Source organism: Hemicordylus capensis, chromosome 6 (assembly GCF_027244095.1).
Source record: "Hemicordylus capensis ecotype Gifberg chromosome 6, rHemCap1.1.pri, whole genome shotgun sequence".
Classification (NCBI taxonomy): domain Eukaryota; kingdom Metazoa; phylum Chordata; class Lepidosauria; order Squamata; family Cordylidae; genus Hemicordylus; species Hemicordylus capensis.
Window position 1 is genome coordinate 129,702,088 of NC_069662.1, and position 144,179 is coordinate 129,846,266.

The window sequence follows — 144,179 nt, forward strand, 5'->3', positions numbered from 1 at the left end:
AGTGTAATTCACAATGGCTTTGCTCAACATTTACGCCACAGCATGAAACCATGTGCGAATAACTCCCTGGCTCACCTTCTGACCTGTCCTAAATACCTTTTTGTTCTTTGTGTGCATTGCCTCAATGCCTAGAATCTAAACTCTAGATCAGGGATTCTCAACGTTGGGTCCCCAGATGTTATTGCATTTAAACTCTCATAATCCCCAGCCAAAGGCCACTGGGGCAGGGGATTATGGGAGTTGAAGTCCAATAACATCTGGAGACCCAACGTTGAGAACCCCTGCTCTGGATCATGTACAGGTGAAACTTGGAAAATTAGAATATCGTGCAAAAGTCCATTAATTTCAGTAATGCAAATTAAAAGGTGAAACTGATATATGAGACAGACGCATTACATGCAAAGTTAATTTGTTATAATTGTGATGATCATGGCGTACAGCTCATGAAAACCCCAAATCCACAATCCCAGAAAATTAGAATATTACATGGAACCAAGAAGGCAAGGATTGTAGAATAGAACAATATCGGACCTCTGAAAAGTATACAGTGTACTGTGCTTGATTGGCCAGCAAACTCCCCTGACCTGACCCCATAGAGAATCTATGGGGCATTGCCAAGAGAAGGATGAGAGACATGAGACCAAACAATGCAGAATTGCTGAAGGCCGCTAATGAAGCATCCTGGTCTTCCATAATACCTCATCAGTGCCACAGGCTCATAGCATCCATGCCACGCCGCATTGAGGCAGTAATTGCTGCAAAAGGGGCCCAAACCAAGTACTGAATACATATGCGTGCTTATACTTTTCAGAGGTCCGATATTGTTCTATTCTTCAATCCTTGTCTTCTTGGTTCCATGTAATATTCTAATTTTCTGAGATTGTGGATTTGGGGTTTTCATGAGCTGTACGCCATGATCATCACAATTATAACAAATTAAGGCTTGACTTATCTCGCTTTGCATGTAATGCGTCTGTCTCATATATCAGTTTCACCTTTTAATTTGCATTACTGAAATTAATGGACTTTTGCACGATATTCTAATTTTCCAAGTTTCACCTGTATCTATGGTGTGCTGCAATGTCCAGCCAGCTCAAGAGTCAGAAATATTATTTCATATGTCAGTCTGCAATCCCAGCATCTTCCTTGGAAGTTAAGACTTCCTTTTTCTTCTTGTCATCCCCTGCAATGCTTGGTATGCCCCTCCCCAGCCCCTGATTCCCTTCTCCCTCAGTGCACTTCAGTGATTCTTATTACCTCCTAACATTTAATTCTTTGGATTTTAAGAAAGCGACATGTGTTTACCTCTTTCCCTGTTAGCAGTTTCTTTACAGATCACTTCTATAATATAACATGTTGTCAAGAAACAGCACAAACCAAGACCTTGCATTGTGTTACGTTTTGTACTCCCATATCACAAACCAAGAGTCATTTTTGTTGCTCTTCCAACATTCCACTCAGTCTTGTGTGGTAGTTTGATCTTTGCTGGAGTCCTGGTTTCTGTCATGAGATAAACTTTATGTTCCAGCTCTTGACTATTAAATGTAAAATCTCCCATTTTCAAAATTTTGTTCCCATTACATTGTCTTCAGCTGCATGAAGAGCAAATTTCAGAATGCTGGCTCGTCAGGAATTATCATAACCATTTGGGGCACACTTTCAGTCCCCTGTTCTGAGAGACAGAAGTTTAAATGTGTGTGTGTGTGTGTGTATGTGTATCTATATATATATATATCTCCAATTTTCAGGTATGTTTAGTAATGAGGATGTTGTGGACTATATGTGTACAAAACGTCTGGTTCCTGGGTAATAAGCCATTGTTCTAACAGTGAATGAGGCCCAAGCACCTTTATGGGATCATCCAACCACCACTGACTAGAAGGATGCTGTGCTAGGGCTGGACCAGTTGCTCTCTCCCTGCTAACTATAAGATAATCACCCCTTGAAAAGGCTCCTCTTTGCTCACTTAGCACTGAAGAACCTTTCAATTATCTGCAAGGAGATAATACATTGGCTCTTGATCTCAGACTGACCCATTAGATACACCAGGGTGGGGAGGACTAGAGGGTTAGGGATGTGCACGAGTCGGTTCAGTGCCTCCTCTGGGAAGCCCCGAACCGGCTCAGGCACTGGTGTTCAAACCGGTTCAGCAGGGCAGGGAGTGGTTCGAGCATGTAAGGAGTGGCTTGACTAAGGGAACTGCTCCCTGCCCTGCTGGCGGCTACCTGAATTGTTCATGCACATGGGTGGATGAACCTATGGGTGGAGAGCCAGAATCTCTCTTACCTTCCACCCAGATGATCTTTTCCATTCCTTGGGCTGCGCCATTTGCACACCCACATGAGCCACGCTGCCAGGAGCAGCGCAGCCATGTGGATGATGGAGGAATGCAGCTGGGCCTCCAGAAATCCCACAATGCACTGCACAAGGAGTATGGTGCACGGGGGGATTTCTCTGCTGCTGGGCACTCTAGCTGCCCAGCTCCGTGTCTGCTCAGGCTGCAGGCAGCCCAAGAAGCCGCACAACCGGGGACTGTGGTAGAAGGGCGCACTCACACCCTTCTACCTTAGTAAAAGCCTGGGTTAAAAATTTGGGCTACCTGGCAGGGCAGCACCAGGATCAGGCCCAATCCTGGTGCTGCACAATAACAGCCCTGCCGGTAGGGCTGCTCATGTTAATGCCCTCTATGTATTATCATGCAAAATTATTAGTAATCTTCCAGTTCGCATGTACAACTAGTACTTAACCATGAGAACAAATTAATATTTTGGTATGGTTTTCAACTTTCCATTATTATTTGTTGTTGTTTTAAATGCATGCGCATGTTTAAATTCTGCACAAGAACTGCCAAATTTGGTAGAAGTTCACATATTTGTCTGAAGTTGTGTGGCTTTGTAGTAAACACGGGATGTGCCTTGTGTTCTATATCTCTTCGATATTTTCAGATCATCTCCTTTTAAAGAGACATCTGGCAAATTTAAATGGCAGTCCAAGCTGCATAAATGTGAATGGCTGATGCAGTCACTTCTAAGCATACCCAGGTGGTTGGCCATCTCAGTGCATGGGGTCAGATAGGAATAAGACTTTAATCACTGACATAAGCACAGCTGGGCATACCTATCTACATTTGGTACTAGATACTAACTGCTCGATATTTCTGTTGCATTTTTCTCTTCTTCAAGCAAGTCCTTTTGAATATAGGCTCAGTGAATATAGGTATGGCTGAAAACAGACAATTTTTCAGTATGGAAAATAGCATGATAAAAGTTACCATTACTCATGTGGTGTACATGTATTTCTCCCCCCTTACTGTCATCTCTTGCTTAAACAGGTTTCATGGGTTTTCATAGTGCTTCATAACATCATAACCTGTTTGAGATTTTAGTGGATTCAAAGAAATTAGCATGCATTTTGGGCACTGATACTTCAATCATATTATTATGGGCTTTCATAAAAACTGTTTTCTGTCTCCCACCTATTCTTTGCATTCTTAGTTAAATGTAAATCAATATTCCATAATGCTCACTCTCTTTCAACATATTATTATTATTATTATTATTATTTTACATTTATATCCCGCTCTTCCTCCAAGGAGCCCAGAGCGGTGTACTACATACTTGAGTTTCTCTATCACAACAACCCTGTGAAGTAGGCTAGGCTGAGAGAGAAGTGACCGGCCCAGAGTCACCCAGCTAGTATCATGGCTGAATGGGGATTTGAACTCGGGTCTCCCCAGTCCTAGTCCAGCACTCTAACCACTACACCACACTGGCTCTCATCACCTTTTATATTAAAGGCCAATGCATTTTTGTAATAGAAATCAAATCTCGTCACAATCCATGTCCTCATCCAGTGAAAGTTAGCCTTAACTAATTTTATTCCATGAATGTTTAAGCATGAATAACTTTTTCTGCCTTGGAGCTTTTGTGTTGACTCATAATCTGACTTTTACTCTATTGTAAAGCATTATTCAGGTGTCGTCTGCCCCAGAAAATACAGATGTGACCATATGCAAAAGAGGGAAGGGCTCCTGTACCTTTAATAGTAGTGTAGAAAAAGACATTTCAGTAGATGGAGAGGATAGTGAGGAAAACATCTGCTGGCATTCTGCTTTTTACACAGGTGTTAGCGGTACAGGTTCCCTATTTTCCTTTACACCTGGTCAAGTGCTTCATATTGGCTGCATTGTCCATATAGTCCTTAAAAGGAATTACAGTATCAGAAAATACCATATGCAGGTACATCAAAATATAATTTCTTTAGCTCTACTTGTTTGGGGTCATGATAACATTTTCCTCTTTCAACCACCCAAGCAGCCAGCCATTTTCTTTTCAACCAAAATTGCTGTAAGGTGAAGAAAAAACATATAATAAAAGTAGCTTGCTTGTACAAAGGCAATCACATCAACCTGCTGCTTTGGTTACATGTAGGTTGGTAAATGAAGAGTTCTTTGACACTACTGTAGAGATCTGGTCATTTCGATTAAAAAACACACACACACCTAGACAGATATGACAGTTCTCTGAAGGAAATTTCTGAATGCTTTGCCACATTTACACCAAGGAAGAAAAACATTGTATTGATCTCCACGAAGAAATCAAGAAGGGTAACTCCAAAGGGTGTCCAGTTACAGCACAAATCTGTAGTAATTGGAAGCTTCAGACAGACCTGAAGTGACCCTTATTCATTCCTGAACAGAAAATAGTTTTTGTCTAACTTGGAGAGAAACCAGACGAACTCTGCAAGGTTATATGTAACAGCAATACCCTTCTTAGAATTACCATATGCTGAGAACAGGCCTGTTTGCCTATCTGTGATGTGAGTCTGATGGACTTGTTATGGCTCTTATACTTGGCATATCTTAAGCCTATTTAGAACATCAACACCATCAATCACGTAAATACGTAGCTGAGCAGCTGGATGAACCTTGGGTATCATGCAAAGCTATTTGTCATCTGGGCATTTCTGTCTGGCTCATAGCACTCCTCCAGTCCCAGAACAATTTTCCCTCTCCAAAAATATTCTCTGATTCAGGAAACACGTGACTAATAAAAGGACAAGGTCTTGAAGATGGAGGTCAAGGCTAGCATCTTAACCAAACAAGTGCACCACTTACTGATGTTTGCCCAATACATTCCACTGAATATCTGACTCACTGGAAAAAAAATATACAAGGCGACTGTTCCGAAATGTCGTAGGTTTTTTAAAGTTGGAGTAATTGTGAAGTATTATAATGGTGTTTTTGAAAAATAAATATACCAAACTCTCAACCACTTTATGTGGCTGGGTAACTAGCTGCCATATATTGTAGTGAGCAAATGACTCAGTGTGAATGGATATTTTGATCAACAGCATTCTCTTTGAAAAACAGAAAATTGGTGTCACAATAAGTTTGACACATATCTAAACACATTGGGTAAGCAATAGAATCTATTGATATGTTAGTGTTTTAAGTCCCATTGATTTCAATAAGAGAGTTAAGCACATGCTGGGATTTCTTCCCTTGCAATCAATGCAACAAAGGTGCTTCACCTTGGCTGGATGGAACTCCTAACGTTTTTAGTAAACATGCATCTGGCATTTTATCCTGTATTCTTCTGTCAGTTCAACACTTGCTATGTGTATTTACATTGTAAAGGAAGTAAAGTCATCTTAAAACCAAGTTTTACCTGGAGAAGTAGAGATTGTTCTCATGATCTGCTCCACCCAGGCTAGTGTTGCCCTGCCCGATCCTGGCGCTCCTTCTCCAAGATCGGGCTGAGAGAGACTCCTGCCTGCAGCCTCGGAGAATCTGCTGCCAGTCTGTGTAGACAATATTGAGTTAGATGGATCAATGGTCTGACTCAGTATATGGCAGCTTCCTATGTTCCCATGTTGTTGGAATACAACTCCTATAATCCCTTTGGCCATCGTGGCTGGGGATGATGGGACTTATATTCCAACTCAAGTTTGAGAAACCTTTCTTATGACATAATACTATAAAAACTATACCCCCCACCCACCCCAAATCATCAGTTTTAACATGTATTTATTTCTGCTAACTGAACCAAAAGGCACCTTTTAAAGTGGTGACTCTCTTATATTCTGTAGTGGGAAAGTAACTTGTCCCTATCCAGCCCTAGCACAGCTTCTCCTTAGTAGTTGTTGCTGGTGTCTACTTTGTTTCTTTTTAGTTTGTGAGCACTTTTGCAACAGGGAGATCGTCTTATTGGTTTTTCCTGGGCATATAGCTTTGAGAGCTTTTGTACTGAAAAGCGGCATATAAATTTCCATAGCAGTAGTAGTAGTAATGGTAAAAATAAATAGATAAATAAATAAATAAATAAATAAATGTAGTAACACTAAGAACAAGACAGAGCAACAGCAGCCATTCGAGAGCCATACATACAGAAACTAATGACTGAAAAGTACACCCAAACAAAAATGTCTTCCGTTGCATCTAAAGGGGTCAAGAGAAGCCAAATAAATCTCTTGCAGTAACACAGTCAGGATGTATTTATTTATTTATCTATCAAATTTGTACACCGCCCCAAACTTTTGTCTCTAGGAGCTTAACAATAGCATAAAACAAGTTAAAACATATACAAAAACTTAAAACAATTTAACAATTTAAAAATCACCCACAAATCAAAACCTTAGAATTTTAAAGGACTGAAAAAGCTGGGTGAAGAGGACTTATAATGGTGGAACGTTGAAAACACTCCTCATCTTAACTATACCGGCATGACTGTGCCAGTATAAATCTACAGCTGGATGCCACTTCCAATAAGACTATCCCTTGTGCCTGCTAACCATATCTCTGATAGATGGTGGGGTGGGGGGACATGAAGTAGGATCTCCCACACAAACCAAAGCATGGAAGCACTGCAGGTTCATATGACGCAGAGGCGATCCAGACATCCCAGTACTCCCAAACCTGTCCCAAATCATTGAGGACTTTAAAGGTGAAAAATAACACTTTCAATGGGGTCTGGCAACAAATTAAATGCCAATCTAATCTGAATGGTACATGAGCCAATCTGGCTGTTGTATCATTGGCAAATCCCGTCAGCAGTCTGGCTGCTGCATTTTCTACTAATTAAATTTTATGTTCCTTCCAGAAACATGAAAACAACATCACAACTTGTTTAAGCATCCTTTTGCCACAACCTTAAGGAGTCTGGATGCAGCCATTTAAACAGAGGTCTGAGTAGCCAAAGCACAGAAAATGAAGCAAAGCCATAGACCCTCTGCCCAACTTGCTAGTAAGATGGTAGGATTGGGTTCCAGTATTGGCACAGGAGGATTTAGCACTAAAACCAGGACCCTGCCATCCATACCAAAGTATTGCTGCTGCCATATAGATGAGTTTCCCCCCCACTTCTTAAATCCAGCTACGGTGAAGAGGTGGCAGTAACTGAACTGAATATACGAAGCTGCCTTCTACTTAATCAAACCACCCATCTGTCCCACTTCTATCCAAACTGTCATCCTGTCTCACTTCTGTCTGGGGCAGTACTGTGTACTGACAACATCTTTTTAAGGTCTTTTGAAGCCTCTGGCCGAAGATTCTATTAAATGAAGATGCCAGGATTGAATCTGTGACCTTCTGCAAACCATCTGTTCCACCACTGAGCTTCTGAGCTTCCCTTCCTATTTAGAGGGCCCAAATATTACAGGAATTTTTGATGCTCAGCATGAAGTCAATGCATTCTTACTGACTTGGGTCTGAGTTCAAATCTAAATAAACTGTGTAATTTAGGAAGACTGATGAGAGAAAGAAAAATACTAATATCTCAATCCCATGGCTACAAAGCATATTTTTGCTGGTATATGTTTTTCAGCAAGAAATGTTAATTCTTTAACAATGCCACATTACCTTCTACATCTTATTCCAACTCTCCTTCAGGGCTTCCATGAATGAATCAGAAAATTGTTCCCTTATGTGAAGCCTGTGTCTGCATCTGGGTCAAAGTCATGTCAAAAGCAGAGCGGTATTGGTAAGCATCAGCAAACTAGTGTGATGGCAAGTTTGGCTTGCAATTTTCAGCGTGTCTGGCACAACAGCTCTACATTTGCATTTTTGTGGTAATATTAGGAGAACAAAAATACCAGTGGTATATTCTGGTTATCCATGCTGGAAAAACACAACACAAATAGTTTGCCATCTTTCTCCAATAGGATCCATCTTCCAGCTTGTTGGGCAGGATCTAGGCTAAGTTTGTCATGACTAAGCACCCCTAAGAATTAAGGGGTGCTTAATCCAGCTAACTTATGTCCCCTTTAATTTCAATAGGAGTTAGTCATGATGAACTTAATCCTGACCCTACTCACTGGCTATCTACTGTCTCATAGCAGGTATCCAATCATGTGGACAAGCCCCGTATGTACCACCATATACACACACAGTCTCCTATCACACTAATGCCAAATGCATGGTTGTCAGGGGCATGGTCAGCATTAGGCAAACATCAGGTTGGGGCCAGCAGGCATAGCTGAATGTGTCACCATGCATTAACTGAATGTGTGCGGGACTGAAAGCATGAACAGCACTTATGTGGCAGGGATAATGTAAGAATTACCCTTGACTATTAGGGGTTTTATTAGCAGATGTATTTGAGTGGAACTACACGAAGGCACGTTAACAACATTCTAAAACCATTCCTTGTAAGGAAAAGCTGTTTGGGGAAGGAACGATTCAGAACAGAAAAGTCACTGAGGCTCCCGAAGGGTGGCTTCAGCTGGTGTGTGTGTGTGTGTGTGTGCGCGCGCACGCAGGAATGGCAAGCTGGTCTTGTGGTAGCAAGCATGACTTGTCCCCTTTGCTAATCAGGATCTGATTTGGTTGCATATGAATGGGAGACTACATGTGTGAGCACTGTAAGATATTCCCCTTAGGGGATGGGGCCACTCTGGGAAGAGCATTTGCATGCTTGCATGCAGAAGGTTCCAGGTTCCCTCCCTGGCATCTCCGAGACAGGGCTGAGAAAGACTCCTGTCTGTGGCTTTGGAGCCACTGCCGCTCTGTGTAGACAATACTGAGCTAGATAGAAGACCAGTCATCTGACTTGGTATAAGGCAGCTTCCTATGTTCCTATGTCCCCTCAGACAAGTAGTCTCCTCACCAATTTGCCCACCGTTCCTGGTTCAGAAATCTAACATGTGGGACATAGTTAGTCCACCCATAAATGTGCATTGCCCCTTCTACATCCCCCTCAGTTTTTTCCTATTGCCACCACTGCTCCCCTATTTAATAGTGAGATACTTAACTCTTCCCTCCAACTGCTGTTTTGCTTCCCCCAGGATTCCAGACCTGGGTTTGTGAGGATGATTGCAGTTTGTGGTGGGTAAAGCAACTTGTGAGAACACATTTCCTGTTGCACGAGTGCTTTGTTCATCAGAGCTTTGTTCATCAGAGCATCAGCCACTGAACTTTCATTTGGCACCTTCTCCATTCACTCTGGCCTTCATATTCCTCTTATTTGTGGTGTGGTCTCATGAAAACGCAACATGGAATTCAGTTTAAGAATTACCTCTATAGAATAAGGCTGTTTCATGTGTAATATTCTTATTATATATTTATTTAGCTTGTATTTATTTGACAGAAACTTTTGTCTCTGGGCGGTTAACAATAACATAAAAACAATTAAAACAAATATAAAAGGTTAAAACAGTTTAACAATTTAAAAACAGTATAAAATTAAAACTACAAATTTAAAAAGCTGAAAAAGCTTGGGTGAAGAGGTGGGTCTTCAGATGTTTTTTAAAAATAGTCAGAGATGGGGAAGATCGCATCTCAGCAGGGAGCTCATTCCACAATCTTGAGGCAGCAATTGAGAAGGCCCGTCTCCGTGTGGCCACCAGACGAGCTGGCAGTAACTGGAAACGGATCTCCTCAAGTTACCTCAATGGGCGGTGGGGCACATAACTAAGAAGGCATTCTCTTAAATACCCAGGGCCTAAGCTATTTAGGGCTTTATAAGTTATAACTAGCACTTTGTAGTTTGCCCGGAAGCCTATTGGCAGCCAGTGTAACTCTATCAACAAAGGAGTGATGTAGTCTCTCCGAGATGACCCGGAGACCAACCTGGCTGCCACATTCTGAACCAATTGAAGTTTCCAGACTACGTACAAAGGCAGCCCCACGTAGAGCGCATTACAGAAGTTAATATTCTTATGCAGATATGTAAGTGGATCAAAGACAGTAGTTGAACAGAGAGTCTAATGTAGAGTAATTTGTTTAAGTTATATGGATAATGAGCCTAGCATGGGAAATGATGGCTGGTTCTATATCATATGACAGAGGAGTGATCATTCCCTGTTGTTCTACTGGTATTGTTAATGAAACTGTCCCGGGATGATTGGTGAACACCCCTAAATGTGTGTTTGGGCTTGCGTGGGGGAATTAGCTCAGAAATGACAGCTACACGTCTAAATTTGTGCACAGTTGTGGACGCAGGAAATGACTGGACTGAGGCAAGATTTAAGTTTCAATATAAAAAGAAAGCTTTATTGTAGGGAGGTGTACAGCAGAAAGAAATGTGTGGTTAAAGCAATATTACTATTAAAGATACATTTAACTGCAATGAGGCGTTTTAGCTTAATGTCCTAATTGTACAAATTCCCAAGCAGGGAAGAGAAAGAGGCTTGTTAGAGAAGAAGGCGGTTGGATTTAAGAAAGGGGGAAAGGGATAGAGTTGGGCCCAGCCAGGTGCAAACGTTCATATCACCTGATCTGGACAAAGAGACCTCAAGGGTCCTGGAACAACCAAAGGACCTCATTCCTCAGGGACAGCTCGGTCAGAGGCAGGGGCGAGAAGGTTGGAGGTGTTAGTTGCTAGAGGTGAATCCACAACGGTGCTTCCTATGTTGGCAAGGAAGACTGGCAGATCAGGCTAGGCAAGAAAGCCTACCTGCAGAATGGCATGAAGAACTGAACACAGCCTGGCATGGTGGCCTGTGAACAGTAAATCGCTCAAGCAGCTGGTGACTCCAAGGTAGCTGGTACGCAAAGAGCACACTGGGTCGTGGAACTGATACTTGATATACCCCAAAACATGTCCTGGGGGGACATTCCAATTGACCCTTTTTCTTGAATAGGTGTGTTGGGTGGAACCGGCAAGGATTCCATTGTTGCTGATCGCTCTTCCTGAGTGTAATAATGTGGGAATTGCCAAGGCATGCCAAGGCTGATAGTTATGAAAATAACAAGCTTGCTGCTATCCTTTGTGAAAGGAGGGTAGGGGCTGAGGCAGTTCCCTCTGAGTGCAGAATAGCCTTGGCTGGAAGTTAACCTGCTTTAGCTAACTCCTGAGGTCTACTTAGGGTATCCCAGATAGGGAGGGCGTGCATCTGCTGCCCTTTCCAGTTTGCTTGTTAGGAGTCAAATCTAGGGGAGACAGGCCCACAGTCAATTAAGTGCCCTGTCCCCATGTGCCACAAACGGAGAGCTCACAATGCTGTGAGGCTCCTGAGCATGCCAAGAGTGAGATCTCCAAGCCTGGAGACTCAACCATAAGGGGGGGGGGCACTGGCAAAGGAAGCCAGCCAGCAGCCTGTGTTCCTCTGTCAGCAGCCCCCCTGACACTCCCCGAGGAACTCTCTCCCTGCCTTTAAAGGCAGGCAGAGCAGCTCCCAGACATGCTGCGAATGCAACACTGGCTGGTATTTGCTCTCAAATGGGGCCCCAGGGCCCCGTTTGGGAATGAAGCCACTCCCCCTGCATCTGACATCAGACACAGGGATGTGGCTGGGGGCCCAGGCATGGCCCCTGATTGGCAGTGGCCTGGGTTCTTTGAACCCATTTGCTCAATGGTGGCTCCGCCCCTGGGGGGGGGGGCTCCTGGGAGCCAGCAGAAAAACATTGCTAGTAACAGTCTCTTGCCTATTGCTCACACAGAATTAAATGTTCTCTGTGTCTGTCTGTTTTTCTGTGGTTGCCTCTATGCCAGTATGAGTGAATGTGATGGTTCAGACAAGGCACTGTGAGGGAAAGCCACCCAGGCCAGATGCAAAACTCAGGAGTTCTTCACCCAGCAGACTCAAAAGTTGTCCCTAAAAACTGATGCAAAAAGTGGTTTTTTTTTTACCCTGGATATAAATCGGGCTGCACTCTTAATGAGCAGTGAAAAACCCGATTTGTGTGTGAAATGCTCCTTGATAGCTTGTAGGGACTTCAGGGTAAATGTGCCCGATATGTGAATGCACACCCTCCATTCTGGATGAGATGCGAGCTAAAGAGCTTTAAAAGCCCTGTGTGAAAAACAACCTAGATGTAATACATCAACACTGTAGACATACCTATTACATATAATGACTGTTCTCACAACCATTAATAGGGTAGGATACGCCTCCTACCCTAGTTTGGGAGCTGTGTGAACTCCCAATCGTCTGCCGATCATCTGGGAGTTGGAAGCAAAGTTGGAGGCACTGTCAGTGATCATGTCCTAAGCAGCAACTGAGTCAAGGGGATTTTCCTCCTAACTTGTTAAAGAGCTGCTGTGTAGAAGGAAGCTGCTGCTTAGAACATAACCACTGACAGCACCTCCTACCTTGTTTTTGACTTACATATGATCAGCAAACAGAAGCATGCACAACACCCAAACTAGTTAGGAAGCTTTTCCTACTCTAATTCACATCATGTGAACTAGTCTATATATTAAAATAAAGTCACAACCCAGAATGATCGGAAAGAAAGGGATGGGCATAAGAGCACAACTGTCTCTGCTGTGCTCTTGGGGAAAAGTAAAGGTTGTGCCATCGAGTCGGTGTCGACCACCTGGTGACCACAGAGCCATGTGGTTTTCTTGGTAGAATACAGGAGTGGTTTACCATTGCCATCTCCCGTGCAGTATGAGATGATGCCTTTCAGGACCTTCCTATATCGCTGCTGTCCTGGTGAAGAAGAACTTCTCAGTGGATTGTGTCAATGAGATACCTTTTAAAAAAAAATTCCGTTGTCTGCTGTGCAGGTAGCAGTCAGGTTGTTGCTGCTTAACTCCATTTTTTTTTTAATTTCTTTGCATGCACCCCAAATTTGAATAACCAAGGCAAAAACCATTTTGCTGCTGACCTCTATAAATGGGATCAGGAGTAAAATGTAGGGATCTTTATTTTCCTTTTAGGAAATGGAAGTGTTGGCAACAATGCTTAGAGTTGTTCATGTTAAGACTATAGCATGGACTTACTCTGATTCATGTGGTCTACACCATCTGATACATTTGATATATGAGAAAGCAAAGGAATATGTCTAGGAGCCTTGGAAAGAAGCATCTTTTTATAAGATGAATGAAATATACACTAGGATGAAATATGACTTGCATGTTACCATCAAAGCCAGTTAAAAGCCGGTCAATTACCTCCAGATGTTGGTTTCTGCTGCAACTTGAACCTTAGCACTACTGTAACTAGGTGTGATGCCAAGGAAAACTCCTTTGGAGCTTTATGATACTTGGAAGGTACACTAGTTAAATGGAAGTACGTGTTTCAAGCATTTGGTTTCTTCAAGCTTAGCAACAGGAAGGATTTAATATGTATTCTACCCATCTTCATTTGGAACAACACTAGTTTGTGACTATTTGACTCTGACTAAGTAAGTGTGTGTGTGTGTGTGTGTGTGTGTGTGTGTGTGTGTGTGTGTGTAAGCTTCTGAATCAGAGTCCAAGTGCTATATACTGCAGTACTATTCAAACCATTTGAGCCACATACTGTATTTGCACATAGGTAGGCCTAAGCCCAGTTCAGTCAATATCACTCAGCTATTCCCAGCAACAAAAATACCACCTTAACTGACCTGTGGTTTGTAGTCATGAAATAGTATATGGCTGCCTATCTCTTTCTGGAGAAAAGAAAAGGAAATGTAACAACAACTTTATTTGTGTGCCGCCCCACAACAAATTGTTCTCTGGACAGCTCACGACAATAAAAACACATAACACATTAAATCATAACAGACCAAAAAGAAGAAGAAAGAAAGAAAGAAAGAAAAGAAGTAGATGTCCATTCTGTTTATTGTTGCTCTATGACTTCTGTTTTATAACAGTCATAGCTGTTTTCAAGGGAGGTAAGCTAGGCACTTGCCTCCCTATAATTCTAAGTTTACTACTTTTTAAAAATGTAAGTAAATTAAGAGAAATCTATGTGGTGTTTTTGGTTAATCCGTTCCTTGATCCAGGCCAGCTTTTGAATGGGACTTTAGTCCCTTGTATTCCAGTCCTGGAATAGAGGCGGCAGGGGCAGAGCCACCATTGGGCTAACAGGTTCAAAGAACCTGGCCGTGCCCAATCAGGGGCCGCGCCTCGTGGCCCTGACACGCCCCCCGCGTCTGATGTCAGACACGGGGGTGCTGGTTTAGCTCCTAAGTGGGGGCCGTGCGGCCCCTGTTCGAAAGTTAAATGGCCTCTGCATTTGCGGCAAAGCCAGTAGCGGCTCTTCCCTGCCTTTAAGGGAACGCAGCACCAACCTTCATTTAGCTCCCGAAGGGGCCGCATGGCCCCTTCAGGAGCTAGACTCCATCTGCTGCCAAACAGAGCCTTGCAGCTCCATTCGGGAGCCAGACCACACCCCCACAACTGACATCAGACGCGGGGGGTGGGGTGAGCGGGGCGGCCCCACACGTGCCACCAGCGGTCACACTCCTCCAATGGAGGCAGGGCTAACAAACAGCCAGCAGCAAGAGTACTGAAGGCAGACGGCACTTGCCTCGCTGTACATAAGATCAGTTTATTTCATTAAACTGTTAATATTCCTAATTGCCTTGTCCTTGCATACCACAACTCTTTGTCTTGTATTCTATACTCTAATATCCCACTAGTCAGTAGAAGATTCTAGACTGATCTCTAGTCCACTCCTAACGGGTCCTAAATTTCTTGGCAATCAGTTTCATGTGAAGACCATTAGTTCTAGTTTTGTCAGAGGGGGAGAAAATTTTCTATCCACTCTCTCCACACTATGCATAATTTTATAGACCTCTATCATTTCTCCCCTCAGTTGTCTTTCTTCTAAACTAAAAAGCCCCAGATGTTGTAGCCTTCTCTCGTAAGGAAGGAACTAACAGCTTCCAAGCAACTTCTCCTTTCCTCATTTTTATTTGCCTCATTTTCATTGCAGGGGTCATCCAATGAAGCTGACTGGCAGGAGATTTAGGATGGGGAAAAGGAAGGATTTCTTCACACTGTGTATCATTAACCTAAGGAAGTCAGTGTGTGCAGAACGTACACTTTGCATTCAGAAGGTCCCAGGTTTAATTTCTAGCTGCAAGGCTCACAGGTAGCAAACCTGAGGAGGACCTTTGAGAACTACTGCCAGGCTGGGTAGACAATACTAGGCTAGGTGGACCAAAGTCCTGACTCAGTGCAAGGCAGCTTCCTGTGTCCAGGGGAAAATTATGGGATACAGACCTTGCTTTGCATGCAGAAAGTGCCAGGTCCTTCAGCTCTCCATGGCTGGCATCATTCTCTGCTGCTCCATGGTGCTGCTCCATCATTCTCTGCTTCTTCTCTTCTCTCAGTACTGGTGGAGGGCCAATATGTCTGAAATCCAATCAATCTCTCTCTCTCTCTTTCTCCCCCCTCCCACTTCTGTTGCCGTTCTTCTGCACAGACCTCAACCCAGCATGAGCCCCACCAAAAATGTTGTCCCCCCCCCCGTAGTTGCAGTAGGCTTAACTAGGGATGTGCAGACCGGTCCCGCGGTCCAGTCCGTGGGTTCGGGGGTTCGTGGTTGAACTGAACCACCTCCCTGGTTCTGTCAGACCACTGGTTTTTAAAAAAAACCTTTAAAGTAAATGATAAGTGCCTTTAGCCCCTTCGAGGGGCTTGCTGAAGCCATGGGGCGGGGTGTCCACGCGGGTTCCCTCTCCCCCCGCCGGCCTTCCTCATCACTGCCGCGGCCGTTATGTAAAGCCTTTTTGGCCCTTTCGGGCCTCCATATGAGCAAGTGGCTGCCATTTTGGTGACTGCTGCGCATGCGCCAATGGCCTCTGCGAGGCCACGGCCGAACTGGGCCAGACAGTTCCATGCACACCCCTAGGCTTAACCCAGCCCTGACTTTCCCCCACTGACTTTGCCACTGGGCGGGAGTCAGTCATCACTAATGGCCTCCCAACCCCTCGTTGGCCCCACCTCTACCTTCTTCATCAGACAAGTTCATGCTTGTTAGGAGAACTGGAAGCCACCTAATGGCGTAGCGGGAAATGGCTTGACTAGCAAGCCAGAGGTTGCCAGTTCGAATCCCCACTGGCATGTTTCCCAGACTATGGGAAATGACTCTATTGGGCAGCAGCGATATAGGAAGATGCTGAAAGGCATCATCTCACACTTCATGGGAGGAGGCAATGGTAAACCCCTCCTGTATTCTACCAAAAGAAAACCACAGGACTCTGTGGTCACCAGGAGTCGACACCGATTCAACAGCACACTTTACCTTTAGGAGAACTGGAGAAGACAGTGGGAGGGTGGGCCGGCCTTTAGCTTAGCCACACAGCAGTGGGGAGAAGTCACCGCCAGCTCTTTCTCTCTCTTCCTTTCTCTCCTCTCCTCTCCTGCTCTCTCTTCCCCACTTCCCCGCTTTTTCTCCAGGCAAATGCTTTGATTCTGGGAGGAAGACAGGCAGAGCAAGCGGGGGCTGACACAACAGCACAAAAGAGAGGCCAGGCAGCACTGCCCAGGCAGCAGCAAACAGCCAGCAGCAGCCGCAGCTGTGTGCCCCAGAAGTTGAGGCTGGCAGTGAGGCAGAACATTAAACAACAAGTATTTATATACCGCTTTCAACAAAAGTTTCCAAAGCGGTTTACACAGAGAAATAATAAATAAGATGGATGGCTCCCTGTCCCCAAAGGGCTCACAATCTAAAAAGAAACATAAGATAGACCCCAGCAACAGTCACTGGAAGTACTGTGCTGGGGGTGGATAGGACCAGTTACTCTCCCCCTGCTAAATAAAGAGAATCACCATGTTAAAAAGGTACAGGCAGTGCCTGGGTCAACAGAAGAGGTAGGGGTGGGGTGAGCAAGGAGGCAGGGTGCCAAGCAGGGGGGAAGATTGGGGATGAGCCCCTGGTGGCGCAGTGGTAAAACTGCCGCCCTGTAACCAGAAGGTTACAAGTTCAATCCTGACCAGGGGCTCAAGGTTGACTCAGCCTTCCATCCTTCCGAGGTCGGTAAAATGAGTACCCAGAATGTTGGGGGGCAATATGCTAAATCATTGTAAACCGCTTAGAGAGCTTCCAGCTATAGAGCGGTATATAAATGTAAGTGCTATTGCTATTGCTATTGCTAGGGTGGTTGCAATAGTGTTGAGGCAAGCAAGGCCCACAAAATAGTGGCAGCAGGCAGTCCTGGGGGGATGGGGCCAGGTGCCCACACCTGCCACCTCATGGCAATCTTGCTGCCTGAAGCTTTTTCCTCACCAGGCCTCATCGGGAAGCCACTCCTGCTTTCATTGATTGATTGATTGATTGATTGATTGAGGCTTCCTTCCATCCTGGATTGTACCAGTTTCTCCTCCCCAGGGTTGGGCCCTAAAAAAAGTCTTATCTCTACTTTAGAGGCCAGTCTAGACACCACGTATGTGCCAGGACTTCGGGAGCTGGGGGAAGGGGGATGGCAATGGCTGGGTGCAGGCTGGAGAGGGCTCAGGCACTGGCATGTGAAATGTGTGTCTAGAGCAGGGCTGCTCAACTTCGGCCCTCTTGTAGATGTTGGACTACAACTCCCATCATCCCTATTTGCCACTGGCTAGGAATGATCGGAGAAGTGGTCTAACAACAGCTAGAGGAACTGAAGTTTCAGACAGGGCAGGTGCTAAGGTGGGGCAAGTGGTCATGTAATCTTATTTAGGTGGAATGGAAAAATGGAAGAAGAAATGTGGAAAATCAGGTGTTGGATTCTGGGAGCTCTTCATATAGCAGTGTGAATTAGATCTGGATATGGATTTCAAGCTGCTTTTACTTTAATTGTTGTTTTTATATTGAGATTTATTTTGATTTTTATGTGTTTTACATGGCCTCAAGAGTTTTTAAAAAGAGGCAATATAAAAATGTAAATATAAAAATGAATGAATGAATGAATGAATATTAAAATGTGGGCAGCAGCATATTTACAATGGCTTTTGCCTAAGCAGACTCAAGTCAAATGTATCCTTGCTCATCTGGATGTCCTGCTTCCATCATGCCAACCTTGACCTTTCTTTTGACCTCTTCACTTCCTCTGCATGGTCAACATGTGTCAACTTGGGTTAAAAATAGTGGTATCATCAACAAAGTGGTTTGGCTGCATTAGAAGAGTGTGTGCCAGCCCTCAGGTCCTCTATAAAAAGTCTTTCAGTTATTTCCGCAGTGAGAGAAAGTAAAAATGGATTTAGCCACTTCCCCAGTCACAATTCTGCAATATAACCGTGACATATTCCCATTAGAAAACAGGATTTCCACCCATATTTACTGTATCCCAGTTCTCTTCCTTATTTTTAAAGAGTTGACTTCTAGTATATGGAAAAGAATAAGGCTGTTGCACATAACAGAAGCAAGAGGATCTGCAAGGCAGTCATTCCATTTGCATAGCCCATCGCTCTGTCTGTATAATTCTTCTTTTTTGTCACTTCTGAGCATGACAGAGAGACAAATGGATTTTTAAATGCATGACCGTGGTAGGTAGTGATGCTTCCTGCTAACACTATGGCCGCATTCACACATAACACGAAAGGTTAAGAAACCTTCGGTTTCCATTTGAAACCATGAATCAAAATCACAGGCATTCATCCAACCGTGATCTGGCAACCTCCAGTTGCAGGAGATGAGAGTCTCTTCCTGCTCCATGGCCGCTGAGGCCGATCCTAGCAAGTTCCATGGCCAGATTGTGGGCAAAGCGTCAGTACGTCAGTGGAGCGGCTGCGATTAGCAACCATCTTGAAGGGGGAATGCCAAATGTGATCGTACATTTTCAGAACAGTCCGCCCATCATCATCATGGAAAGGGCATTTAAATGTCGTGCCATGCCAGAGCCTTCTTCTGACAGCTATGGCACCGCTGCCCCCATAGAGCCCTGCACCAAAATTGTCCTGCACAAGCATGATTTTGGGAGGGGTGGTGGTGTCTGGGTGGCATTATTTCCCTGTCACTCAGAATAGGGAAGGGAACATGATGATTTCCTAAGAGGGAATATGTATATGAGGGAGGGCAAAGGATCCTGGGGAATCTGTCCTGCCATGACCTAGGATGCTCTTACGAGAGTTCACCCAGGCAAAGCAATCCATGCAGACTAAACCACACTCCAGCTCCACTGGCAGCTTGCTGTTGGTGGGCTTGCACTCTCATAAGTGGACCAGTCTACTGGGGAGGACCATAGGGGCAAACACCCATCAGACTGCGTGCTCATGAGTTGAGCTAACCCACAAAGCAGGCTCCACTTGTGTGGGGCCCCCAATCTCCATGGTAAAAGATAGAATTTTTGCACAGCAAACCTCTCCTCCCCAGGAAAACCTTGCATGCACCCATGTGTCGGAGATTTTGACGCTCCATGTGTTGGAGCTTGGCCGCATGCGCAGATAGGGGGAACACCAGGACAGTTCTTTGCATGAGTTGTGAGGGGATGTTCCCATGGCCGCATACTCTCATGAGTGAACAGTCCACTTGGGATCAGCAGCCATCATTATAACAGAGGAAGAGTCTCCCTTCTTTGTTGGCAATACTGTTTCTTCTGCCTGGCCCTTCTCATGAGTAAGCCTAGGGACCACACAGGTACCCCCAAGGGGAAGTGGCAGGGCCTCCCTTCCCCAACCTTTTTGTGAAGGGGAAAAAGAAATTGGCTGCTCAAGAATCCCTGGTTGAGGCTATGTTTGAAGCCCGACCCTGGGTACCCCCTCCCCAGCCATGTGTTTCCATCCTGGTGCTGTGATGGGGTGCCATGCTGATGTTGCCACCTGGAGTGTTTGTGCTTGTGAACATACATCATTGCCGCTTTATTTTCAGGAGGCAACGCACTTTATGTCTGTTCTGTCATCCCATCCCCTTTCCCTCCTACTTGCCAGGAGGGATGGAGGAGCAAGGGACAGAGTGGAAAGAGAGGATGCCCCTATGTGACTTTGCTGCTTGATAGGCTGATACGCTTGGGATGGGACATGGTGCCAGGCAACTGCATTGCTGGATCGGTCAGGAGGGGTGGGGCTGGTGCTTGGAGAGGTGGCCAGCAAGAAGCACTGCAGGCATGGAGTGGGCGTGATCCTGGGTGGGTCTGTCCAGATGGATGCCTCCATCTTTATGACTGCGGTTTCAAAAACAGCACAAACCCACAACTATGGCAGCATCTGGGTTCGGATGTAAGGCTTTGGCAGCCAAACCTCAGGCTCAGCAGCAAAGCATACTACAAACTGAAGGTTCGAACTGGAGTTTGGCGAACCCAACTGCAAGTTGCTTTCGGCTCGAAACTGCGGTTGCATGAATTAGACATAATGGAGTTCCAACCTCTGCCCCATTTAACTTTGGTTTCACGTTCTGTCTGAATTTGGCGTATGTTTCCGTATTGTAATTGAAAGACTGCATAAGCGGATTCCAAAGTGTCATTCTGATCTAATACCTTCTCGGGCTAGTAAAAATGATCTGATTCAACTAGTACTTTAATGCCTTCTCAAGAAAGACTTCTATTCACAGTAAAATAATTTTTCAATAATCAATAAATAAACTAATAATACAGTAATTGTCTTAAAGTATGTGGTCTGATTAATTAGCTTCACTCTGTTCCAGCACTCATCTAAATCAGCTAATATTATGAGGGGAGGTGGATTGGACTAATTTAGTACTATTTTAATAAATAGTAAAATAGGTTTTACTACTAGTAAAATGTGAACTACAGATAGAGTACATGACACAAATTAATTGTACAATTTCCAAATGAAAATCTCTCATTAAAATTATTTTTATTCATGTACACAAAAGAAGTGGGTAATAATATATTTAATTCTCAGCACAGTAGAAAGAAGGACTAGTTACATTAACTTAAAATCTTCCAGTAAGGATTGATCAATTAATCTTTGCCTTTATGTTACCATTGCACTAAATCACATCAAGGAGCAGTGTAATTAATTGCAAAAACTAAAGGCGAATTTTGAGAAAGAATGCATCCTTTCATTTAGCTTACAAAAATACAATTAGTGATTATTACCAATTTCCTGGAGAAAGTCCAGAGCAGAATTAAAAATATCTTCAATCAATGGGAAATTCATTTGTCCCTCAGGACATAAATGCTTTGCTGCATGATGCTTTTATTTCTTCAGCAAACTGATACTATCACATTATTATAGGTCATGTTTGTCACTGATGTTCACACTGGATTACCCACGGCTGATCCGACAACAGTAAAACTAGGATAAAATAACCCAAACTGTCTGTATATTTGCAACACTAGCTTAAATATCAGGGATACAGTATTAGCAAACTTGCATTTTATTCTGAGGCTGCCAATCAGTTAAAGTTTTCTTCCCCAATTAACTGTCTTCGTTATTCATGCACTGGCAGGGATATTCCTTCATTTGCAATGAGACAAACTAATGACCTAATAGATCTTTTCCATTTCACATCTTTACAGCTGATTATATAATTCATGCTAATTGTTCATGGGAAATCACTTAGTGTCAGTAATTAATGTGACACACATTTCCTATTAAGCACTGCACATGTATTCTATCTGAGCTTTAAAAAAACCCAATTTCTTTTTGTTTCCAGAGGCATGTTTGAATTTCATGAATAAATTGGCTATCTTCCCATAATCTAATCCACATGACTATATCAAATTGTATGTGTCTGTTAAAACCTTTATGTCCCAACAGAAAAGAACACAGGTATCTACTCTTTTAAGATTTACATTTTTGTCACAATGTGCCATAGGAACATAGGAAGATGCCCTATACTGAGTCAAACCATTGGTCCATCTAGCTCAATATGCACAGACTGGCAGTGACTTCTCCAAGGTTGCAAGCAGGAGTCTCTCCCAGCCCTATCTTGGAGATGCCAGAGAGGGAACTTGGAACCTTCTGCATGCAAACATGCAAATGCTCTTTCCAGAGCGGCCCCTCCCATCAAAAAGAAACATCTAGCACCCAACTGTAGATGCCTGTAACTCCATTGCTGCTGCTACAGTTGACACCATCAATTTCTAGACATCATTTTAGGTTCTAAGGGAGGAAGCCGTAGGAACTGTACAGCCAACAGCACTGTTTTCTCCCCTGTCCCTATCACTATCCGGGCAGCTGCTTGCGAACTCTCGCGAGAGCTATCACACATGGGATTAGCAATGAGTACATCTAAGATAAAGATAGATAGATAGATAGACAGATAGATAGATAGATAGATAGATAGATAGATAGATAGATAGATAGATAGATAATGTATATTATGTATACACGTATTGTATATTTGTTTGGTTTATACATATACATATACATATACATACACACACATATATATGTGCATATGTATGTATAAACCAAACAAATATACATAATACCCAGAGCTTTTAAAAAGAAAAACTGAAACCACACAGTGGTGTGTGTTTGTAATTTGCATGTGCAGCATATGCCACTACAACACACCTATGCATTCCGGTTGTTAGGACTCTGCTGATGCTCAGGGACCCAACAGTGAAACTCATAAGATCCGGACACTGATGCATGGATTAGGGAAATGACTTTGCATGAGCATCCTTAAGCATGCTCTATGACGATTTCGCTTCAGATATGCCCTCGTGGTAATGGGTTTGCTTGCACCATCAGAGTCTGGAGTACTCGAGGAGCCTAGACTGCTCACTCTACTTTTTGCATTGTTATCAGTCTAACATTGGCTTACAAGATATAACTTCTTCATGGCTTGAATTTTTGAACTGCACAAATGTTCTTTTGGAACTGCACTCCCTCCCCGCACCTGGAACGGCACATTTTGTGTCTGGTTGCACATTTTTAAAAAGCCCCGGATCTATCTCAAGCTCCTTACCATGCTGTCCAGGTCACTTGGTTGCTAACATTCCCCCAGAACTACAGCATATGTTGGGGATGTGTACCCACAGAATGAGCCACCTAATGGAACAGCAGGGAAATGACTTGACTAGCAAGCCAGAGATTACTGGTTTGAATCCCTTCTGGTGGGAAACACCTATATTGGGCATCATCTCACACTGCACAGGAGATGGCAATGGTAAACCCCTCCAGTATTCTACCAAAGAAAACCCACAGGGCTCTGTGGGCGCCAGGAGTCGACACCGACTCAACAGTACACTTTACCTTTACCCATAGAATGGGTTTTGTGCATCACCAAAACTTAGGTCACAAAACAGAATGCCTAACTCTCAGTTAGGCTGTGAGGGAATTAGGCCCCAAATTCTGTAATAATAATAATAAACCACCACACACACAATTCTTTCTTTATAGTCTAATGTAAAAAGAAAATAAGATAAAGTGAAGGTTAAATACTGTACTTAAAATGGTTCCGTAACCTGGGAGCCAATCCTTTTAAGAGTGGCGAAAATGATTCAGTGGGAGGGAAGTATATTTCCACTGCCTCCACAAGCTGAAATTCATTTCTAATTGTTCAATCTTGTGTAATTTTTTTTTAAAAAAAAACCTAAAAAAGGGGGAAAGCATTATCTATGTGCAATATCACTTTGTTCCCTAAGGCAAAGAAAGAGCAAGGTGCAAAAGGGGAAGAAAAAAACACCCTTCAAAAGTCTTTAACCTGAAGATCACTTCCATGAAAGAAAGCACAAATTCAGCCCTCTGGCTGTTGTTGGACTATAACTGCCATCATCCCTATTGGCCACTGTGGTTGGGGATGATGGGAGTTGTAGTCCAAACAACAGCTAGAGGGCCAAATGTGTGAAACCCTGCTTTAGTACACCGCCTAGAGATGGACATATCAGGCAGTATAAAAATATGATAGATAGATAGATAGATAGATAGATAGATAGATAGATAGATTAGTGGAAGCCCCGAGCTTCAGCTCTTTCCCAGTTATATTGTTGCCAGTGCTTTCATCCAAATACATAGGGGACTGGACTACTTCACACTCATCTAAATCACCGTGAGCCCATTCATACTCGAACTTTTACGTACTCAGGTCCAAAAAGTATCAAAGCAAGCACATAGGGATAATGGAGTGGTGAGAGACAAATGTCCGTGGGCCACAGGGGTGGGACAGGGGGCCACCAAGACACCCCCTCACCACTGTCCCCTGTTAGGGGTGTGTACAAAACTGGCTGACCACATTTAGTTCGAGTCCGAACCAGACCTGAACAGGCCTGGGCCCATTCAGGTCCCCCCCCCCCGCATTGAACCCTCCTGGGTTTGGTTCGGAGGGGTTTACAAGTAATCCCATTATCCCCAGCCAAAGGCCATTGCAACTGAGAATGCTGGGAGGTATAGTCAACAACATCTGGGAATTCCTGTTACAGGGGATAGGGATGTGCAAAGAGGTTCCACGCAGGGGCCCAAATGGCCACTGTGACAGGTGAAAGGCCAGAAAAAGACCGAAGATCGCCTGAACCGGGCCATTTTTGGAATGAGGAAGGCTGGCATTGGGAGGAGGGACTTCCACGGAACACCCCACACCCCAGCAACCTCAGAGAAGCCCCCTGGAGGGGGTAAGTACTTTAAAAAACCACAAATTACTCACAAACCCCCTGAATGGCCAAGTGGTGGTGGGGGTCAGTCCTGGGTCGGACTGAACAGGGGGTGGTTCGGTTCAACCCCAAACTGTTGAAACCAAACAGGTTCTACATCAAACAGGTAAAACGTCGAACCTGTTTGTACATCCCTATCTCCTGTAACAGGGATTTCCAGATGTTGTTGACTACAGCTCCCAGCATTCCCAGATGCAATGACCTTTGGCTGGGGATTATGGGAGGTGTAGTCAACACCATCTGGAATTCCTGTTAGAGGGAGCACAGCCCCTGAACCCCAATGCACTCCTTCATTCCCCCTCTCCATTATCCCTTCCCTCCAACATGCTTCTCTCCCCCCACTGCCCTGCTTCAGCCAGATGCATTATCCTGCATGGGCCATGTCTGTTCCCCCTGCATCCGTGTGCTGATGATGGGGAAGGGGCATGGTTAGTGCATGGCAGCACACTCAGCAGCAGCAGCAACTTTGGTGACCTGTCTTGGGGGCACCAGCAACCCTCTACACCCTGTATCAAAGTCAAGTTTAGGGGTGTGCAAACAGGTTTGGATCTGAACTGGTTCAGTTCAATGGTTCGGGGTCAAGCCAAACCACCCCCAGTTCGGCTCGACCCTGGACGCAACACACACACACACACACAGTTCAGGGGTTCAGCAAACCTTTTGTGGGGGTCATTTTTCATTTAACTTATCCCTCCAGGGGGATTCTCCAAGATGGCTGAGGGGGGGTGTCCATGGAGGTTCCCCTCCTCCGGTCAGCCTTCCTTTTTGTAAAAAAATCACCCAGTTCGGGCATCTTTGGCCATTTTCGGGCATATTCCGCAGCTCAGCAGCCATTTTGGAGGCCGCCACACCTGCACAGTGGGACCCTGCGTGAGTCATGACCTAGGCCATGCAGGTTCCCACTGCACAGGTGCCGCAGACTCCACAATGGTCACTGCACTGGGGAATAAGCCCAGAAAGGGCCAAAGATGCTCGAACCGGGCACCTTTTGCAAAAAGGAAGGCCGGCGGGGGGAGGTGGAACCTCTGTGGATCCCCCCACCATCTTGGAGAAGCCCCCTGGAGGGGTGAGTTAAAAAAGAAAAAGAAAAAGAATCCCCAAAATGTTCAACAAACCCCCTCCTGAACGGAACCAAACTGGGGTGGGGGGGTCAAAGGGGGCCAAAACCAAACTGGCCCGGTACAGTATGGATTCGATTCAAACTTGAACCAATCCGGGTCAGGTGGTTTTGTGCACACCCCTAGTCTAAATGGCAAAATAGACACGTACAACTGTCAATTGTGAATGGCACACACACCGCCATTCACAAGTGTTTGGCACTTGTGCCATTCAAATGAAGAGTCATTCAAATGGCTAGGTTTCCCCTGCACTAAACGCAGAAGTGAGAAACAATCCTTTTGAAATCACGGCTTCTGTGATTATTGCAGGAAAGCCTGCCTCCTTAAATGCTCAGGAGCCATTCACAAATGCTGGTTCTGCTGGTGTATTTTGTTATTTAAACTTTTTGCGTTTAACTGTAAAAATTAACGTATGCATTGGTTTATAATGCACTATGGCTTCAGCATATTATATACGAATACGAATATTTATATGCCACTTTTCAACAGATGTTCCTAAAGCGGGCGGGGGAGGAGAGAGAGAGAGAGAGAGAGAGAGAGAGAGAGAGAGAGAGAGAGAATGGCTCCCTGTCCCCAAAGGGCTTGCAATCTAAAAAAGAAACATAAGATTCCACCAGCAACAGCCACTGGAAGGATGTTGCGCTGTGAAAGGATAGGGCCAGTTGCTCTCCCCTGCTAAATAAAGAGAATCACCACTTTTTAAAGGTGCCTCTTTGCTCAGTTAGCAGTGGGGAAATTATAATCACAATTCACACAAAATCCCAGAGGCAGAAATGAGAATTCTAAACTCAGTGGCTAACATACAATGCAAGGCTCCATCAGCATAGGAATGGTGTATTTGCGCAGTTGTGCAAGAGTGCTCTTGCACAAGCCCCACAATAGCACAAGCACAGTTGCGCAATAGAGGACCATTAGTTCCAATGGCCCTCTATCATGCAACGGCATTTGTACAATTGAGTGGTCTTGTACAACTGAGAGGACCTGTGCAAGGGGGCTTTTGTACAAGTGTGCAATTGCTCAGTTCCTAAGCTGATGGAGCCTTGCACAGTATATCAGCCAGTGGCCCTTGCACAGTCTGCAATGAGAATGTGGTGCAAACTCCCACACAATCTTCAGTTCCTTCAGGTACAACTTTTCAAACTTCCCAGTTTGGCACTGAAGGAGCAGGTAACGTTCTGAATGGATCAACCCATTGAATGGAGGCACCCAGGCCAGAGGAAAGCATAACATCAGCCCCCATAGAGACCAGCTCTGGCCTGTGAGGACCGTTGGGGCAGCCTCTCCCCCTCCTTCCTGGGAGTACTGAAAGACCAGTGTGCCCTGAGAGGAAGGCAAGAAAGGAAGCGCCCAGGCCAGGGAGCTCTTGTCCTCAGCTCCTGAAAAGACCAACAGCCTGAGACATTTTATTAATCTTCTGTAATTTGCTTCTTTTAATATTGTAAACCACTTTGGGTGCCTTTGTCAAAGCAAAAAAGCGGCATAAAATGTAGTAAATCATCATCATCTTCATCATCATCATCATCAACAACAACAACCTCAGCTCTGGTGCAGCCATGAGATTTGACCCATTACTGTTTACCTGGGAGTAAGTTCACTTAAGACCACTCACTTTTATATGATTAGGATCTGGCGACCCCAGAAACTTATATACTGCTGTTCCAGAGGAAATGTGGTTCAACTTCACAATAGTTTCCAGGCACGCCACTAAACTCCCATGCCTGTTTGTCTCTGGATTTGGGAAGCAGCATAATTGCAATGGCTTTTGCTTAAACAGACTCAAGTCAAATGTATCCTTGCTCAATCAAATGTCCTAAGAGAGCTGCTTCAGCTATCCCAACCTTGACCTTTCTTCTGACCTCTTCACTTCCTCTGCATGGTCAACACATGTCAGCTCTGGTTAAAAATAGTGGTATCATTGACAAAAGTAGCTGCATTTGGAGAGTGAGCAACAGCCCTTGGGTCCTTTTGAAAAAGACTCGTCTACATCCATAGCTAGCGGAATTAAAGAGGGTTCGGCCACTTCTCCTGACTCCACTCTGCAATGAAGCTGTGATGTATTTCCTGTTGGAGAATGTCAGTGTTTGCTGGACTTCAGCTTCCTTTCTTGTACATTGTTCTGTGTGAGCTGGCTTTTAGTGTGTGAAGAATAAGCTCCTTGTACACCCAAGACCGATCAGATAGAAGCCACTTGCTTTGCACCACAGCTATTCCCACCATATGAAGTTTTCCTCAAAATGCTCCCAGATGACCAGGAAAACCAGTCCAATGAGTCAGTAAACACCTCTCATCCCAACTGCAATTTCAGCTCATCATCATAGTTTAGGTCCATAAGCCACCGGAAGCCACAAAACTGCTCTTTGCACGCTTGTTTATTTATTTATTTATTGTAACATTTATATACCACCTTTCATTTAAAACAAAAACAAAAACCAAGCAGTGGCTCACCAGAAAAAAAATTGCGGGAGCATAGAAGAGACAAAGTGCATTTAGGGGTGAGTGAGCGGTGTCCCGCATATTAGGTTTCTGAAACAGAAATTAGAGCGGTGAGGGGGCAAGCCACTTTTCTGGGAAGGGCACTTGCCATCCCTGCTACCCCTCTGGAGCCATCCTTGAACCCAAGGTGGTCCACAATATATATTAAAAATACTCATAAGACCGATAAAAATTAAATAAACACATCATATAAAACAATAAAGCACTGCCCAAAGCAGCACAAACCAAGAGAAAAGAAAAGAAAAGAAAAGAAAAGAAAAGAAAAGAAAAGAAAAGAAAAGCAGCACCTTTTAAAGAACAAAGGCCTGTGTAAATATCCAGGTCTTTTCCTGCCTCTTGGGAATTTAGAAATCTGCCTTATACTGAGTCAGACCATTGATCCATCTAGCTCAGTATTGTCTCCATTGAATGGCAATGGCTCTCCAGGGTTTCATGCAGGAGTCTTTCCCAGTCCTATCTGGAAATGCCAGGGATTGAACCTGGGGCCTTCTTCTGCATGCAAGCAGATGCTCTATCACTGAGCTACGGCCCCATTCCCAAGAAGAATATCTTATAGCAGACAACGCTCACTCATCCAAAATGCAAACCAGGGCAGACCCTGCTTAGCAAAGGGGACAATTTATGCTCATTGCTCACTACTGCAGTACCAGCTCACCATCCTTCTCTCCTCTTAAAGGCAGTCATGGAAACTAAAGAACAGCTCTCTGTCAAGAGAGCATTCCTAGGCCTAGAGGCTGTGACTGTGAAGGTCCTGTCCTGTGTGCATGACAATTGAACCTTCCTCTCATTGTTGACTGAAGGCCTGGGATCAAGGGCCAGTATAATCAGGTACCCGCTGAGGTCCAGCCTCCCACAGGAGGCCCACTGCCAGCCCCTGTAAGCCCCTGAACCTGCTGCTCCTCTTCCTTACTGTTGCTGGCTGTTCATCTGCATTCTCTAAGCAACTGATTAATGATACCCTGAGTGAGAAGAAGCAGCAGTCTCCATGAAATTCTGGGTAACCATGGCTACCGTCTCCTTCTGGGTGACCTTGGAGATTGGGCCCAAAAGAAGAGGGCCAGTGAATGGGCAGCAGAGGAGGTGGGCTCCCATGGTGTGGACATTGAGGCTATCTTGCCCAAGGGCTCTCCAGACCTGGAGCTGGCACTGAAGACCTTCAGTCTAGATTTTAACACTAAGATCTCCTAAACCCTTCCTTGCTATCCAATGACCTACAAAGGCTCTCATGAGGACAAGCACATCCTAACGGGCAACTTTTCAATGTGCTTCTTTATTTCTTCTAGAGACTTGAATGAGGAAAATAGTTCAGTCCTATTGTGAGTAATCTCACAGTACCATTGCCCCATCTGCTTATTGTTTGCCTATTGTCTGCCCTTGTCCTACCCAGTTTTCGGTTGTATGAATGGCCTTAATATCTGCTAGAGCAATGCTTCCAGAAGATCTTGTGCAGGGATTTGCACAGTGCTATACCAAATAGGTTCTATAATGGTCTTCTGCTTTTGTTTGCACAAAACTTTGCTCTCATTTGAAAGCTATTTAACAAGCTCTTGGACTCTTCTCAAGTGTAAAGTGTTGAAGAGCTCTTCCATGAGCAGAAGATAGCTTTTGTGTGCAGAAGAGGACCTTTGGTTCTAACTTGCTTTGGTGCCAATACATGCTGAGATTTCCAGGATGTGGAGTTCTGCATCTAATACACCATCTGGCACTTACACAAAACTGCAGAATACACACAACTCTAGTTTGTGAGTGTCGTAGCTGCATGTGCCTGAGAGCCCTCACATTATAAGGGTTTGCTTGATTGGGTTTCATACATTTTGACCAAATTTGTAATTCTTTTACTACAGGTACTCTGTCATCTTCTATTATTCAGTCTCGGTTAATTCAGCTTGCTCTTGAAGCATTGTCAACTAGTGCTTTTATGGGTATGCTTTTACATGTATTTCCATACCCTTTATGGCAGATAGAAATATTTTTATTGTGACTAATATGTTTTATTCCATTTCCTTTGGAACAGTAAAATCAGAGAAAAGCTGTTTTGGTAATTCTCTTGGACGGAACTCTATCCAATGTTCTTTCTTTAAATCTAATACACAGTTGACAAGAAATTCAGATATGTTGAAAGACATCAATAAATGTACTGATTAGGAGTGGGAGACACTTGCTTTAAAAATCTGTAGCAAAGGAAGACTATTCTAATTATCCGAGACATGTGAAGTCAATTGTCCTTAATACTTTAAGAATGACAGATTACAAATGAATAGATATTAGGGCTTTCTGCTCTGTTGCTCACTGAAGAATTGATGAAGGACAAGCACTTGGATATGTCACCTTGTGTCTTAGGGGGGAAAGGAGAAGAATGAAAGGATGATGATGGGAAAAGATACAAATTATCTCAGTGTTACATTCTTTACTGAGCCCAGTGCATGAAGTAATTCTCCAAAAGAAAACAATGTGGTTTACTTTTAAAAAAACACAAAAAAACCCCAACTTAGCCAATACTAAGAAGTTAAGCCCTGTAAAATCTGGGATTCTATAGAATTCTTTTTGTTCCTTAGCAATTGCAGAGCACACATTCTGTAATTCATTTAAAACTAAGTTTTGGTGTCTACAGTTGCATGGCGTGTATGTGTGTGTCGGGGGGGATAAGGTGGCCAGAAGCAAAGGGGGGTTGCTCTGCCTTTAAATTATTCTCTTCTCTGGGGTCCCAGGATGAAGGCTGGTGTATAAATGCATGAATAGCATGCTCTTTGCCCCCTGCTAACTGGGCAAAGAGACACCTTTTACCATGGTGATTCTCTTTATTTAGCAGGGGGAGAGTAACTGGCCCTATCCACCCCCAGCACAGTACTTCCAGTGACTGTTGCTGGTGTGTGTCTTGTGTTTCTTTTTAGAATGTGAGCCCTTTGGGGACAGGGAGCCATCTTATTTTTATTTATTATTTCTCTTTGGAAACCGCCCTGAGCCATTTTTGGAAGGGCGGTATAGAAATCAAATTATTATTATTATTATTATTATTATCATTATTATTATTATTATTGTGGAAACATGCACACTCATGGTGCACTCTTGTCTATCACAAAGGGCAGGCTGGTCAGATGAAGTAGTCCAGACTATCCCAGTTCTTATTGATTTTGCCTGTTATATTTATCAACTGACATCCAGACTGGTGTTGTGCTTTTGCAAAATAGCTTGGACCCCTGCTGCCTTAGGGTCCACCTGACTAGATCAGTTAGGAGGGCTCTATTCCACATGCCAAGACCTGCTGAGGCCCGTTTGTTGAGTACACGGGACAGGGCCTTCTTGGTGATTGCCCCCAGGCTGTGGAACTTGCTCACAGATGAGATCCACATAGCTCCCTCTCTCCCAGCCTTCAGGAGGAGGGTGAAGACTGCCCTTTTTATCCAGGCTTTTGGCCAATGAACTGTCCCTGCTCTTTTTAGCTTATGTTATGTTTTTAATTGAGTTTTATGTTTTTATGTTTTATTGAATGTTATTGTTTTATCTTGTTGTTAACCACCCTGGAGTCTTAGGATGAAGAACAGTGTATAAAAATATTTTTTAAAATAAATAAGAGAACTTGCACAAACCTTAAAAGTTTGCAGAGCTGCACAAAGTTGTGGTGCTCTGTGTTGTACAACTGCTAATGGAAGACCTTCTCCAGGTTGTGCAACTCATCAACATCTTCCACTAACACATCAACTAGCCTGGAGCAGTGATTCCTTTCTTTGTGCAACATCCTTGCCTTAGGTCCTTGTGCTACTGGAGCAGCATTATGGTCACGTAACAATAGTCTGGATGTCAGTGATACATTTAGGCCCAATTTAAGAGAGAAGTCAGTTGTGCAAGAAATGCTTACCCGTATGGTATTCTATGTACTTTTCGCAGTTAAACCAGGCCCTCATCCTTGACATGTGCAGCGTTAGCTTGCATCTGCCCATGCCACAGATCCCAGTTGTGCCAAGATGCTTCTTGCAGGTGAGATCACCTAGTTTCAATGAGACGCTGGGCATATGAAAACCACACCGTTCAGTTTTTCTTGATGACTGTGTCAAGTTTAAATCATGTGCATGTGACATTCCATGGGAAAAGTGGGAAGAGGAAGAGACAGGAAGATAAATATTATACTTTAGACATTATAGTATACATTATAATATACATTTAGAAGATAAACTCTGTACTTTCTTTGGCCTTCAGTATTTTATGCTTGACTTTCTGCAAAAAAAGATTTTTAAAAAATAATTGAAGATGCATTGGGACAGTGTGTGAGAGCTATTGCTCCTGTTTCTTCTGTGTTCGTGACAGTGCTGAGTATAGTGATTGGGTTTATGTTGCCTCTCTTCTTCAGAAATCCTGGCATATCTAAACCATATCTAGACTGATAAGGGATACAAAGGCATGTGAAAAAGAGAGCAGTGGGTGTTTACCTTCTTGAAATACCAATAAATGAAAGTAAATGGGTTGGTAATATATCTTATTGTGAGTTGTCCCAGCTATTTCCATTCATAAGAACATAAGAACAGATCGCTGGTCGACCACCAAAATAAAGTTTTACTTACTTACTTACATACCTACATAAAGCCCTGCTGGATCAGACCCAAGTCCAGCATCCTGTTTCACACACTGGCCCACCAGATGCCACCGAAAGCCTACAGGCAGGAGTTGAGGGCATGCCCTCCCTCCTGCTGTTACTCCCCTGCAACTGGTACTCAGAGGCATCCTGCCTTTGAGGCTGGAGGTGGCCTATAGCCCTCTGACTAGTAGCCAGTGATAGACCTCTCCTCCATGAAGTTATCCAAACCCCTCTTAAAGCCATCCAGGCTGTTGGCAGTCACCACATCTTGTGGTCGAGAATTCCACAAGTGGATTATTCGTTGTGTGAAAAAGTACTTCCATTTATTGGTCCTAGATTTCCTGGCAATCAATTTCATGGGATGACCCCTGGTTCTAGTGTGATGTGAGAGGGTGAAGAATTTCTCTCTAGCCACTTTCTGCACACCATGCATGATTTTATAGACCTCTATCATGTTTCCCCGCAGTCGTCTTTTTTCTAAACTAAATAGCCCCAGGTGTTGTAGCCTTGCCTCATAAGAAAGGTGCTCTAAGCCCCTGATCATCTTGGTTGCCCTCTTCTGCACCATTTCCAGTTCTACAATGTCCTTTTTTAGATGTGGTGACCAGAATCTTTAGTGGTGACCACAAATGTGGTGACCACATCTTTCTTTACAGTTAATAAACATTTTGATGCTTCTCTCCGGGGAACTGTACCTCTTTCAAGTTGAGTCCATGCAGGACATGCCTTGTGTGCTGTAGAAAACAACTTGAGTTGTCCCAGTCCAGACCACTGGCACTGGAATGGAATCAGTCTGTCAGCCTCAGTGATCCAGCTGATCGTGGTTGCAAAGAAAAGGCATAGGAAAGAACCAAATCCAGCCCTTTTTGCTACAGCAGTTCCACCGTCAAAGAGACAAGCCACTTTTAAAAAGAGTCTCTATGAGGTCATTCACACAATCAAAAACTGAGGCTCTACACACGATCAGCATGTGGAACCAAGTAGGGTTTGGCGGGGAGAGAGGACTTAGTCTACTCCTACTTGTACACAAGCAGACGGATCAGCTGCCCAGACGAGCGGCGACTTCGGTCGGACACTCCCACACCTGGCCCCAGCTCGCTGGGGAGCTCCAGGGGGAGGGGAGCACTGCCGCATGGCCCCCCCGGCCCCCGAGCCCCAGCAAGTCACCGCACGAGTGCACAGTGCCTTCATGGGGTCTCCCTCCCCTCGAGTCAAGCATAGGAGGTTATCGGAGCGCTCATTCCATTAACTTCATTTAAGGGCAGCGGTGTTTAGGCGGGCTAGCCACCACGGAACCACCGGGCTCGCCTGCAAGCCTGATGGTTCTGACGATGGGGGTAAACTGGGCTGGCGTCCATTAGCCCGGTTTATTCCTATTGTGAGAATAGCCTCACTGTGTTTTACCTGGTTTTGGGATCTGTGTGTGCTCCCATTTTTTGGTTCTGTGGAAGCAAGGTAAGAGGAAAAACTGGATAGAAATGATTGTGTGGAAGCAAGGTAGGAGGAAAACTTGGGTAGCTTTTCCTCCTACCTTGCTTCCACACAATCACTTCTACCCAGGTTTTCCTCTTACCTTGCTTCCACACAACCAAAAACTGGAAGCACACACAGATCCCCAAACCAGGTAGAACATAGTATTTGATTGTGTGAATGACGTCTATGCCTTTGACTGTGGGTAGCAACAGTGAGTGGGTACTATTGTGGCAAAAAAGAGCATCTGAGATTCCTGCTACACATGCATCTTGGGATCCAGGCCAAGATTTAAATAATTAGGGTATCAAATGGACTGTAAGGAGCATGTCTAATAGCAAGGAAAGCATTTTGAACTATAGCAACCCATGGTTATAGCATATTATTTTGGTTTAAATAAAATGGGATTTTCTCTCTCACAATTTTTCCTTCTTTCTCTCTCCCCAGCATTCTTTTTTTACTTTTTAGTCAAGACAAACAGCATAAAATAATGACATAATCTCTGTGTTTGTGTGTGTGTTCTGTTATGGCTCTCTACTATCTATATTGAGTTCTAGAAGGAAGCAAACAACAACAACAACAACAAAAACCCAAATAGGCATGAGAAGCTGGCAGCAAGAGACAGGCACTGTTCCAGAAGAAGCCCTCAACTTTTAGACTTCAAATCATACAGATGAATAATGATCCCTAACTCTGTGTCTTATATGATGCCAAATATCCTACGATCGTGGAGGGGATCCTTCAGGGGAAATTAGACTTGACTGGATCTTTTTAAAAGTATTTTGTGCGTTTGAAACTTTTTTGCATTCACTCTTTACAACAATTCTCCAGATAAGCAATTCTGTTGATAATCATAAGCCGTGTTTTCTTTTTGGTAAGGTCAAAGAACAGGTGGTTGGAATAAAAGATTTGTGTTTATCTCTTGGAAGATCAGAGGTGATTCATTCTCATTAAGGCTTCAGCAGCCTCACCTGTGTGGCTTTGTAGATGCCTTGGGGGGAAGCTCAGCAGGGGTTAACTTCTTGAGGGGGAAGAAAGAAGAGGTGAGGTTTTATTTTTAATTGGCGTAAGGGGAAATCCCTTTTCTTTTCTATAGGTGGCTCAGGGAGAATTGGATAAGAAAGCCCACAGATAATAATAATAAAAAGTCTTTACAAAGAGTTACATTAAACAGAATTCTTTAAGCTTTTCCCAGGTCAAATGACGGGTGAGAGTACCAGCAGAGTTACCCTTGTATCAGCTTCCCCTAAGAAACAACACCGCCGCAGTCATAGTGCGACTTGAAATATATTCTCATGTGTGGGAATTTTCTTTCTTTCTTTCTTCCTTCCTTCCTTCCTTCCTTCCTTCCTTCCTTCCTTCCTTCCTTCCTTTCTTTCTTTCTTTCTTTCTTTCTTTCTTTCTTTCTTTCTTATTCTTTTAAACACTCATAACCAAAACACAGTATACCAGTTACAGGCTATAATATACTTCCCACATGTGTAGTTTTCTGGGGTGTGCTGGTGTTTGTTTTTTGGGGGGCGGGGGTGAAGTTATATTGCTCAGCATTTGAACTATTTCCCCTTGTTCAATGGGTATGGCTTATCCAGAATGCAGGGGCTCATAAATAAAAGCCTATTTGGTCTTCTTACTTGCTTGCATTGATATGTTCAGAAGTTCCAGTTGCAAAAGTCTGCAGCTGGTACTGAGAATTTCCAAACTGGTTTGAAGTTTCCAGTTCAGATATTACTCCAGGTCTATATATCTTTATGGCCTAATCTTAGACTGCTTCCTGATTCTGAATACATGTAAAGAAGTAAAAGCTAACGCCAGAAATCAATTAGGTTGCAATCTATGCATAATTACCTGGGAGTAAATCTCATTAGCTGACATGATGAAGAAAATTACTCTGAGTAGTCCTATTGAAATTAAAAGAACAAGTAAGAATGGCCTAACTTGTCCTTTTTATTTCAATGGGACCACTTTAAGTAATTTTCCTCATCTTGTCAGCCACTGAACACAGTGGGACATACTTCTAAGGGAACATTATTTCTACCCTGGTTTTCAGTTTGTAAACACCCAAAGTGGCTACCAAAGCTGAGAACCAGTACATGAAAAAACAAAGATAAAGCTACAACAAAACAATGAAATGACAGCATTAAAACATCACAGTTTGCAGAAAGAACAATCTATAAAACCGAAGATCATCAAATATTAAAAGCAAACTGAAGTTCAAAAAAATGTTTTCAGGAAATGCCTAAACATGCTTAGAACTGTGCTGTTAGTTTCTAGGTAGCATAGATTTTATTTGTCTTTACTATTCTGAAATCTGCCTTCTCTAGAGAGTGCAGTTACAGGTCTTTGGAGTTAAGGCCATAAAAGATATACGCCCATTGAAAGATCATTGCCTCCTACTAGGCAGAATCTGAAATACTTTGACCTCTTTGCAAGATAACTGTATGGCTAACAAGCTTCTTGAGATCTCATTAAAGTCAGGACTGATACCCAGAATCCCTTGCATGCAATTGGATGTGGGTGAAGCCAGCTCCAGTTCAAGTGGGACATATAATAGAAAAGGGCAGCACAACTTCGTCCCTCTAGCTGTTGCTGGACTACAACTCCCATAAGCCATGACTATTGGCCACTATGGCTGGGGAGTTATCCATGCAAAGCACATGTTCTGCCTCTGAGGTTGTAGACCCTTCCCAACTGTAACTGTAAATTGGGAGGGAGGATCCATTTTCTGTCTGCATTACAGCAATGTCTCCTAGTCCCAAATAAATCAGTGCATTTATTCACTTGACTTGTATTAGAAGCTGTCTGTAGTATCAAATCTAACCCAGAAGGTAATTCTTATGCTGAGATAAACAGAAAACAATGTTCTTGGCGAACAGGGCAGTGTTGAAAAAGAAAAGTATTCTCTTTTCTTTTTAGTTTATGTGTGTAAACATATTGGAAAACTCCCATAATTTTACAATTTTAATATTTTAAAAGGTTTAAAAGTTACTGAATTGTTCCACATACAGACAAGAGGGAGGGTATATTACATGCCATGACAATTGCACTCAGATGTGCACCTTGGTGATATTCCTTAGTTCCAGCTGTTGCCAGGTACTACTTGATGTGCTACAGAAACCTGCCAAACTAGTACAAATGAACAGCAACTATGGCAGGGCAGGAAAATGAATGTGTACATTGTGCACAATGACAGCTCTACTGTACCACCCCCAACTGTGAGTGTGCGTACATAAAAACCAAGGGCAGCTCCAGAGGAGGGGCATGGAGGCAAGCCCCCCCCAAAAAATTAGCTCCCCCTCACTGCCCCCATTTCTGTTTCAGGAATCTAACATATGGGATGCAACTCACCCACCCATAAATGTCCTTTGCTCCTTCTTTAACCCCCTAGGGCCACCACTGAGAAAAACAGGAGCCAGTCCCCTATGGATCACATTCTCACCTTGTTGTTGTTACATGTATAATCTTATCCTGAGGGCCGTGTTCAGGGGGAACAAGTTCTGACAATTGGAAAGAGGAAGGGCTGCACAGAGTGTTGATTGGTTGGTGCCTGTGACATCATGAACCACCTCTTGCACTCTTCCCAAAGCAGTTTTTAGTTTAGAAACAAACTTTAAAAATAAATAAATGGGGCACTAGGATTGTTTGAATGTGCAATCATACAGATGATATGTTAAGCAAAATTTAGAAAGTCATTCGCCCACCAGAAGTTGGGGGTGGGGGAGAGAGAAAAAAAAGAGGTGAAACTTATACAGAAATCAGCACTTACTGCAGTGGCAAGTGCATGTGCCATTGGAAGTTGGAAGGTAGAAGGAAGCAAATTTGCTTTTCAAGGGCTAAAAACAATCCTGACCATGGGTGTTCTTGTATGTTTGTATTCAACTTGAAAAGCTGTAAACATTCCCAGGAACTTTGGTCAGCATCGCTGCAACAGTTCCAAAGATTAGACCAATTAGACCATCATTTCATTTAAATCCCATCATTTCATTATGCCCCATTTTAATTTGTTTTAACTTTCTATATTTTACAGAATATCAGAAATATTTAACAATTAAATACCTGTAGTTTTAATTCCTGCTCATATGCTATAATTTAACAACTCCCTGCTGTGTATTTAATTGTATACTTGGAGTTTATAAATAATTCTTTCTAAATGAAATGAACCTGTAGCTTTTTCAGAGACGGATAGCTGGAATAGTGTAAATAAACACTGATTTAACTGGAAAGAGTCTCAAGATGTGGTATTTATTGAGTTAGAAAAATGAGAGTTTAATTATAATTGCAGCAGAAAAGGTGCAAATGTTGCTATGCCCAGGTAAAACATAAACAGCACTCATCTATTCTTTGCTTGCATCTTGAAAGAGAACTTGACTGATTGAGAACGGGAGCAACCAGGGTTTCGGCCTTTCGATAACAGTATATTTTACAGGATCTAAATATACTACTGATGAAGTCCTGTGCCAGAAGTCTTATACTGTTAGAATGAAGATAACTAGGCCAGAATTCAAAACAGCTACTTCTGAATTGTCCAAGTGCTATGAATTCAGTCATTAGGTAAACTAATCCACCATTCTAGTCAGAGGGTATACGTTAGATGGAGTTACTGGAATCCATGAACACTCTTAAAATATATGTAGGATTTCGTGTGCAATAGTCTGAAGCTTTGTATACAGCACCATGAGTAACTGCCTTATACCAAGTCAAACCATTGGTCCATCCAGCTAAATATTGTCTATACTGAGTAGCAATGGCTCTCCAAGGTTACAGGCAGGAGTATTTCCTAACCCTGCTTGGATATGGCAGGGACTGAACCTGGAACCTTCTCGCTGCACCACTGAGCTGTGGTCCTATTCCCCTAAGGGGGAAATCTTGGAGTGTTCACATATTGTCTCCCATCCAAATGCAAACCAAGGCAGACCCTGCTTAGCAAAGAGGACAATACCAGAAGACCAGCTCTCCTCATTCTGTACATCATGCCTGTATTGCAAAGGAAGAATAAGCCTTTAGCACATCTACAAAAATATTGCACTTACGTTCTGGTGCACTTATTCAAGTGGTGACATCTCAAGCACACAATAGTCCTATTCAAACATTATGCTGTACATGAGTACAGGTATCTGTATGCATGGACATGGTTTTGTGTGAATGACCGTTTGTGCATTCATTTTAATAATGAATCTGGGCACAGGCCACTTCAAATGCAGGGTATTAATAAGAAGAGCTGGTCTTGTGGTAGCAAGCATGACTTGTCCTCTTAGCTAAGCAGGGTCCATCCTGGGTGTATATGAACGGGGGACTTGATGTGTGAGCACTGTAAGATATTCCCCTCAGGGGATGGAGCCACTCTGCAAAGAGCAGAAGGCTTCAAGTTCCCTCCCTGGCTTCTCCAAGATAGGGCTGAGAGAGATTCCTGTCTGCAACCTTGGAGAAGCCACTGCCAGTCTGTGAAGACAATACTGAGCTAGATAGACCAATGTTCTGACTCAGTATATGGCAGCTTCCTATGTTCCTAAGTGTTCTTCTGTACATGTTTGTGCTTCTGTACACAGTTTGTAGTGTGTTGAACATAATGTTTGAACAGGGCTTATGAAAAATTCCGAGATCTCCCCAAAAGACGAAAATGGACAACAAATGGCAGGTGAGCTTCCGAGTAAATGAGAGAAACGGTATGCGCACTGCCCCTGAATCCTAGCTGCATGTGCATGTTGACTGGGTCTAAATAAGTTGTGACCACCCAGGAAACGGGCAGCTAGAATGACCAAGGATGTTGGGTGCCTGTCTCATGAATGAGGTTAGCAGTTAGGGATTTATAGCTTACAGGAAATATATATAAATAAAATAATGACATGGAGAGAGCAGACAAAATTTTAAAATCTCATAATACTTTTACTTATGGCTCACCAATGAAATTGACCTGCCATAGGTTCAAAATAGGCAAAAGAAAACACAATTAATTTCTGGAGACGTGTTTTGACCAGGAAGTAGGAGAAACATAAAAGGAATTAAGAATATAGAATTTACTGCCACCAGATGTGAAAGCCAGCGGAGTAAGCATTTTTTCAAGAACAGACAATTAAAGGCAGGATAGGCCTATCAGGAGCCTCCATGGTGCCGTCCCCAAAAAGAGGTCTCCTATTTGTCATTCTGGATAATGAATCTTAAATTTAAAATTTAAAATATTTATACCCCACACTTTAGGGCAGGGCTTCTGAATCACTAGCAACAATAAAACAATAGAAGCAGATAAAACCACAGTGCAAAGCAATTAGAGCAGAAGAACAGTCATTCACTGAGCTGAACCAGTAAGCTGGCTGACCACAGATATATGACCACCAATAGAAACACACACATGCTCCCCCTCTGCAGTTGTCCTTGGTTTTTATGTATGCATCCTTACAGTTGGAAGCAGTACCGTAGAGCTGTCTTTGTCCGTAATGTACACATTCATTTTTCTGCCCTGCCATAGTTTCTGTTCATTTGTACTGGTTTTTCAGGTTTTTGTAGCACATCAGGTAGTACCTGGTAACAGCTGGAACTAAGGAATATCACCAATATGCACATTTGAGTGCAATTGTCATGACATGTAATATACCCTAGATGGATGTTAGTTTGATCTAACAAGGCAATTCTTATAGAGGCACGTTACTGTATACCTGACTCAAAAACACAGGTACTCATGCATTGCAATCCTATGCACATTTACTCAAAAATAAGCACACACACACCTCAATGTGTTCAATACGGCTGAAGGCAAGTGTGCCAATAAAACTGACATATTCAGAGTGAAGGTGCTCTGCAAGTTATTTCATACCTTTAATTTCTTTTGTTGGTTTTCAACATTCTCTGTTTATCTGTGAAGTCAATTTAATTTCAGAGACAAAACAAGAATTGAAATAAACACAACACACATACACGTGCGCGCACAAACAGCTTCAGCTCTAAGACTGCTGAGAAAATAGAAACTAGTAAAATTGTTTTGTAATGCCATGGAAACTGATATTTGGTCTATACAATTGACCAAAGGAATGAATAACGCTCTTTAAACAGATGTGATGCTGCTTACTAGATAAATGTATAACGGAATCATTACTTGATTTAAAAATCCACCATTGAAATCCCTTAATTTCACAAAATAGCAGCAGTGAGGTTGTTTTATAATTTCAGAATCGATTTCCAACAAATGCGGTTGTTTGAAATGGAAAGAGGTAATTGTTCTCGGCATTAATTGCAAACTTCAAATGGTGTAGGCTTTTTAAAAATACGGTTTTTATACAGTTTTTTAATACAGTTTTGCTTTATACGGTGATGCTACTTGGAGGGCAGAAGGAAAACTACTGGAAAGTTATAGGAATATACACATTCACAAGTGCACGCACACACACACCACAAGTTGAAGCATGTATATAATGGAGTAGGAAGAGAAGATAGAAGGATGAAGGTATCAGGGCAAGAAAAAAAGGGGTCACAAATGTACGTAGATGATTGGAGCGTGCTAGAAAGAGACAAAGGAATAAGCAGGCAGGGTAAAGAAATGAACAAGAGAAGTAGCAGGCACCCAAATGCCAGAAGTGTGAGTGTTCTGTACAGTACTGCCGGAGTGAGAAACCTTTGCTTTCTCACTTGTCCTTTCCTGCGCAGGCATCATTTAGGGCAGGGCTGCACAACTTTGGCCCTCCTGAAAATGTTGGACTACAACTCCCATCATTCCTGACTCCCTGTGGCTGGGGATAATGGGAGTTGTACTCCAACCATAGCTGGAGCCCTGATTTAGGGAGAACAGGGGGAGCAATCCCTTTCCTCTTTCTGTTTTAGACCACAAATGATTGTTTATCAGAAGTGCCTGCTGTATATTTATGGCCAACTCATGGATTATATCCACAGACCACATTTGCACATAATGAGGATCCAGAGTTGTAAGGGGCAGAGGTTTTCTCACCATGACGTCCAAATGTGTGCAACTCTGGACCTGCAAGGCAACCCACCCTAGGTTTTGATTTTTTAACTGTAATCTGAACCCTCAGGTTGTAGTAAGTTTCGTTGCTCTAACCCAAAGTTCCATGCAGCCTACGTGTCATCCGAATTCAGAACCGCAGGCTGCGTTCACTGAGACCAGAGTTGAGAGAAGGAGCTCATCCCTCCTTCCAGGCATGATGGCTGTGCGGACTGTCCTTTGTGCCAGAAGGAAGCCTGCACAGCCAGTTAGGTAATTTTGGAGCCTGGACCTGAAGGGCTTCAGAGTTCCCACCCACCCACCCACTTGAGGGATGGGGCGGGGGTCTGGGCAAGTCAATTTTTTTAAAAAACACAACACTTTTTTTTAAAGAAAGTGGGCAGGCTCTCGATGGCCGCCTGTTCTAGGAACTTCTGAACCACCTCAAGCTCAATGTGGTCTGGGGAGACCTTCTGCTCCAAAATCCTAATAAGTTCCATGGCAGCGTGAGGTGAAGCCAGCAAGGGAGAGAGGAAGCACGGAAGGGGAAAAGGAAAGAGAGAGGACCAGAGTCAGTGTTCACCACTGCCCTCTCCGCTCACTTGCTCTCCTCTGCTATTTCCCTTTCCCCTCCCCCCCCTCCCCACAACTCCTTGTAGTGGTGGAAGAAAATGAGAGGGGGGGAGGAGGAGGAGGAAAGAAAAAGAGAAGAGAAGAGGGGCTAAAAAAGAGAGAGAGAGAGCACACGCAGCAAGGTGAAATGAAGTGATTCGGTGAGCTTGAGTCAGAGAAGCTCTTGCCGCCGCCTCCCTCCCCAGGTGCCCACACACCCGCTGGCAGCCCCTGTCCCCGCCATGCAGCGGCGCTTTAAACAAGTTTCTAAAAAGAGATTTGACTTGTCCGGCAGATGTGGGGCAGTGGCAGGGGTCTGGGGAGAGCCCGCCCAGAACATTTGGAGGCCCTCCAGAAGACAGGAGGCCACAGACCAAATCCCCATGGTCTGTGGCTAAGTGTGCCTCTGCCTTAGTGACTGTTGTTATAAACAGGTGGAAGGGGATTATGAATGCGCCCCCCCCATCCTTCTTCTTCCTGTTTTGTGGTGCCTAGCATCTGAAGATAACGTTGCAATAGTTATTATGAGGTATAAAGAGCTATCCCCAAACAATACTCTTACTGTGCACTGCTTTTTGATGTCTACCCCTGCTACAGTGCTAACATGTGGAATCTTTTGCCATGACAAAAACCCTGTATCCATTTGGTACCAGCACCATAAGACCCTGGGTGTGCTGCTAGTCCTGGTGGCTACTGCTGGTGGAACTGCCTTAAATGGCGGTTGATGGAAGAAAAGATGCACAAGCCAGGACTGGCATCATCAGGCAGTTGCCAGGACCCTGTGATAGGCCCATTAAAGGAAATGAAGTGTCGTTGAGTCTGTGGCGACTCGTGGCGACCACAGCGCCCTGTGGTTTTCTTGGTAGAATACAGGGGGGTGGGGTATCATTGCCATATCCCATGCAGTATGAGATGATGCCTTTCAGCATCTTCCTATATCGCTGCTGGTGCCCAATATAGGAGTTTCCTATATGCTGGGAAACACACAAGCAGGGATTTGAACCAACAGCCTCCTGCTCTCTAGGCAGGTTACTTCCCTGCTGCGCCATTAGGTGGCCATGATGGGCCCATTGCTTATTCATTAAGACTACCTCTGAGCTCATTGCTTCCATGTGGTGGCAACAAAGCAAGACTCGCTAAGAGCTGCTCTGTTGTCATCTTATATATAGGTTCCATAGGAAGCTGCCTTGTATGGAATCAGACCATTGGTCCATCTAGCACAGTATTGTTTACACTGACTAGCAGCAGGTTTCCAAAGTTTCAGACAGGTATTTCCCAGATCTACCTGGAGATGCTGGGGATTGAGCCTGGAACCTTCTGCATGGAAAGCAGATTCTCTTCTACTGAATTGTGTTCCTTCTCCTCTTCTTCCCATCCCAACCACCAAGGTACATCTTATCATGAACCTCAGGATGGCCCACCCAAGTTGGAGGGGATCCATGGAAGGCAGTTTACCAAGCGCCCTCAGATGTGCTTCTACAGCGACCTCTTCTGTTCTGTACTAATGGCTAGCATTGTAGTGGTTCATGCTGACTGAAGCTAATAGACACCTCTGTTTGCCACTGCAGGTACACCAGGCAACTGCCTCTCATCCCTAAATCCTAGAAAAAATGTAAAATAGAATTGTAACAAAAGTAACACTATAAAATGCATGAAAACAAACATGTGGCAATCCTTGAAGTGTCTGCAAAACATCCTTTCTTTATTATCACACATCACAGGAAAATTAGAACTACATTTGTGGACCAGCTTTGCTTTCCTGAAACTGTATGATATTTAAAACTCAAATGATATGTTTTGTATTATCTTGTTAATATAAATTTATCCCATACCTTGTATCTAAAATAAATTTAGGGAAGAAAACAAATTGGAAAATGGTCCATATTGCAGAAACCCTCTTTCCATGTATATATTTCATTACATAATTGTTCGTTTCGGATTTGGCAAAACGACAAGGTAGATAAAAGAGAATATTAACATTCCTGGTTTTAGTTTCTGGGAATATAGGCATTAAACTGTTTAATATGAATACTGTCTCTATAGAACATAGAAATGTCTCCTAGTCGGCTCTGGTCTGGTAACAAGAGCTAAACTTGGCTGTATTTCATTTCATTCCCGCTGATAGTATTTATCAGCAAAATCTAGATAAAAACCTCCCGAAATATGCAACTTAAGCCTGATCATAACTGGGTTGCTGAGGAGGAAAGTGAGAGGATTATCTGGAGCCTGGAAGCACAAATATAAGATTGTATTGTCACTCTGGGCTATAGGCCTCTTGGCAAAGTATTGTGTAAGGCTCAGCTGACAGGCCCTTTGACAGCTGACAGATGAAAATATGAAACTTAAATTCTTCTTGACAGATAACTTTGTTGAATGAAAAGACCAAGAGAACAGCCCTATAGGATGGCAGGGGAGGAGGAGGAGGAAGAGGAGGAGATAATGTCTGTGCGTGTTTGCGCATACACACACACTGTACAGCTTTCCCTGCAGTTTCTTCAAACACAGCCCATGATAAGTGGATAAATATCGCCTGAAGTTTGTCTATTTGTTTCTCTCACAAACACACAAAAACTTTATTAAGCAAACTGTTAAATCAGACCTGCTTTCCGATAAGCATATTTTCTGCGGCAAACAATCATCAAATCTGAAAGACAGAGGCAGAGATTAAGAATAATATGCAGGCATGAAAGAGGTTCTCTCTGGAATGGTTCAAAATATGTGTGTACAGGGATTACGCTGACATGCTCCTGTTGTAGAATGCTTATTAATTGGCTTGTAACTGCCCCTAATCCATGGAGATTGCAATCTTCATCCAAATTAAAAATTTACTACCATAAATAATTGTTCTACTCTGTCAAGAGGGGTTTTGTCCCCCACCTCCTTGCCAAATCCACAGGAGATGTAACTGGAACTCTTATATCATTGAGTAAGATTAACCCATAGAAGAATTGTTCTGTGATTTTAGACAGTACCAGTAGTAATTGTTGGTTTTACATGTGCAGAGGCTTTAAAACAGAGATCTCTGTTAGCAATTACACTACATGCAGCTCTGTATGGTAGGTTTTATTCTTAGGTCACTAGGACACACAAGCTCAAAATATACGTGCACACTTCATTAAGTATGGAGGACTGCCCTTTGACAGACATTGCACAGATCGGCACAGGAGCCCTATTCAGATGTGTATTGAAGAGATGCTGTTCAGACGTTTATTTGAGATGCTGATCTCAAATGGGGCTGACGGTCCCACGTCCCTCCCACATCGGCTCTGTCACTCAGCCCATTGTTAATGATTATAGTGGCGATTGAAGATGCAAACACCGCTTCTGTGATGGTGGGTGCTTCCAGCCTCCTGATCATGGATGCACCCACCCACCATCACAGAAGTGAGGTTTGGCTCTTCAGATGAACGCTGCTGTAATCACAGGAACATAGGAAGCTGCCATATACTGAGTCAGACCATTGGTCTATCTAGCTCAGTATTGTCTTCACAGATAGGCAGCAGCTTCTCCAAGGTTGCAGGCAGGAATATCTATCTTGAAGAAGCCAGGGAGGGAACCTGGAACCTTATGCTCTTCCCAGAGTGGCTCCATCCCCTCAAGGGAATATCATACAGTGCTCACACTTCTAGTCTCCCTTTCATATGCAACCAAGGTGGACTCTACTTAGCTATGGGGAGAAGTCATGCTTGCTGCCACAAGACCAGCTTGGGCCCTTGCTTCGGTATACTTCAAAGGGATATGCACATTCCCTTCTCACTTGAACTCCTACCCAAGCATGAAATGTACCTTTCGAAGCCCATCTAAGCATTTTGTATGGAATAAGATACCAGGTAAATGAGGATGTAATGACTGGCTAGCCTCCAGACTCATGGTCTGCTTGCACAAGGATGTCATGCTGGTGCGCTAGCTACTGTGCTAGCTACTTGCACTCAGTCTGCAGCTTGTGCTAAGCGTGTTTGTGTTTGCGCATCAGGTACTCAACCTGTGGCATGCCTCATATGTCTTGAAGGCAACTTTTGTAGACTTGGATCCACCAGCACTTGTGGTGCCTTAGCTCACATGAATTGTCCTTTGAAACTGTGCACAACTCTGAATATGACAGCTGTTTCCTTGTCAAATGCCAGGGAGTAGTAGCCATGCTCCCAGTTATGAAGGGGGGGAAAGAAGTAAATATTGCCAGCCTACCCAGCAGGAGAACTTGTAGACTATGAATGATGAGGCAAAAATAGAATTAGGAGGATACGGTGGGGGGAAGCATCTGCCTTTGTGTATGTCTGTGTGACTATCTCTGGACGAGCTCAGGTGGAAAGGAGATCGTAGCAAATAAAATAAAGAAGCAAGGAGGGGGCTTTAGAGGATGGCCAGATATAGGAGCCCCCTTCTCTAAGACAGTAATAATTATGGATTTTTTAAAATTAAAAAAATCACCTCTTTACTTAAGAGGAATATGGCATTTAAAATCTTAATGGTTCTTTGGAGATGCCAAATATGTTCACAGACTGGGAAAATATTAGTACACAAATATTGACATTTGCATTAGAAGGCTGTTTCCATCTCAGACACATTAAGATTTTTCTCATCATTTCTCAAAATTACTAACTTAAAAAAACAACAACCCCAAACCCCTATTTCCCTACCCTTTAAATCCTGGACAATCTGCCCTATTACAGCTTTCACCTTAGGAAACTGAGATGGATTAATAAATACATCGAGCCCTTGTCTTAATTAATGGAGCTGGCAGGTCAAGTTGACAATTGTCTGTTGAAGGAGCCAGAAGAGAAGGATCAAGCCTTAGGCACCAGAAAGGCAGGGGGATAAAAGTATGCCTGGTTTGCCCCTGTCACTTTCTCCCGTTGCCATGACAATGCCTAATCTCAATCAGAAATCAAAAAGAGAGGGAGAGAGAGAAGAGTGATGATGGTTGGTTTTTCTAAAGCCTCCAGGACATGGCCAGCATGTGATCATCACCCAGGTAGACAGTCCTTGAATGCCAGACTATAAGACTGGGCTGAGATCCCAGGAGCATGGGAAGCTGGGAATGAGGCTCCTATGAAAAGGTAAAGGGAAGATTTGTGGGGCAGAAAGAGGGAGGAGAAAGATGAGGGGAGCCAGCCTTGTGTCTGAGAAAGAAGAATCCAGGCGCCACCAGGGGAACAGCTGCCTCAGGTATGTAGCCAGTTTCAGCTCGTTCCCAGCCCTGCCAAGCCCTAAACATGCTCACACGCGCGCCCATAGACAGACACACACACACACAACTCCCTAGCAGGCAGTAGCTTTGCTACTTCTGTGCACCTTCTCCCACCAATTGTTTGTGGTTAAATGGTCCCAGATCTTGCTAAAAGAACAATATGTACGCTCATGTCCTGTTGCTGAAAACGCAGGACAAAGAATGAAGGTGTTTATAGTCTGCGCCAGTCTGTTAACATGAGGGTTGCCAGATTAAAGCCTCTGGTATAAGGGACAGGCGGTTTCTGTGGGATGGGTGCTGGTTTTCATGGAGAGGCAACTTTAGTCGGCTGCCCAAGGCAGCACTTTTGATCTAGAGTCAGCGGCAGCAGAGGGAAGGGATTTATCTCTTTCCAGCATTACCTCGGTGTGTGCTGCTCATGCTTCTTTTGTTTAGGAAAAGTCAGGTGGTGGGGGGCAGAGAGGCTGCTCTTCTTGGTTGGAGAAACATGGAATTTAAGAGAAAGGAATAGGCAATTTTATGCAGGTTTATTCCCTCCTAGGGCGCATGTCCAAGAGCATCAGGATTCATCCGTTTATCCCAGAGCCCAATGTGTCTCAAAAGATGGGGAGGGTGGGTGGGAGGCAAAAAACAAGGATTTCCAAAAAAAACCCAGCAGGATGGGAAAGATGGAAAAATCAACTTGTGGTGCATGGTATAAGCAAGGTGGGAGGAGAGCTGGTCTTGTGGTAGCAAGCATTAATTGTCCTCTTTGCTGGATCTTGGTTTTCATTTGAAAGGGAGACTACATGTGTGAGCTCTGTAAAATATTCCCCTCAGGGGATGGGGCTGCTCTGGGAAGAGCACCAGCATGCTTGCATGCAAAAAGTTCCAAGTTCCCTCCCTGGCATCTCCAAGATAGGACAAGATTTATTTATTTTTTAATAGGACAAGATTTTTTATTGAACCAACAAACTACCAAAGCATATAGTACGTTGCCAAAGCACAATTTTATACAAAGTGGTTGTTTGTACATGATATATCTACAAAGATTTACACACAATGATTTGGAAACCCACAAGGTTATGAAGTATATGCAGGTAGTAGGGGTGTGCATTTTGGAATTTTCTTGTTTCAATTTGTATCCGAATCGAAACATCCCCGTTTTGTTTTTTACCCAAATTTTCTGAATCCAAATCAGCCCTGTTTTGTTTTGTAGCCAAATTTTCCAAATCCAAATCGATTTGGATTTTTAAAAAGGGTCCCAGGGCAAAAAGAGTGGGTGGTGGTGTTAGTGTCCAATGGGTGGAAGCTACCACCCAAATTTCAAAGGAATTAGGCAAAGGGCTGATTTTTTTGTGTGTGAATTTTTTTTAAGTTTACACATCTTTAAGAATTTTCCCATAGGGAATAATGGGGATTCCAGCAAATATGTCGCTTCAAATCAAGGGGAAAGGGATGACCCAGAGCAGAGTGTGGTGGATGGTAGTGCCCAATGGGGGCAAGGAAACTTCCAGAATTATTTCAAAAGAATTGGGCAAAGGGCTGATCTTTTGTGATTTGTTGAAGTTTACGTGTCTTTAAGATTTCTCCCATGAGCAATAATGGAGGTTTCAGCAGCCCCATAATTCCACTTGGGGGGCACTGGGGTTGCCCAGAGCGAGGGGTTGTGTAGTGCACATAAGGTGCCAACCACCCCCACACCCACAAGCCTGTGGGGTACTTGGTTTTGTTGTTTCTGAGGTGTTCATTGTAGATTCTCTGGTAGCATATGAGATTTTCAGTGAAAAACAAGAATCCATTCTCATATGCTACCAGAGAATCTACACTCAGAACACCACAGAAACAGCAGAACCCAGCACCCCATGGGTTAGCAACCCTTCCCCTGGCCAATGTGGGGTCAGTAAAGAGTGGGAAGAAGCAAAAGAGCCAATGGGGAACAAGGAGGGAATTGTCAGCAGGTCAGCCCATGATTTATGTCACTGATCAGAAGGCTGGAAGAGTGGGAAATTCAAAGAGATGTCAAACACAAAATGGAGACTGACTCAGAGATCACCACAAAATGGAGGTCCGAAACAACAAAACATTTTGTAGCCGAAACAGGGACGTTTTGTTTTGTGTACAAAACTTTTGGATCTGGAAAATGGGTGTTTTGTTTTGTCTACAAAGCACCCGAAACAGGCTGTTTTGGGAACAAAACATTTTGTATCCGAAATGTTTCACACATCCCTAGCAGGTAGTACTGTAACTCGGGGGTGGGGGATTTCAAGGCACATCAGGTAATCGGGGGGGGGGGGGTTTACGTCCGACGTCCATTTCTACAATTTGTCCCATTGCTGTTTAGGAGAGATACTCTTGTCTTTTTGCACATAACCATACATACTTTTCCAGAAGAGATTTACTGTCTCATCTGTGTGAACTTCTTGGTCGCGTCTTCCCTCCCTATTCCTATGCAGGAGCATTGCATAAATGACATACAGGTTTACTAACCTGATTACGAGAAGGGGAATGTTCCAATTCCCTAGTATGAGGGCACCCATTCCGTCCCGTTTCCTTGAAGGTTTCTTTCTGGGACCTCGAAAGGAGGTTCTATCGCTCAAACCCGATGTTAGTTCTTCCCAAGTCTGTTTTTCCAAATCAGGCCACTCTAACAGCTTGGTGGTAGTACTTGATGGTATAAGCGCCACCTTGTTTCCCATAAATGGAAAGGGACTTTTTTCTCCTTAAAGAGAGCGATAGGGTGATCGGGTTGCAACAAGTACTGTGAAGTGCAGTGTTTGTAGCGTTTACGTTCTAAATCAGGTTTTAAGAAACCCACTTCTAGAATCTCTCCATAAATTGTTTTCCTTAGCTGCTTAACTGAGGAGGATTCTTTAAATAGATCCAGCTCAACCTTCCATTTTTTAAGTGTGAATAACAAATCTCTCAAGTAGTCCGGGTGTTCTCTTTTTAATACTTGTGTGCTATTACCATTGAAAGATCCTTTCCCCCACCATGCTATGCCCCATGCTATGACCCATGCTGACTTGCACCAATGCAGAGCAAAAAGCGAGACCCAGGTTTTTTGCAGGAGGTTGGACATATTATGGACAGTCACAAAAATCCAGTTTCCAAAATTGTAGGACATGAATTCAGTTACAAAATAGGGTTGCAGGGCAGGTAGGGCTAGTCCTCCCCGCTCAAACTCCTTAAATGCTACCGCATGAGACAAAGGGAAGGATGCTGTGTGCCATACTAGACGGAAGATCTGGCTTTCAACTCTCCAAAGGAGATCGAGCGGGGGAGGATAGACTATCTCCAAGATAGGGCTGAGAGAGATTCCTGCTTGCAACCTGGGAGAAGCTGGCACTGCCATACATTTCAAACATAAAATTCAGATGAAGGCAAATGCAATACCTGTACAACAGAAAATGAGGGACGTACCCATAGCACTGTGCCAGCCACTTAGAGAGGAGTTCTTAAGATTATAGCTTGCTGACATAACAGAGCCTGTTGATTCATCAGAATGGGTCTCTCTCATTGTTCTTGTGTGGAAATCAAATGTGCATAGATTTAAGAGATGTGCACTCCAACATGGTAGTGTATTGTCATCTATTTGTTTGTTATTTCTCTTTGCAAACCGCCCTGAGCCATTTTTGGAAGGGCGGTGTAGAAATCAAATTAATAATAATAATTACCCATTGAGAATACCCATTGGGTATTCTGGTGATGGTGGGGAATAGAAGAAGTAATGCTGGCAGATCAGCAGGCTATTACAGGGAAGGGAAATCATAAATCTAATAGATGTTTCCCCTTCTGGCTGTCCTGCCAGCTCTTTGACCTTGGGAAGCAGTGCCAAATATCCACAGAACCTCACCTGGCTCCTTTGTGATGCCAGGTCAGTCCAGAATAAATAAGAAACCATCTATGATCTGGGCATGGATGAAGAGGCCAAACTGGTATGTATCACAGAGACTTGGTGTTGGGGGAGGCTGGTGGCTCAGTCTGGTCCCAGCTTCTCCCTCCAGGGTACTCTGTTGAGGAGCAGGTGAGAGGATGTGGGTGGGAATGTGGGTTGGCTGTGGTCTATGAGAATAACATCTCCCTTACCAGGATCCCTGTCAAAGTATCTGATCATATCGAATGTGTGTACTTAAGGTTGGGAAAGACTGGGACAACTCTTGGTGTACTGATCATCCTGCTGCCCAACAAAGTCCTGAACTGAGCTGAAGAACTCAGTCTCATTGGTGTTGGTGTTGGAGTCTCCCAGGCTTATGGTAGAGGGAGACTTCAATGTTCACTTCAGGGCCAATCTTTCTGGGGTGGCTCAGGAGCTCATAGCAGCCATGACAACTATGGACCTATCCCAAGTGGTCTCAAAACTGACACATGTTGTTGGACGTATGTTTGATCCAGTCTTTTACTCTGATATGGGTGGTGTTCCATGGGTAGGGACTCCTGTGATTTCCCCATTTTCATGGATGGACCATCATCTGGTTAAGGTTGGACTCACAATCATGTCCCACTTCCACAGGGATGAGGGGACTATTAGGATGTTCCACCTGAGAAGGTTATTTCACCCAATAGGAGCCTAGGATTTAGTGTTGGCTCTGCTGTTGGTCCTGTTGATACCCTGGTGGAGCACTAGAACAGCAAACTTACCAGCGCAGTAGACATGATTGCTCCTAAGCATCCTCCTCAACCCACTTCAAAATTGGCCCCTTGGTATACAGAAGAATGATGGGAGCTGAAATGTCAAGGTAGATGACTGGAGCACAAGTGGAGAAAGAATCGACTCAAATCCAACAAATTACAACATAGAGTGCATTTGAAGACCTATGCTCAGGCGATACGTGTGGCAAAGAAGTGATTCTTTTCTGCTTGTATTGCATCTGCAAGCGCATGTCCAGCAGAGTTATTTAGGGTTGTGAGAGGACTAGTACATGCCCTTCCTCCCTTGAATCAGAATTTGAAACCATAAATTATCTGCTGTGATGTTTTTAATGAGTTCTTTGTGGATAAAATCTCTCATATTTGGGCCAACTTAGATTCAGACTCCACAGTTATTGAAGAGTCTAATGTGGAGGTATCCAGAAACTCCTCTTATGTGGTTTGGCTGGATCATTTTCAGTTTGTGACACTTGATGATATGGATAAGCTGCTAGGAATGGTGCATCCTACCACCTGTTCTCTTGACCCTTGTCTGACATGGCTTATACTATCTGGCAGTGGGGTCTTTGTAGCAGGCCTGGAAGAGATTATAAATGCTTCTCTGAGGAAGGGCAGGATGCCTTCCTGCCTTAAGGAGATAATTATTAGACCGCTTCTGAAGAAGCCTGCATTGGATCCCTCAGAGTTAAGCAGCTATAGGCCTGTCTGAGACCTTCCATGGTTGGACAAGATAATTGAGATGGTGGTGGTCTCCCAGCTCCCGACAATCTTGGAGGAAATATCTAGTCCCATATCAAACTGGTTTTCAGGCAGGCTATGGGGTGGAGAGGAGACTGCCTTGGTCGGCTTGATGGATGATCTCCAACGGGAAATTGACAAAGGGAGTGTGACTCTGTTGGACCTTTTGGATCTCTCGGCAGCTTTTATTTATTTATTTATTATTTGATTTATTTGATTTCTATACCACCCTTCCAAAAATGGCTCATGGCAGTTTACACAGAGAAATAATAAATAAATAAGATGGCTCCCTGTCCCCAAAGGGCTCACAATCTAAAAATAAACATAAGATAGACACCAGTAACAGTCTCTGGAGGTACTGTGCTGGGGGTGGATAGGGCCAGCTTCCCATACTATCAATCATAGTATCCTTCTGTACCATCTGAGAGGGTTGGGAATGGGAGGCAAGGCTTTTCAGTGGTTCTGCTCTTGCCTCTCGGCAGATTCCAGATGATGTCACTTGGAGACTCTTGCTCTTCAAAACATGAACTTTTATATGACACCCCCCAGGGCTCCATACTGTCTCCAATGCTTTTTAACATCTACATGAAAAAACTGGAAGAGATAATCAGGAGATTTGGTGCAGGGTGTTATTAGAATGCTGATGACACCCAAATCTTTTTCTTCATGTCAACATAATCAGGAGAAGTCATAACCTCCCTATATGCCTGCCTGGGGGCAGTGATAAGCTGGATGAGATATAATAAACTGAGACTGAATCCAGCTAAGATGGAGGTACTTATTGTTCAGGATCTGAACTCAGAACCTGCCAGTTCTGGTTGTGGTCACACTTCCCCAAAAGGAACAGGGACACAGTTTGAGAGTGCTTCTGGATCCAAAACACTCTCTGGTGTCTCAGGTTGAGGTGGTGGCCACAGGTGCTTTCTATCAGCTTCGGCTGATATGCCAGCTGCACTCATTTCTTAAGATAAATAACATCAAAAGAGAATTACATATGCTGATAACCTCCAGGCTTCACTACTGCAACATGCTCTGTGTGGGGCTGCCTTTGTATGTCGTTCAGGACAGGGGTGGAGCCACCACTGAGCAGACAAGTTCAAAGAACCCGGCCATGAGCCACGGAAGGGCTGTGTGAGCCCTCCAGAATTCGTTCCCAGCCAGTGTTTGCTGGCTGGTTTCATTTATTTCTCTTCCTCTCCCTTGCTGGATCCTATGTAACCTTCATGCATGTGCACGGGCCATTTGCGTGCTCACGCAAACGGCCCATGTGCATGCGTAGAGGTCACAAAAATGGCCTCCACACCTGGCAGGGGCCCAAAAAGGGCTGGAGAAAGCCTAAAATGGGCCAGAACCATGCCACCGCTTGCCCAGGAGATTTGGGTGGATGACAGAAGGGATTGGGGAGCCGCCACCACCACCACCACCACCCTGTGGCTGCCACCACCACCAACATGACTTGTAAATACTTCTCTTTACTCCCCTCTCTGCTTAGGAAAGCCCCCTATCCCTTTATTGGTAAAGGGGAATCCTCACCAGATTCCCCTAGGGCATCAAGCCGGTCTGAACCAGCTGGGATACATCCTTCAAGGCTAATTATCAAATTGGCCATTGCCGCAAGCCCTGCTCTCATTTGTCTTGACACCAACAGGCACAATATTGTAACCACTGATCTTCTGAATATAGTTGGAATGCGATCTTGACCCAGCAAAAAGGGGACAGGGACGTTACAGTTTCCTTTGCTTCAGGAGTGCTTACTGATTTGGAGATGTATTCTGTCATTGAAAAAGAAGCTCTAGCATGTTTCTGGGCTGTGAGGCACTTCAGGACTTACTTGTGACAGTGGAGCAGAAAATTCACTTTACGGTCAGATCATAAACCTCTATCTGCTTTATTTACTATTCAGGGATCAAGTTAAGCAACCCAAGAACAGCCAAATGGATCACCAGACTTATGGATTTTGATTTACAGGTGGAATATCTTCCAGGTCTTCAGAATACAACTGCAGGTTGTTTATCTCAACTTCCACTTCCAAGCTAAGGGGAGATCCCAGAAGAAGAGGATGAAGGAGTAGTAATTGTGCAAATAGGTTCATCCTCTCATGGAGTGATCACGTCTTCTGAATGGAAAGAGGCCCTCAGTGATGATCAAGTACTTACTGAACTTAAACCATACATAACTAATGGATGGCACACAAAAACAAGGTACCGAACATATTCAACCACACATGCACGTAGCAAGTGAGCTGTCTCTTCTCAATGAGCTGGTGCTGAGCTGGTGGTGCCAACCACCAAAAGAGGCACCTTTTTAAAGTGGTGATTCTCTTTATTGAGCATGGGGAGAACAAATGGCCCTATCCATTCCAGCACAGCATCCTTCCTGTGGCTGTTGCTGGTGTCTGTCCTATTTTGTTTTTAAAATTGTGAGCCCTTTGGAGGGCCATTTTATTTAATTCTATCTATCTATCTATCTATCTATCTATCTATCTATCTATCTATCTATCTATCTATCTAAACTACTTTGGGAATTGCTGTTGAAAAGCAGTATATAAATATTTGTCGTATTTGTATTCGTACAAGCAAAAGTGATCAAAATTGCCCGCAAAGATCACCTGGGCATGAGCTTGACTAAAAGGTAAATCAGAGAAAAATTTTGGTGGCCAGGTATAGACAAACACATTGAAAATGTAATCAGGCACTGTGTGGCCTGTGCAGTATGTGACAAATCACATGACTTTGACTCCACCCCTTTGACTCCAGTAGAGTATCCCAATGGTACCTGGGGAAAACTTGCGCTGGATATTACGAGACTTTTATTTATTTATTATTTATGCATCGCACTTGTATACCGCCCCAAACTTGCATCTCTGGGTGGTTGATAACCAACCCACAAAATAAAGATTTGTTATAGTGGTGGATTACTTTTCTAGGTGGCCAGAAGTTTCATTTGCTGACAACAGTACTACAAACAAGGTGATCCAGTTCATGGCTGCAGTATTTGCAAGAGAAGGTCTCCCTAAAGAATTAGTGACTGACAATGGGACACAGCTTACCTAATTTGAAATGGTACAATACTTGCATAACCGTGGGATAAAATACTATTTCCTTGTACCATCCTCGAAGAAATGGTTTAGTGGAAAGAATGAACAGATTCATGAAAGAAAGTTTATGAATGGTTACTATGCAACAACAACCCTGAAAAGAGGCAATCCATGAAACTTTATGTGCTTTTCAAACTACTCCTCATTCTACTACTGGAAAATCACTTTTTGAACTGCTGAGAGGACACAAAGCTGCCACCAAACTTACCGAATGGCAACCACTGATAGGGCTTTCCATGTCATCTCACTCTGAGAATGCAGAGATTCAAGATTGGGTAAGGGAGAAGCAACAAAAATACAAATTGTATGTGGATCAGAAATGGGATGCAAAACAGTGAATATTTCAGGTGGGGCACTTTGTTTGAGTCTGGCTGCCACAAAGTGAGAAAGGGATTTTACTGATATTCTGGACCAAAACAAATAATCAAAATCTGAGGAGATTATGTCATATTGGATGATGGAAAGAAATGGAACCATTCGAGACTTTCCAGTATGTATACTATGAGAAAAAAGGGGGGAAGGGAGTCTGATATCCAGAGATGAACTGAAGAGGAATTTGATCTTGCTTCTAGTTTTGACCTCACAGAGGAGGCTGATGAAAATGATGGACAATCCTCTTTACCAGAAAAAATATCACTAACAGGTCATGAGCCAGAGAAACCAAGAATAAGGAGAGGTGTGCACAACAAGAGTCTAAGGATGTGCATGGAACCGGTTTGGCGCTCCTTTTCTGGAGTGCCAAACCAGTTCGAAGTGCTGACGTTCAAGCTGGTTTGGAGTCCAGGGCGGGGGGTTACCTTAAGGGACAGGGAGGGTGCCTCCTACCTGCCCATTCCTGCCCTGCCGTTTCCCCCCCTCTGGCACTGTCCCAAAAAGTGTGGGCACGGGGCTGCAGCATTCCTCCTTGCAGCCCCTTTCAGCGTCACCACACAAATGACCAATGTGTGTGCACATGTGTGTGTAAGCATGGCATGCAGGCATGTGCACATAGGTCATTTGCATGGCGACGGCAAAAGGGGCGGCAAGAAGGAATGCTGCAGCCCCACACCCATGGCAGAGCAGGGATGGGCATGTAGGAGGCACCTCCCTGCCCCTTAAAATAACTAGTTCTGCTCACATCCCTACAAGAGACCATCTAAAGGCTTCAAGATTTTGTCACTGCACTTTAAATTAATTCAATTCTGGTTGTTATAAAGGGGAGGGATGTGTTGGGTTCTATCTAGCAATCTTTTATGTTTTGTTGTTGAGAAGTTTGTCCCAGTGGGGATCCTGTAGAGAGTGTGGGGGCTGGAGTCAGAAAGGAAAAGGGAGGAGAAGGAGAAAATGGAGTTGTTTCTGAATAAACCCTTTGTCAAATCTACATAAGATTACTTTGTGTTTATGAGGGAAGTAGCTCTAAAACAGATGGGGGGAAGTGACTTCTGACACTCACCCTGGTTTTGACTGGGTGCCGTCACTCCTAGGCCCACAGTTTTTAAAAAACCACCAGTCTACCTGCCACCACTACCAAATCCATCATCTTTAGAGTGGTATGCCCTCTAGATTAGGTGTATCTATGAAAATTGGACAGGTCACTGCTCACTGCTATAGAAACTGTCCAGCAGTAGACATGGGCAATCGACATGGCTTCTGTGTGGGGCTATTAGTAGGCTGTTCTAGCCTCCCTTCACTTGGCGGCTGTAATGGCCACTTAAGAGATTTGTCAGTCCCAGGAATACTCTCTGTGCATCCTCCCTGAATGGGCTCAGCTCACAAATGGAATACCGCAACTGAGAGCATTCTCAGCAGATCTGAGAGGCTGTAGCAGCCCCACTGTAATGGAGGAAGTGGCCCCAAGCCAATGCATCTGAAACACAAGGAATGAAAAGTCTGCCATATATTCTTCATAGTATGATCTACAACTGAGTTACGTTACGCTGCGGTGCTTTAATTTCAGTGACTACTGTCCCATTTACATGCACCAGTGGAACTAAATTAGCTTAAATCCAAGAACTCCAACTTAAGTGGGTTGTGAATTGGGTTGCCCAGGTTATAATTTACTTTTTCATCCAGCTCAAATACTACCAAAGTGAAACACCATCCTTCAGTGGTTGCAGAACATCCTGCTGTGTAATGTTTTCCGCCACAGTTGCTGTCTGGTAAGGAAACTACAAATATTTGGAATTAATGTCTGCTTTCTAATGCCAATTCTTTGATTGCTACCAAATATGTGCACAGTATAAACCCATCGCCTCCTTTGAAATTCCAGCTTAAACATCTCTGGGCACCAACAACAGGGCAAGCTGACTGCTCAATTTGCATTCTTTACCTCCATAAAAATATGTTCCCCTATGTGAATAGTGCTGGGCAAGTAATAAAGCTGTTGTTCCACATCTAAGAATTCCTTTTCACCGCTATGGAGGAATCACTTGGGTAATATTTGTTTGTTTGTTTTACAGAAGAGAATAAGGGGCGGAGGGAAGTTCTTAATATACAGCGGATACATTTTCCTCTGTGCTTTAAGCTGTATTACTGTGCTACTTGCAAAGGGATAATTTAGTCAAAAATATCAAGCATTAGATCAATCTTGCAACCACGATCTAGACAAATACTATTCCTGAAGTTAGCAGTGCTTGAATAAAGATTCAGAAAAATCTGGACACTCACATATTTCACAATTATTAATAAAGAGACCAAAGGTAATGTGTTAATCTTCACCAGGTATACTGTTGGTATCCTCACACAGCAGAAGCCTAACAGGACTAGAGTGTCACAACAGACATTTATCCAAATACCTGGGGAAATGTAACAAAAAAGTGTTAGTGGAAAAATCTTCTTTCAGCAAAATTACCTAATATATTTGCTAATGGTATCTGATTTAAAAGCCATAAAAATACTGGGATAAAAGCACATTAGACGAGGTGTTGTATTTATAAGTGTTTGTCACCTTGGCAACAAAAGCTATATTCGAAATCTAACACTAGCTATGATGGGCCAAGACCTTTTAAAATTGGTAAATACTTCTTTATAGCAATGATCTGCTTTCAGCAAAGGAACGCAAGAGCTGCAAAAGGCAAGTTCTTCGTTGCATAACAAGTTTTTACTAGCTTTCAGCTCTGATTTGCTCTGTCTCTCTACCATATCTGCAAGCTCTTTTCGTGACAAAGAAAACATCACATTTGCAAATGCTGTGAAACACTGACGTTTCTCCTTCCAGAAAGAATTTTTAAAAAGTGATACCAGTCTCCCCCCCACCCGCTCTGGTACCCTTGTCTAAAATACATTTATTTGGAAGAATGTCCTATTGGTTTCAGGGGAACCTGTTCCTAAATATGTGTACTTAAAATCATACCTGAGGACAAGATTATCAGTTTGGCACTACTGAGTTTAAGTGGAGGTTGACACTGAGCCACAGACTTATTTATTTTGTTTGGATTTTGCCCCACCTTACCACAAGGGTAGGTTACAATCTATTACAAATGAAAGGCTAAAAATAAACCTTTAAGGCACAACCTGTTAAAAACCAGGATGATATTCTCCAGTCCTCCATCCATCCATTCCACCAGTTCTAGCTTTGCTTAATATTACTTGATTGATTAATGGAATAAAAGTTGTAAAGTACTACTGAAAAATTCTATAGAAATGTCTAGTAAACTACTAGTAGTAGCAGCAGTAGATAACAAAAACAATGAAACCCTGTATGAGGTATGAATTTTCTCGAAGTAAATTCATGGCAGACTGTTGGATTCACTTACACATAATTGTCCTGACCCTGCAAGGCTGTTCCATTTCTGGATGCAAGTGTCCACATCCTTTGAGCTGTGGATCAGGATGCACAACAAATACGAATGCAGACAGATTTTGATGTGCATCTAGATTCACATCACAGTGTTCAGCTGGGCTCCACTGAGCAGGCTGAATGTGTATGGATATACCCGTGGTTGACATCCAGTCTAAATTACGGTACTCTTATTGAAATTAAGGAGTCTTTTAGAGCATACTGAAAAGTACTAGCAGTATCTGAGTAGTGCTTAGTCTGGATGTCAGCCACTCTTTGTTGCCTAAAACCCATTGTATGTGACTCGTGACAAGGACTAGGAACTATTGTATTTAGAAGCTGGGTCTTCGACATAAAGGTCTTGTGCACTGCACCTCTGAATACCAGGTGCTTTGATAAAGAACATGGAATGGGTATTGGCTTAATGCCCCCCTTGTGGGCTCCTTGAAGGCATCCAGCTGGCTACTACTGCAAACAGAATACTGGACTAGACTGACCTTTGATCTGATCTAGCAGGGCTCTTGTGTACTTTGTGGGATTTTTCTGGACCATTATGACTCAGCCTTCCACAACTTGCATAAACTATCAAACCTGAAGAGATATTAATAATCTTTCATTGACATTCTCTCTCCCTGCAGATATATTGCATATACTATATGCGTTAAATAGTATGTGCACAGACATATATGTGTATTGCCTGAAGAAGGTCCCAGCTTCAGTCCCTGGTATCTACAGGTAGGGCTGGTAAAGGCTCCTGCCTGAAACCTTGGAAAGTTGCTGCTAGTCAGTGTAGACAATACTGAGCCCGATGGACCAATGGTCTGAACCCTAGTTCTGTTCCTATGTGTGATGTTAAAAGTCAAAAATTTGGCAAGAGTTGACATTTATCGTTGATTCATATGATTTTAGGAGGCCAGTGAAAAATTTCAGACTGTTCTGAGGTTTAGTATTACATCTCAGCAAACACTATGGCCCTGATCCAGCTAAAGTTAGTTATGAGTATATCCCAGCAAAACCAGTGTGCCTTAAGTGAGTACAATTAACTTGTTCCAATTGCTTCAACAGAACTTGTTTTGCTAACTTTAGCTAGGTTTGGGCCTTTTTACCATATATATATAGCTAGGTTGGGAAATGTCACATACTGAAACATGTAGAGGTCATTCACACAATCAAAAACTGTGTTCTACCTGGCTTTGGGAGCTGTGTGTATTCCCAGTTTTTGGTTGTGTAGAAGCAAGGTAGGAGGAAAACCTGGGCAGAAGTGATTGTGTAGAAGCAAGGTAGGAGGAAAACCTGGGTAGCTTTTCCTCCTACCTTGCTTCCACACAACAAAAAATTGGGAGCACACACAGCATCCAAACCCGGGTAGAACAGTTTTTGGTTGTGTGAATAATCTCATATCGTTCCTCTGACATTTTCTTACACATATACTATCATTTTATTTAACAACAGTAAAATAACTCTCACAAATCTTTCCCAAGACACCTCTCTTTGATCCTAGTTATATATGTATTTAAGACTACACTTCTATGGGCACTTAACTTGGGAGTAAGCCCCACTCAGGTCAGTGGGTCTTAATTCTGAGTAAGCATCCATAGGAATGTGCTGCCCAATAACATATTCCCAGTTAGAGAGTGATGAAAGTGGCTTAGGAAAATTTTAAAACCAACACAATAAGTTCAGTTAGCATGACAAAGTAAAGCAGCAGTACAAAATGCAGCAATAAAAATCAAACCGCAATAATGAGAGAGCTAGAGAAAACAATGTAAGTAATTATACTGGATTAAATTAATTAAAGACCTGCTCCATCTCATCCAACGTTTTATTACTGGAGATGTTCTGCTTCCCCGTCACAGACCACAATATACATTACAGATCACTAGATAAATGGAGAGAAAGGGAAAGAAAGGAGTATGGTATTATGCAATAAGTAAGGAGTATAGGAGCAGGGAGTAGGGTACCCTGCAATAAGGTAATGAAATAGATGGAGGAAGAAACGTGCAAAGGTAAATGAATTGTAGGGAGATGCTGGATGCTAAGACAATACTGAAGCCTAAATAAGATGGCCCATTGGAGTGGCAACCACTGCAATTTAGTACTGCATTTAAGCCCTCTGACACAGAGGGAATCTTTAATCAGTTGTCTCTCATAGCCCTTTTCTAATTTGTACTGAATCTATATTTGTTTGTTTGTTTTGTTTATTTATTGTATTTGTACACCGCCCCAAAATTCCATCTCTGGGCAGTTTACAGCAACATAAAACAAATTAAAATAGTAATTAAAACCTTAAAACAATTTAAAACCACAAGTCTAGTTAAAAAGCTTGGGTATACAGTAAATGTATCTTCAGATACTTTCTAAAAGAGATGGGGAGGCTCTTATTTCAGCAGGGAGCTCATTCCAGAGACTCAGGGTGGCAACAGTGAAGACCTGTCCGCATATAGCTACCAGACGAGCTGGTGGCAAATGCAGACAAACCTCTCCAGATGATCTCAATGGGTAACAGGGCTCAAAATGAAGAGGATGTTCTCTTAAATACCCTGGGCCTAAACTGTTTAGGGCTTAGATTAAAACCAAAATTGAGATTAGCTTTATGGGGGAGTTGGGATCTATCTATCTATCTATCTATCTATCTATCTATCTATCTATCTATCTGAACATACCCCATTCTGGTTAGAGATTAAATGGTAGAGGAAGAATCAACATGCAAAGTAAAGCACCTAGAAGAACAGGCCCTGCTGGGAGTGAGCCAGCATGGCTTCCGCAAAGGTAAATCTTGCCTCACCAACCTTTTGGACTTCTTTGAGAGTGTCAATGAGTGTGTGGATCAAGGTGATCCAGTTGACATAGTCTACCTGGACTTCCAAAAAGCTTTTGACAAAGTTCCTCATCAAAGACTCCTGAGGAAACTTAGCTGTCATGGGTTAAAGGTACAAGTACATGTGTGGATTGCTAACTGGTTGAAAGACAGGAAACAGAGGGTAGGTATCAATGGAGAGTTTTCACAATGGAGGGAAGTAAGAAGTGGGGTCCCCCAGGGATCTGTACTGGGACTGGTGCTTTTTAATTTATTCATAAATGATCTAGAAGCAGGGGTAAGCAGCAATGTGGCCAAATTTTCAGATGATACCAAACTCTTCCGGGTAGTGAAATCCAAAACGGATTGTGAGCAGCTCCAAAAGGATCTCTCCAAACTGGGGGAGTGGGCGACAAAATGGCAAATGCGGTTCAATGTTAGCAAGTGTAAAGTGATGCACATTGGGACGAAAAACCCCAACTTCAAGTATATGCTGATGGGATCTGAGCTGTCGGTGACGGACCAGGAGAGGGATCTTGGGGTTGTGGTGGACAGCTCGTTGAAAGTGTCGACTCAATGTGCGGCAGCTGTGAAAAAGGCAAATTCCATGCTAGGGATCATTAGAAAGGGGATTGAAAATAAAACAGCTAATATTATAATGCCCTTATACAAAACTATGGTGCAACCACACTTGGAGTACTACGTACAATTCTGTTCACCACATCTTAAAGAGGACATTGTTGAACTGGAGAAGGTACAGAAGAGGGCAACCAAGATGATCAGGGGCCTAGAGCGCCTTTCTTATGAGGCAAGACTACAACACCTGGGGCTTTTTAGTTTAGAAAAAAGACGACTGCGGGGAGACATGATAGAGGTCTATAAAATCATGCATGGTGTGGAGAAAGTGGAGAAAGAGAAATTCTTTTCCCTCTCACACAACACTAGAACCAGGGGTCACTCCATGAAATGATTGCCAGGAGGTCTAGGACCAACAAATGGAAGTACTTTTTCACACAATGCGTGATCCACTTGTGGAACTCTCTGCCACAGGATGTGGTGACAGCCAACAACCTGGATGGCTTTAAGAGGGGTTTGGATGACTTCATGGAGGAGAGGTCTATCAATGGCTACTAGTCAGAGGGCTGTGGGCCACCTCCAGCCTCAAAGGCAGGATGCCTCTGAGTACCAGTTGTAGGGGAGTAATGGCAGGAGAGAGGGCACGCCCTTAACTCCTGTCTGTGGCTTCCAGCGGCATTTGGTGGGCCACTGTGCGAAACAGGATGCTGAACTAGATGGGCCTTGGGCCTGATCCAGCAGGATCTTATGTTCTTATAAAGGCAGACTCAGGTTATTACAGCACCATGAATGGACATAGCACTTTACAAGAGCTACGAAAGAAGGGGAAAACAATGAATGAAAATTGGCAGGGGAAATCCAGTAAACACTGTTATTTTGAACACCCATTTGTTTTGATAGGGTTTCTGTACATTTGGAGGCATGGGAAGGGCAATCCTTATGTGGGCAGTTGGCTCCCTTGAAGATCCTTCCCAGATCTCTCGACTCGCTTGCTTTTGCTTTCCAGAGATTGGTGTCGCATAATGTAGTGTGTAGTTGTCCATGCTCAGGCCTGGCAGGGAAAGGAGGCTCCTTTAAAAGGCAGGGAGAACCGCTCTGGCTGCACTGCAAATGTGGCGCTGGCCGGACTTTGCTTGCAAATGGGGCTGCGTGGCATCTGACGTCAGATGCATCTGATGCAGGGGGCGGGGCTAGGGCCGCAGTGGTCGGCTGAACCTGGTCTCCCGCCACTGGTCTCCCTCTGCCCCTGACCAGCTCTTTACTCTGACTCCAAAAGAGGACGAGAGGATCATGGATGAGAAGAGTCCCACTTCTTTGGCAGTGGTAGATGCAATATATTAATGCATCCCACCCCCAGCCCCGCCCTCCAGCACTCACTCTCTCTCTCTCTCTCTCTCTCTCTCTCTCTCTCTCTCTCTCACTCACTCACTCACTCTCTCTCTTACACAGACACACCCTAGTTGGACAGGTTGTGTTCTTTAGTCAAATGCTTGTGGCTTCTGTGAGCTGAGAAGACAAATAGCAACATCCTGTGTGGTTCAAACTGCTTTATTCAAGTGTTGATAACGGGATAAGAGAAAGTTTCCAATTAACCCAGCCAGAGAGGATCACATGGTAGCCATGTGCTCTTACACTCAAGTGCACAATTTCTGCTTGATTGATAAACCTAACATGGCACTTGAGACTAGATTCTGGTTACATCTTAACCATTAAAACACTTCATTTACCCCAAAATGAATAGATGAATATAAAATAAACTCTACTGAAACATTTGTCCAATTCACCCATGTATTAATATAAATCTGTAAGAGTCTTGAAAGAAAATTACACAATGAATTGTCTGAAGAATTTGAAAATATTAAATATGCTGATTTTACACCAAATATGCTTCCAATTGGCCTTCGTCCTGGACTATATAGACTGAAATAATCTTGCTGTTGGTACAGATTGACCGCAAAGGCTCACAGATTGCTTCCAGCTAGTATTATTGTGTTCTAGCCAGATGGGGCAACTAAGAACTCTAGATTCACCATCTACCAGCCAAGTTATTGTGCTAACAGCTGTAGGACTGAAAATAATTCGGGGCATTTTCTATTTGATGCCTCAGCCACTGGGGCATCAGATACAGTAATATTCTCTGGAGAATCTACTAGGTGCTGAAGACTCTAGGAACAAACGAACAGCCCTGATGGATCAGGCCCAAGGCCCATCCAGTCCAGCATCCTGTTTCATGCAGTGGCCCACCAGATAATCTACTAAGATAAAGGCATGTCTGCATTCAGAAATGCACAGAAGAAAAACAGCTGGGGTTGGAACTTGGAAACGAGAAGTAGCAGGAAGGGAAAAGATTAATCCAGAGATTCTAATCCAGAGTCCCATTTGGGCATGCAAGGTTGAGAACTCCTGGATTAAGCACTTCCCTACAGATTCTCCACTGCAAATCATCCCCTCCAAAGTATTTGTATCTACATGTAATTAGGCCCTAAGAGGTAGAAACATCACGCTATTAATATGATTCATATGGGTGGTATACAGATATGCTAAATAATAATACAAATAATTATAAACTAGCTGGCCCGGGTACAGAGCATCTGCGCCTCTAGTTCTCCCTCATTCTCGGCCCCTCGCTCTCAGCCCTCCCCCATCCAATGTTTTTTTCTCTCTGAATGGCCACCTGGCCAGCCGTTTTTTCTAGCCAGCTGCCACTTACACACACACACACACACACACACACACACACACACACACACAATAAATATGCCCTATCCCTGCCCATCACAGCATCCCACCAGTGGCTGTTGGTAGTGTCTATCTTATATTTCTTTTTAAGATTGCGCACCCTTTGGGGACAGGGAGCCATTTATTTTATTTTATTTTATTTATATCGATGTAAACCACTTTAGGAACTTTTGTTGAAAAGTAGTATATAAATATTTGTCTTATTGCATGCTAAATAAAATAAATTTAAAAAAATTGCATTCATTGATTAAAGGTAAAGTGTGCCGTCAAGTCAGTTTCTACTCCTGGCGACCACAGAGCCCTGTGGTTGTCTTTGGTAGAATACAGGAGCGGTTTACCATTGCCTCCTCCTACGCAATATAAGATGATGCCTTTCAGCATCTTTCTGTATCGCTGCTGCCTGTTATAGGTGTTTCCCATCATCAGGGAAACATGATGGAAAATGGAAAATGGAATGGAATCAAAACTGGGAGGTTATAAGTCAAAACTGGGCGGTGATAAGTTCCCATCATCTGGGAAACATACCAGCGGGGATTCAAACCGGCAACCTCTGGCTTGCTAATCAAGTCATTTCCCCACTGCGCCAATAACCAATAATTATTCATTTAATGAGTCGCCATGGATCACTGATATTTATGTCAGACAGAATGTGCCCAACAGCACAAGCTACCCCAGCAGCTGTTTGGAAGAGCAAATTGTTGAGGACCATCAGTGAAACAATGTGCAGTCCCAACAAAGTCAATATACCATGAATTGTGTCCTCAGGATGCTGGGGCACACATCCCAGATCATATGCAACTGCATATCTAAGATTAATTGTGCCCAAGCATCCTTTGTGACATTGCATGGGATCTTGGTTCACACATCCCAAGACCATACAGCACACCCACTTGAAGCAACAACATGATTTAGGCTTGGTCTGATGTCCGAAAATGGAATGGAATCAAAACTGGGAGGTGATAAGTCAACACTGTCATCTACACAGGATTTTTTTAAAAAAATATTTTTTAGGGTCATGTGCTGATTGTGGTGTAGCTACACAATACCATCAACACCTGTGTTGATTCTTATGGCAACAGAATGCACAAACTCCAATCAGTGTATACCATTAGTGCAAGTTTTACTCTCTACACAGCCTACAACGCTAATCTAAATTCCAAGAAAGGAAAAATGTAAACTTTGTTTCAGAAAAAGCTATGCTATTTCTGGTTGACATTTATTCAAATGACACTGAATCAATACATATATACAATTTCTTCTCTTGCAAGACATTTTGCTAGATTTGTCAAGTGAAAGTTGCTGCATTTTTCTTTTTCCTCCTGGTACTAATGTATAAAACATGCAAGCAAGAATCCAAATAAAATAAACTAACATAAATTACATTTAATATTTGTACCACTCTGGAAAGAAATAGGCTAATACGAATATTCTTCTTTTGATTGTTAGCTATCTCTTGCAAACTAAACATCATGTAAAGAAAGAATCTGACTTTGAAACTCAGGATGAAATTAAGTAGTCACTGTCACTGGAAGTCAGTGGGAGTTTTTCTGTTGCCATTTGTGGGGTCAAGCTGCAAACATGATTTGCTTGCCCAATTATTCTGTCGTATGCATGCTTCACTTCCCTTTCTTTCATTCAAACTATTGCCATACATGTTTTTATAGGACGGGGATGAATGGAATGGGGATGAATTATATGCCATTGACTGTGACTCACAGAAGTTACAATAAGAGGCCAGCCGCTCCCCCCATTATGTCAATGTTGTTGTGCTTATTTATTTAGCACTGTTAAGAGTGCTTTATAGCCCTGGCATTTTCATCACAGAACAAATTTGTGAGATACATCTGATTTTACAGATTAGAAATGAAACAACCTGCAATGCATGTCTTCTCATTAGCAGGTCCCATTGAGTTCACTGAGATTTACTTCCAGGTAACATAGGCTTGCAGCCTCGGGTGTATTGGGAGTAAGCTGCACTGAACACAGTGGGATCTATTTCTGAATAAGCATGCATAGCATTAGGACTTGCATAAGCTTTAGGACTGAGAGGCAATGACATAGCCATTGTCAACCAACACATTTTTGGAATGAAGATAACAACTCAAATTTCTCAGGTCCAGGTTCAGCACTGTAATGTATCCACTTTACCACACTCTTTGAAATCACCTCCTTGGAAGTAATATTATATTAAGCAGCAGCAGAATCAAGGGTACTGTGAAGCTCATCCTTGATTGCGCTATATCTTAAAATGGGGTAGGCAATGTTGGCTCAGCTGGTGTTGAACTATAACGCCCCAGCTGGTATGGAACTATAACTCCCAGCATCCCCAACTGGGGATGATGGGAGTTATAATTCTACAGCAGCTGGGGAGAGCCAACGTTGCCCACCCCTGTCTTAAAACAAACATCTGGCCACAGTGATTCAATTCTGATAAAGGATAAAATGATTAGTGGAAATGTGCCCAAATTTCCTTTTCTACTATTGCCTAACCTCTGCTCATGCACAGAACATCCTGAAACAAGCCTGAGCTGGACTTCATGTACATTCCCACTGTGGGTTTTGCACATCCCCCCCCCCGCAAATCTAGGGCACAGTGCAAGCCAGCTGTGCAAGTCATTGACTCATGAATCAGCCTCTCAGTGTTCAGGGGAAAGAACCAGCAACCTGGCAGTGCTGTTATAAAGCAAGGAAAGGAACTGCCTAGCGAGAACACATCAGAGCCTCCACAGGTACAGACGTGTTCTACCACGTACATGCTGAACTCTGTGTTACTTGAATCACCAGCAGAATATAAAACAAACTTGAATAAATGTGACTTTACAGTCCTCTTTAAATGCTGTGTGCTTGTTCACAGATGTAACCTTTCAGGTTTTTTTGCATCGGAAACCATTTGATTCTCAGAATACTCAGTTGCTATAATTCCTGTTTAAGGATTTAGTCCTGTGTGGTTATCAGCCATTAGGTCCTATTCTATTTAATAAGTGAAACAGAATCCTAACAAGGAATTAAATGCACAAACAAGCAACATTGTCCCTTACCATAATACAAGATGTGTTTCTGTATGGTGTTATACGACCAGCTTCATTTGACTCAGTAGCTGGCTTTAGTTTTTAGCGACTGCAAATATAGTGAGAAAGTTGTCACAAAATAGCCTCTAATGGTGCTAGCCAGTGCTCCAATTCAACAAGCTCCTGCAGAATCCAACTTCATCTCAAGGTGATAAATCTCGCTCCCTGCAGGTAGCACAAGTAGGTAGTTCACCAAATCCAATCAGTTGCCCTCTGGTTTTGTAACTGTAGAATACATTTAAGAAAAGTGAGAGTGGTACAGTTATAGATATATATGACATTTGATGACCTCTTTGGTATCTAACCTCTTGCATGGATTCAGAAGAGGCAAGTTGATTGCAGAAAATAAAAATAGTCATGTCTGTAATGTAACGACATTGTGGTACATAAAACAAGATATTATTTACTGGACTTTCTGATGAGGCAGCTCCTGAAACATTAAAGCCAACATTTGCATGTCTGACTGTCTGTCTGTCTATCTTTCCCCCCTTTAATATGAGTGAGGCAAGTACCTGTATAATAGGATTATACAAAAGACACTATGATTGTATATAGCTGTGGTTAGGCGCAAATAGTCACACATAATTACTGGAGACCACAGATACAAATGTGCATTCCTCTTTACTTCAAAATACACTTCCAGCCAGTTAAACAGGGCTCAGATAAGCATAACAAGGGGGATGAGGAAGGGGCATCCCCATCAACAACATGTTCACAAGATGTCACAAGATGTCTTTCTTTCCGGAGCAAGATGCACATCAATGGAAGGGCTGCTTCAATGGTCTGGCACAGGGGCCTAGGGAGCTTGCCTGTGGCCAGTGGCTGCCCCACCCCTTTTGATTTCTAATTATGCATGCACCCCAAGCCACACCCCCTGCATCTGACATCAGACACAGGGTGTGTGGCCAATACTGGGGACGGGGCCCGTCAGCCCCTGCAGCTTTTCCCCAGTTAGTGGTTCATTGAATCGCTGGCTGGGAGTTACTTTCCCTGCCTCCGTGCAGAACTGAAACACTGACTGGCTGAGTCCCCCCCCCCCCCAGCCCAGCCAGGCAGCCAGCATTTCAGTGAAACACTGACAGAGGAGAAGGGCGTGCCCCATGCTCCCAGCTGGTGAGTGCTTCATTTGCCATCTGGGTGGGGGAAGGGGCGAGTGGGTGCCCTGGCTGAAGGCGAGAGATGCCTTAGCGGGGGCCCCAGACCCTGGCAGCTGAGGGACAGTTGTTCCCCCTTGCTCAATTGTCCCTATGCCCCTGGTCTGGCATCTTTCCCACTAGCCAACTCTTTAGTCAATCTGCAGCTCCTTCTGGAGGGAAGAGTCTGGGACTTGGACTGTTATCACCAACTGCTGGGGACCAAAAGACTCTGAAGATCAACAGAATGGCTCCGGGCAGGTATATCTTCTATCAAGTAGTCTGAGTCCATCTGCGGCTGGAACTTGGAGTGTTAGCTGCAACTGTCAGGGTCAAAAGAGATGACCATATGCTCACCATATGTTACTAATATTGTAGCTTTATGTTTATGTAACACTTAACAGCTTACTTAACTCTATGCTGTTTTGGAAGCCGAATTTTGTTGAAATATGGAGTATAAAAATAAAATAAATTTCACTAGACTCTATTTTACCAGCATATACTTTGGATGTGTGTTTTCCATGAAAGAGTAATCCCAAACAGTAGTACAAACATTCAATTATGGTGGATGCTTAGAGACATACCACATGGTGGCTGCAACTGTAAAGAGTCTCCCGGTCTCTGGTCACATGGAGAGAAACCTGCTCCAAAGCCTTGCTTCCCCTTGATTTCCAAGTTGTGGCAGGACTGTGTTAGCAACAGTAGCAGTACCACATGAAGCCTCCAAACTACCAAATCTCCACTTACCGCCAATGGTAATTTCTAAAGCAGCGTTACATCACAAACGTTTGTATGAAACCATTTTGTGAGCATTTGAAATACAGGACTTTGAAAATAGTAAGACAAGAAGTTTGGGTAAGAACTAATCTACCTACTTTCCTTCCACTATAATCTTAACTGATAATTATCCTCTTCACAAGTTAGCCCACTTCCACCCCAAATGTTCATGCATCTGCCATCTTGAATTAGGGTGAATGACATAACACAAACTGTGCCATTGAGGTGTCCCTGTGTGTCATTTTGCAATCTTTCCTTTCCTTTATGCGTCATTACAACTGTACCAAATTTGATCCAAATCAGTCCAGCCATTATGAAGTTGATAGGGACAGACATGTACATATAACATATAAATATATAAACAACATAGAAATGTATACATTGTTTTTTAAACTTTTAATTAGATTTTGTATATCCCAATTTAATATTTTATTGTGTAACTGTTTTATATTTTTACAATGTTTTAAATGTTTTGTAAGCTGCCTTGAGATTGTTTTGATGAAAGGCGGTATAAATATCTAACAATAAATACAATTAATACACATAGATACAGACACAGTTACACATACAAAGAGCAGAGTAAGCTAAAAATGTCTCCCCTGGATGGAAGAGAAGGAGGAAGGAAACCCTGACTAACCCACTGTAAGTGAGCCCCATGTTGCAGTTTGGAACATGCAGTTGGGACCTGGGTTTGAAAATGTTGAAGGCCTTTTATGATCTATTATACATTGTGTTTTTAGGATTGTAATACTTATTTATAATTTTGGAAGCCGCCTTGTAAACTCGCCGAGTTAAAAGCCGGGCTATAAGCGATTCTAATGCATACAATAATCAATAAGAATATTTATTTAGGCTGCACAGAACAGGTCAATAGTTTTCATTCTGTACCCCTGGTGGCATGCTTTTATAATTCGCCCTCTTTCAAATCCTGGCTCATTTAGCCCACTTTTCTGCTTTCCAAAACAAAGCGCTTAACGCCTCTCTTGCGAACATCCTCCAATGTTACCAACCCGCACAAACTAGAACCATAGAAAATGCGGCAAGAAGGAACCAGAGTGGGAAGGAAAAATGGGGCCGGGGGAGGGGAGAGAAGCGGCGTGCTCCTGAGCAGCCGCGTTGGCGGCCAGAGCGACCGATTCGCGTTGCAAGGGCGCATGCGTCCTTTGCTGAACCCTCCGCTTGCCGATTCCGTCACTATCCCGTCATTCCCAGCGGGGAACAGTAGAGCCGGACTCTGGAGGACTCTAGAGCGGCGGGAGCTAGGCCGAGCCCGATGATGTCGGAGAAGAAGCAGCCCGTCGATTTGGGGCTTTTGGAGGAAGACGACGAGTTCGAGGAGTTCCCGGCTGAAGGTAAGTTGGAGGAAGGCGGGGAGAGGATATAGGGGAGCAGTGCATGGCGGGCGGCCTGGAGCAGCATGACTGTGCATTGGCCGGGATGTGGGGTGTATTTACAGGCGCAGGAGTAGTAGGCCCTGTGAGCCCACCCATCCGCCCAGTGAACGTGGGAGGGCGAGAGCCTCAGGGGGGCTTGCTTCGGGGTAAGGATGCTTAAGTCGGTGCCAGCAGCACTTCTAACTGAGTCAGCCAGCGCTGGCTGAAGCTATTCCCGGAGAGGCTCTCTTCCTTCCTCCTCCCCCGGTGTTTTTACTTTCCGTGGCCACCTGGAGATGGAGGCCCATTCCTAGAGGCTCCAGGCCACTGTGGGCTGCATCCCGAACTGTGCGGCAACTTCTCAGCACCCGGGAGTGGGGTGTCGCTTTGGGACTCGAAATGCTGCAGTGCTCTCTGCCCGCTTTCGAAGCAGCCCTATTCGGCGCAGGGAGGGGTGGTTCTGTATTTCGAAATGAGCCGTCTAATTAGAACAAGACAGGAGTCTGGATGAGTAGAGTTTTGAGTCTGAGACTTAGAGAGGAGAGCTGTGGCCCTGGAAAGATCAGTACATCTACTGGTGGCCAACGCTTTTGTAGACTTGGAGCCCACTTTTGGTTTTGGTAGCATAGCAAAACAGGCAAGCAAAGCTGCCATCTCTGGAATACAGAGAGGTCTGGGTTGAAAGTGTATCTTAGCACGTTTCAGTTGTACCTTTTGGGCTTTAAAAAGGTGAACAACCTGATATTTTACTTGGCAGGAGATATATACTTGGCAGGAGAAAGATCTTCCGACTGCTTAATATCCATATAAAAGCCATTTTATTTTTGATTAGCTGAATTGATGGGATGTAAGCAAGGGCAGGTAAAATGTGCACTAAGCATCAGGTAGCTAACTGTTGTTTAATTATTCTTGGCATGTATTCAAAAGAACCTACTAACTTACTCAGTAATCATGTTTACTTAGAAAGTAAGCCCTGTTGATTTCAGTAGGACTTCTTTCCAAGTAATTGTGCTTGAGTTTGCTGCATTAGTCTCACACCTCATGAATATACAGTGAATATACTGTATATTCATGAGTATATCTCATGAATATACAGTGTTCCCTTCTTGTTCACTACAAAGGAAGCTCAGTGGGGCTTACTCCCTAATAAGTGGTTTTAGTGTAAATATCATCTTAAGACTCTAGGATCAATGGTTCCTGAATGACCCTAAACAACTTTTCTGGATATTTAATTGTATGATATTCCCATTATGTTTGAGTAACTTTAACAGACTTGCTAGAAACTTCTTTAAACTATACATTGTTGTGGGGTGTTTGTTTTTAATACAGCAAATATATCTTATTTGTTCATGATCAAGAAGTAACTAGGTGGGGGGGTGCTCATTTCTAAGTGTGTGAGAGATGCTTGTGACTGTGACTGATTTAATAATAGCTGAGATGTATTTTAGGCTCTAATCCTATGTACACTTTTAAAAAACCCGGGCATACAAGCATGCATAGTATCAGACTGCATATGAAAGTACTTTGCTTGAGAGAGTCTTAAATAATATTTAATATAATTTATACTTTAATGTTCCCTGTCTTATTTGTATCTGACCTTCATGTCATAGTTCTGAGTGCTTTCTGCAAAACTGTGTAGGGCATATATCACTGAAATCAATGGCACTTATTTTAATGGATCTAGATCTCATTCACTAAAATCTGCCCAGTTTTTTAAGCATAACTTTCTCAAATGGATGTCTATTTGAGAATCTGTTTCAAGACTCTGATTAACCAAATGTTCTATTACTACTGGTGTCAATGAACATTTGGTACAATTGCTTTACATATGATCTTAAAATAATTGAATGTTGACTTAATCATTTTTCTTTGTCTAAACTTAACATACTTTATGTATCTAAAAGGTACACTTTTTAGTGTTCTTGCCAGTGATAGATGAGTGTAAAATTATATCGATATATGGGGAATCACACTGTAAAGAGAATATTTTATTACAGTACTCTGTGTTTCAGGAGTGAATGTGTTGTTGCCATTCAGACTCAGTCATCTGAAATGGATTTGTTCTTGTTAAGCATTCCATTGTGCTGCAGTGTTCCTTATATTCTTCTGACATTTGTATTATTCATCATTTTTCCAAATACGTTCATGCAGTCTTCAAGAGGTATGAACAATAAGTTACTTGAAGGCATGAAAGCAATGGACAAACCATGCTTAATAAGTCTTACAAATGCTACAGATATACTGTAGTTGTAGGAGTTTGCTAGTTCTGGTAAGTTAAAGTGTGCCATCGAGTCGATTTCAACTCCTGGCGTCCACAGAGCCCTGTGGTTTTCTTTGGTAGAATACAGGAGGTGTTTACCACTGCCTCCTCCTGTGCAGTATGAGATTATGCCTTTCCGCATCTTCCTATATTGCTGCTGCCCGATCTAGATGTTTCCCATAGTTTGGGAAACATACTAGTGGGGATTCGAACCGGCAATCTTCTGCTTGTTAGTCAAACATTTATCTGCTGCGCCACTTAATGTGGTTCTGGTACATTGTATAAAATTCACAAAAACATTGATATAATATGTCCAAATCACTGCAAGACTATAATTTCTCGTTTTATTGGCTCAATGGAAAGTAATACAACTGGATGATAATTTCACATGGTATATACCAATGTGTAAATGACATCCTTAAGCTGTGTGACTGAGCATGGTTATATGCTGCTTTATGCCCATTTTTGTGTGAAGATGTCTGTCTGTCTTCTGATTCTAGTGCAGCAAGCTTAATAAGTAAGGAACACAGTGAGCAAGTGAGTTGATGGCATTCTTGGACCAACTAATGTTTAAGCATTCTAGAAGTTGCATAAAACTCTGTTCCAAACAACTGTTGGACTGGAGTTTTTGAGAGAGAGAAGGGAAAGCTTTTTCCTTTTTATCAGGAATAGTTCTACTTCATGAGATGCCCCCAAGCTTTTTAAGAAAATCTTGCCACCATTGAATGCACTTCTGGTGTACAGAAGCTTCCGGTCATTTGGCATACAGTGAGGATGTCTGTCACCCCAAGCCAGTACACCTTTACTTGAGAAAGTCTCACTTTAAAATCAATGGAATTGCTTCCAAGAAAGCATTGTTTGATGTACAAGAGTACTAGTTATCCTTATCCATTCAGTAACTGATGCACAAGTATGTTTGAAGGCTAGTGGGTGACGCCGGCATTACTGGAAATAAATGTTTCCTCTTTAGTTGTGTATTGTATTCCTGTCTTCAGTTCTGTCAACAAAGTTGAAGTTGAACAGTGAATATTGTGATCTGAAATAAGTTAGTGCAGGAGTTCCCAACCTTTTCCCACCGTAATTGGAGCCCATCCTTCAGTTAGGGTACTTCCTTTATGCTAACAGAGTCGACAGGAAGTTGTCACAGCAAAGTTTTCCTGGAGGCTAGGATGAGTGCTAATCCCCAGTTCCTTTCCTGTCGCCTTCAGGATCGGCAGTAGAGAGAGAGCTCCACTAAACTCCATTCTTTTGTTTCTCTGTTTCCTTGCTTTTCTCCTTATACTGCTCTGTCGGTCTCCGCTCAAACAGCTCCTTATCCAGCTACAACCTGTCTCCTTTGCTAACCCCCTCGCAGCTTGGAATCTCCCGCCCTTCAGAGGCGTAACTATAGGGGGGGCAGGGGGGGCACGTGCCCCGGGTGCCATCTTTTCTGGTCACATGGGGGGCGCCGCCATGACCATTTTTTTAAAAAAAATTTAAATTTTTTTGTTAATACAAATGTTTCCTGCTCAGTGCAGCAGCGCTGCAGCAGTCAAGGGAGCGCGTTGGTGCCCCCTTCCCCATGAGCGGTCCCTTCCGTGCCACCTGCGCCCCCCCCCATTGCTTTGCTGGCGCCTGGCGGCCAGTCAGTGGCCTGGCTTGGCGGCAGCGGGCGCTTGTGACGAAAAACCTAAGTATAATGTAGTATGTTGGGGGGGGCGCAGGGGGGGGGGGGCGCCATTTCAGTGCTTGCCCCGGGCGCCGTTTTCCCTAGTTACGCCTCTGCCGCCCTTTTACCCCACCCCCTGTCCAGCAACCCCAGCCAATGGAGCGCACTCATGCCGCCAACGCCATCTTGGCATCCTTGTCGGAGGGGGAGATGAATGCAAGCGCCACCCTTATAACAGGGGCGAGCTCCGGAGCAGGGCAGCAGAACACAGCTCAATGCGCCACCCTTTCCACGGGGGCCGATGCCACACCGCAAACAAAGTCAAAGAAGAAAAAGAGAGAGCGGCGGGCAGCGGAGCAGCCAAAGACTGCCAGAAGCCGCCGGAAAGCTACAAAGCCGCTGATCGCGTGGCTGAGCGAATGCCTGCTGTTGCAGGTGGTCTGCCAGCAGTGGCAGCCTCGGCGGATTCTGTCCCCAAGGCTACTGGCTCACCAGGGAGCGGAGCAACTGAGGAAGGGGGCTGACGCCGAGACGGGTGCATCGTTACCGCCTGCGACCACTTCGGTGGCGATCCAGGGCAATGGAGCCCGGGATGGAAACACCATGGCTACCTCCACAGAAGCCCGACAGGTGGATGCCCAGGAGTCCAACTCACCATTACTCGTGAGTAACCCTCCACTGGGGCAGGGAGGTGCAGAACCATCTATTACAGAGGAAGGGGCCACGTGGCTGAGGGGCTTCATAGCCAAGGAGTTTAAAACGCTGTTCCCTGCCTTGGCTATGGAGGTGGGAATGCCCCCACCCCCTACTAGAGCGGGACATAGCAGAGACTCATCATCCTCCCCAGATTCTGTAATTTTCAGGGGGCCCATCCCTGAGGGAGAATGGGGCCGTTTTGTCCCCAGGGCACTCATAGCCAGAAAGAGGAAGCGTTACCATTCTCCCTCAACCTCTTCCTCGGAAGCTGAGTATATCCTCCAAAAAGGCCATCCCCAAAGCTTCAACCTGTCACCCCTGCTGTTCCAGCCCCACAGGGCTCAGGAGGAAAGCCCTACCAACCCCACAGGGACCTGGGGGGCAACCTGGTTGTACCCCCATCCCCTCAGGGACCGGACAGCCCAGATCACTGGGACAGAGGAAGGAGATATTTCTGAGGAGGGAGAGCTGCCCCAGCAGGCAGCAAGTTCGACCCACCTATTTACTCGGATTTTGAGGTTCTGCTGGCAAAGGCACACTGCACCATTAATGTGGTTTCCCCACCGGAGACCCCAGAGGTGGGGCAGGAGCCGGACCAGGAGGTCTTCCCTTCTACCTCCAATCCTGCACCTATAATTCCTTTCCCCCAATTGTTCTTGTCCACTCTTACGACTGAATGGAACACACCCTTCTCCCACAGGTCCAGTTTTATAACAAGCTCTACACGCTTCCACAGGAGGTGTCATCCTTTCTAGCCCCGCCAGTGGTGGACTCCCCGATCATGCAACTGGCGTCGTGGACCATACTTAGTAAAGAAGGAGATGAACAAGAAGGTCCCTGAGGACAAGAAGTGTGAGTCCCTTTTAAAAAAGGCTCACGAGGCCTCAGCCGATGTAGTTAGAGCAGCCGTGGTGAATTCTATCTTCGCCAGGGCATCTGTTCTTTGGGCCAAGGAACTGGTCAAGATGGTTCCACCCGAGAATACCAAATTATGGCAAGGCATCAACAAAATGGCTAAGGCAGCTGCGTTCATGGCAGATTCCAGTCTGGACTGCATCCAGCAAGCTTCAAGAGCCATGGTATCGGCGGTGGTGGTCCGACGCTGCCTGTGGCTGAAGCACTGGAAGGTAGAGTCCAAGTCCAAACTCAATTTGGCCTCAACCCCCTTTAAAGGGGCAAAGTTGTTTGGGGATTCGCTCGAACCCATATTAGTAGACACCAAGGATAAGAAGAAGGTGATGCTCTCTGCAAGAATGGAAAGTCAGAGACCATTCAGGACGGGGGGGGGACAGGCACAAAATTTTTGCCCTTTTTTCAGAAAGTCCAGCGTCTCATCAGCCGGCCCCTTTCGTGACTATCGTCAGCACAACCAACGATCAGCCAGCCATGCCCAATGGCAACAGCGACGGGGAGGGGGGGTGGCTCACCAACCTTTCAACAAGCAATTAAGATCATCCTCCTTCCAACAGCGCAAGCAATGACGCCTCACCAGTCGGAGGCAGGCTTCAGTTATTCCAAGAAGCCTGGGCCACGGCCGCCTCCGACCAGTGGGTTCTCCGGACGGTCGGTCACGGCCTTTCGCTGGAGTTTTCATCCACACACCCCGACAGTTTTCGTCTCACACCTCTTCCCAAGGATCTGGAAAAGAGACAACGGATGGCACAGGCCCAACACCACCTCCCCCTGATCGGGGCAATAGAACAAGTGCCAGCGACAGAGTCTGGGCGCGGCGTATACTCACTGCTGTTCTTGGTCCCCAAGAAGGATGGTTTGTGGAGAGCAGTCCTAAACCTAAGGCCTCTGAACCAATGCATAAGGAAACGCACGTTCAGGATGGAGTCCCTCAGGACAATCAAAGAGGTGGTAAGAAGCCAGGAATTCTTGGCATCAGTAGACCTATCAGAGGCTTACCTCCACATTCCTATCCACCCACAACACCGGCGATTTCTCAGATTTGCCTTCAACAACCAGGAATACCAATACAGGGCGATGCCCTTTGGCCTGTCCTCGGCTCCCAGAGTGTTCACGAAGATTATTCACGAAGAGTATTCACGACAGATGCACTGTTCGCCGACCTACTAGTAATGTCAGTACAGCCACCCTGGCCGCTCCCAAGGAGACCAGATCTGCTATCCCAGGGTCCTGTCCTCCACCCCGACCCGGAATGGCTCCAACTCTATGCCTGGACGTTGAGCAGGAAGCACTAGCAGCCCTAGGGTACAAGCACAAGGTACAGACGATGATCCTGGCCTCCAGAAGGACATCCAGCAATAGAATTTACCAGACCACCTGGAGGGCTTTTTCGCTATGGTGCAGAAGAAAAGAGATTCCACCCACTGCAGCAAAGGTGCAGGACGTACTCTGGTTCCTACAAGAGGGTCTGGACCAGGGGCTGAGGGCTAGCACCCTTCGAAGGCAAACCTCAGCTCTGGCATCCATACTCGAACTAAATTCTAAAGGCTCAATTCGTCTTCACCCGCACATTAGGCGTTTCCTGAGAGGGGCCTCAAACTTGGCCCCTCCACCACTACCAAGATTTCCATCATGGGACCTGAACAAGGTCCTTAACGCACTCACAAGATCTCAATTTGAACCCATGAAAGAGGCATCCCTCAGAGTACTCACAGGCAAAGTACTATTCCTGGTGGCAATTACTTCTGCGCGCAGGGTGTCAGAACTTAGCGCCCTTTCAGTACGAAAGGAACTGTGCGTCTTTCAGGAGGAGGAGGTGGTCTCTTACCTAGACCCAACATTCTTACCCAAGGTAAACTCTGTTTTCCACAGGTCGCAGCCGGTAATACTTCCTCCCCCAAACCATCACATCCAAGGGAGAGATCCTAGCACTCCCTGGACGTCAGGAGGGCTCTGCGCAGATATATAAGGAAGACAAGGACTTTCCGCAAGACGGAGTCCCTATTTGTATCCTACAATCCATCAACTATGGGAAATAAAGTGTCAAAGGCCACCTTGGCGAGATGGATAAGAGACACCATCATACTGGCCTACAACACCTTGGAGATCCCAGTCCCACGAGGCATTACAGCACACTCCACGAGGAGTGCAGCCACCTCAGCAGCCTTCTCAGCCAGAGCATCGCTTCAGACTATCTGTCAGGCAGCTACCTGGACTTTGGTCACCCCGTTCATAAGACATTACAAGATCTCAGCCTTCCATGAGGAGCAGGCGGCTTTCGGTTGGACTGTTCTTCAGCAGGTGGTCTAGTACACTTCCAGACTTCTGCGACCCACCCAGACTGACAGTACTTACTATTCATTCTGCTTGGGTTTGTCCCTAACTGAAGGATGGGCTCCGATTACGGTGGGAAAAGGAACATTGGGTCTTACCTGTGAAGGGTCCTTTTTCACCGTAATCGGAGCCCATCCGGCCCGACCTGCAGAAGATCAATAATAATAATATCAAGGAAGGCATTACTAATGGAAACAACACTGATATATATTGAGATATATATTTGTAGGAACATAGATGTTGAGTAACATATAGATGCTTTAGAGTTAGGAAAGATAGTAGAGATTAGATAACATTGTTACGAGTTATGAATGTTAAGAATTTTAATAGAGATTAGTCAATATAATTAGTAGATATTATCGTTCCAGAAGGAACAGAGAGTTCTCATTTTTAAAAAAGGGGTTCTGACAATGTCAGGCGGATGGGCGCATCTGTTGGTAGTGGGTGAGTCCAATCTATTTCCAACTTCTAAAATTTATGCTTAATATTAATCTCAAAACAGAGCTCTCTCTCGCCATAGTTGTTCACAGCATCCTTCAGCACGACAGTTGGAACTGGGGATTAGCACTCATCCTAGCCTCCAGGAAAACTTTGCTGTGACAACTTCCTGTTGACTCTGTTAGCATAAAGGAAGTACCCTAACTGAAGGATGTGCTCCCATTACGGTGAAAAAGGACCCTTCACAGGTAAGACCCAATGTTCCTTTTTAAACAAGTGTACCCCTTCTGCTGCAGACGTTCAGTTCAGGTACCCTCACAGAGGTAGGTAGAGGGGTGTGCGTGCATGTGTGCGCGTGCCCATGCATGCACCAAAATTATGAGGCAGGCTACTCCAATTAGTGACTTGCATTGACTCTAAGGTACATGTTGTGCACAGTACTGTTCTGCACTCCATTCTAGGAGTGCTGAACCAGTTCTGTCAACTGGTATTTGAGCCAGTTTGGAGGGTGGGGGGGTTCTTTAAGGGGAAGGGGAGGTGCTACCTACCTGCAACCCCTCGCTCCGCCTCCCCCCCCCCCCCGGCGTTCTTGCAAAAAGTGGTTGACTGGGGCTGCAGCGTGCCTCCCTGTAGCCCCAGTCAGTGTCGCCGCACAAATGGCCAACGTCCATGCCATGCACACCCCCACCCGGTGCTTCAAATAACCTTACGGGTACTACCCGCTGTTGGAACCCCTTGAGATAGTGCATTTCATTAATTGTTTCTACTGACTTGTGTTCATTAACATGATAGTAATGGACATTTGTAAGTAGAGCAGTTAATAGCTCAGCTAAGTGGAGTTGTAGAATGTAAGCAGGTGCGCACCTCTCTTGTTAAACATGATTAAGCAGTAATTCCCACCGACCTAACTAGATACCAGCATGAAGTTTCCAGCTGCCCAGGATTCTTCCAGCTCTACTTCCAAACATGTATGAATAGGTTTGCAGGATTAAGCTACACTCCTAAACTCTTTATTTAAAATAATAAAATGTCATGAGATAAATGTCATTCCCTGAATCAAAGGCAGTATAAGTTTACGAACTCTGGCGTAACTGGCTTGTTGGTTACCGCCAAAATAATACCAATCTTCAGGTGAAATAATTAATATAGGTCTGCTTAAGATATTTTCATATCTTTGGTCTTATCCTTGCATTGTTTCCTTTGGCCAATGCAGACATAACACTACTTTCCTGCTGGTTGCAGTTAGCAGATCGGGAATGAGCCCCAGGATGCATATTCTCACTCTCAAATTCTTGCCACTTCCGTTTAACCATAGTTGAATAGTTCATTAGATCATTAGCATGATGATCTAATAGGAGAGGAGAGCTGGTCTTGTGGTAGCAAGCATGATGTGTCCCCTTAGCTAAGCAGAGTCCATCCTGGTTGCATTTGAATGGAAGACCACATGTGAGCACTGTAAGATATTCCCCTCAGGGGATGGAACTGCTCTGAGAAGAGCATCTAGGTTCCAAGTTCCCTCCCTGGCTTCTCCAAGATAGGGCTGAGAGAGATTCCTGCCTGCAACCTTGGAGAAGCCACTGCCAGTCTGTGAAGACAATACTGAGCTAGATGGACCAGTGGTCTGACTCAGAATATGGCAGTTTCCTATGTTCCTATGATCACGATGAGTCTGTTGCAGAAGGGGAGGGAGGAGAGTGCTTTTGATTGGATGGCTAATAGTTCATTAACTAACCAGAGGTTGCCTTAAATTAGAGTCTGAAACTGCTGTTTGAATTGAGTTTTAGGTTCTGGTTTAAAAGAAGGCTTGGTTAGATCTATGGGCACCAAAGTGGTAGCCAAATTTATTGATGGGGCGACGAGACAGACATCCCGCCATGGTCTTTTATAAGTTTGATCTTGTGGTAGTTTTAGTCTTACCTGTATGTATTGTTATATTTATTCCACTTATTGTAATTCTGAACAGCTGTGTTGTTATCACCTTTGTTTTTGTTTGGCCTATGGCTGCAATAAAACTACTACTACTACTATGGGCACTTTGTGCCACCCAATTCTTTAACTATGGTTGTGTTGCATAAGGGAAAGGACTGCAAAGAGGCTATTGTATATATCCCATGGCTTGCTCCGGATCTGCTCACCATGATTTTAGATTGTGAGCCCTTTGGGGACAGGGATCCATCTTATTTATTTATTATTTCTCTGTGTAAACCATTCTGAGCCATTTTTGGAAGGGTGGTATAGCAATCAAATCAAATCAAATCAAATCAATAAATAAATGATTACTAGGGAGCAGTGTTCCCTCTAAGGCATGTGCATGTGCACGCACTCACAAGTTTTTTGGTGTCCCTTCAGTTAATTTTAGTCCCCGCTCAAGTTGAATTAGGAGGGCCCCATTCTGAATGCACATGCGCATACACTGCCTTGATACTTCTCCTCAGAACCAAACTCATTCCGCACACAGATGAAAAAAATTAGAGAGAACGCTGCTAGGGAGTGTGAGTTACCTGTGTGCTGGCCCTGTGAGTGTGTGGGGTCATCAGAGATCACCAAAAACTCCATACATTTTGAACTTGAAGGATTATGGTTCAGTGCGCTCTATAGTAAACTAGAATTTTTGTATCCTGGAATGCTCTCTGGTTGTGTCTCTCAGAAACACCAGCAACAAGTTGAAGTTTACAATACTTTGGCTCCAAGCCTAGTGAACTGTCATTGTACAGTAATTGTGTTATTGCATCCAAATCTTATAATATTTTGCAAGTGAGGCTGGTTCATCTCCCTGCCCCCCAGCCGCCCAATTGGAGTTCTAGAGGCCAGAAATATATTTCATAGACCAATGTTACTGTGGTAATCCTAGAATTAACAAACCTAGCTAGAAGACCCATCTGGTAGCTTTTAGGATCTTCAGGACAGGAGTAGAAAAGATGTGCCTCTGTCGTGTGTCAACCCTCACTTGTTTATGCCAATGCTATTAAACCCCGTAAGGAAAAATGTATATACGTTTTGTCATAAGCACACAGTTTAATAGCCTGAAGCCACCATTTGGTTTGCAGGAATAATAGAAAAGTCTGTACCGAATATTCATATGTAAGTTTTGAAATATCGTTATGGCCCCAGCTGGTATTGAAGCAGGATCCATGGCGACAGAAGGTGGGCATAAGAACTGACCTCTTCTAGCGCCTTGCTAGACAACCAGAACTCTGGTCCCTCAGCTTTCTCTAATTGACTCCTACCTGGTTTTTAGCTTCCTGGGCTAGTACCTGATCTTTGGTCAGACAGCATTTGGTCTGCTCCTTTCTCATCTCTTTACTTCGTCTCCTCACCCTGTCTTCTTGTCTGTCTTGCCCGATACTAGCTCACCTTGCTCATTTCTTCCACCTTGAACAGAGTTGTTCAGCCTCACAAATTTGGAATATCGGCAGCCACAAATTACCAGCCAGACCTTTTGAGGCGATCAGTCTGTGAACTGCTTTTGTCATTTGACTCCAATCATGCATTTACAAACCATGATTCTTGGCTCCAGTCCAGGCCCTAACCATTAAAATATCTCTGTTCACGCTGAAAGAGCTTTATCCTCCGTAGAAAATGTGTAGAGATGCTGGGAAAAGGGGTAGATGCAGTGTTCCCTCTAACAGGGATTCCTAGATGTTGTGGACTACAACTCCCATAATCCCCAGCCAAAGGCTGTTGTACCTGGGAATGCTGGGAGTTGCAGTGAACAACATCTTGGAATCCCTGTTAGAGGGAACACTGGGTAGATGCAACAAATACTTATTCCTTGTCTCTTTAATGTAACTGTTGTTAATATTACTCAAACTGCATCTTGCTGTGAATTTGATCCTTAAAAGTTAAAAGAGGATGAAGCCTCTTTCATTTGAATTGAAGCATTTTACCTACCCAATGTTGATGGAGCTATGAATAAAAGAAAAGTGTTCTGCATCTTATTTTCAGACTGGGCTGGTTTAGATGAAGATGAAGATGCACATGTGTGGGAGGACAACTGGGATGATGACAACGTCGAAGATGATTTCTCCAATCAGCTAAGGTCATTTGAAAGCTTTCAGTACACGAACCTTTGTTAAGGGAAATACCTCGGGCCAGAACTCCTAAAACTAAAGCTCAGTTGGCCTGGTGACTGGTTAACCTGGAGTCATTTTCTTCGGAAGTGGAAGATGACCAGTTCTGTCCCTGTTCTCGGGAAAGACTAGGAGGCTACCTTCTGATATTTTGGGAAGGGGCTGGTAGCTCAGTGGTAGAAAGCATAACTTGCATTCAAGTCTGAGGTTCAGTTCCTGGCATCTCCAGGTAGAGCTGGGAAATCCCCTCTCTGAAATCTTGGAGAGCTGCTGTCAACATAGTTGTGGTGTTGTGTTATTACAGAAGAGTTAGTCATAGGTTTAAGTATCCAATAATGCCACTTTACCAAAGCTTAGCCATGCTGTGAGCACCCAGTATTAGGACAGCACTGAAGGTCTGGCACCTCTAAGCAGTTAAACCTGCTAATTAACTGACTATCTCTAGCTAAATAGATCATTCTTCTTGTAGTCGCTTACAGTTGGTCTGGAAATAAGTTTCAGGTCAGTTATGGGGCTTTAAATTATTGCTCTACAGTACATACCAACAAAATAGTCAACATTCAAAAAGCATAAACATGGGTACAAGGTGGCACTTAATGAATGAGCCATATTTCAGTTGCTCATGTGTTTTCCTATCAGTACAGATTAAGACCTCTTGTTCTGCCACCACATACACTTATTTCTGTTCCATTGGACACATACTTGGCAATGTGGGTCCCCCCTTTACTTAAAAGGGCAAGCAGTTTTGCAAAGCAAGGGCTATGGGGAGCTGCATGTACTATTGACATAGAATATGAAGAAGCAGCACAGATCTGTCTCAGAAGCTGAGTGAGATGAAAAGGGCTCGAGGGCAGAGGCAGTGGGGGAGGAAGCTGGGAACGGAGCAAAACTCCAGTTTACAGGAGACCCTCACTATCCATGGTTCCATTACTTTTGGTTTTGCATATCCCGCAGTTTAAAAGAGAGAGAGGCCAGAGTGTGCAGGGCAACCATTGGCCCTCTGGCAGCCCCCACTCTACAGGGGTTGTTGCATTAGCGCACACCCTGGCAGGGAGAAGGGCCAGCGCTTAGGAGAAAGCCCCACTGCAGGGAGAGGCCAGTGCTGAATGTCGCCTTCACAGGAGGAAAAGACCAGTGCTCCTTCTCTTTTCTTGCCTCCTTCTTGCCACCCCTGGGGGAACCTAAACCCGGATTTGCATTGAGTTAATGTCCCAACATCCACAGTTTTGTTATCCGCATTGGTGTGGCGAGAACCTAACCCTCGTGGATAACGAGGTCCACCTTTACTGCATCCAAGTCTTGTGCAGGCAAACCTTGTTATCCCGGGTTTCAGTACTTGCAGTTTCGTGTATCCGCGGTCAGGGAATAGGTATAGACCTTGGCATACACGAAAGAAAAAGAAAAAAGACTTGCGTATCCAGGTTTTCAGCCACGGCCATACTTGTAAAGGGGAATCCAGCAAGGATTCCCTTTTACAAGTAAATGGCTTGGTCAGAGAGGCCCGAAATGGGATGCAGACCAGCCACACGGTCAGTTGGAAGACAGGCTTGGAGGGAGAAGGAGTCCCCATTGCTACTGCAGCCACAATCTCCACTGCTGCGGCTGCCCCCATAGCAATTTTTAAAGGAAAAATGTACTGCCGCCACCTCCTCTGCAATCCCCGCTACTGTGCCCACCTCCAGCAATTTTAGAAGGTAAAATGCACTGCCTCTGCCCCATTCCCCATTGCTGTGCCTACCTCTGCCACCATCACAGCTATTTTAAATGGCAAAATGGAGGAGGGGAAGCCATTTCCGCCCAATTTATGGTCGTTTTCCGGCCAATTTCTATTTTAAAAAACCACAATTTTAGTCCAATTTCTCCCCCTTAGGAACCTGACCCCTGCTATTCCATAGCCCCAATTACCCGATATTCGCGGTTTTGGTATCCGCAGCACTGGCCGGGAACAGAACTCCCGTGAATCCCGAGGTTTTCCTATATTGACCTGTAACTGGGATTAATAGGAAGAAGTGAAAGTACATAAGGCTGAATAAAAATTCTTTTCTTAAATAGCCTCTCCATCAAAATATTAATTTTCTTATAGAAACAGTGTCTGACATATAGACTAGCTGTGCTGTGGCGATAGGAAAAGGGCACGTTTTCACTGATCCTTCCCTCAGGAGCCATGTGCCTCCCTAAAATATGTACCTGAGGGTTGTGTGACCCTTAGGGACATATTTTCAGGAGTCACAAGTAGCTTCACAAAAAAAGGGAGATTGGCAAAAATTACTCCTCCTCTCTAGTGCTAACTCAGCATTAGTCTGGATGTCAACTAGTGGGAAGAACAATAATGTTTTAAGAGGTTTGCTTGTTTTGTTTGTTTGTTAAAAAAAAATTATATACAGCCTCCTCCAAAGACACTAGCCGTATATAAGATGTGTATAATGTGTTTAATGTAAAAAGAATCCAGGTTATCTAGCATTTTGTATGATGGTTTAACACATTTGTGGGATGGTTTATCTTTACAGAGCTGAATTAGAAAAACATGGCTACAAGATGGAAACGTCGTAGCTTCCATTGATGTTGCAATCTGCAGTTGGACTGTAAATTGAACACTGAAGCATATGGAAGTCAAAATGGAAGACAAGATACTAGACTGTCAATTATTCATGTCCTATTTTTTTGTTTTTGGTTTTTTGTATAAATAAAAAATTGAATCTAAGCATTGTATTGTTCCAGTGCTGTTCAGGTTCACCTTTGAATTACAGGTATGGTCCAAAATACTGCTGTGAGCTGACTTGAACATATATGAAGCTCTTATACTGAGTCAGACCATTGGTCCATCTATCTAAGCATTGTCTACCACATTATCTGGCAGAAGTTCTCCAGGCTGGGGAAAACTGGAGTGCTTCCCAGTCCTGCATGGATTGAATCTAGGACCTTCAGCATACCAAACATATGGCCCTTCCTCTTGTTAAGCAAAACATGAGTTCACTATAATGTTAATATTCTTACTATGACTGATTATAGCTGAAATAAGTTGGACTGGAATACTTTTTTTTTTTAATTGGGTTCTCCCCACTTTGGTTTATATCACAACAATAAATACTGAAAAGAATAAACACTGGAATAATTGCTTAAAAAATCATAAACTAGATTAGAGCATTCAGTTTTCTTTGCCTAAAAGGAGCTATTATAATACCTCTGAAGAAGAAAGTCTCGTCTTAAAGGCATTCTTCAGTCTGATTGGAAGTGCAAGCTCCCTAGGCTAGACCACATGCTTCCACACAGCTATAAATGTGCTGCTTACCTATGAAAGCCCAGAGGTTTGTTGGCATTATGACAGTTAAATTTTCATTGCCAACATTCCCAGCATTGAAATGAAAGTATTCTTTGTACTTGGTTAACCTTGAAGTATCATAAAATACAAAGTTGATACCAAACGAATATCCTATCCAATGCATGTTTTTTGTGATTGCAAAGAAGGTCAAAGCCTCTATATTTTGAGTCACCATCAGAAAGGTTTGAGTGGAGCAAGGAAATACATGGGAGTAACCTAATATTAGTACTAGAAACACTTTCTTTAACCTTGTTTAGCTAAATAACCTTGAGTGTACCATGACGTAATTGGGTAAATGTGATGATGGTATGGTGCCAGCTTCTAGGGAGACACTTGGGTGAGTTTGTTGAATCAGCCAACTGGTGGTGAGTCCTGGCTAGGGTTATTTCTAGGACACCATCACTCGCCTGCCCAAAGCCAGCTGCTCTGAAGAGGATATGCCTTTAGGCCAAATCGGTTGTTCTGCAAAACTAGATAGTTCAGCTTTAAGTAGCTTTATGCCTTTATCCAATTTTGCATGGTTTTGGGAAAGAAAGCAAATGACTACTTTGAATAGGTTAGTCATACACTTATTACTCAAGCTGCATGAGTCATTTAATAAGTATATGGCAAAACTCACCATCATAGTCTTGAGAATGCATGAATGCCTTAAGATTTTTCACTTCCCTGCACAGTATGTTGGCATTGCACTGGGAACTGCAGAAAGGGGAGTACAACTTGGGCTATAAATAATTATAAGTACTACAGATTTGAGTGAATTGCTAAGCGGACCTTTTTCAGTGCTGTTAGAGAAGTAGTCAACTAGAAGACATATACTGAACTTTGACAGTAAACCAATACTTGGTAATCTCCAAAGAGTTGTAGAAATTAGACTGCTTAACAGCATTTCTTAAATATGACTAATTCCCCAACTGAATTTTGAGTTGATCAAGTGTTTAGACCTGTGTTTAGACTAGAAATTTAGTGCCTGGGTTTATCTATCTAAAATGCTGCAGAAATAATTCCTTAATTTAAACTACAACTCCCATCATTCCCAGCCACAATGAATAGTGGCTGGGAATGATGGGAGTTGAAGTTCAACAACAGTTGAAGGGCCAAGTTTGCCCATTCCTGATTTAAACTAAGGATGTCTTTATGCAGCATTTTAGGTAGATACTTGAAACGCACTTTTCAAAGACCTCAGAAAACTTCAACAGAAAAATCAATTAAGAGCTCAGTCAAGAGGTTTCATTCAGACCTTGAGGGCACAAATAAGTTGGGTTGATGGCCAAGGTGAAATTGTTTTAAAATTGCATTTTTAATTTATTTCCTCTCTTTCTTTTCTACCAAGAGGCATTCAAGGTAAATTGTATTTTATGAATAGTTCCATATATCCTGTCCTGAGAGGGGAATAAAAGGCAAACATGATTGGGTAAAGCTTGTTAGAGTTTTTCTTAGCTCAAGAGAGTTAATGTATTTTAACAGAGGAGAATTCATGGAAACTAGATTCTGGATTCATGATCACTTGAAGACTTTCCCCATAGCCTTCCTCAGCAATGGTTCCCAACATGGCTTGGTGTGCATGTGCAAGACACTGGATGGTGTGTATCTGTCTAAATCGTATGCAGTCTTAAGGGGAAGAGTTTACCCCCCCCCCAAAAAAAATCTCTCTAAAAGCAAATTATCTATTTTCTCTCTTAATAATCAATTTCTTATTCAGAATTCTAAAAGCATTTTAGGTGGCATCCAGACCTCCAACAGAGTGTGGCCATTGAGTGTGGGCAAGAGAACTACATTCATGCAAAAAAAAAAAAAATCCTTTCACTTGCTCAAGGAGTTTATTTCTCATTCCACTTGTGCAAGGAATTACTATCAATGGCAAACTGCTCTGCCAAAGGTCTGGATGCCATCCACTGTGCTTAGATTGTGTATTTACCATATTCAATTTTGATATATCATCATTTAAAAATATATATACTAATTTTCTCCCATTCCTGATCTTTATGGTCTTTATAAACTGCTTCGGAAAGGGACTTGTTGATTTTATACAAAGTGCTTTATGAAATGTACCTTCGGCATTATACAGTACTAGTATGTTTCAATTCAAGGTGCTGGTTCTCACCTACAAAACCCTTATGGGCTTAGCACCTGTATATCTCTGGGATCGCCTCTCTTGGCTAGTTGTATCCCATCCTGTGAGGTCTTCTCAGCTGGCCCTCCTTAGTGTCCCGGGCCCTGGTGTAGTGCATGGTGCCTGGGCCCGTAGGAGGGCCTTCTCTGTGGCCACCCCTATTCTTTGGAACACTCCCCCACCCCCACCGATTTGTTCAGACTCCTCTCTGGCTGCTTTTAGGGTCCTTCTTAAGACATGCTTGTTTCGCCAGGCGTTTGCCCTTTAATAATTTTTTAAAAATTGATTGTTGGTATTTTTGTTATTTGCCGCCTAGAGTCTTTGGAGGAGGCAGTATATAAGAAGTCTCAATAAAATAAATAAATAAAAACATTAGGAAGAAAATGCATTGCTTGATCCAGCAATTGGAAAACAACATTTTCTTAGGCAGGAACAACCCCATCCCCAACACTGAAAAATGTACCTGTAATACCTTACTTTGGTGACACCTTGAAACATAAGTCTTAATGCCTATTTTTGTGCGAATATATAATGCAGATTTCTTGTGTTGTACTGTTGTGTTAAGATTTGAAGAAATAAGGCATAACTGTTTCAGCAGTAGCCATATAGTTATTACAAAACTGAACTTTTATCACCTTTTAATCAAATGTTTTAGTTACTGCAGTCATCCTTCACTAACCGTAGATTTGTCTAATGCAGTTTTAATTATATGCGAATTGATTTTTTTAGGTGGTCTTCCCTACTGCGACTTGAATATGCGTGAGTTATTGCACAGTTTGGATCACAAGAAGCAGGGAAGAAGCAGAGATGGAGGAGAGAGGGAGAGAAGCAGAAGTAAGAGGGGAGCAGAGCAAATTTAAGTGATTTTGGTGGTTCCAAATGAGGAGGCAATGGTAAACCTCTCCTGTATTCTACCAAATAAAACCACAGGGCTCTGTGGGTGCCAGGAATTGAAATCAACTTGACGGCACACTTCGCCTTTTAAATTGCCATCCAGAGATGTACATTTGGGCGGGGTATAAATTTGATAGATAGATATACATACATACATACATACATACATACATGTTTCCTGCGGTTTAATTTGCTGATAATTCTTGGTGATTTTTTTAGTGCCTTCAACTTCCTGTTATTTTTGAGGTGCATTCATGACCATGGTTCCCCAATCACCTGATTCCCATAAACTTCTTAGTCTTGCCAACTGTGGGGTTTTGCGAGAACGGAAACCTCACGGTTGGCAAGCAACAACTGTACTAGGTTTCTTCATATGTTCTATTTTAAATATTTATATCCTGTCTCAGCCTTTGCACAACACAGCTTTCAGCAATACTTAAGAGCAGGAGCAACGCTACCAATTAAAGCAACGCAAAACATCCTGAATCAGCGGCAGCAATAATTGGATCAATTTGCTCCCAAACAGCCTCTGGGAAAGGCTCTTGCATTCTTCCCTAGAAACCCTCAGGTGTGCTCTGTTGGACCTACAGCAGGAGACCTTTCCATAATTCCACAGCCACCATAGTCTTGATCTCTCACAAAGATGTAGCGAGCTTGGTGTAGATCAACTGGTGGTAGGGCATCTATGGGGTTTTTAGAGCTTAGTCGTACTTCATTTCTAGCACAAGATGGAAGGAATGTGGATTTTATCATCTGCCACTTTCTTGGTCTTGGAAAAGCAGTAGGGAATATGCATATGTTTGGTATGAGAAGCCTCTCCTGCTAGTAGGAGAAGGAGTACACATAAATCAACCAGCAGTTGGCACAGGTTCCCTGCTAGGTTACAGAAAAGATAACTGTGTTCTTTCAACTCTGGCAAGCTGTATGTGGTTAATATACTTCTGTACAGCCCTATAGGGTGCTTATAATATTGAATACTCTGTTGATACATTGCGTCCAGGTCCTGAATTGGGGGGAAATTTCCTTGCAGGAAAGGGCAGAGTTGTCAATATGTAAAGGTCATGTTAGTGGAAATGAACTGTAGCTGAACTCGTTAGCAATATGTATGACTAAACACTAGAACGCTCCCTGTTCATGACCGCCTTGAACTCCGAATGCTGTCTCTTCAATCCTTAATATAAATGGAAAGGAAATTATTTTGGGCCGCATCTGGACTAAGTTGCATTGAAATTAACAGAGCTCAGGTAAGTCACAACTACTGTAAATTGTTTCATTGGGTTGAATGGTTCCTAGACATTGCCAGCTAGTCTGGATATTTCCCAGGTAATCATGTTGCATTTGCAGCCTGTGTGTTTTGCCATTAATGTTTGGTTCTTTTTTTTTTACAGCAAACTATATTCTGAATTTGCTGGCTCCAAATATGGCAATATACCACAGTGGCAGGCAAAGGAGAAAGTGGTTAAAATAGCACTAGCATGTAAACAAGGAAATAATTTGATGCCACCACTTTTCCAAAGCTTTAATCTCTATATTTCTGCAAATAAATACATTTCAGTGGGGCTGGACACTAATTTTAAATGCATGGGAATGGTGCTTTGACTTAGTAGCAGAGCATCTGCTTTGCATGCAGAAGGTCCCAGGTTCAATCCCCGGGACATCTTGATGAAGCTCCTGCCTGAAACCTTGGAGAACTACTGCCCATCCGTGCAGACAACATGGAGCTAAATGGACCAATGGTCTGACTATATAAACAGTGGTGTAGTGCTGCAGGGAAACTGTCCCAGTACTTTTTCCCCTCCAGAGTCTCAGCAGGGATGCAAAGCCCCTTGGCTTATATTACCATTCTTCTTGTCTTAGGAACATAGGAAGCTGCCTTATACTGAGCCAGATCATTTGTCCATTTAGCTCAGTATACAACTGGCAGCAGCTCTCCATGGTTCCAGGTCTTTCCCAGCCCTAACTGGAAATGCTGCAAGCGATGGAATCTGGGACTGTCAGCATAAAGTCCTACAATTGACATGTCAGGGCATCTGAAAATGAATGATTTGGATTAGGGATGTGCACAAAACTGGAAAACCCGGTTCGGCTCAAATCAAACTGGACTTGAGCTGAACTGGGTCTGGTTTGGTTTTGTGCACAGTCGAGCCAGACCCAGTTCAGTTTGAATCTGAACTGGTTTGGGCCTGGGGGTGCTAAATTTGTTTAAAAATATGATAGACTTACTGCCGCTAAGGGCTTTGGTGGACTTGGGTGAGGTCTCTGGCAGCTCCCCCTCTCCCCACCGGCCTCCCCCTGAGTCTCCCCAGGCCAGTTTGGCCCATTTTGAGACCGTTTCAGCCCTCTGTGCATGCATAGTGGCTCTTTGGGGGGCCACCATGCATACACACTGGCCATTATGCCCACTACCCAAGTCACACACAATGGCCATTGGCCAGTGCCATTGGTTGCCCCTAAAATGACCACAGCACTTTCACAGTGGGCCGAACCAGCCCGGGGAAACTTGGAGGGAGGCCAGTGGGGGAAGGAAGAGCTGCCAGACACCTCCCCATGCAGCTGCCGCAGCACCCCCCAAAGACATTAAAGCCCTCGGCAGCAGTAAGTCTACCAGATTTTTATACAAACGTACTGACCCCACGACCCCCTCAAGCCAGGCCTGAACCAGCCAGTTCAGCTGAATGTCAAGCCTTCAAGCCGAGCTAGTTCGAGGTTGAGCCAGCTCAACCTCAAACTGGCTCACACACCCCTAACTGGGAATGGCCACTGAAACGCACATGGCCATAGAATGCATTGAATTTCTGAATGGCCAACAGGCATTTGGAAATCCCATGTATTCCTATGGCCATTTGGAAAGAACCAGAACATTTGAGTGGGCATTCCCAGTCATGCATTTTAGTACATTCCCTAGAGTCTCTATGATCTTGACTTCTTGTAATAGACACCCCACCCCAACACACCCACCTCAAATTATTACATCTACTTAAGTGAGGAATTTGGCTGTCGTGGTACATGTGGCTATGAGGCCTGTAACAGAGAGTGCCTGCACTTCTGAATGTGTGACTACATCACTGGATATAAAGTTACTTCCTATGCCCTATGGGGAGTGTGGCTTGCTATATTTGAATGCACTGGAGATAATGAGGCCTTGCCATAATGCTTGTAAATACAAGATGGGATATGTTAATTGTAACACAATGGAAGTTGAAAATATTGGAGGTGATGAGAAGCAGGCCTGAAGATGGTGGACAGAAAATGAAAACTACACATTTCAAGCAGGCTACAGGCAATACTATAGGAGGAGAACTGGAAGGGGTGGAGTTTATTTAGCTGGGAAAGTGGGGCTGGGATTGGGAGGCCAGTCAATTAATATCCAGCAACCTCAGCAAACCACATTAAAGGCAAGAGATGCCAGGGATTCAGCCTGGGATCTTCTGCATGCAAAGCAGATGCTACCACTGAGCTGTGGCCGCATTCCCTGGGGACAAATTGTCAAATCCCTGGGGCTTCAAGTCAGGATCCAGAGCCCTCTTAAGACAATTCAATGTCACTGCTCAAGTTCCATGGTTCATCAAAGCCCAATCCTGAAATCGTATTGCTGGTGCAGCAGCTGAGAGGTTTGGGCTGTTATGCATATCAGTTGCCCATTGTTACTTTCCCAGATGCCTGCAATATTTTTTTTTTTTAACCAAAGATACTTTTACACTCTCAAGCAAGATAAATTGGTTTGAGAATGGCAGTGCTGTCTGTTAGCTGTCATATAAAACTCTACAGAAACTGCAGTCTAAACACAAACACCGTCTCTCGCTGGACTTGGACCCAGATGTGTGAGTTGGTATTTTATTACACCTCCCTTGGTTTACCTGGCTCTTGTAGCTGCTATTCTCTGCCACCTGTCAATATAACTGGATAAAGGGATTTAGTAAGTGTGATTGTCAGCTCGTGTAGTGTGTTATATTTCTTCCCCACCTTTTTAGTTTCTGGTGCTTTTCTTTAAAAAAAAGAAAAGAAAAAGAATACACACAGCAGGTGAAAAATACCTGTCTCTTAGTATTGATTCTAGAATTACTATGTGTATTTCCTGAAGGTTCTGAAAATTTAAAGACTGTAAAACAAACTATGCCTTCAGTCACACATGCACACTCTAACTCAAGTTGTTTGGGCCACATGGAAGTGTGCAATGAAGGGATGAATTGCCAATATTTTCATATCACGGACATAACCAAAACAATGTCATAAGCCTGCTTTAAGGAATGCAAAGCTAAGTAATGCTGGGATAGTCACTCCCAGCTGATAGGCAGGCTTTCTCCCCATCCTCTCTAAATCAACCTTCTAGGAAAGTAACCAATTTTCTAGTGACTTATGATCTAGGGACAGGTTATTTCTCTGTTTCTCGGGGTATTCTTCAAAAAGCATGCATTGCTAGACCAGAAATAACTGTATGACAATATTGTGGTTTAATGTACTTGGAAGCTGTGCATGAGCCCCTGTGCATTAACAGGTGCAGAGGCGCTGTTACCCCTGGACTTCCGGGCCAAAGTCCATGGCCTCCACAGCCCCGGGGCCCCCCCCAAACCCTCTTTAGTCTGTCCTGGATGGTGTGGTCACCCAGTCGAGCATGATGATGCTTAATTTGCAGGGGACAGGAGGCCTCCAAAGGCCTTTAGGTACAGGCCCCAAAATTACCTAGGTGCACCTCTGCCTAGGTAGCATTTTTCTCCCAAGTGGCTGGTTGGGGGACAGCATACCTGAGTCAAGTTGCTAAGATTAAACTAAGTCTAAGTATATATATCTGAAATAAATGTATATTCTTCCCCTGTTTATCCTGTCTCCCCCTGTTGTCTCTCCTTTGTCAAGTTCTTGGGGGCAGAGCCCTGCCCTCCATGTATTTCATAAAGGCACATTGATGGTACTTTGCTGGAACAGAAATTGGCCCCAGCGCATGGTTGAAGGGCACGCAATACAGCCACCTTCCTTAAACTAAGCAGGTCTTGGTGTGGTCAGATGGGAGACCCATGTATGCAGCCTTTGTGGGTGGACCTGTAGCTCAGTGGTAGAGCATCTGCTCTGCATGCAGAAGGTCCCAGGTTCAATCCCTGGCATCTTCAGCTAGGGTTGAGAGAGACTCCTGCCTGAAACCCTGGAAAGCTGCTGCTGGTCCCTCTGTGAGCTAGATGGACATGGCAGTTTCCTATGATATTGAATGATATTCCTATGTTGTTGATATGGAAATAAGAGGCTGGAAGGAAAGAGTTAACTTAGCAAAAGCAATTCTCCTTTCCCATCATCCTCCTCCTCGCAGCCAGAAAAGCCATTCTCGAGGGCTGAGGGACCCTTGGCAACAGTGTGGGAACCAGTGAATGTAGGATAGGGATGTGCACAAACGGCAGGGGGGAATTACCTTTTAAGTAGCAGGGAGGGTGCTCATTCCGCTGTTCCCGCCCCCACCCCCCGCTGGCGCTCTCCCCAAAATTGCTGGCAGTTGCCACTTCTCTCCACTGCCTTGGAACCAGATGGCCTGCATTTGCCACCTTTTCATAGCTCCCTTTAAACTGAAAATGTATTGCACAACTGAATTCCATGCAAATCCATTGTGCAATGCAGGGAAGCAGCAACAAGATCATAGGCCCATTCACACAATCCCCATCTGAGTAGGAGGAGCACTCAGCCAGGGTAGAAGGATCAGGCACATTCCCGAACAGAGGTCATTTAAACCCAAAGAACAAAGTAGGAGGAGGGAAGAGTGATCCTGTGGGAGGGGCAGAGGGTGGCTTTTCGTCTACCCTCGGCAAAATGCTGTGGAAAGTATCTGGGTAGGGCACACAGTAAGTTGTCCAGGTTCCCCTGGAAACCCTGGTCCCGCTCAAAGGTCTTGCTTTTCATGAAGAACCAGCCTTCTTCCCCATTTGCCTGAAAAGTAGCCATCCATTCTTCTTGAAGAGCAAGAGTTTGCTGGCAGGTGGCATGGCAAATATGGCACAAGGACAGAGCATGGATTTATGTGGGAAACAAAACAGGGCCCTGTGGAAGTGTGTGGAGGGTGAATAAGTTCCCGCTTGGAACTTGTGTGCAAGTTTCTCACGTCACACAACGTACTGCTGCCTGGAAGGAACCTGAGTCACCCTGTGGTCAGGAATATATTTAAAATACAGTAAATGTATACTTTTGGAGAACTAAAGCAGTCAGAAGGGTCTTCAAAAATAAATGAGCTATTGAATGGCATCAGGATGATTCCATGGAAACTGTGAAATCTCTGGTGCCTGTGGAAAAAGCATTTCAATTATCTAAAGTGAGATAAAACCTAAGTAATGACAATAAGTTAGAAGATATGCTTATCTATCAGTTCTATCTAATTTTCACCCTGCAGCTCCAAGCCAGCCAAGCTTTAGATAATGAGCTGGACGTTGAAGAGAATAACTCATACACTCAGAGGTGTGCAGTTCTCTATTATTGTAAGGGCCATTGAATCACACACATAATGGAGGAGTTGACACCATTGATTTTGCTGGAGGTGCTGTTATTTGAGTATACCCTAATCAAGTAGTGTAACTGATTGCAAGTTCATTCTTTCTCTGGATCATTAAAAGTGCCAATAACTGGCTAATTTTTTTTAACACTTCCTATGAATGAAGAGTTGGATTACTGGTGGTTTCTTTCCCCCTTCACACCCCAGGGATGGAAAGTCTTTGCCAGCAGTGGAATACTGATAGCTTCAAAGTGGCTTTAAAGGTAACTTTTCAAAGCTTTAAAAGGGGCTTAGACAAATTGATGGAGGGCAGTTCTATCAATGGCTGCTAGTCTTGATGGCTGCAGGCTTCCTCCAGCCTTGGAGGCAGGATGCCTCTGCATACTAGAGGTGTGCAGAACTATTCTAACCTGGTTTGGACTCGAACTGGACTGGACCCCAAAACAGGTGTGCCGGTCCGGGTTCGAGCCAAACTGGCCCCAGTTCTAATGGAAACAGTTCAGCAGTTCAAGGGGCATGCTTGTAAAGGGGAATCCAGCCTGCCTTTTAAAAAAACAAAAAACTCCTAATGGGCACCACATCATTGGAGGTGGCGGCAGAACAGCTCCTCCAACTCTCGACCGGGTCCAGCACATGCACAAAGGCTGGAAACGGGCCAAGCTGGAGCACCCGATCTGGTCCAAAGTTTGGGGGAGTCATGCTACCACCATCACTGCCTCCTCCAATGAAGTGCCCCATTAGGATTTTTTTTTTTAAGGCAGGCAGGGTCCCTCACCCTTTGCTTGTAAAGGGAAATCCTAATTGAATTCTCCTTTTACAAACATGCCCCTTGAGCCAAATCGAACCAGTTTGACCCATTTCTGAACTGGTTCCACCCCTTGCAACAAACCAGGGGCCAGTCAACTCAAACCAGCTTGCAGTCCGGTGGTCCAGTTCAAATCCAACTCAAATTTGAACCGAACCATCGGAATCAGTTTAATGCACATCCCTACTGCATACCAGTTGCAGAGGAGCACAGCAACAGAGAGGGCCAAGGGTGGTTCGAGGGAGACATGGGAGGACAAATGCAACTACAGACTAGTGGCTTGGCCCCCTTTTTCTGTTTCAGAAATTTAATAAATGGGACACAGCTCAGCTCACCCACCCATAAATGCACTTTGCTCCTGCTGTACCCCCCTTCCCCTGCCTGGTGCCACCAGTGGAGGGGGGCATGCCTTCATCTCTTGCCTGTGGACTCCCCAGAGAGATCTGCTGGGCCACTATGTGAAACAGGATGGTGGACTAGATAGGCCTTGAGTCTGATCCAGCAGGGCTGTCCTTATGACTGCTCTGCCTAATTTGTGTTCTCCACAAAAGAAACCAGAGGCCTGTTCAGGCCTCAATAGAGACTTCCATACTGCCTTCATAGTGTGAGGTGGTACTAATACCAAGAGATGTGTATGCAAAAAGAATTCATTTCAGACTCTATAGTTTGCCTGTGGGGCTGTGTGCTTCATTTTGGGCACATTCAATCTCTGCACTGTTTGTTTTAGGACCCACTCAGAAGGCCCCGATTCATTTTCATCTTTTTAAAAATATGACAATAAATCCTTACTTTAACTTGTTCTTTGCTATTGCTTGTGTTGGCAGTAGCTGCCACCTTAAATATTCAAACCTCTTCCCTTGGGTGCATACCTCCCCCACACCGGGGTGCAGAACATTTTGTTATGGGGCGGCTAACAAAGTTGTTGATCATCATCATCATCATCATCCAGGAGCAGTGTGAATAAAAAGAAATGGGCTCTTTCACTGCTAAGTATGTGTTTAATTTTTTAAAACTGAAAACTGAAATGGGGTTCTGAAAACGAGCCCCATTCTGATCCATTCATGCACTGTTACTTTCATTTAAGAGTGAATGCAGCCCAGATTGAATGGGCCCCCTTTGATTCAGTGTCTATTTGTTCTCAGAATAAATACACACCTTACTATTACCTGAGTAGGGAATAATACCAGAAGGCACACTGGTATTTAATAGCAGCATTGCCATTATTAAAGAGCTTCACTCGGTGCCACTTGAGAAACTTCTTTGTATAGCTCCTTTAAGTAAAATAGCAAGACATTGCGGCATCTCTTTTTGCCTTGCTCTTAATATAAAAAATCATCAATTAAAGCTTCACAGCAGAAGAACAAAAGAATTCTTGGCTTCACCCCTGAATTTTGAGTATGTGGTTATGCTCTCTTTTCATTCCATGTGAAATGTCAAAACAGTCCCTGCTCCACTGTTTAAGCTTGTTTGCCATTACCTGTGAAAAATTCTGGTAGATGCACTGTTGTGGTCAGTGCAATCATGTTTGGTAATGTTCTGTTTACCTGGTTTTAATGTCTGGGCTTCTTTTTAGAAGAATTGCATTAGAAGTGTTGGGTGGCTTGAATTCAAGCAATGGAAGAGAGATGCTTCTTTTTCAATCTCACTTTTAGCTGAGAATATACCTTCACAATTAAAATTCATGATTAACTTCAACAGAACTCTAGAGAGGAGTGAGCTATGTGTGCTATAATCACTCCCATATAAAATATGCATACCTATGAAAGCATAAAGCTGTCTTTATACATAAATACTGAGCCAAACCATGGTCCCTCTAGGCCACTGCTACCTGTTATTTATTTATTTAAAACTAGCTGTGCCAAGCGCAGAGCATCTGCACCTCTAGTTCTCCCACCCGCCCACCCCTGCCGTTTCCTTTGCCTGCCCACAAGCCACCACCACTTTCTTCCCCCACCTGCCCGCCCACTTTTCCCCCACCACCATTTTGTTTCCTGCCTTGCCTCTGCCAGCACCAGCACTTTCCTGTCCCCCTGCCAGCAGCTCACTTGCAAACTCTCATGAGAGCTGCCACACATGAGATTTGCTATGGGTACACCTTAGAGAAATATAGATAGGTGGGTGGGTGGGTAGGTAGGTAGGTAGGTAGGTAGATTTTATATCGCAGTGCTATCCAAGAGTCAGAGCAGCCCACAAGCATTCAGTTTAAAACCAGACAACAAATAACATTATCAAATAATTTAAAAACCCTAAAAGGAAAGCACAGACCCACTAGTGCCAGCAACAAAAATGTATCTATATGACATCAGACCTCAGTAAGCCATGGGAAGGCTAGTCTAAAAAGCCAATGTTCAGTTAGCTGCAGGAAGGTAAGGTGATAAAGAGGCAGACTAAAGGCCCATTGATCCATTATGTTCAACACTCATACGACGGGTGTACACAGGCAGAGATCTGTACCCAGGTATAGTCATTCATGTTATGTTGAACACCACTACAGAAGTACACTTCGTAGCTGTACCATGCATTTGAAGGGCCTGTAGCCAGGTTCACTTTTAAAATGAACACAGGTACAGTCATTCACACAAACTCATGTATGAGTGTACAGACAGCTGAACTGGGCTGAAATCCCATGGGAGAGGAAGTTCCAAAAAGATGCAGCCACCATGGAGAATGCGCTTCCACACGTGGCTGTCATGCCACTCTTTCTTAGAAGCAGTTTCCATTGAAATTAGAAGCGCTCTGACACACTTCCATGTAAAATGTGTCAGATATCATCTTGACACATTCCTCGCCCATCCGTTAGAGATGCGCAGGAAAGGTTTAGCCACTCCAAAGGCCTAAGTATATTAATCTTCTTTCTGCATTTGCCCCTCTGCATTTGCCTAAATTCCCTCCAAATGCTCCTTAGGCTGCTGGTGGTGATGTGCTACTTCTGATTGCTGTGCCTGGAATATGCTCCTTGGCAAATGATTTCAAAAACTATGCATGTCATTTCTCTCGAAATAGGCCCCTTTAGACAATAACTGCTATGGCTTTTTATGTGAATATGTAAATAGGTTAAAAAGAGGATGCCTCCACTATCATAGAGAATATTATTCCAGTGTTACACTTAAGAGCCTTTCAGAACAATTTGCTAACACTTTGTGCTCCTACCAGAAGTGCCAAAAATTGCTCTGTTCATGCAATTTTTCAAACATTTCACCTGAGCAAACGTAAGAAAAACATGTCTGCCAATGGGACAATCATTTAAACTGTTCTAAGAACTAAGAGGCTTTTTCCTCTCTTTTGGTGAGAGAAAAGTACATGCTGTATGCTATTGCATTACATGTGAAAATGGCTAACAATTATATCATTTCATTGATGTGATAGCATGCTAATTGATTGTAGCTGCTTCGCCATGCCTTTTAAACTATTGTATATTTTAGGAAGCAACTGCTGGCTATTAACATTTTATTGAAAGATTCATACCTATTGTATGTACATTTCCCAAAGAGCTGCCATTTTATAGTTTCTTTCTGTGCCTTTCTAAATATAAAAGAATTGTGGTTACATACCGCAAAAGTGGTCTGTTACACAGTCACAGAAATATTTGAAGTGTACATATAATACCATAGATATGTTATTTCAGCACTCAAATTATGTGGGCTTCCTTCATACCTGGTATGTATCAGTGAAACATTTTCTTTAAAAGGTTTTCTTTGGTATTGATGTTCAGCAATAACGAAGTTGTATTGCATGGGGTAAGGAGCCATGTCGTTGTTCAGCAGTGGAACAATCTGGCTTGCGCAGTGGTTTTGAAACTGAGGTTGATGACCACTTGACTGGCAGCAGTTTCCTGCATGGAGCAGAAGAAGACTGGACTAGAAGACCTCCAAGCATGGGTGTCCGGATTCAGCCCATTCCTATTGAATTCAATGGAGCATACTCCCAGGGAGGGAAGTATTGGATTGCTGGATTTGCCCCACTCCCACCTGCTGGCCCCCTGGCCAGAAAAAGTCCTGTGGACTTTTAGAGCTGGAAGGCACCATGCCTCCAAGGTCACTTCTAACTCTATTTTTTTTAAAAAAAAATCTATGAAACTTAAAACCTTACCTTGTGACTGGGCTGGAAGTGATTATGATACAGTATATAAAAACAATAAATAAAGCATTTTATCCAAAGGCATCTGTGCAAGGAGCTTCCTGATTTCCACCAAATTCCTGTCTCCTGCTGCAGCCCTCCATGATCCCCCACTTCCTCCTAGTCTGTTCTGGACAGAAGGGTGCAGTAGAGAGAAGGGGCAGGAAAGCTCTCTGGCATAGATGGAATTCCACTTGTGCTTCATTGGCACCATTCAATTACTTACACTGATCAAGAACCCTTATTCACATGTTATGTTCAGCACAGAGACAATCTGTGTACCGCGTATACATATATAGATCTGTATGCATGTACAGTTATTTACATGTTCAACACACACACACCATAGTCACTGGTCCCTCTAAGGTGTGCGGACGTGCGCATGCTCACAAGTTTTCTGATGTCTGCTCAGTTCATTTTAGATCCCGCTCAGGTTGAATTAGGAAGGTCCCACTTTGAATGCATCTGCGCACACAGTGCCTTGATACTGCCGCCAGAACAAAACTCATTCTGCACAGAGATGGAAAAAATTAGAGGGACCACTGCCCATAGTACTCTTCCGACCTGTTTCCTGCATTTAAGAAGCTTGTACCCAGCTTCACTTTTAAAGTAAATGCAGGTACTCACAGACACAGACGCAATTGTGTTGCTTTTTAATTTTTTGCCTAGAAATTGTAGGTAAAGCAAAAAAAGTTGTGCCATCGAGCCGGTGTCGACTCCTGGCGCCCACAGAGCCCTGTGGTTTTCTTTGGTAGAATACAGGAGGGGTTTACCATTGCCATCTCCCACACAGTATGAGATGATGCCGTTTCAGTGATGATATAATAGATGTTTAATATACCAGTGGGTATAATAGATGTTTAATATACCAGCGGGTATTCGAACCAGCAACCTCTTGCTCCCTAGGCAAGTTACTTCACCGCTGCGCCATTAGGTGCTATAATAATAATAAAATCTGAAATGCTAAATTAAAATGCAAGCATAAGAGAAATTAAACATGCAGGGCAGGATCCAAAGAGCTAGTTCCATACATAAAATAAGGCTTTGGATTAGTGTTTTTCATTGAATAACTCCCCTATGCCACATAGTTGGCTGGATTTGAAACTAACCCAAGTTTTTCAGCAGCTCTTTATGATATGACATGGGAGTTTGTTGTTCAAAGGGGAAAAGCAGGGTGTGGGGAGCATTGCACACACACACGTTCTCGGGTGTGTCTAAGGTAACAACACGTTACATTTCATTTGACTTCAGGTTGTGCCTGGCATAACATTACATAGTATTACATTTGGAGTACCTCTTTGGATCTTCATGCTATATCTGAAAATCACTAGGCAGGATTCTTTCTATTGCAGAGCCTATCTTTCTACCCTCCCCTTAAAAGTCACCTTTGCACTGGCTTTTAAGGGGGATTCTAAAGTGACTCAAACCTCTGGTAGGTTTTTTATAACATGGTTCCAGGCCTTCCCAGCAGGCTTTTGCACTACCTGTTGGCTGGAAAGCCTCATTACATCAGCAACTTCCCCCTGATTTGCCACAAAGGGGCAGGAGGTAGGCCCAGCCCCACTGAAGTGGCTGCAAGTACAGGATTATAGGAACATAGGAACTGCCATATACTGAGTCAGATCATTGGTTTATCTAGCTCAGTATTGCTCTGAGGTACCTGGGTTGGAGGGATTTTTGTGAGTTCACACAACCATTCAAACCAAGGTACAAGGCCTCATGTTAAGGATTGTATGAACAGGCCTACTATCTGTCAACGATACATTTTTGAGTACCAAAAACTAACTTTAAATGCTGCACTAAATGGGCTATTCTTCCAAATTCTATGATGAGCAGAAAACTGATTATATTCAAAGGGCAGACTCATTTTGGAACAGTCAATGACTGTTTAGAGAGTCTTCGCATGTGTGTGTAAACATGCCGCAGATGCTGTTTTTGTCTCAGTGTTGAGCATGGTGTTCAGAGAGGCATATTTGTGTGAAGCACTCCTCCTGTACATGAGTATAGTTACATACTTCGTTGAGCATTTTACTGTGGTAACGTGTGGTCATGTGCTGTGCATGTGCACCTTTGCATAGTGGATAGCACCACCCAGAAAGAAAGAAAAATAGTAGCTAAATGGATGTAGGACGACACTCTTAAACAAAGATGGATTAGAAATCTCACACGTGGAGCATGTCGCGACCTTAAACAATTGAAGTATACAGATGTCCCTCCTCACTGCAAATGTGTGGAGCAGAAAGTGAGACCATGCCCACTGGCCCCACCCCAAGTTACCACATGGCAAAATTCAGGAACATAAATTCATTGGAAGGATCGTGACACAAGCCTGAGCAAATACTAGGGCTATTCAGATCCTCCTCCCATACATCTGATGAACGTGTGGAGGGGAAGTGAGGGTTGCCAGCTTGCATAGACACACAACCCCGATATCCACTGGAAAGGGGTGCCAACATACACACAGCTGTATTTGCATACACTTTCCAGGTCAGAACCCTGTGCAATCCGGTTTATATGTACACAAGTATGGACTCACAACAAAATGTTGCAATGTATCCCTGGCGTGCATATGTTACTTGAGCCTGTGACTAAGCATGATGAGCACAGTAACAAATGTTAGCAATAAAGACAGGAGGACTCCCTACTCTAACTTGGGTCTTACTTCATATGCACATCTTTTCTTGTTTTCTGAGGTTTGGGGGGGAGGGGGGCACTAGTGCTCAGTCCCAGCTCTTTTATATTCAGCCCTAACGTTTCCAGACTTAATGGCTGGTGAGGGGTCAGTATAATGACTTCATATTTGCTGAGGCTATAGAGATTGAAAGGGATCGGGGAACAGGTTATAACTAGTGGTGAATGTTGTTAGTTTATTGTGTGACTGTAGGCCCATTCAACAGTCATATGATGAGTTTACAGTGTACACAGGTACATATCTGTACACGGGTACAGACATTCACATGTTATGTTGAATGTAAGTACAGAAGTACGCTTCTTAGCTGTACCATGCATTTGAAGAGCCTTTATCCAGGTTCACTTTTAAAAGGAACACACGTACAGTCATTCGCAAAAACATGTGTATGAGTATACAGACATCTGTACACTCATTACACGTACAGCATAATGTCTGAATCAGGCTTATGTGTGTGTGCGCATTACAATGAAGAGATTCAATGTGCAACTTCCCCCTCCATTCCTCAGGAGAGTTCACACACATACAGTTGCCTTTCGGTTATGGGTAGTGGTGGTCAACCACCTATATACCATGAGCTTAAAACCCCTTTCCCCCCCTCCCCCAAAAAACCACAAACCTGTGAAATGGCGGGTGAGAAAACAAAGAAGTTTTAGATAACTTTCCCCTGGTGGGATTGCAGGTGGGACTGTGATTGTCTTGAAGGAGTGTTCACCAAGCTGGGAAATTCCCCCCTCTTTTTCTTCAAGCCCTCCTTCCTCACTGAATTCCATTAGCTCCACCCACCAGGTTGTCTGTTAAGTGTCCTCTGAGTCCACAAACATTCCACTCCATTAAGTGGAATTGGGGCCATTTGGGTTCTTTTCTTCCTCATATTTTTGTGAAGCTGTCGGTTACGCAGAGTCAGCAGGTATGTCACTCTTATCCACAGGTACTCTGGTTATGCATCCATAAGGATCATAACATTTCCAGCTCTTTTGGAAACAGATATAAGATATGCAGGCTCTCCTTTCCCATGCTCCATTGAATGCATGGAGACTGAAGCTGGAAGAGGTGGCAGCCAGTAGGATGGCCACACTGAAGGCAAGACCAGTAGGCATAGTCTCACCTCCATATATTAGTTGTACATGTGGGGGCAGCATCTGAACAGCCCTAATGTCCATTCAGTTTTGTGTTATTATTATTCTTTATATAAATGTTTGTTCCTAAATTTTGCCAGAATGAGCATTATTAGTTTGCAGTCAGGGCAAGAACAGCTTTCTTCAGTGACAAAGAACATCAAACAGAAATTGATCCCATCCTTACATATTTCTGACCTGATGGAAACATTGCAGGTTTTGATCTTATCAGAAGTCTCAACTATTTTGATCCTTACCTTGCCCAATTTCCTTCCATCAGGTGTTGCTTTAGTATATCAAAGTGCAGAAGAAACCAGAGCACAATAAAATTGGGTGAAGGGATGGACATTAAGACCTGCAACACAAATACTTTTCATACTGATTTAGAGAAATTCACAGAGCAACTCATTTTTTCTATAGCACTTTGGTTAGGATCAGATCGTAAGAAAAGGAACTGTGGCTCCCTAACAGAGCTTGTACTTCCCATGCATTAAGCCCCCGGAACTTTCCCTAGCATCTCCAGTTAAACATTGCCAGGAACATAGTTTCTTCCTGAGGCAACAGAGAGCCGCTAGCAACCAGAATAGACAGTACTGAGCTGGGAGGAAGAGTGAACTCAGTGTATTATATTATTTTTATTTTATTTTATTTATCATATTTCTATACTGCCTGATATGTACATCTCTAGGCAGTGTACAAAATTTTAAATATTCAAAATTTACAAAATTAAAATACATGACAGTAAAAACAATAAAATAAAATAGATATTAAAACAAGTTTTAAAATAATAAAAATTTAAATAAAATTATGTACCACTTTTCAACAAAATCTCACAGTGCTTTACATTTTAAAAGAAGTATAAGGGCCAAACTTGATATAGGGTGAAACCATATGATTATTAAAATGGAAGGGAGTGGGGCAGGTAAGTTGGGAAGGCAGGTTTTGCTTCCTCCCCAGCAGGTTCCTTTTGGTCTAAAAAGTAGACCAGTGCTACTTTTGTGCAGGTTCCCCCTTGCACACTGGTTATTTACTTATCATATTTCTATACTGCCTAATATAAAAATCTCCAGGCGGTATACAAGTTAAAACATAACAAATATAAAAATGTCAAACTCTTAAAACAGATAAAAACAATCTCATTGAGTAAAGAACTTTAAAATTTCAATCTATCCTCTCTAATAAAACGCTTGGTGTCCGTCCGTGGACGGACACCAAGCGTGCGTTTGTGCCTGGCCTGTTCTGGGCATGCACGAAGCGCATGGCCAGAACAGGGCAAGGGAGGCACGAAAGGCAGGACCCGGCGGCCATCTTGGGCGGCCAGAAGCGGCCGCCCCGAAGAAGCCGGAGAAGCGGCAGCGGGGGAAACTGACCGAGGAGGCAGCAGAGCCGCCGCCTCGGCCAAAAGAGACGGAGGCCGGGGGTGGAGCGGAGGCCATGCAACTTTTTAAAAAATTGCTCCCGCGACCGACGCCGCCGACCACCCACCCTCCCTCCCAGCTGCCGAGTCCCCCTTACCATGGCTGACTGCTGTCGGCCGAAGACAGCCCTTAATTTAAGAGGCAGAGAGGAGCTCTGCTTGCGAGCTTCTCTCTGCCTCTTAAATTAAGGACTTCCTTCGGCCGACAGCAGCCGGCCAGGGTAAGGGGGACTCGGCAGCTGGGAGGGAGGGTCGTCGGCGTCGGCCGCAGAAGCAATTTTTTTTAAAGTTACATGGCCTCCGCTCCACCCCCGGTCCTGGCCTCCATCTCCCCGGCCTGGCGGGGGCAAGTCCCTGGGCCGATTTGGCCCTTAAAGGTAGCGGGGGGACACAAAGGAGCTGGGAGGGCGGCCGGACGGCGGAGGGAGGGGGAATGGCGGCGGGGGGTCAGGAGCGCCGTTACTAGCGCCCGTTATTCAACGGGCCAAAATTCACTTGTATATATATAATTCTCTTAGGCATACCCGTTGCTAATCCCATGCGTGGCAGCTCTTGTGAGAGTTCGCGAGCAGCTGCAGACAGCAGGCGAAGGAAATAAGGTGGGGTGGGAGGGTGGAAAGAAACTGAGTGACCAGACAGCCCAGGTGCTGCTGACTATGGCAGGGACGGGCAGGTGGAGGGAAATAAACTGCTTCCCTGCTGCCACACTTGCACAGTGCCATCCAAGAAGACTGGCCAAGCAGGCAGCGGAGAGGTCGGCACAGCTCTGTGCCTGGCCCAGCTAGTTTCAAATAGAAGCTGGAGAAAACAGGTACGTCTTCAGGGTCTTCCTAAAAACAGACAGAGAAGGAAATGCTCTTATTTCAGCAGGGTGCATATTTCAGAGCCCCAGGGCTGTCACAGAGAAGGCCTGGTCTTGAGTGACCACCAAACAAGTCAGCGGCAACCATAACCAGACCCCAAATTACACTTATAGAAGTAATTCCATAGTACTATACTGTTATAGAACTGTTGTTTACAAGCATCCAGTTCTCCCTATTGCTTAGTAAAACAGAGGACTGGAGGAGGTAAGGTAAGAGGCTTGGACTTGGCCACCTAGTCTCCACCATTTGGACCACCATCTGGTTAAGGATGGACTCACAATCACATCCCACCTCCGCTGGGGGGAGGGGACTATTAGGATGGTCCTCCTGAGAAGGTTATTGGATCCAATAAGATTCCAAGAAGCCTTGGAAGGATTTCAAGCCTTGGAATGATTGCTGGCGATTCTGTTGATGCCCTGGTGGAGAACTGGAACAGCAAACTGACCAGGGCAGTAGACATGATCACTCCTAAGCATCCTCCCTGACCCACTTCAAAATTGATATACAGAAGAACTACAGGGACTGAGGTGGCATGGTAGATGACTGGAGCACAAGTGAAGAAAGACAACTTGAATTCGACAGTTTACAACATAAGTAGTTTAGGAAACATAGCTGCTGTCAAAATCCATGTGCTTTTGTTTACAAACAGAAACATGTGGCTGAGGAATAACATCATGGCAACCATGTGGGTGCTGTCATCATGGGAGCTGTCAGAAGGTCTTTACGTCACCTGAAATGGTCAAAGAAGGCACTTATGTCATAGGAAATGGTCAGAGGAGGTCCCTACATGACCGGAAAGGGTCAGAACCAGGGGTATGACCTTGCCCCGGAAGTTTGCCCCCCCAACCTTCCACCCCACCCTAGAATATGTCCAGGCATGTCCTGAAGTTGGGCATGTGACCCTCTACAAACATGCCACACTACCCTGGACCAATAGGAACAGGAATCAGAGCCCGGAAAGGGCCAACTGTGCGAGCGTGATAATGGGTTGGTAGCCATTTTGTGTAACGTTATTGGTCAAAACGGGGGCAAGTAACCCCTTATGTATTTATGTATATCTCTATGTAAAACACTTTGGAAACTTTTGTTGAAAGCAGTATAAAAATATTCATCGTAATCATAGAGAAGAGAAGAGAAGAGAAGAGAAGAGAAGAGAAGAGAAGAGAAGAGAAGAGAAGAGATGCTAGGGCTTGAAGTGCTAGTCTGGGTGAAGGCTTTCCTTCTAATTCCTTCCTTCTCATTCCTAATTAGAATCCCTAATATTCTTCTCCAGCTGTTGATGAACTACAAATTCCATCATCCCCAACCACACTAAATTGTAGCTGGGAACAATGGGAGTTATTGTTCAGCAACAGTTGCAGAGACAAGATTGCCCATTATTCCTGTGTGCAGGCTGGTATGTGGTAGCTACATACACACTTATGCAGGAAATACACTCTGCACATGCTAAACATCACTTGCTTTTTTATGATGACTTTGCATGTCCCAGGGCTCAGCATGGCACTAAAATATGTTTCTGGGGTTGGGGGTGGGGTGGAGCTGGATGCCAAAATTAAAATAACCTTGCTGATAGCCTGTGCTTACCATTATGCCATGCCATTAATAGTTTGGGGAAATCGCCTGAGGACAGTGCTGTCCATGCAGCTCTGTGTTCTCTCAAGGCATTTACTCTGAGGACGGAAGCTGGGTCCTTTCCTGTTTTGCTTGCATATTACGCCTCCCACTATATGCAGCCCTCGGAAGAAAAGAAACTGCCTGGTTGTCTCTTGGAGGTACAGTGGCAGCAGCACATTTAACTGAAATGAAAGCCATCAGTCTTTCGAGTCTCATTCTGTTTCAGAACAATTTCTGTTCCTACTCCACCTTTCCTATCATCCTGTCATTCTTTATGGTAGTGATAGGGCCCCCTTGCTATCTTTCTGTGTTATTCTCCTGAAACTGATATTAAGAGTTTTTGGCACTGACCATATTCTCAAAAATTGTCATCATGGGAAGGCTTGTGGAAAGCACCCAGGAGTTTGTGTGGTCCTGACTGCATTCATTGTGATTGAGAGAATATGACCTGCAGATTCCTGAGAGTCGTAGATTTATTTAGTTATTAAACATTTCTTGTAGACCACCTCCTCCAAAGACTCTAGGCGTTGAACAATAATAATAAAAGTAAAATTTTTTTTTAAAAAAAATCAAAGGGCAAAAGCCTTGCGAAAAAGTCTTTAGAGGTCATTACAAAAAAATGTTTCTAGCTCTCATGAATTGATTGATTGATTGATTAAGTGCCGTCAAGTCGGTGTCGACTCTTAGCGACCACATAGATAGATTCTCTCCAGGATGATCAGTCTTCAACTTGGCCTTTAAGGTCTCTCAGTGGTGCATTCATTGCTGTCGTAATCGAATCCATCCACCTTGCTGCTGGTCGTCCTCTTCTTCTCTTTCCTTCAACTTTCCCCAGCATTATGGATTTCTCAAGGGAGCTGGGTTTTTGCATAATGTGTTCCAAAGTATGACAGTCTGAGCCTGGTCATTTGTGCCTCAAGGGAAAATTCTGGATTGATTTGTTCTATGATCCATTTGTTTGTTTTGCTGGCTTCTCCAGCACCAAAGTTCAAAAGCGTCAATGCTTTTTCTATCTTGCTTCTTCTAAGTCCAGCTTTCGCATCCATAGAGCATCACAGGGAAAACCATGGTCTGAACAATTCTAATCTTTGTAGGTATAGACACGTCACAGCATCTAAATATCCTTTCTAAGGCCTTCATTGCAACCCTACTGCTAGTCTGTAGTGTATTTCTTGACTGCTGGATCCTTTACCGTTGATGGTGGATCCTAAAAGGCAGAAGCTATCCACCACTTCAGTGTCTTCATTATCAGTTCTGAGGCTGGTTGCTGTACCCATTGTCATTAGTTTAGTCTTCTTTACATTTAGTCGTAGTCCTATTTTTTCACTCTGCTCCTTGACTTTCATTATTAGAGCTTGTAGATCATCCACATTCTCAGCTATCAGGGTGGTGTCATCAGCATAGAGCAAATTATAGATGTTGCTTCCTCCAACTTTAAAACCATGCTCATCTTCTTCCAATCCAGCTTCTCTCAGTATATGTTCAGCATATAAGTTGAATAAAGAAGGAGAAAGTATACAGCCTTGCCTTATTCCTTTGCCAATCTGGAGCCAGTCTGTTTTACCATGTTCCATCTAGACTGTGGCTTCCTGTCCTGTGTAGGGGTTTCTCATGAGAATAATGAGATGTTCTGGGACACCCATTTTCCTAAGGATATTCCACAACTTGACATGGTTGACGCAATTGAAAGATTTTCTGTAGTCAATAAAGCACATATTGACTTTTTTTTGGTATTCTTTTGCTTTCTCAATTATCCAGTGTGCATCAGCAATGATGTCTCTTGGCCTTTTCTGAAACCAGCTTGAAAATCCAGCATTTCCCTTTCCATGTAGGGCTCTAATCTGCGTTGGATGGTCCTGAGCATGATTTTGCTATCATGTGAAATTAATAAAATGGCTAGGTTTTATTATATTATCTGTAAAATTCATTTAGAACTTCGGTAATGTTGTTATCTGTATGCTGGTCTATGACTGTAATAAAGTTTGACTTGACTTGACTTGAAGGATATTGTGCAATGGTTTGAGCAATCTGTTAAGTCTCTTTTCTTTGGTATGGTTATGTAGACTGACCTCTTCCAATCTGTTGGCCACTGTGTTATTCTCCAAATTTGCTGGCATAGTTTGGTTAGAACCTTTACTGATTCTTCTTCTGTTGCGTGCCATATTTCTGTAGCTATTCCATCAATTCCTGTAGCCTTCCAACTTGGTAATGACCGGAGTGCTGATCTAACTTCAGCTTCCTGTACTAGAGGTTCTTGCAAGTAGGGAATATTTTCTAGAGTGTCTTGGATGTTGACATCTCTGCTGTACAGATTTTCAGTATACTCCTTCCATCTCTTTTTGATCTGCTCTGAATCAGTTACTATCTGTCCTTTGACATCCCTTAACATACCAATTCAAGGCTGGAACTTCCTTCAGAGATCTTTTGGAAAACTTTCCTTGTTTTTCCTTGTCTATTTCCATCCTCAAGGTCTTTACAGATGTCATTGTAATACTGTTCCTTGTCTCTTCTAACAGCGTTCTGAAATTCCCTATTAAGTTCCTTCCTGAGGTCTTTATCTTTCTTAACTTTGGCTTCTCTCCTCTTCTTGGCAATTCCCACCATCTGTTCTTACATCCATTTTGCTTTCTTCTGTTTCTTGGTCTTTGGCAGTCTCTTTTCACATTCATCCTTAACAGCTTCTTTTATTTCATTCCATAGTTCCTCTGGTTTCCTATCAATGAGGTTCAGAACTTCTAAACGGTTTCTGATGACGGCCGGTGTGGGGGGGGGTGCTCTTATGAATAAAGAAGATCAAAGGTGATAGCAGGACTATGCACAGGCTAAAACGTTAGAAGCAGACAGGATCCTGTTTGGCATCCTGTGGATACAGGAACTCTATTCATCCATGATGTCTCAATGCCTTGAGAAGGGCAAAGAGGAATGTACCAGCTGCTCATGCCTGCTGGACATCCAAACTTGTCTCAAAAGCCAAGTGCTGTATGCACAGATGCCCAGGGGTATGGCTAGCTGACACACCAGCTTAAGGGGTGTGGCTAGCTGGTGCATTCATATTTGCATCTCTCCACACATTCAGGCATAATGCCTGAATAGCACTGAGATCAGACAAACTTCTGTATATTTAAAATTTGTTGCATCTTAAAGTGAATTTTTTTCCAAAGTTGTTGTGCTTTGCCACAAGTCCACCACATATGACAGAATATCCTGGCATTATTCTTACATTTCCAACAGTCTCGCAGGCAATTGCTGTCCATCTCTCTAATGGTTGCAGGAATAATGTACCAATGAAAATACATTTTGTACCAGTTTTCTCTTAGGGTGCTATTTGCTGTAAATGTAATATTCACTTTCCACTGATATTCCCATTGTTGCATATAGATTGTCCTGTTTAAATTTTGCATCCACTTAATCATGCAGTCTTTAATCTGTTCTGTTTCTGAATCGTATTTCAGCAGCAACTTGTATATCAATCCCAATAAATGATCAACGTTTTTGGTTATTAAATACTTCAAATTCTGTTAAGTCTCTGAGCTTACCACCTTGTCTTTGTATTTCTTTCTGCACTATTGAACTAATTTGTAAATATTGAAACCATGAAGTTTCTTCAGACCATTCCAAAGTAAGAGTTTGAATAGATTTAGGTTTTGCTTTTTCAGTAGTTAAACTTTGCATACTATATGCCTCCTCTCTCCAAAGATCAAACTTCTTAGATTTTTTTTCTTTATGGGAAAAAAAATGTTTAAAATGGATGCCAAAGGTGATTGATCTGGGCTGATCTTTTTCTTATACTTATCCCAGACACTTAGCAAACTGTTTATGATTGTGTGGGATTTTATTTCCTGGTCATTTCTCTTTGTGTTTATCCATAAAAACCAATGTAGTCCATCAACAGATCTGATCCCTCCATGTCCATAATCGGACCGTATGGTTCTCTGATACAATCCGAGATCCATGTCAAACAGCTGGCATGGTAGTATAGTTTCAAGTTAGGGACTGCCAATCCTCCCCATTCTTTTGCATCTTGCATAATCCTAAACTTGATTCTTGGCTTCTTGTAAGCCCAAATAAAGGAATTTATATGCCTCTGCCATGTGTTCAATGTTTTATGTTCAATCTTAACCGGAATCATTTGAAATAAAAAATTCATTCTTGGTAAAATATTCATTTTAACTGATGCTCTCTTTCCCAGCCAAGAATTTAAGATTTAATTTTTTCCACCTATTTAAGTTTGCTAGGATAAGATTCCACACTGGTAGGTAATTGTTCTTGAACAGGTCTTTATTGTTCCCTGTTAAATTAATCCCCAGGCATTTAATAGGTTTTGCTGTTGTCTGAAATCCAGTCTTATCTTTCAAATACAATAATTCCGTAGCTGACAGGTTCTATGTGATGATCTGTGTTTTGTTTTTGTTAATCTTGTATCCCAAGATCCTACTATACTGGTTTATATGCTCCATTATTGCATCTAGAGAGTCCTTTGGCTGAGTAATTGTGAGAACCACATCATCAGCATACAATTTTATTTTATGCTCTTGCTTCACCATCTTAATTCTGTAAATTCTTTGCTCCTGCCATATCTTCTTTGCCAACAGTTCAAGAGCCAAAATGAACAACAGGGGAGAAAGAGGGCACCCTATATGTTAAATTTTAATGGTTTGAACTGTGGGTGTGAATTGCCCTGAGCTATTCTGGGATGGGCAGCATATACATGAAATAAATAAATAAATAAATAAAATTAAATACAGGGGCAGCCATTTCTCCCCAGTAATACCCTGGGCAAAGGACACAACATTGTGACATTGCTTCCTTCCCAGGTGTATTTTGGACCATTTGCTAAGAGAAAAGCTGGCATTTTACAATGCTGTCACTGAAACTGCTCAGAAGGCAGACCATTTCCAGTTATAATATAGAGGGAAGCCTGCCGTCTGATTCAGGTAAGCCCACCCCCACCCTCATCCCAAAGATGTATCAAACTGATCCAGTATATTGGCTTGATTTGCAATGGCCTGATGTAGTCCTACACACAATAATGTTGGGGCTGGTGTGAATGCGCCCACCCTAACATCACTTATGGACTTGCTGATGCAATTGCAGCATATCCTTTACTCATACGAGAGGGGTGATCATCTAAATCACTCCTCTACACACAATACAAAACCCTGTTTTAGCATGTAGGGCAAAAGCGTGCTGCTGTTAATCTGAACCGACCCACAATGTAACATTAATGGTATTGATTGTATTAATACTATAATGCCATCACACAGCTCTAGTGTCCATATGCACTGACTAGTATATGGTTATATTATTTTATTTCTTATTTATTTATTTATCAAATTTATATCCCGCCCAAACTTGCGTCTCTGGGCGGCGAACACATATAAAAGTTAAAACAGTTCACCATATAACAACACTTATAAAAGTTAAAACAATACAATAATTTAAAAACCATAAAATTAAACAAACAGTATTTTTTTTTAATTAAAAACCTGAGACAGTTTTGACAGAAGTTGTTACTCTGGGTTTCTCAAAGGAAGGGGTTTGATTCCCCAAGGTTGTCCATTAGATGTAGAATTATTTCCATAGGTTGAAGGAAGAGAGGCTTAAGTTCAATGGACTTCCTAAGCTATAATGAAGGGCAAGATTTTACCAGGAAGGGCTAAGAAGAACTACATGATTTGTAAATACATTAAACCAGAGAAGATACTATCCAGGTGCTGAGAGGGAAAGGTCACCATAGAAGGAGAGTGCCTTCTGAAGCCATTAAATAGAGATCTCTGTATTAGGTGGTATAGAAATTACATATACCACCTAATATAGAATATATATCTCAAATAAAAACACATAAAACAAGAAAAAATAAAATTACAAAACAAAATATAAGGGGTTACCATTTGATTCCCCAAGATTGTCCATTAGATGTAGAATTATTTCCATAGGTTGAAGGAAGAGAGGTTTAAGGTCAATGGACCTTAATAGAAATATAAATATCTAAATAGAAATCTGTGTGTGTGTGTGTGTGTGTGTGTGTGTGTGTGTGTGTACACACTAATCATACTGGATGGAGGCTTTTGCCAATCAAGATTCTAGGTGCCTAGATTGTAATATGAATTCCTGTGGAAACATCTGACTAAGTTTGAGGAGATGATTTCATAACAGGTTAAACTAGAAAAAGAAAACAAAGACGAAACTTTGAAATTATTTCAAAAAAGTAAGGGGGATGTAAAATGGCAGCTGAAGAAGAAAATGGTGGGGTTAAATTACAAACAGTTATGATAAATTGCATTCTGATTATGATCTATTTTCTATGCTACAATTACATTTGGCCTATTTGTACCTAGCAAGTACGTGAAGTATTGTAACATATCCATAACACTATATGCCGTAGCATTCCAAATTAATGGTATTACCTTAAACAACCTTCTTTAAATACACCACTTGAACAAATTGCACCAGTTTATGGTGAAAACATGAAATTCACATGTCAAGTGCCAGAAATAATTGCATTTTGGAAAAAGATATCCATTTAAAGAGGAGGAGATTAAAGTCACCAAAGCAGCAAATAATACTAAAAAAGAATTGCCCTCCCCCGCTTAAACTTATTTGATTGGTTCTGCTGAAATATTTGTAAAGTCTGTCTCCAGTGAGGTTATGGATCCCAGGGTCTAAAAGTATGTTCTGTACTTATCCTAGAAAGATGGCCAGGATTGAAAGAGAAAAAATGAAACCAGTTCCATGAGCCCAAGGGGCTTTAAACCATTTTTTCTCAAACGGCAACCCCTCACCATGCCACATAACAAACGGCTTTGAAACCTTAGGGAGTTTCAAAATAAGTCTATGACATGGTGTGGAAATCAGCTGTTCAAAGTGGGGGAAAGCAAGGGTTCAACTGGGCAGGCACAAGCTCCTTGCTGGTAACTTTCCTAAGCCTAGGGAAATGGGGCTGTAGCTCAGTGTAGAGCATCTACTTTGCCAGAAGGTCCCAAGTTCAACCTCTGGTCTCTCCAGGAAGGAGGTACATGACTGCAAAAGACTCCTGGCTGCAAAAATCCTGGAGGCCCTTTGCCAGTCAGAACTGTCATTAGTAAACTGGATGGATCCATGGTCTGACTCAATATAAGGTTCACCTGGTGTTGTCACTGTGTTCTTTTGGATGACAGGTGAAGACCTTCCTGTTCACTCAGGATGTTAAAAATTGATTTTTAAAAAGTGTTTAAAATGTTTTGTATTGTATTTCCTCCTTGTTTTATGTGTTTTTATTGGATATCTTTTATTGTGGTGTTGTGAGCTGCCCTGGGAACAATTTGTTACGGGGCAGCTAATAAACCTGATTATTTGTTATTAATTAATTTCGTTGTTGTTGTTGTTGTTGTTTGTTGTTGTTAGGCAGCTTCCTGTGTACCTATGTGAAACACAGTCTATGTGAAACATAGCACTTCTTGTATCTTATCCAATAATATTTTGCAGTTTGTTTGTCTGGACATTTGTCCCAAGGGGGATCCAGTAGAGAGTCTGGGGGAGGAGTCAGAAAGGAAAAAACAAGGGAAAGGAGAAGGAGAGAAATGGAGTTGTTGCTGAATAAACCTTTAGTTAAATCTACATAAGATTCCCTTGCGTGTATGAGGGAAGCATCTATAAAACAGCACTTTTGGGATCATGGTCCATGCTTTGAACTGTTTTGGTTTAATTTTGTAGTCATTTGTTTATCTATATTTTAGCTTAACATTTCTATCCCATTCTAACTTCAGAGGAGCTCAGGATAGTGGACATGGTTATTTTTATCCTCACAACAATCCTGCTAGATAGGTTAGACCGGGAGGTAAGTGACTGGCTCAGACTTAGCCAGTAAGCTTCACCTCTCATCGTTCTTCTGAGGTTTTGACCCTGAAAAGTTTTACCTGTTTCCTGCCCTGCAAAGATTTACAACGCCGCTCCTCAGAATGACCTAAGATTGCTACAGTGAGGTAATGGTTAAAGACAGTCAACTTCTACACCAGTCCAATGCCAGAAAAGGCAATCTCTTATGTTGACACAGCAACAAAATTATAACTTGTGGCTGACATACTGTGCAACGTCCCATGGGAATTAGTATGCACACACAGTTGTCCACATACTATACTATCATGAAACTCCATTTGTGCAACAACGCTCTTGCACAACTGCATACACATTGTGTTAAAATGCCTGCGGGATGCTGCTCAGTATGTCAGTCTGTATTATGAAAATCTAAACCAACAAATATCTAGGATTTGAGAACCGGTCACTGTAGGGAGGAGGAAATGGAGCTCTGGTACAGAGAGATCTAAGCCCCATTCAGATGTTTTAAGAAAGATACTGCTCACAGTTACAGCACCGAAAGTGGGTAGGAACTCCCACCCTGGCTCTGGCACTCACCGCCTCCAGCTTTCCCACTCATAGTTAAGGTGCCTTTTGTGTGTAAATGGAAGCACCATAACCATGATGTCCTGTGCTTTTGTGATTGTGAGGCTGGGATGATGCAGGCTGTCCATCACGGAAGTGCTGGCAACCATGGTCACAGCACTTCCCTTTTCACACAAATGCCACTGGAACCATGAGTGGCTAGAGAGAGTGGGTGAGTGACAGCACTGGGGTGGGACTTCCTACCCACTTTCGGCACTGTAACGGTGAATCCCTAAAACACCTGAATGGGGCTCTAGAGTTATCACAAATCTACCTCAACGATAAATAAATATGTATTAAATGTCAGGATTTGCTAAATGAAATGCTCAGACATCCTATAGGGTCTTCAGTTTGATATATGCTGAACTAAAAAATAATCTCAATTTTTCTTTGTCAGCTTTTATCATAATTAAAATAAAGCAATGCTTTCTTCCCCAGGTCAAACAAAAGACTATGAGCAAAACCTGCTCTTCCCCTGAGTAAGTCCAAGGGAAGAAAGCATGTCGATTGACAAATGACTTTCAGATCCCTACATCAAGCATAATTTGGCACTAAGTACTAACATTTGAAACCCTGATTCCTTGCAGTAGTGGCCTGTACAACAACAGCCCTTTGGCAGGTTTGAAATACTGCAGCGACCTTTAATTTAGAGAAATTATTACCAGTAAGAGAAAGCAGGTTGGTCATGTGCATGCCTCAAACTGAAAAAGAAAGAAAGAAAATAGAACTCAAACTGCATACTCTCCAGACCTGGCTTCACTCTGAAGTTGATTTGTACCTCCCTAGCAGCTGTTCAAATAAGTAGCTGCCCAGAGGAAACATATGTATAAAGCCTCTATAGTTTAATTTCTCTTCGCGTCTCTCCAAAGCCCAAATGCAGACTCTTAACAGAATGAAGAAATAATGGATCATTTATATGATGATTGGAAAACAATTCTTGGACTCTGAAGATCAGCATGTGAGGACATTACGACATTATTTGCAAATGGTTCCATGGGCTCTGCTTTGCAAGCTTTCCAATGTCTTATATTTCACTGGATGCCTCAGTGGGTTCAGATCAGTGGTGAGTCTGTAGAATTTGCAATGAAAGCATAAGATCTACTGGTTCAGTACTGCCGTTACAGCAGTAATATTGACTGGCAAGAGATCTGAACATATGAAAGAACATATTTATGTATTTCAAAGCTGGTGAGGATCCAGAGACTTAAACCACAATCCAACACAAAATGAAGTATGTATTTAAGCACATTGAAATTAAGGGTATTAGAACTAAACAAAAAATTCATAAATCAACATTTGTACCATCCCATGTCAAGACTCATAAATTCTGAATTTGAAATCCAGTAGCATCTTTCTTGATTATAGCCAGATCTTCCAAGTCACCATTGTGCTATGTTAATTCTGTGCCTACACCAAATAAATGCAGAATGAGTATGGGGTGCAATATAGTTTGCAGGTTTGCATCTTGAAGATTTCACCTTAAAACTGCATATGGACATGGTCTAAAGACCATTGATTGCACTGCATTTCCCCCAAAGTCAGTAAATTTGCTTGCAAGGAAGAAATCTATACCAGCATAAATATCTAAGATTTGAGAACCTGTTGCTTGCATGTGCCCATACTGCAGGGATGTCACAGCCTCCATTATCCTTACAAATGGTTGTCCCACTTAGGGATATGTCAACAACTTCTATAATATAAAATAAGTGGACCATGAGTGGGTCATTGTGATGTTAAGTGGAAGTTTGGAGGGGCATAAAAAACAAGACAGACGTGATGTAGGTTTTCTGGAAATGTTTCTCATGCCGTTTCTTTTCATTTGCATACAATTTACAAAATATCCTTTTCCCTCAGACAATTGTACTACACAAAATTTCCCAACACACTGAATAGTTTGAACTGAATTGATATGGCATATTCGTAATGATGTGGGGTGAAATACATCAGATATGCTGCACAGTGTCCTGAGAACACACATGCCTGTCACCACGCCAACATTTTTAGATGCTCCACCCTTTGGTTGTCCACGCTTGCAGAACAGTATTTGTCTGAAGATCACTGAAAGAATCTACCCATGGTCACAGTATTTGTCTCTCTTTAGACAAACTCTGTAAGCAATGGCAGCAGGCAAGTGTAGCTTCTGTGCATGTAAGTGTGGGCTTGTGAGCAGATTCTTAGGATGCTGTACGTGATCCCTACCTTTCATCACTGTAAGAATTAAGCATTGCTCCTCGTTTTTCTTTTGTCTTTTTACTAGACATATTTATTTATAATTGTACTGAGATTTTGTTTAAAGATGTTTTAATTCCCCTGCTAACTGAAGAAAGAGGCACCTTTTAAAAGTGGTGATTCTTTTTATTTAGCAGGGGAATCTATGTAAACCACCTTGGAAACTTTTGTTGAAAAGCAGTATATAAATATCCATAGTATTGGTATTTGTATGTTGTAAATATTGGTTGCAGACCGCAATAAAGTAAATAAGCATCCCTACTTTTAATGTCCGAAAAAGGCTTTGCATCCCCACATCCACACTGCATTGGGTTAACTGTTTTACAAAACCATTGTAGATTTCATCCAACTTTCACTGACAACGATTTTCATTTCTAACAGTTCCTACGTTAACAAATGTCCTGTAGAATTGCCAAAGCCGGCTGAAACCTAAAATGTTGTCTTTGCCAGGAATTTTACTAACTACATTCGAAAGGGGATAGATAGCTGAAGTAGTTTCAAAAGGATTCCAGACCCCTGTAAAGGGAATACATTTGCTATCTATCCTTTTGCTACATTTCCTGCTGGTGTTGCCTGTAGAATTAGCGACATCAGCCATATTAATGCCTGTCTGCATTAATTTTCTCTCTGTGGCAGTGCCTGCCTTGCCTGGGCTTTGCTGTGATCACATGACATGCGGGTGTCACCGTGGCTGCTGGAAAAATGCATTCTCTATGCCTAGGAAAAACCTGTATAAATATTCTCAATAAATAAATAACAGTTGTCATTTCCCAAATATGACAGTCTCCGGTTGCCTGTGCTTAAATTGAACGACATGTCATTTACCCTAATAGATGGGAATGCATGTACAGCGCATACGAGTGAGTTGCCTAATTCTTATTCACCTCAGCTGTGATCTCAGTCAGGGGGCTTGTGCTCTAACAGGGTTTGGATGGATCAAATCGCAAGTTGAAAAATCTTGGTCAATTATAGATGCCTAAGGCTAAAAGGGAGGTGCCTGTCTTTCTTTCGTGCTTTCTTTAAAAAAACACACAAAACTTCACAAAACACTGAATGCTCCTCCTATTCCTAAGCTTACTGAAGAAGCAAATCAATCTCCCATCTATGGAATTTCTGGGAATATCGCTTCCCCCTGTAATTTAACATGACTCAATCCCCTCCCATCCTGATAATACAAGTGGTGAGAAAGGCTCCTAATCCTATTGGCATACCCTCTTGTCAGCACCTCTTTATTTCACTGCTTTAAAGGCTCAACATGTTTTGATTTACTATAAGCACTAAGATAACTGCAGGTGCCCTCTAAAAGCAAGGTTAACTCACCTGAGATGAATTCTTTTCTTTTGAACAAAGCAACACAAGAGCAGGAAATACAATTAATACAGGTGCTTCCCTGAAACATAGGAAATGCCACTTACCCTTGATATGACATAAATCCTCATTAAATAAGCAGGCCCCAGTGCGTTGCTTTATATTGTCCCTTATAGAGGAAAGGATTTAAGTTTTTTTTTAAAGCTATGAAAAGGGATGGAAACCTTAATTCTTAGAAAAGTCATTTTGTATTTTTTTAAAAACTGCAGTCACAAAATTGCTTCGGTAATCTTCCAGTGTTTGAGAGCAGTGGTTTTTCAAGAAGAGATTTTAGACCATTTTGGATGGCAGATTTTAGAAATAAACATGATTGTAGATAAAGAGTCGTAATGTCAATTTTGTCTGGATAAACTTTTTTTTCTAAATGAGTTGATCATATGCAATATCATACATGAGCATGAAAAAGAGAGCTCTTATCATCCAAAGCTTGCTTATTTGGATTGCCCAGTTATCCAAAATTAAGGTTATTTTTCTCTTCTACTTCTCTGTTTCACTATACAGTATAAACCCTTCTGTAGTAGCTCTAAACTTCTGTATACCTGAAGCAAGGCACCAAATGCCCCTCTTTTCACACATCCCCTCCTCTCTCTCTCTCTCTCTCTCATTTTTAAATAGGGAATGGGGGTATTTTGCTATCTTGCTGGTGCCCCAATAAACTGCTGCCTGATGTGACCCTCACCTCACCTCACCTCACCTCACGGAAGGGCCATCCCTGAAGTCTTTCAATCAGTGGCATACTAAGGTCAGAGGGGGCTGTGTTGAATAAATAAACATCCCCCCCACAAAAAAACTGCAGTGCCTAATGGTGCTGCAAACATTTTTTATGTTTTGTTTTTGGGTGGTATGATGGCAGTGGCCACCATGACCATCGCCACAGAGCTCCCCCCCCCACCGTAGCAGTGCCCAGCAGCACCCAACACCACCACCACCACCTTCTCCCCACCCTTTTAATATCACTTTCAAAACAAACCTTCTGTAGGACAATAGCTTCAAAGGGCTCAAGCAAGTTAGCCAACTCACAAGAAAGGGGAAATAGCTCAACTAAATACATTGGGACACAACCCAATATAGAAGGCAGAGTGGCGATCCATCACATTCTGTGAACATGGGCCCCCAGGGGTACTGGGACCCCTGGAGGTGCTGTCACAGATGTCCCATTTCAATCTCATTGTTCTGTACAGGACAATGACAATAAAGATTTATCGTATTGTATTGTATCGTATCGTCCCATTTGCCTCTGCCCTGTGCTGTGCAACCCCCTGGTGGGGTTCCTCCCCTGCCCCACCAGCACCACGGTCCTGCCCCCATTCCTCCACCATGCTCCTGCTGCTGCTTCACATCCAGCTCACAGGGTCAGAGGCAGTTTCTGACCCCATGAGCTGCCACCTCCTTCTCTTTCTTCTTCTCTTCCTCCTGCTGCCAGCTCTTACGGCACCGGCAGCAGAGGAAATAAACAGCGTGGCCAGCATGCAGCCGAGCCCGGAAATAGCCCCCTGCCATTTCCTGGCTGCCGTTTACACATCAAGCGTGCTGTTTATTTCCTCTGCCACTGGAGTCAGAGCTGGAAGCCATGGAGTTTGAGGAGAAGAAAGAGGAAGAAGAGGCAGGAGGGGTCGCAGCACACCCCTGGGCCTATGTTCACAGAATGCTAGCTCTGCCCCTGCCTTCAATATATGGCTGTGCCCAAATGCATTTTGCAGAGCTGTTTTCCTTTTCTTGTGGGTTGGCTCATTGGTCTGAGCTCCTTGAAGCTATTGCCCTACAGAGAGTTTCTTTTGAAAGTGATACTGTTGTAGTTCCTAGCATCAGGTTTAGACCCATTGCTGCTGCCAGCCAGAGAAATCTTAGTGAAGCTCTGCACTCTTTGGGGGAACCTTTTGATGTGCTGTTTTCCTGCATATTGGCACCCTGGGGAACAAAGTGTCCTAGGATGTCATAAGACCCTTGCACCTATGTAGCACATTGGCTGATCCCTGTGCCATCAGGCTTCTCTGCTGGGCATATGGGCAGTGAACCAGAGTGGACTGCTGGAGATGTGCATGTGATCCTCAAAAGTCCCACACAAAAGTCTTGGACCTTGGTCTACATGTGCAACCAGACAAGGTAGGGATGAGGTGTTAGAACTGTACAGTGAGGTGTTAGAATTGTACAGTGGTAAGACGAGCTGTACTACCTGAGACTGCAGGTGAAGGATCACGCTTTCGGATGCTTCCCTACTGAAAAAATACCCTGCAAGCAGAAAAACAACACAAGAAGGAGCAGGCTGTCTAGAGCAGGGATTCTCAACGTTGTGTTCCCAGATGTTATTGGACCAACTCCCATAATCCCCAGCCAAAGGCCACTGGGCCTGGGGATTATGGGAGTTGAAGTCCAATAACATCTGGGGACCCAATACAGAAAAGGTCTAGAGCCTTACTGCCTGATGGCTCCAGCTTTTCTGTGAGGAGGGCAGGGAATTCTAAAAGGAAACCATTTAAACATGTAATTCCACCCACCCACCCCGCTTCAGCTTCAAGTGGCACAGTCCAGTGCACTCAGGATTCTACTTTCATCTATGGATTGTGTGGACCAGACCTTCATTAACAATCCCAAACATACCTGTTTGGATATACATCCCTTTGAAGCTAGGATAGAGGGATAAGATGAGAATAACTTGCTCCGGCAAGACACAGGAGGGTACGGCCTAACATAATGAGAAACAGATCATGAGATTCAAAATTAAACTTTGGATTAAGCTTTAATTGCTTCCATCAGAACGGTGTGCAAGGGAGAGTGCCAGGGTTCTCTTCTTTCAGGTGACAACATAATTTTAGGTGATATGCAGAATATCTTGGTGTGCATGCTAATCCTCTCTATTCTTCTTTCTTATAAAAAAAAATAAATAGAATTTTCAGTTTAAGAAGAGAACCCTTGCTATCTGGCACCATGTAATTAGCATATATGAATGAGGAATGAGTTCCTGCTGATCTGGCCTGTTGTTCATCTATAGCAACGGCATTAAAAAAATTATGTAATACTTTTTAAAAAAACACCTCTTCCATATTAAAATGCTCACATTATTTACATGAATTCCATTGGCTTCAAAAAATGAAGGATATACAGAGGTCAAGAACCAGACCTTTTTGTGCATGTTCATGAATTTATGTGAATGTATTTACACACACAGTCACGCATACTGTGTGTGTGTGGGGAGGGGCATCAGTACAATGAAGTTAGCTCAATAGAGCCAGTATGGTATAGTGCTTAGAGTGTTGGACTAGGACCAGGAAGAACTGAGTTCAAATCCCTACTTAGCCATGAGACTTACTGGGTGACTCTGGGCCAGTCACTTATCCCTCAGCCTAACCTACTTCAGAGGGTCATTTGGAGGATAAATATAAACATGTGCACTGCTCTGTGCTCCTTGGAGGAACAGTGGGATATAAATGTAAAAATAAATAAATAAATAAAATTCAAGGCCTTGTAGTATTCTCTTCTAGCTCTATGGATTGGGATGGGTCAGTAGTTCAATGGTAGAGCATATGCATTGCATGGCTGAGAAACACCCCTTAGGCGCGGCTACCAGTAGCTAGATGGATCAATGGTCTCACTCAGTATAAGGCAGCTTCATAATTATAAGTGGTTAGTTGACTTGACTGCTTGTCATTGAGTTTTCTCCAAAGAAAGTTAGTCATGCCTAAATCCCACTGAAATTAATAGGACTTAAGTTACTCATGACTAGCTTGTTGCATTGATTTCAGTCTTGCTTAATCATGAGTGATTTTGAATGCAATCCATTATTAATACTGGATACATTCATTTCACATTATTTCTGGATAATTCTGGATCATTTCTTCATTTCTGGATACATGTTTCACATTATTGAAATTGCGAATCATGCTTTCAAGAAATCTATTTAGTTACAAAATTAGCATTGATAATTAACATATCTTTGTTGAGCTCTAAGAACTTTGATCTATACAAAGTTCGTAATCTGCAATTCATTTGGTCAGTACAGCATTGTCCTGAATTAGTTTGCAATATCTTGATCTATTTTTCGCATTTCATTTTTAAAATATATACACAAAATATTTCATATGTACACTTACACGTGCAAAGGATGCACATGCTAATAACATGTTTATACTTGACTGTACCATACAGTTTCCGGGCACCTAGGGCTGGCTGAAACTCCTTTCTGGGTGTTAAGTAAAGTAAAGTTGTGCCATCGAGTCGGTGTCGACTCCTGGCGTCCACAAAGCCCTGTGGTTTTCTTTGGTAGAATACAGGAGGGGTTTACCATTGCCTCTTCCCGCGCAGTCTGATGATGCCTTTCAGCATCTTCCTATATTGCTGCTGTTTATATAGGTGCTTCCCATAGTCTGGGAAACATACCAGTGGGGATTCAAACCAGCAACCTCTTGCTCCCTAAGCAAGTTACTTCCCTGCTGCGCCATTACATGAGCCCAATTCACAAGCCTCATTCAATGTTATTTCACAGAGTACAGAGTACTCAAGTACAGCCTCTGGAAAAAGCTCCGGAAGTCCCACCCGGCAGGTCAAATCACTCCCTTCCCCCTGATGAAGAGGTGAAGGCCTCGGTGTGATCATGGGCACTTCTGCGAGCAGGAGACACGGGCACCTGAGACTCTTGTTCACAAAAGCACCTGCCATCACGCTTACAGCCTTCAGCTCCTCAGATGAAGGCTGTGAGCCTGAACGGAGCATCAGGGGAAACGGAGTGATTTGACGCACCAGGTGGGACTTCCAGGGCTTCTCGGGAGGCTGTACTCAAGTACTGCCCCTGTGAAATAATGATTGAATGAGACAACACATTATGATATATATTTATATCCCACTTTTCAACAAAGGTTTCCCAAAGCGGTTTACACAGATATTATTATTTCTTGTTTACACAGTCAGACAGGTGTTATTGACTGGTTTGTTTTATCCAGACATCGAGTCCTTCCCAAGGACCTGGGATGGCTGAATTATATCATCAATACTGTTGGTTATTATAGATATCGTCGCAAAATATAGGCTGTTCCCAGTAAAGTTGCTTTGTGTAATTGGCTGATGGTGATTTCTGTGGCCCCTATGGTGCTGAGGTGCTCTTCAAGTTGTTTTGGAATTGCACCTAGGGCACCAATTACCACTGGGATTATTTTGGTCTTTTTCTGCCACAGCCTTTCAATTTCAATTTGTAGATCTTTGTATTCGGTGATTTTTTTCTATTTCTTTTTCTTCTATTCTGCTATCCCCTGGTATTGCTATGTCAATTATTTTGACTTGTTTTTCTTTCTTCTCGGCTACAGTTATATCTGGTGTATCATGTGGCAGATGTTTGTCTGTTTGTAGCTGGAAGTCCCATAATATTTTTGCATCTTCATTTTCGACAACTTTTTCAATTTTATAGTCCCAGCAACCTTTGGCTACAGGTAGCTTGTATTTTTTGCAGATGTTCCAGTGTATCATCCCTGCTACCTTGTCATGCCTTTGTTTGTAGTCAGTCTGTGCGATCTTTTTACAACAGCTGATTAGGTGGTCCACGGTTTCATCAGCTTCTTTACAAATTCGGCACTTGCTGTTTGTTGTTGACTTTTCGACTTTGGCTCTTATTGCATTTGTTCTTAGTGCCTGTTCTTGTGCAGCCAGTATTAAACCCTCAGTTTCTTTCTTCAAGTTGCCATTCTTCAGCCATTGCCAGGTCTTGGTATTATTAATATTAATAATAATAATAATAATAATAATAATAATAATAATAATAATATTTCAATTTCTATACCGCCCCACCAAAAATGGCTAAGGGCAGTTTACACAGAGAAATAATATATAAATAAGATGGATTCCTGTCCCCAAAGGGCTCACAATATAAAAAGAAACATAAGACAGACACCAGCAACAGTCACTGGAGGTACTGTGCTGGGGGTGGAGAGGGCCAGTTACTCTCCCCCTGCTAAATAAAGAGAATCACCACATTAAAAGGTGCCTCTTTGCTAAGTTAGCAGGGGTGTATAAATAAATAAGTAAATAAGTAAATAAATGGCAACCTGTCCCCAAATGGCTCACAATCTAAAAAAGAAACAGACACCAGCAACAGCAACTGGAGAGATGCTGTGCTGGGGATGGATAGGGATAGTTGCTCTCCCCCTGCTAAATAGAGAATTGCCACTTTAAAAAGGTTCTTCTTTGCTCAGTTAGCCCCCTTTAGATGTTATTTGAGAAGCCCCAGCCTGCTGATTAAGGAAATGGCAGCAATCATGTTTAGGGTGTTTGCCTCTAAACACCCTAAGCGTGTAGAGAGCAGACAGCAGGATAACTGAAATGACTGGAGATGTGCTGGGGGTAGGACTTCTGATTCCCTCTGCCTTTCCTGACTCTGGGGTGGAAGTCTGGTCCCCCTAGGGGAGTAGCGAGAACCCTGGGGGCCAGGGGAAAAAAGTCTTATTAAGGAGCCTACCCATCGCGCACAAAGCGGACATGCCCCCAGCCCCCTAAACCACGCCCCCTGCATTTGTCGTCAGACGCAAGGGAGTGGGACAACAAAATCTCCCCACCACCACTATTTGTGTTGGCCTGAGTGGGGGGCGGGGTGAGCCGAGCTGTGGGAGCGGGTGCTGTGGCCACCCAGCTGGCCTCTTTGCTAGCCTCTCTGTCCGAATTGCATGCATGCGCTGTTCGAGATGGAGTTGCATGCCCGTGACATCATGGGCATGCGACTCCATATCAAACTGCACAGGCACACAGTTTGGATGGAGAGGATGGCAAAGAGGCCAGCTGGGCGGCCACAGCACTCGCCACCGCCTGCCTACAGTGCTCACCGCAGCCGCCCAGCTCGCCCCCGCCCCCGGCCAACACAAATAGCGGCAGTGGGGCAGGGGCGGCAGCTGCACAGTTTGTCCAGAGAGGCCTCCAGAGAGGTCGGCTGGCCACAGTGGCTGCTGCCGCCACCCCGCCACGGGTGGGAGCAGGGCAGGGGCGACCTGCTTGGGGGCCCCTTGAGGGCCCCCTCACCCTCTAAGCCCAGGGACATTTGTCTCTGTTCATCCAATAGGCGCTATGCCCATGGGTCCCCCACAGCCTCTGGCAGCCCCTGTGGCCCACAAATCATGCTCCCCATCTCCACTGGCCTGCACCACCACTGGTGTGTCAGGTGGCCGAGCGCAACTCTTTTCAGTGCTGGGCAGTGAGTGTGTTGTGGGCAACCTGTTGAAAAACCCCAGCCTGCCTAAGCTCCTCCCATCATGAGGGGCAGGGCCAGGTTGGGTGGGCCACTCAGTGCAGCCTACAGCTGTCCCTGTGGGAGGAAGCAGCCTTGAACGGGCGCAGGAGGCAGGGTGGGGGAAGAAACGGGGGACCCAAGAAATAATGTGGGGGGGGGAGAAGTGCAGTGGCAGCGGCAGTGGCAGCAGCAATCATAGCAGGAGGGCTGCACTAGCTCCTGGGTCTGGGGACAGTGTTGGGGCGGAGAAGATTTGGGACTGACAAACCAGCTTGGGATTGTTTTTAATGAAAGGCGGTATATAAACCTAACAATAAAAATAAAATAAATAAAATTTGCTGTTTCATAGGAACATAGGAAACTGCCATATACTGAGTCAGACCATCGGTCTATCTAGCTCAGTATTGTCTTCACAGACTGGCAGCGGCTTCTCCAAGGTTGCAGGCAGGAATCTCTCTCAGCCTTATCTTGGAGAAGCCAGGGAGGGAACTTGAAACCTTCTGCTCTTTCCAGAGCAGCTTCATCCCCTGAGGGGAATATCTTGCAGTGCTCACACATCAAGTCTCCCATTCATATGCAACCAGGGCAGACCCTGCTTAGCTATGGGGACAAGTCATGCTTGCCAACCACAAGACCAGCTCTCCTTTCCTACCACCCTTGCTGGTGTGTTTCTTCTCCCTCCATCCCACCACCTACACCTGCCAAGTTTCTTCACTGTGTTGCTCCCCTGCCTTTGCTGGCGCTGGCACACTCCTGGCAGAGTGAGTGGAGGTGAGGGAGGAAAGGGGGAGAGTAGCAGGACTATCCATGCAAAATGTGGTGTGTGCAGGCCAGTGGGAGATATCTTCTTATTCCAAATTTCTCCTACTTAAAAAAAACCAAAAAACCTTTCTCTGAGTAAATTCTGGTGTTAAAAGTAGTGCATTCAGCTTATTTATGTAGCAGGATTGAATCTGTGTTTGTCACTGCAATTTAAATACTGGCAGAAACTTGGGGATTGCAATATTCATGGTGCATGTGGTATGATATAAGTTTCAAGGCCACCACAAAGTTTGGATAGCAGCTAAAGATGAAAGGGAATAAAAAGTGGCAAGCTAGCATGGCTACGTACACCATTGGTTTTTATTTTTCTCTGCTTATTTAATTATCTGTTGTAAAGTGCTCTAAAGCTCCTGTATAGCTGGTGGAAAAAGCAGGAAACAAATGTCCTTTGAGGCTTTGCTTGCTACTCTTTGTTTATTCTGCAGGTGCTGTCTAAATGTGAATATCCAAGTAGGTCTTCAAAAAATAAATTAGCCAGATCTCATGTCTATGTCTATGTCTATGTAATGCCTGTTAGCCAGACGCCAAAATTACCTAGCTGCACCTCTGCATGCATTTGAAGGGCCTGTACCCAGGTTCACTTTAAAATGGGTGTAGGTACAGTCATTCACAGAAAAATATGTGCAAGTGTGCAAACGTTCACATTTGTACAACATAATGTCTGAAAAGGGCTATGTACTGGCTACCAGAATTTTTTATCAGGCACAGCTTTTTCTCATGGAGTGGGGGTAGATCTCATATTTGGAGTGTGCAGCCAGGCTAAAAGGTAATCGTTTACACCTCTGTGAAATGCCATGTCGCAAGCTGAAGCAAGGGCACCATTTTATATAAATTGCCTTTATGCAAAATTACGGTCCACAGGTTATTGACATTTTATAAGGTCATTTTTAGGGCCATTCTGATTCAGAAGGCATATATATATATATATATATATATATATATATTTCAACTATCAAATAAGTCTTCCAGCAAGATGCAAACCTTGACTTTTAAGTTCAATTCCTGCAGTTTGGCACGTACACTTTAATAAAAAGCCAAAGCTATTAGTGTTCCAGATGAATTATAAGCATCAAAATGTCTTTCTAAAAAGCAAATCAATTCTTAAGTGACTGGAGTAGAGTCAGTGTCTTCTAAGGATATGTGGGGGCCTACAGGGGAGGGTGGACATGCCCTGCCTATCTAGCCTTCTGTTGGTCCCCAAGAGCTTCTTCTAACCACCTCCATGGGCTTCAGGTACAGAGGAAAAGGGATGCACAACATCCGTGTCCACTTCTCCCTCTGTCTTCAGTTCCCAAGTGCTCTGTGGAGCCTCTTCTTCGTGGTCTTCTTCAGATAAAGGCCTGTGGGCTATGTATGCTCCCTGGAGCTCTCCCATCCCTTGTGAGACATCCAGGGCCTTGCCATTAACATATGGCGTCCCTGGGCAACTGGGTTCTGATGTTCTGCCTGAAAAAGGCTGAGGCATCAGCATGCTTCCTGCCTGGGCGCCCCAGCAACGAGAGACACAGAGGATTCTTTTGTGTCCTTTTGCCACTATACAGCTTCTATGTCAGGCTGGTCCATGCTAACAGGTGACCGCCCCATGGATGACATACGAAGAAGTGTATATGGTAGGAGGCACTGTAGGGGTGCGACAGGGGCCCACATGCAACTCCCCCAGGCTTTGCACACTGTTGCACAAGTGGACAAATCATTCCAGCTCTGCCTGTGCTCTGGAAGCACTCTGTAAAAGAGAAAACACATTACTGACCCTCAGTGACATGTTTCTTCTCTTACAGAGTGCTTCTGGCTTGTGGGCAGAGCTGGGGAGTTTTGCCTGCTTGCACAACAGTGTGCACAGAAGGGGACCAGTGGGGTTGTGTGTGGGCCCCTATCACATCTCCGCAGAGCCTCCTAATGTGCTCTTTCCAGTGTCCTGATCTTCCCAGCCCAGTCCTGGTTAGTAGAACCCAGACAAGATATCATACCATACTTTTGCAAAGTCAGTGGAGGTCATCCAGTACAAACCTCTTGAAAAAAACAAAATATCCCACTATACTAATATCATTACAAATTGTATCCAGACTGCAAAACCACCAGTAATTAAAACCCCTAAATTTTAACCTTTCCCCCAACCCCCTATAGGATCCTATGTGGGTATGGGAAAAAGGTTAAACATTTATTTCAAAATCACCTGCTTGCCTTTTTGTGTGTGTGGGTTGGGTGATAGTTAACACCCATCATGCCCTACCACACAACCCACTTTTCCCTAGTCCCTAGGAACTACCCTTGGGGAACAATGGGGTGTGTCAAGTTTCCCCATTGTTCCCTATGGCCAGAATAAGCTGCACCCACAGAGTGCACACAGGTTTTCACATTTCAATTTGAAATGTTTTCACATTTTAAAATTGCATTTCAATTTACACATTTCAGTCTGCAATGCATTTTGCAACTGTACCTTGAAAAACACTGCAGAAGCACACAGTAAATAAAGGGGAATCTGTCCCTCCCAGCACAGAACACACATTTCAAACACAGGCCAAAAATGGCTAAAAAAGGAACACTGACCCAGAATCCACTGCCAGCCACAGTGCTGGTGCTGTAGTAACATCATTGGCACAAGTTGCTCTCTCTCACACAATTAATAATTATGACTCCTTACTTCCTAGCATTGCAACAGTTGCCACAGCAGCACACATAGCCATCAGCTCAAGTAGAGCAAATTCAGCCACATTTTGACTGAGTACACCTTGCACTGCAGATTGCAGAGCAGACCAGAGTAGTGAGTGAAGCACAAATTAGTCTCAAGGTCAGACATGGAGCTCATCACAGCAATCACCAAGAAATATTAAACACACACACACAGAGCTGCCACTGTACATTTCCTGCCACAACACTATCTCACAAACAAAACAAACCACAATTCAAGGAAGACAGGCATCCAAGTTCTGCCTTTGTCAATCTGAGATCTAGCAAAACCAGATAGTTAAAGCAGCAATAAGACAGCATATTATGCTTGGTGCTGAGAAAACTACAAAATCAAACCTTCCTTCCTCCTCTCTTGTCTGATGTATCCTTTTTTTCAAGAGATGCACACTATAAGGGCTCTCTCTGCTCCCCAATCCCTTTGAATACATTTTGGAACTCCCCCTCCCCCCAGCCAATGTGGACACCGTTGACCATGACAACACCTGATTTATATGATAACAAGGCAATCAGAAAGCAAGGATATCGCAAGCCAATCAGAAGACAGTGCCAGGAAACCAATCATCAATAGGAAAACAGGCCTCCAAAATGGTGCTCAAAACATTGAAATGTTTCAAATCAAACTGGGGCTATTTTGTTCCAAGCTTGAAACAGGCCCTGTATTTAAAGAGGATTTTCTTTCGAGCTCGAAACACCTGAAACAACCAGCATGGCTCCTTCAAGGGAAAGTCTTGCCTCACTAACCTTTTGGAGTTCTTTGAGAGTGTCAACAGGCATGTGGATAAAGGTAATCTGGTTGACATAGTGTATCTGGACTGACAAAGTTCCCAAGGCTCTTGAGTAAACTTAGCAGACATGGGATAAGGGGACAGGTTCATGTGACAGTATCTTTGGGGTGTGACTGAACGCTTAAGTGGTGGCTTCGAGGAGTCTGAGGCCCCCTGCACTGCTTCAACTTCAGCACTCTCAGCATCCTCCCCAGCCAATGGTGCCTGCAGGGCTGGCTTCGTGACAGGAGCATGCAGCTGAAGAGGAGCAAAACCTCTCCCCACCCTGCCCACCTGCCCTCTCCTTACCTCACTGTGCTCTATGGCTTTGTTAGTTTTTTTCAGGACCTAGGTCAGATACCACAAGTGAGACAACTTGTAGAAAATTGCTTAAAGCTGTTGGGAGAGTTTGTTAGTCTTCAAGTGCTCCTTTTCCTGTAAAGGAAAAACCTTGGCCATCCACCCCCACCCCACCGCCATCTATACGTGTGAACACATGTTAACATGCCTGAATTTGTGTGTGTGCACATCTCATTGGCCTTCACTTCCTGTTTCTCAGCATAACATAATAAACAGAATTATTGCAGGGATAAAATGCCTCTCTGAGATACATATATTTATTGCTACTTTCTGTGCTACTAGAGCTTTTTGGAAGGCAGAAAATCCTGAAAGGGAGGCAGCTTTCTTTTGAGCTACAAATATTTCTTTGTTGCCATGACAACCCACAGGGGTTGCTTCCTAACAGTCATATGTGCTAACAATGTTGTCGGGATCCGTCCATGGCGGAGGAAGGAAGGATAAAGCATGGAGAGATTGCATTGTGAAACCTGTGCGATATTCAGGCACAATGAACTAACTGTGCACTGTCCCTTTAAGTATAACTCAGCCTTCAGAAACACCTCTTTCCCCTGGCCTGGGAGAAACTCTATGGCAGACCTGTAAGTAAGAACCCTGCCAAAATGAAAGCTGTATAAAACTCTGCTAATAAACAAGTTGCAAGTGTGTGGAGCAGCCTGATTCTATAGCCAAGGTTTAACAGACAACACAAAAAACAAGCATGTACCAAAGAATATTGTTAAAAGCTCAGGTGACATCTTTAATTTTTTGAATTTTTATATTTTCTGTGATATTGCTACCATGATATTTTGCTCCCGTGTTTATTCAGAACTGAGTCCCACTGTATTTTTAAAAATGCACATAGGATTTCACTAGTAGAACCTTTCTATAAATGACAGGACTCATATTCTTCTTATGTTAGTCTAGTTTATCTTGGCACAGTTGATGGGTGATCAAACGAAGAACAAAAAGCTGATCAATGAAATCTGATCTTCAACCTTGGTTGCATCTAGGCTAAGACTACCTAGTAGAATAGCTGTATGACACAGGTTGTATATAACAATGTCAGGAAAATGTGTAACTTCCATATAGGATTGTGTATATTATATCACTTGACATGCATTTAGAAACAAATATTCCAATATAAAACTGAATTCTTGGACTCTATTGAAGGAAAGCAAGGCCAGCTCAAAACGACACTGCTAATTCTGCATTTGTAACTTTAATTCATTGTGGTCAAGTGATAAACATGTTGCAAACAGTAAATAAGTTTTAGAGCTGGGAATAATTGTACAAATCTTTATAACACTATGAAGTAAATTATTGTTTTATGTTGCTACTAGGAAATGCTCCAGCTGTTTACCCTAAAATAAAACCATTCTGTAGATATTAAAGAACAAGCTCTGGGAAACTTACCAAATTTGAGTCAATTTGGCACTTGTGAATGATTAACCCCCTTGCCAGAGCAGAAAGGTTTCTTACATTTTTCATGGAAATATAACACTAGGGCTTAGTTCCTAGGAGCCATATTAAGACAACATACTGAGTCTGTTCCGAAGTTATGATGAATCTGCATGGGGCGGGGGACAGAACATTTAATTCCACCACACCCTTATGCACATTCAAGCAACATTAATATTTTGTCAGGATAAGATTCAAGATTACTACTTGGAAGATACATTCATCACTTGTTGTTTTAAAGCACCATTATAGAGCTGACATCCTGACTAATGAAGCATCAGTGCAAAGAGTGAAGCACTGGTGCTTCTGAAAAGTTCAGCTAACCGAGCTCCACTGCTGGCTCAACCATGGGGGCAAATTTCAGCCACCTCTCCTTCCCCAAAAGCATTCTGTGCCACCTGAAAATATGTCCCTGAGAGTTGTGTAGCCCTCAGGGACATATTTTTGAATGACACCGAGGGCTTCCAGGGAAAGGGAGGTTGTTGGAATTCCCCCCCACGCACATCTTATGTAAGGGGAGGTTGTTGAAATTCCCCCACATGGACATGAGGACTGGTGCAGTGTTGGTCTGGAATTCTTCAGAGGCACTGGTCCTTCACCAGTGCTGCTTTTTCCCCACCAGTGCATTCCATCAGGATGTCAGCCACCGTGTCCATTTTGCGAAGTTCTACAGAACTGTGGTGTTCTGAAATAAATAGATCTTATTATATACGGAGTATGCATGACATTCATCTTATGGTCAATCAGCTGAAATAAATTGATTGATTGATTGAGCTGTGGCATTCTTAACCATTTGCACAGGTTTTTTTAATCTCTTCCATGGTTATTGCCACTTCACTGGAGTCTCATTGTTGGTTGAAGAATCCCTATGATGTCACCATGGGAAAGAAAATAAGGTGAAAAGCTTAGCGTTGTCCATGGTACAAGTAAGACCTTTTAATTAATAGGAGAGGTAGAAGAATGATAGAGTCTCTACCCTTCTGAAATCCTTTGAGAAGGGTGCATGCTCTCCTAAAGAGAGCTTCAGCTGTTGCTGCTGCAGTAGCTGAGATATATAGAGAGATTAATCATCCTCAGGGTAAAGGGGAATATTGGGGGTGGGGGTGAGGGTTGCTGACTGCTAAACTGAAAGAAATGTCAGAAACTAATTTTTGAAGCATGATAACTACTTGCCAAGGCTAAATTTATCATTTTCACCCTGGACTTTTAAGTGTTATTTATGATAAGCTGCAAGGCTCTTGAGGTGATACGAGAGCGGAAACAAATCTTTGCATGACAAGACTATTTACTGTAGCATGAAGCAGCTTTCTCAGTGACCACATTTATAATTGGATTGTAAGAAATAGCATTAGAGTGTGGGTGAGTCAGTAAGAATCATATTTGTGTACGATGCTCCCGGTCCAACAGGGCTCATCCAGATACTACTTTAACAACTCCAGTCAACAAATCAACAGAACCACAACACGATGTGGTATAAGCCAAAGCGGGGGGGGGGGGAGTACCATTGTAAAAGTGAATACAGCTGCTTCAATAATAGGACTAATTGCATATTGCATTGCAGAGCTAAATTACTAGTGAAAACAGTTGTAAAACCGACAGACAGTGGAACATAACTCACCGAGGAATTGCTGCCAATTCAGCAAATTCACGTTGGCCAGGATTCAATAGCCCACACCTGCATTTTCTGAATAGTAAATATATAATAAGGCATAATTACTAGAAAAATATGCAGCACTTCAAATGTGACAACACACTTCTTGTTTATTGGGATAGTGAATAGTATGTAATAAGTTTGACCTGCACTACTTTGGAGCCACCTGGGGTCAACGGGGATGGAGCAGGAAACTGAAAGGTTTAATCCACAAGAGTGGGGTCCCCCTCCCAGCAATATAACAGCGTGCTGCCGGAGAATGGCATGTTAACGTGATGAAAACTTCTTCTTGCTACTAAATCTCTGGGAAGTGAAAAGGAAGACGGCATGCACAATAAGTGCTATTTTAAAAACTGAATATTTATAGCTCAGCTTAAATATTCAGGCTTTAGTGGGTCTGGATGTCTCAGCTGACCTTATTTAGACTCCCACAGCAAAAAGAACAGCTGTAGACAAAGAACTTCATCTCTTCCTACTACCTAATATACATTTCCACCTTCCTTTACCATAAAGGTTGTAAATTCTATTTACAATTAGCCTTAGATATGATCCATGTGTTTCTTACAAAGATGAACCCCAAATTCATATTTGAGACTCCTAATTCGGGCCACAGCTTTGGGATCTAGGATATGAATTAAAGCTCCTTTACATGGTAGAGCTCATAGTAGGTTAGATTTAAACTGGTTCTAGGGCAAAGAAATCAGAGTGTTCGACATGCTATGCAGAGATGTCGCAAGGTTGGAATGAGCCCTGGGACAAAAAGTGAAGAGAGATGTGTCTCTGCCCCCACTGCCGCCTTCTTCATGGAGATGTGAGAGGAAGAGCAAAGAGGAAACTACCTCCCAGCCAGCAGGCCGCCCCTCCCTCAGGGTCCCAGGGGTATTTATAGCCCCCCTTGTTCAATTGCAGCTGTGACCCCAAGGGATGGGGCATAGCTCAGTGGTGGAGCATCTGCTTTGCATGCAGAAGATCCCAGATTCCATCTCTGGCACTCAGTCCAGGTAGGGCTGGGAGAGACTCCTGCCTGAAACCTTGGCAAATGGCCACCAGTCAGAGTAGGTAGTCCTGAGCTAGATGGACCAATGGCTTGATTCTGCACAAGGCAGCTCCCTTTCTTCCTAAGGAGCAGCAGCAGAGCCAGGGGCCAATATGTGGGTATCAGCAGATGCCTGATCATGACACCAGACCTGAACTTGTGCCCTGTATAAATTATCAATACCAGTTGCAGGGGAGCAACAGCAGGAGAGAGGGCATGCACATACCTCTTGCCTGTGGGCTCCCCAGCAGGGATATGCATGGAACCGCGGAGCTGCGGTCCGGCACTGGGGTGGGGGTTCCTTTAAGGGTGGGGGGAGGGTGTACTTACTCCTTCCGCCGCTTTGCCCCCTGCTGGCGTGCATATTTTAGCGCGCATAACTCTGCGAAATGTGCGCGTGATGTGTGCATGCACAAAAGGCTTTCTGAAGCCTTTTGCTGACGACCGGGGGAAGGGGCTGCAGGGAGGTAACCTGCCGCCTCAAATGCTTACTAAAATATGCACGCTGGCGGGGGGGGGGAAGCTGGGGGGAAGGCCTTTAGAATGGCCTCTGGACCAGTCCATGCACATCACTACTGCCTAGAGGCATCTGGTGGGCCACTGTGTGAAACAGGATGCTGGACTGAATGGGCCTTGGGCCTGATCCAGCAGGGCTGTTCTTATGTTCTTATGACTTTGTTTCTATATTAATCCTACTCCCTAATACATCATCAGTACTAGGAACATAGGAAGCTGCCTTATACAGAGTCAGACCATTGGTCCATTGGAGTCAGACCATTGGTCCATCTAGCTCAGTTCTGTCACTACACTAACTAGTAGCTGCTGTCCCAAGGTTTCAGGCAGGAATCTCTCACAGCCCTACCTGGAGATGCCAAGGAGTGAACCTGGGACCTTCTGCATGTACTGTAAACAAATACTTTACCACTGAGTTACAGCCCCATCCCCTAAAGGGAATACCTTACAGCAGACAATGCTGACATGTAATCACCCATTCACGTGCAAACCAGAGTGGACCCTGCTTAGCAAAAGTGACAATTCATACTCACTACTGCAAGAACAGCTCTCCGTCCTAACACTGCCGCTTCTTTTAGCATTAATTGTTCTATGGATTCTAGCTGGTTATCCCAAGATGCACTGAAACGTAACTGAACTGTTATAAAAGGAGCTTTAAATTTCAAACTGATAAACCAACATTCACGTGCCAAAATGTGGGGGCAGGTAAAGGGCTTCTACAGGTGGGCCCAGCAGGCATCTTCAGTGGGGCACAGTAATTCTCATTGCTCCATTTCTCATTCCCCTTATCAATCCTTCCTCAATATCCTTATGAGTGGTTTCTCATTGCTCAGTACCCTTAACCATGTGGTGCCAACGAATGTTGGAATGCCTGGTCTTCACAGGGTACCCATTTAAATTATTTGCTTAGATCCACACTCTGCTCTAGTACTTCTTGTGTACTGAACTGTGTACTGAAGATAATTCTACATCAAGAAAACATTCACTCCCCAGCAATAATTTGAAGTTGGTCCCAATCCACTTAAGACGTCTTTATCAGATGCATGTCTAGATACCTGTCTACTTTCCAGTGTCAAGACCACACATTCCAAATTAGCTGGGTCCACTTCATTAACTGGGAGGGCTCAACTATTTAAAAAGATACACATTCAGCCCTGTTAACATTCTACCAACAAAAAGTCTGTTGGCAGTGGCAGCTTGTACTAACAAGCTGGAGGGGCGGAAAACAAGCCCCAGTTGCTTGGGTACCAGCAGTCGCTCTCTTGCTGCCTTCTGGCCCCTCCCCAGCTATAAACCAGGCAAATAACCAGAGCTGGGTATTTCCCTTCCCTACTGGACGAATGACCAGCCCAAATGGCTTAACTATAGCCAGGGTGGGGCCAGAAGGCAGAGAGAGAGAGAGAGAGAGAGAGAGATGGTCTTGTGGTAGCAAGCACGACTTGTCCCCATAGCTAAGCAGGGTCTGCCCTGGTTGCATCTGAATGGGAGACTTGATGTGTGAGCACTGCAAGATATTCCCCTCGGGGGGATGGAGCCGCTCTGGGAAGAGCAGAAGGTTTCAAGTTCCCTCCCTGGCTTCTCCAAGATAGGGCTGAGAGAGATTCCTGCCTGCAACCTTGGAGAAGCCGCTGCCAGTCTGTGAAGACAGTACTGAGCTAGATAGACCAATAGTCTGACTCAGTATATGGCAGTTTCCTATGTTTCCTATGAGAGAGAGAGAAAGACTGCCAGTCTGCAAGCAGCTGGAGCTTGTTTTGTACCCCTCTGGCTTGCTAGTGCAGGCTGCTACTGTCGTTTGGTAAAAAGAACCTTGTTAATTTGCCTTGAGAATAATGTGATACCATACCATGAGAATATAACTCTCATGAAACCCATGCTGCTCACCATCATCCAGGTTTTCCTTAACTGTTACCCTGGAGTAGAACTGACATGAAGGAACCTCTGTGCAAAATGTTTTCTTCGATGGAGATGTGGATTACTGCAAGGATTTAGTCAGGGGTGGAAACTTGTACTATGTACTTTCACAGTTTATTTCTCCAGACTCTCATCTCTGAAGAATTGTGTTCACAATTTCACCACCTTCTACTGGTTCCTGCCCTGCACATACCTACTGTATGTCTCTCTCAGAAAGTGTCGCTTTTGATATGTTTTTCAGCCACATTTTGATATGTTTTTCAGCCACAATAGCTGTGACATCGCTAGTTTCCCCAGGTATGCACATGAAGTAATGACTCCGAGACTGAAAGATCTCCTTCCTTCACCCCACAATCACAGCATCCATAATGAGATCAGCAACCTTTGGAGCTGGCTTTGAAAGCCAGATGTCTCCATTTCCCAGCATGGCTAGACATTCAAACAGTTCTGTCTGTGGAGCTTGGCATGCGTAATACTTGGGAGGAAACTCTGGTGCGCATTTAGATACACACATTTGCACCATTGTGGGGTGGGAGGGATCAACAGTATTGAAATCAGATCAAAGTCGCATATATTTCAGCCAGACTGGTCCTTTCTTAAGAAATCAAGGGGAAAGGATGGTTTATATATTAAAAACTGAAACCGAAACAGACAAAACTAAATATAAGTTATGCCCTGTACAAATATGTACTACAAGATCGGGTTTATGGCAGAAGGCATAGCATCTCGCATACACTGTTTTCAGATACCTTATATATAGAGCAATCTGTTATGGAGGCTTGAAGGAAGGTAGATTTCCGCTTTTTCCCAAAATGTCCCTTACTGAATAATGTATGGAGCCACTCTGAGTCTCAGATGGGAGCATGAGCTTCAGGAGGGTGAGCAGCAGAACAGGGAAAACTACCAAAGAGTTTTAAGTAAGCAGAGGAGAACAAGTTCACCTGTATACTATCTTCATCTTTTGTAGGGAGAGGGACATACCAGAAATCCACTTGAGGTGGTCCTCCATGCCTCTGGTTCAAGAAAGGCCCACTGCAATCATATCACCTTCACTGCACAGAGGAGCTCAACCACCATTCTGAAGTTTCTGCAGACTTGAGGTAGCCCATATGTACCCGCAGTGCTCAAATTATTTGAGGCCAAGCCATTGGCACAACTTTTCTACGGTGCCCACCCGGGGGGTCCCTCCAATTTTGCCTCACTTGAACGAGTCCAGTCCAAATTTCTAGGAGCAGCCCTCCAAGTGCCATGCTGTGTCTCCAGTGCTACCATAAGCTTGGAAACTGGTACAATAAAGGTTGAGGCCAGAGTATGGATGACTGTTCTTAACCTCTGGCTTAAATTATCCCTCAGGCCTCGGGGCCTGGCCCCTTTGATCCTGCAGGACAAATTTCAGTCCTCCTGGAAATAGGCCATTTGGACTAAAGTGGCTTTACTGGGCTTCTCCCCTCCTTTGCTATGGGCCATGACCAGGCAAAAACAGCCATCAGAAGATAGTGGACACTGAGCACTAGGCTGACCCAGGCAGGATTCCAGGCTTCCTGTCCTCGGAAAGATTCAGATACTCTGCCTCCCGCACTGCGTACTTGTCATGGTTAGAAATCCCAAGCCACAGCAGGGCCTTCACCCTTGCCCGCTGTCATGCCCTCCCCTCCACAGTTTTAGAGGGGAAATATAGAAAGATTCCAATCACAGAGAGACTTTGTCCCTGTGACACTGGGGAGGTTGAACCACAGAGCACATACTCCTCTCCTGCCCCTTTTATAGAGACAGTCATGCCAAGATTGTATTTCTACGACTCCTCAAGTACCCTGGTCGCCCAAGCCAAGCCTACACCTGGATGATGCTAGCGGATGAAGACTGGGCCTTCACGTATAGCACTGCCAAGTTCTGTGCGGCAGTGTGTAAGATCCACTGGGCCCTGACTTCCATTCCATAATCATGTATCAGCCCTGTATAGATTTTAACTACTGACTATTTGGTCTCTGGGTCAGCCCCGATTCAAACTCTAATCACTCAAATTGATTTGAGTGGTGAGTGCCATTTTGGAGGGCTGTTTTTCCCTTGCTGATCAGCAAGGGAAAAACAGTCCTCCAAAATGGCACTCACCACTCAAATCACTCGATTCGATTCGAGCTTTTGTAGATTTGAGTCATTTGAGTGGTGAGGGCTGCTTTTTTCTTGCTAATTGGTTTATTGCCACTGGCTTCTGATTGTCTAGAGATCTCCTTGCTTCTTGGTTAGCTTTGTTATCATTCAAATCAAGTGTTTTCAGGAGCAACTGTGCCCCCATTGGCTGGGGGGAGGGAGCACGGAGAGGGGAGACCAAAGGAGGGATTTTCAAAATGTATTTAAGGGGCTGCTTGGAGACTGAGAGAGAGAGAAACATTTGTGCCTCAGGAGAGAAGGATCATCAGAGAGAGACTGCAGCAGTACTGAGAGCTGAGATGGATGGTGGTGTTCTGGACCAGCCTGCTTGCCTCTCCCAGTGAGTGGAGAGAGAGACAGAGAGTGCCTGCTGGCTTGTCCGTCTCTCTTTAAAATCCTTTTAATTTGCAGTTGCTTATATTTTTATTTTTCTGGCCGGATAAGAAGAGAAGAAAGAATTCTTCTCATGGTAAGAGTCTACAAGCTTTGTTTCTTCTTGTCCATCCAGCCATGACTACTCTGTACTCCTGTCTCTCTTTGGCAGGCAGGATGGAAGGAAGGAAGGTTTGATTTTGTGGTTTTCTCAGCACTGAGCAAGTATAATCTGCTTGCTGTTCTATTGTTTGCTGTTAACCCTTTGCTTTATTCTGGATTTCCAGTTGATAAAGGCAGAACATGGGTGCCTGCCTACTGTTCTTGCATTGTGGTTTGGTCTGTTTATGAGATGGTGTTGTGGCAAGAAATGGACAGTGGTAGCTCAGCTCTCTCTGTGTGTGTAATATTTCTTGGTGATTGCTGTGATGAACTCAATGTCTGGCCTCGAGACTAACTTGTGCTTCACACTCACTGCTCTGGTCTGCTCTGCAATCTGCATTGCAAGGTGTACACAGTCAAAAATTTGGCTGAAGATGTTCTAGTTGAGCTTATGGCTATGCTTGCTGACTTCTAAGGGTGCTGGTATGGCAGCTGTTGTAAGGAGTCATAACTGTGTGTGAGAGAACAACTTGTGTCAGTGATGTCACTGCAGCACAGGAACTATGGCTGGCAATGGATTCTAGGTCAGTGATACTGTTTGCCATTTCTGGACTGTGTGTTTGTCAAAATGTGGTGTTCTGTGTTGGGAGGGACTGTGTGCTTCTGTTCTGCAGTTTTTCAAGACAGGGTTGCAAAATTT

General features: G+C 43.6%; 2 long non-coding RNA genes across 2 annotated transcripts; both read left to right on the forward strand.

Moving 5' to 3' along the window:
* Positions 1–47,729: 47,729 nt before the first annotated feature.
* LOC128331466 (uncharacterized) lies at positions 47,730–57,442 on the forward strand. Its single transcript, XR_008310310.1, has 3 exons — positions 47,730–47,987; positions 55,280–55,577; positions 56,303–57,442. It is a non-coding gene; the product is annotated as an uncharacterized LOC128331466 (long non-coding RNA).
* A 15,072-nt stretch (positions 57,443–72,514) lies between these two features.
* LOC128332151 (uncharacterized) lies at positions 72,515–87,752 on the forward strand. The gene is made up of 3 exons (XR_008310578.1): positions 72,515–72,672; positions 84,927–85,020; positions 87,559–87,752. It is a non-coding gene; the product is annotated as an uncharacterized LOC128332151 (long non-coding RNA).
* Positions 87,753–144,179: the final 56,427 nt, after the last annotated feature.